Raw genomic sequence first — 144179 nt, 5'->3', positions numbered from 1 at the left:
GAAGTATGACGTAATTAAGATATAAAATGTATTTGAGTAACAAGTATGTATAGAACCCTGGTAATATAGTAAGTACAAAGTGTTGTTTTATTGGAAATGGTCCACCAACAGTAATTTAAAAAGATATATGAATTCATGTACAAGCAGGATCTGAAGTGGTAGTGAAACCTAGTGTATGCATTAGAGCTAACTAAGAAATAGTAAAAGAGATTGCTTAGTGTTAGGAAAAATATGCAGATAAGTTATAAGATTAAACTCACCTGGTGTAGCAAGGAAAGGCAGTGTAATAGAATTGAGCAGTGTTTGTGGTTGAGACGTGAAGGACACGTCCCTGAAGTATTAATAAGGTTGGAGCTGGCCATTATTTTAGTGTAGTGTGTGACAGGATACACCTACACGTATTGAGGTTATGAGTTGGAGGCGTGAATGCGACCATAGGTACCCTTATGTTAGATGAGACAGAGCAGGTCATGGTGTCCTATAGGTTTAAGGAATTTAGCATTACGCTCGTCCATAATTACTTGATGCACTTTAGTGGTAGGTCTGAGAGAGACTACCTGAGGTTTCAGCGTCCGATCGAGTGGAAATGGATTGCCACGTGAGCAAACTAATCAGCTGCAGTACACTATGAATATGAAATAAATGTGCTATCCTATGCTTTAAATATTAATAGAGTGAGTGTTAAATAAGTACATACACTAGCAAAATAAATAAATAACATACTGACAGACGTGAAACATTATTTTAGCTCAGCATAAATACACTTCAAAGTAAGTAAGTACCTAATTGCAGATGTGGAGCTGACAACAGCAGACGACTAATAAGTGGATTTAGTAGTCAACTAAACGTAGTGTGTTTTGAACACTCACAACTGTACTATTACCAAAAGTTACTCACATGTACAAAGAAGCTGAGAAAACAACCACTAATCATACTCATACTATCTCTAAGAATAAGGTAATCAAAGATGAGTCAGTTAAGTGCTTAAAATACAAATGTATCAGGAATGTGCCGAGCATTGGTTCAGTGTTCCGGCCCAGAAATAATAAATTCAGATTAAATATGATTTATGATTGTTTGCCTTAGGAGCATAAATTTTCTCTAGTACATGACTAAAGGCGTTTTGAGCCATTTGTTTAACGATTTTATGACAGTTAAGTAACCGCGAGAGTAATACTGAAAAAGCTCTGTTAACCTTGTTCCAGCAAAATATTGAAGGATAAAATGTATATATCCCCATTTCATTGTGACCCACCCATAGATATTAAGTGACCAGAGTCTGAGGCACTCTTTTTGTTTGTTCTACAGGACAAACCAGATAATGGCAGCCTGGTAGCTGCGTGAAAGCGTGGAGTGACTTGGACACAACTCACAGTGACCCCTCCCCTTTCCCCCATGTAATTTAGAGAGAACGTGAAGGACGCACACCATAGCAACTTCCCCTCCTCTACCCTTGTGAATGGAAGTGTAGGACGCCAGCCAAAGCGGCTACAACCACGTGTGTAAAAATTATTTGTGAAATTTTCTTTCAGGTTTAGAAAAGACTGCTAAGAGATATTCATCTGTTTATGTATCATGTTATTTTCTTTGAATTTGTGTATGTAATAATGTATTTAATGGATCTAAGATTTTCATAATTTTTCAATTTGTATGTGTTGGTTTGTCTAAGGCAATATGTATGCCAAAATATTTCATTGACTTTGCTTAAAATTTTGAGTAATGACATTGTTTAAAAGGCAGTGAACATGCCCACAATTTAAATAATTAATGTAGGTAATCAGTTTTCTTTAATGTTTCTACATGTTTATATTTCAATTTTGATTTTTCATAGGGAGTTAAACTGTACTCTTGCTTCCCTTTTTGTAATTAAATTTTTTTTTCATTCATCAACATTCATAAACAAAAAAAAATTTAAGTAGAGGGTGATGTAGGGAAGCAGCCTACTCACGCTGTAGTAAATTCACATCAGTTTCCATTGTGGGCCAGCCAGTCTGCTGTAACTAGCTCTGACGTCATAAATGTTGCGCAATACCTTAAAAATCAAGCAAATGACCTAAGACTTTTCTAGCATGTCAGGAATAATACTAAATTAATGTGTGTTAAATATCAGTTCGATAACTTCAGCCATTTTCGAAATTTGGACGTTTTTCTGAAAAAATCATTGGCGCAACAGAAAAGAGCTAGAGACTTCAAAATTTATATTTAGATTCATCTTTCATAATGATTTAATAAAAACAGTACTTTGGATTTCACAAATTAAGATTTTAGTGGAAATTCATGATTTTCTGGTTTTCGTCTCAAAACTGAAGGAAGCAAGATAGATTAAGTAGGCTAATAAATAAGGCTAGGATGTTTAGATTTAAATAGGTTGGAGGTCCGCTATGACTATGAAGATGTGAAAAGTTTCTTTTGAATACCTATAAAATTATAGCGATAGCGGATCTCAAAAGGACCAGTTCAGAGCTCATCTACTGCATGCAGTGTAATTTAATTAATTCTCTCGCCCAAAATATTTAACTTAGCCACGTCAAAATTATATTATCAATACTTACCTGCGTGCTGAATGCACGTTTAAATTAAGAGCTTCATCGGCCATCAGCAAAAGAAGCTATAAATTATTATGTAACTTGAAGTGGTGCGTTACTAGCCCAGCGGCTAGTCGGGAGAGCCGATTTGATCAGGCGTTCCCTTAGCCGTCCGCACCGCGGCTTTATATATAAGAATGCTGCGCGAAGAAGCAAGGCCCCAGTTCTCTCCAGACACTGAATGACATGCCATCTGTGTCGGGAGTCGTGTCGCATCAGTGTCACTGCTACAAACAGCCTCGGGTGCCGTATTAAGTTACTAGAGATACGCGGAACCATGAAAACATTTCAAGTGAAGTGTTAATTCTGGGATGATTGTCATTAACTAGCTTCAGTTTGCGTATTGTCGTATTTTCACGTGCCGTCGCGGGACAGACATTCTACTAATTATTTAGCGTGGCGTTTGATGAAATATTCTCATCAAATTATGGCGAGCATTCTTTTTAACATTTAATTCTGACATTTATAGTTGCATCAGCGCATTAGACTCTGAACTGCTCTGTTAGTTAGGTTGTAGGGATAGTTGTGTTTTTTATCAGTGAATTTCAGAATATACTCAACTATTTTGGAAAACCGTTTTTGGTTAGAAATCCCGGACAATCTCCTATTTCCTCAGAGCTATAAGCTGCAGCTATAATGGTATTCTCAGATGAAGTGGGCACTAGGATCTCTAATTACTGGCTCCACGTTTTGTTAAATCACTTTCTGGGTGCTAAAAAGTAAATAGAGAGCCAGTGTTGAGAACGGCGAAAGACAGCATTAACAACATTCTAAAAGCCAGAAACGGATTCAACATGCAAGCATCTATACAGCAATTAGATTTTTTACCAAATTATTCGCCGCCCCATAACCACAGAGCAGACAGGCTTGAAAAAAGAAAGACGTGCCACTTTTGCCCATATAAAAAATGCAGGAAAACTAATTACAAGTGCATCAATTGTAGGGCACCAAATTGCTTTGAGTGTTCTCAGAAGTTGTGTAAAGAATATGTAATGAAATTGTAACTTTTTTCTTGGTGAGAATGCATGTATATATATATATATATATATATATATATATATATATATATATATATATATATTTATTGTGTTTTTCTTGCTCGTAAATTTGCATTCTCACCAAGAAAAAAGTCACAATTATATATATATATATATTTATATCTGTGTGTGTGTGTGTGTGTGTGTGTGTGTGTGTGTGTGTGTGTGTGTGTGTTTGTGCAAGATGTACACTCAGTACTGTAGCGAAAATGTGAAATTAAAATCAGATAAAAATTATAGGGTCTGGCCACTGATGCAGCCAATAATGTGACAAAATTTATGTTACCATTTGAGGGTAACAGTCACTCTTCCTGTACACCATGTGTGAATGGAATAGGAAGAAGCGCTAAAGACTTGCATAATGGGATGCACCCTCTGCAATGCACTTTGCAGTGGTTCACAGATCATGGGTGTAGATGAAGATGTATGTAAGATGGAATTCAAATGCGTGGGATCTAAAGAAATATAAGATACAAGTGAATTAATTAGTAATCCTCGATCAAATGAGAATGTAGTTAAATTTCCTACTGATCAGACTGAGACTAGCAATCAAGAATGCTCTGCTGAATTACGAAATGGCTGTCGACTTCTTAAAATACATCCACAAGAGTGATTTAATGATTACAAATTTGGTTACTGGACGATCAATCACATGGAACAAATGCATTGGTTCACATGATGAAAACAGTCAAAGAAGAGCTTACACCAACAAACTTCAGCGCTGTTATAGAAAGCTGTGGTTCTAATAAATGGTTTAATTCAATGAAATAATAAAAGCAGGCCTTTGAAGAAAATGATACCTGATACTTGGTAGAGACACAGTCTAACAAGTCAGACTGTGGTTTGAAGCACAGTCTAACATAACAGTCGCGACACTCACTGTTATAAAAGTTGTTACCATTTGACAGCTGGAGCGACACTAGCCCTCCAAGCGGCGAGAAAGGAGAACTTCAAATGCATCGAAGAGCAGTGTTTGTCTTGCATCTTTTTCCTACGTGATTTACGAAATATACGAATCAGTTTTTTGCCTCCAAGAGTTTGTGTAATACCAGGAGGCATAGATGTTTCTAAAAATGATTCTAAAGTAAGCACAAGTAGTGATAAAACTCCTGAATACAGTAGCAAGTTACGATAAATTCCTGAAGAAACACTTGTGACGTTGGATAGAACTGCAGCTTACCACGCTGATATCAACGGAATGTAACCACATAGATTCACACATAAGAAGCAGAGACATGTGCCTCTACATGTAAAAGGAATCAATGACCCATTTGTCGTTCCATAGGCCTATTGTGTTTTTGTCATGGCACCTGTCGACACAAGTACGACCTTCATCTTTATATTATTCTAAGTGGGACAAGCAACCGCCAAATAGTGGTAGAAATATACTGTGAGTGTAAACTCCAAGTCCTCGAAGCCAATAAAATTTTCAGAAGTGCTGTCATATGTTAAATTTGCCATTAGAGACTTGTCATCTAATGACATATGCACTAGATTAGATTACATTAGTACTTGTTCCATAAATCATGAATATGACACTTTGCAATGATGTGGAACGTGTCAGGTTAATGAAAGGTGTCTATACAAGATATTACATTACACAAAATATTACATGACACTTAATAATTTTTTTTTGGAGTTGGCGAAATTACCCACTTACTACATCCAAAAATTCATCTAATGAGTAGAAGGAGTTGTCATTAAGAAATTCTTTTAATTTCCTTTTAAATGCTATATGGCTAACTGTCAGACTTTTGCTGCTATTAGGTGAGTGACCAAAGACTTTTGTGGCAGCTAATTTACCCCCTTCTGAGCCAAAGTTAGATTTAACATTTAGTAGTGAAGATCATCCTTTCTGCTAGTGTTGTAGCCAAGTACACTGCTATTGCTTTTGAATTCGTTCAGACTGTTAATAACAAATTTCATAAGTGAATATATATATTGTGAGGCTACAGTGAAGATCTCTAGCTCTTTAAATAAGTGTCTGCAGGATGATCTTGGATGAGTTCCAGCAATTATTCTGATTAAGTGCTTTTGTGCAATAAACACTCTTTTACTCAATGGTGATTTACCCCAGAATATGATGCCATACGAAAGCAGAGAATGAAAATAGGCGTGGTAAGCTAATTTACTGAGATGCAAATCGCCAAAATTTGCAATGACCCTAACAGCATAAGTAGCTGAACTCAAAAGTTTCAGCAGATCCTCAGTGTGTTTTTTTTTCCATTTCAACCCCTCATCAATGCATACACCTAGAAATTTTAAATATTCTATCTTAGCTACCGATTTCTGATCGAAATCTATATTTATTAATGGTGTCATTCCATTTAGCTGGAGCTGTATATACTGTGTTTTGTCAAAGTTTAGTGAGAGCCCATTTGCAGAGAACCACTTAATGATTTTCTAAAAAACATCATTGACAATTTCACCAGTTAATTCTTGTGTGTTGGGTGTGATAGCTATACTTGTATCATCAGCAAAAAGTACCAGCTTTGCATTTTCGTAGATATAGAATGGCAAGTCATTAATAAGAACAGCAGAGGACCCAAGACCGATCCTTGCGGCACCACATTGTTGATTGTTCCCCAGTTTGAGAAATCACCAGCGTTCTGCATGTTATATGAACTTTTTATTTCAGTTTTCTGCACTCATCCAGTTAGGTATGATTTAAACCATTTGAGCACTGTCCCATTCATACCACAGTACTTGAGCTTATCTAGCAGTATTCCATGATTTACACAATCAGAAGCCTTTGAGCGATCACAAAAAATCCCAAAGGGTGACTTCCGGTTACTCAGAGCACTTAATATTTCATTAGTGAAACTATATATAGCATTTTCCGTTGAAAAACCCTTCTGGAAACCAAACTGACATTTTGTGAAAACTTCATTTTAATAAAGGTGTGACGCTACTCTACAATACATTACTTTTTCAAGAATTTTGGATAAGGCAGTCAGAAGAGAGATTGGGTGGTAGTTGTTGATATCAGACGTATCCCCTTTTTTATGCAGTGGTTTAACAATGGCATACTTCACTCTATCTGGGAAAATACCCTGCTTCAGAGAGGTATTACATATGTGGCTAAGAATCCCACTTATTTCTTGGGAACAAGCTTTTATAATCCTGCTGGAAATGCCATCTATTCCAAGTGAGCTATTATTCTTGAGAGAGTTTATCATCTTCCTAATTTCAGAAGGATAGTGGACGGAATTTCAATTGTATCAAATGGTGTGGGTAAGGGCTCTTCCATTAACTGCCTTGCTTCTTCTAATGAACATTTAGATCTTATTTTCTCTACAACATTTAAAAAACGATTATTCAAAAAGTTTTCGGCTTCCGGCTTCTTGTTTGTCAAGTTTCCATTCGCTTTGATGGTAATGCCATCATTCTGTACTCTTGGTTGCCCTGTCTCCCTTGTAATAATATTTTAAATTGTTTTGATTTTGTTATTAGAGGTATTAATCTCAGACATGATGCACATGCTTCTCGACTTTTTAATAACCTTTCTTAATGTAGCACAGTAGTTTTTATAATATTTGGCTGTTTCTGGGTCATTACTCTTTCTTGTTGAGTTCCCTTTTGTGGTTACAAGATATTTTTATTCCTTTAGTAAGCCAAGGTTTTTTTGAATGGTTTCTTATAATTAGATTTAACTACTTTCTTGGGGAAACAGTTTTCAAATTCTCTTACAAGTGTATCATGAAATAAGTTATATTTTAAATTAGAATCGGGTTCCTTGTACACCTCATCCCAGTGTAACTGATGAAGATTTTCTCTGAAATTTCTAATTGTTCAGTCATTAATTGAATGCACAACTTTGGAGGGTAGTTCTGAATTACTGAATGCAGCTATGTCATATACTGTAACTAGCTGAGCACCATGATCAGAAAGGCCATTCTCAACAGGACAAGAATTTATGTTTTTAAACTTATCTTGGTCTATAAAAGTGTTATCTATCAATGTGCTGCTGTCCTTTACTACCCGAGTAGGAAAATAAATGGCAGATGTCAAATTGAAAGAACCGAGCAAGTCTTCCAGGTCATTCTTCCTATTACACTCTTTCAGTGTTCCAACATTGAGCCGTGCGGGATTAGCCGAGCAGTATTGGGCGCTACAGTCGTAGACTGTGGGGCTGGTCCCGCCGGAGGTTCGAGTCCTTCCTCGGGCATGGGTGTGTGGGTTTGTCCTTAGGGTAATTTAGATTAAGTAATGTGTAAGCTTAAGGACTGATGACCTTAGTAGTTAAGTCCCATAAAATTTCACACACATTTGCCGGCCGGTGTGGCCGAGCGGTTCTAGGCGCTACAGTCTGGAACCTCGCGACCGCTACGGTCGCAGGTTCGAATCCTGACTCTGGCATGGATGTGTGTGATGTCCTTAGGTTAGGTAGGTTTAAGTAGTTCTAAGTTCTAGGGGACTGATGACCAAAGAAGTTAAGTCCCATAGTGGTCAGAGCCATTTGAACCATTTTTTTTTCCAACATTGAAGCCCTCACAAATAATAATTTGCTTTCCCCTATCTGCAAGATAGCATAACAAGGCATCCAAGTTTTCCAGGAATAAATGAAAGTTTCCTGAAGGGGACCTATATACTGTTGCAATTATAAGAGAGCCCTCCTTCAGTTTAAGTTGACAGGCACATGCTTCTATATGTTGCTCCACGCAAGACTTTTTTGTATCTATGCTTTTTACACAGTGATAACTGTTGACATATATGGCAACTCCTCTTCTCACCTTATTCTCTCTACTCATATGTGCAGCTAGTTTATAACCACTGATATTTACGTTTTCTATATCAGACACAATGTGATGCTCAGACAGGCATAGTATATCTATTACATTATCAAATTCAGTGTCATCTAAACAAACCAGGAGCTCATCTACTTTATTCTTCAATCCCGGAATATTTTGGTTAAAAGTGATTTTTTACTTTACTTTTGTGAAAATCTACTTTTTTCTTTAATCCACCAATATTTTGGTTAAATATGAGAACATTATTATTTACTTTCCTTTTGTGAGAATTTTGTGAGTTTTGGACCTCTTTAGCACCTGCCTGCCTGAACTTCTCATTGGACTTCGATATTAGTCTGAAAAAGAGGTACATCCATGAGTTCTACATCTACATACATACTCCGCAATCCACCATACTGTGCGTGGCGGAGGGTACCTCGTACCACAACTAGCATCTTCTCTTCCTGTTCCACTCCCAAACAAAACGAGGGAAAAATGACTGCCTATATGCCTTTTTACGAGCCCTAATCTCTCTTATCTTATCTTTGTGGTCTTTCCACGAAATGTAAGTTGGCGGCAGTAAAATTGTACTGCAGTCAGCCTCAAATGCTGGTTCTCTAAATTTCCTCAGTAGCGATTCACGAAAAGAACGCCTAGAACGCCTCCTGTCCTCTAGAGACTCCCACCCGAGTTCCTGAAGCATTTCCGTAACACTCGCGTGATGATCAAACCTAAAAGTAACAAATCTAGCAGCCCGCCTCTGAATTGCTTCTATGTCCTCCCTCAATCCGACCTGATAGGGATCCCAAATGCTCGAGCAGTACTCAAGAATAGGTCGTATTAGTGTTTTATAAGCGGTCTCCTTTACAGATGAACCATATCTTCCCAAAATTCTACCAATGTACCGAAGACGACTATCCACCTTCCCCATGACTGCCGTTACATGCTTGTCCCACCTCATATCGTTCTGCAATGTTACGCCCAAATATTTAATCGACGTGACTGTGTCAAGTGCTACACTACTAATGGAGTATTCAGGCATTACGGGATTCTTTTTCCCCAGTCATCTGCATTAATTTACATTTGTCTATATTTAGAGTTAGCTGCCATTCTTTACACCAACCACAAATCCTGTCCAAGTCATCTTGTATCATCCTACAGCCACTAGTATCCCCCCCTTATGGATTTCGCTAACAAGCCTGCCAGTTTACCCTTCCCTTTCCTATTGAGGTGTAGGCCATGCCTTGTGGAATCCCCCCTGTCAATAGCGTCGACAGGAACCAATCAAATGTCTGACAGAGTGGCCACCCTACGCAACTGAGCCAAATCCATATTTACCCTCCTGCAGAGCGGTTCAGCTGAGGCTGATCATGCCGCACGATAGCAGGCACCAACCCAACTTTGGTATGGGTCATTGCCTAGGCTATTTTCTCCAGGTCACAGTCAGTACTGTAGCCCTGATCCCTATCAATAGTGTTTCCCACTCCACCCACTATCATCACATGATCCTGCTTTGTGAAACCCTTGCACAAGGAACATATATCCTCTACCACCTGGCTAAGACATGCACTTGGCTTGAAAAAGTTTGACCTGGTACCTTTCACCTAATTTCCTTCCTCCCACCTTAACCTCTTCAGTTCCTCCCTCGCTCTGTCCAAATCAACCTGAAGGGCTATAATTTTCTCCTCCTGTTCAGCTATAATCCCATCTCTTGAGCAAACCCTGCAAAAGAATGGAAGGGTCTCGTTTGTTTCCCCATAAACACCAGTTTATGAGTATCGGAGAAATGCTGTACCTTCTGCTTTACAAGGTGAAACATATTGTCACTTTTCCCACATTTTATGTGTACGCCTTCCACATACGTCTGTAATATATTATTTGAGCGAAACATAAAGCATTCTGACAAAACTTGTATGCCTGAGTGCTGTAATATAACGAATTTGGAGCAAACAGCTTATTTTTGTCTTTCAATCTTGCAGATGGCATGCTAATATGGTTTAACAAGAAGCCAAAGGCATCTTTTTTTTAAAAAAAAATATTGTGATTCCTATAGTCTTCAAAATTTTTTGGTCCTTCTTCACTTGATCCTTCTAATACAGTTTCTGGTGTTGTCTATACTTGTGCTTGTCTTTTCTTGTGCCATGACAGTTTTGAACGAAGTCTAGCGATCTGCACTGTCTGATACTCAACAAGCTTTTTCTAAACACGAATAACTGCACCTATTTTTATCACTTCATCGTCAAAGCAGGTCTGTGTTGACGATTCAGATGAATCTGGCACTGAATGAGAGTTGAACTGACTGCTTCTGTGTCATAGGAGTGTTTTACAGCTACAGACGGATTGTCGAACCTTTGTGGAACCTCCTCTTCATTGTCAGTTGAGGTGGCATATTTGGAATGTCAAACAATGTGATCAACTGCATTCCACATCAGTTTATTGTTGTCTGCATTCATGAACTGTTTTGTTGGTCATGTAGCCGACAAAACGTAACATTATTATAAAGGTAAACATGGTCTTTTTCCATAAGATCTTCTCGTCTGCTATTCACTAGCCATTTTCTAATCCTAAAACGAAACATTAATCATCAATATACAGTTTAGTAACATGGTGGTGTATACCTCTCAAGGTCCTTAGGAAACGTAAAAAAAAGACAGATTTGGTATCTGCTTGTTGTTGTTGCTGCAATTTATTTCTCTTCGCTACGCTCCCACTTGTAAAAACCATTGTACAAGCCAAAGTAAACTACTATTATTTGCTTTCGCTTTCAGGATCGCGCCGAACTCAACAGTTTAACTTAGTGGCCGCTTGACACGCTGCTGCCGCAGTAGGCAACAAAATCGGGGCACTGTGTCGTGTCTGTCATGTTAGATTGTGGTAGAACTGCCTGGTGAACAGAAATCGAAAACACGATATTTCGTCTAAAATACAAAAACCTAATACGTCGATTGATCGATATCTAGCTCGCTAGTCGTTTGGTTGTTCGCGCCTCGCGGTATGTTTCAAGTCGTGGGGGACTTGGTGATGATGAAAATTTAGCGCAGTTACTCGTTATGAAACTATTCGCACCTTAACAGTTCTCGCAACTGAAAAAATCTTGACGTTGGGCAATTCGACATTAGAAATGTATTTTTGTGTGGCGACTTTGACACAGAAATATGTTTGACTCAATCAGAAGATTTCGATGACGGGTCACTCTTGTTTATCGCCTCAATAATTCATCAAATGGACTTAAGCAGTCATCGCATTGCTGAAATAATAAGGTTGACTCAGTCTCGAAGCATACTGGACTTATTCGTTCGGTAGAAGACCGTTGCACTTGGAAATTGTTGAGTGCCATTTCCGTCGATGGTAATCACATCGCAGGGTCGATTCAAAAACTGTACTGAATTTGTTTTTTACTTGTTGTGTCAGAATTGAACATTACAGTGGGTTGTTTAGACACAGCACTGCACCCTGGTGTTCAGTTCTAAGACCATGACTTGTCGCACATGTTATAATTGTCTTGATCTCGCTTATGCTGTTTCAGAAGTTGCCCGATTGATAGCCAAAGCCACTTCTAACTGGAACGCCGTTAAACACATTTTCTAAGCGCATCGAAGTACATTATTATTTAGTGCATGAACTCTAGCAAAATGTTTATATCACTGTGGAATGTATGTGTTCCAAACATCAACTTGGGGACTTGTTTATAAAGCCTTTAAAGTGAAACAAATTTAAAGCAGTGTGTACTGAGATAGGACTTTATGAGTAGTGTGTTTTGTCCATATATTATATTGTGCATCACAATTCGATTGGGGTGAAGTTTAAATGAAATAAATCGAACGTTATTGTGTTTGTAGGTGCCTCCTACTGTGGTACATAGTTTTGTGTTCCTTGGAACGTCTGTGTTGTGAGAGTGTCTATTATCTGTTTTCCTGTTTATGCTTCAACGTGTTATGGCCTATTGTTTGTTGTGTGTCCAGTACAGAAAATGCACCATTCTCTTAAGTATCCTGTTACATTCTTGCTACAAAATATATCACCATGAGATGATGTCACACTCGGATAAGTTGCAGATACTAGCTAACAGATATTTCTGACTGGGTGAGCTATGTCAGTGCAACCTAGAGACATGTTCTCTACTGTAAAGATGATTACTTGTCAGGACCTAAGTTTAATGCTTTCGTTAATCAAACTGACAAGGAGTTAGTGAAGTGGTATTGTTAACATTTTCAACTAGCCTTCCTCGATTATTTCATGATACATGACAGTAATGCTTGTAGACACAGAAAATTTTGACCAAACCCAACAGTCTGTGGTAAATATGGTTTACATTTGTGCTTCCTTTGGCTTTAAATTTTGTGAAAGTATTAATAATGTGATGTTGAGATTGACAATATAAAGTGCACACAGTATAAAGAGTTCCTGTTTAGAATAGGGATTCTATACACTTTCTTATGTTTACAGGTACCATACCTGAACTACGCTTTGTTACTTAATGTTGAGATAATTCAAAATATCATTGATAGTAGAACTGTAGAAGTTGTCACAGCTCCAATAGAGCATTGTCCTCAGAAGAAAGGTTAGTTTGAAGTTTCTGAACGAAATTAAGTTACGTTTTTTATTGGAAGTGTGAAACTTCTTCCACTCAGCAGCTTTCATTACCAGAAATAAGTTTTATGCTGTGAATTAAATTGCTAGTAATTGGTAGAAAAGGTTAATAATCTGCATGATTCTCTAGATTCTATTCCCATTCTTTTATCGATTTATTTGTTTTTCAATAGACCATTCAGGGCAATAGTACTGGATGTGTCACAGTCATTACAGAAATAATACATACCCATGTAAAACATTAACAAAGTGAGATAAATTAAGGGGGGTGGGGAAGGGCAGAGCAGGAAATCTGCTGTAGCCTACTGAAAAGAAATATCTAAGCATTCACCTTAGTAATTTTGGGAAAACCCAAGTCAGGATGGCCAGACAGGGATTAAACCCCGCACCTCCTGAATATGAGCCCACTGTATTAAGACTGGCACAGGCACCTTGCTCAGAACATTATTAGAAAGATAATCACATATACCTAGTCCACACTGTGATTGCAGCATTCACAAGAAGTGAATCAATATAACAAGGATACGAAATTTTGAAAATAAAAACACTACTGTAAAAGTGAAAACACATGAACGTATTACATAACACTGCTAAAAAGTACAGCATGCACAATAAGTAAATTAATGACATTACTAAAACATGAAACTTTGATATAAAATACTCTTGAAAAAATAAAAACACACAAACAGTATATAACACTGCTGAAAAGTATGGCACAAAAAGAAACGGAAAACCTGCTAATACCTATGTCCATCATAACTAGGCTAACTTCAGATTCCTTATCATGGTAGTTGTATAGCACTGCATAAGAAACAGAGGCAACAGGAAACCAATAGCAGGAACATTATTTTGCAAAGACAACCAGCATAGATGGTACATCAGTTAACAGAGTCAAAATACATCAACAATAAAGGAGTCCTAATAATCCTGTAAGCTAACATATTCATTACATTGTAAAAATTCTTCTCAACAAGAAATGATTTAAAGTCTGCTCTTAAAGCTGTTTCCCTCTCCAATATATTCATCTATGCAGACAATGCCTTATAAATAATACCACCAAAATGGCTCACCTGCATTTGAGCACAAATTGTTGTAACTTGTTCTGTATAGGACGACTCACAGTTGTGAATATTATAGCTGTGGTAATGAGAGTTTGTTTCCAGGTCACAAAGTCCAGCACTTGTCAACAACACACATTTGTATATGTACAAGGAGGGTGCAGTAAGTGAACTCAACTTTTTAAATAGGGGCAGGCAGTGAGTCCTTGCAGAACTACGTGAAAAAATTTGAATATCCATTTTCTGTAATGTAAAAATTTCATTTAGTTGACTATTAAGTTTACCCCAGAAAACCATCCTATAAGCTGGAAGAGACCGGAAGTAACCAAAATGAGCCCTTCTAGCACTGTCTGAGGAGAAATGGTCTTTCCAGTTTGTCTTGAACAGCATACATTCCTAATAGTTTTGTGCATCATACCTTTTCTACCTCATTTCCGCCCAGTACCGGATGGAGATCTTGATTTATATTCATCTTTTCAAATTGTATGTAATTTTTTTTCTTCACATTAAGAGTCAACCTGTTGGTACTTAATCATAAATGCAAGGACGTGAGGAGTTATCAGTTGTGGACAGAGATTCCTTCACGTCTCTCGCTATGACACTAGTGTCATCTGCAAACAGCATGATGTTGTCTGCAGTTTATGAGGTGTTCGTCATTTATATGGATAAGGAACAGAACGATGCCTAACACACTATCCTGGTGTACACCGATCTGAACGTCCCTTGCATCACGTACTAATCTGACTTATGATTGGTTTGAGCTGATATGAGCTCCACAGTCTGTGATCTTTCTTGGAAATATGATTGAAACCACTTACTTTCTATTCCTTCTAACTCCATTGCTTACAGCTTATGTAAAAGATTTTTATTGTTGTTATCCAAGTTTCGGCATTAGGGAAGTGTTCGATTCCACCTGTCTGGTGTGACCCATGCTGTCATCAAAAAACAACAACAAAGAGAGAGAGAGAGAGAAACTAACAGGATAGCCATGGGAAATAGGGGGCTTAGGGCGGGACAGGCACAAGCTGAATTTACAGCAATTTGAAAAACACTGCCATCACAAAACAAATAGTATCCACAAAAACAAACACATAAAGTTTTCGACATATGATATAATTCTAAAAACATGAAAACCATAGGAATCTTAAATTTCACGTCACTTCTATAGATCAAACAAAGCGCTTGATACCAAAAATCTAACACATGCAACTCCAAAATGTGGTATGGCAAAATTCCATTCACTTGTACAGCTCAAACAAAGCAAACAATACCAAAATGCCACACACAAATCAAATCCCCAAAACTCCCAGATTCAGTTTGTCAATTAAAATAAACACAAAAAACTACATACCAAAACAAAGAAACCATGAATAATGCATTAAAAACAAAAACAAACAAAAAAAAAGTACTTATCAACCAGCTGCTGGAAAATACAACCAGGTTGACCATCACTCCCCGCCCCCTGCCCAAATTAGACACACATACAGACATACACACAAGAAAATCCCTTGGAAAACAAAACAAAATAACTCCTCAAAATATAAAGATGAAACATAAAAAAAAAAATTGTGTAAGTAAAACAATCTCATTTTAATTGAATCAACTGTGTGTTCTTGGAGACACATTGTAAATTAACTACACAAACACTGTTTTTAGCCTTGTTTCACAATTTATTATTAATGTTGTTGCACAACTTAGGTTTCAGGTTATAAGCCCATTTTCAAGTACATCCCTGATTCCCAAAGATGACCGAGCGAGGTAGCGCAGTGGTTAGCACACTGGACTTGCATTCGAGAGGACGACGGTTCAATCCCGCGTCTGGCCATCCTGATTTAGGTTTTCTGTGATTTCCCTAAATCACTCCGGGTAAATGCCGGGGTGGTTCCTTTGAAAGGGTACGGTGGACTTCCTTCCGCATCCTTCTCTAATCCGATGAGACCGATGACCTCGCTGTTAGGTCTCTTCCCCCAACCCAAAGATAATGCACAGATAAATGTAATCACAAGGCAAAGATAATCATCTCAACTTCTTAAGGCATTGATCCATAACTTAATGTACAATTACATCAGTGACCGTTTTTAACAAATTACATACATTGTTGCCATTCCCCAATTATACTACAATGACCAGACTAAAGTTATGCTTCAGCCAAGACATTTTTCACTCCGATGGACTGGGCCGCAAAGTTTTGCTTCTATCCAGTGATTGTGATCTCATCTAAAAGAGGTGGATAACTGAATTGGGTTTGCTCGTTTAATAATAGGTGTGGGGATATACAAATCTGTTTTTTTAATTTCTAATATTTCCAGTTTGTAGAGTTTGGCCCCCTACTCCTGTGTGTGTAAGACTTTTACATCTAATGTGCATTTGTGGTTATTGTTCAGGTAATGTTCTGCAAAGGCTGTATCAGGCTCCACCTATCTCCAGCTTCTGTGGTGTTCTTATAATGTTCTGCAAAGGCTGAATCAGGCTCTCCCTATCTCCAGCTTCTGTGGTGTTCTTAAAGCCTGGTACAGATTGACCTCCCCATCTATCCGTTGTAGCAAGAATGGCGTTCACGGCAAGTGATTTCAAAAACCCCACTTTTTGTGATAGCTGGTTGTTTGTCTTTTGCATTGAACAAGAAACTACCTATTGCCCGAGGTAGAAAAACACAGAGAAACCCTTTGCCTTCAAAATGTTACTTTTGTTATTTGATGTTTTCTCTGTAAAAGGTAATCTGCACCATTTCTTTTCCTGTTTGTCTGTATTTTTCATTGCGGCCAGTAAGGACCTGGCTTGCTTCTTCATCTTTTTACCTAAAATTTTATCAGTGGTGTTGGGGGTCAAATACACTATTTATAGCTATGGCTATTGTTTTTATTGTGTTAAGTTCCTAGTCAAAGTATTCTTGGGACATAGGGATAGAAAGGAGGTGGTGGATCATGTGATGGAATCCTGAATGTTTGTAGGTTGTAGGATATTGGAAGGAAGCAGGGATGAAAGTGTCAGTGAAGGAATCTTTTCAATAAATTTTAAGTGTATGGTTACTGCCTTCTATCTTTAAGCTTATGTCCAGGAAATATATGTTGCCCGTTAGTGTGCCACTGGTTCATATTTTCCTTAAATTATGTTCTCCGTTGGAACCTTTCCACATACAAAGGATATCATCTACACATCTGTACAAATACACATCATGTTTTGCCAGTGGTTCACTCTTCAGAAAATCAGTCTCCCACTTGTCCATGAACATTTCTGCCAGACCATCTGCTTGCTGATAATAGCCCCCTTGAAGGGTCATTCCATATCAATTCACCCAATAAAAAATAAATTTTACACCCACCTCCATAGATTTTCATGAAATTTGGCTCAAATGGTTGTAATACCATCCTGACAACACCTGCAAATTTTTTTGCTGTATCTCTTATAGTTTTTTTAAATAAATTTTTAAAGTTTTTATGTTTTGCATTTTCCGAACCTTCGGAAATGGTAAATTTAATTTGTATTCAAAACTTTAAAATTGCTTATCTTAAAAACTCTTTTAAATAACATCATGAATTTTTGCAGCAAGTTTGTTTATTATACATATTTGAAGATAAAAATGATACTATTAAAATATATTAATATTTTCTATGAAAAAAAATGTGTGGTTTTTTTTAAACGGATGTTTTGTTTTATAAGAATTGCAATATCTAGAGTCTCAGACCTGATAGAATGCTCAAATTTGTTTTAATTTACTCTTAAACATATAGGCTACTTGATAAAACAAAAATAATGATGGATTTTTAACATATTTATTAATTATAGTAGATTACATTAGAATTATGTACAAAGATAGTGTACTGACGACACTTATGTATAACCCAACTGATTGCTTGAAACATTGAATTTTTTGAGTAATTTTGTCTTTTTAATAAACATTAATGCTGATTCAAACTGTTTTTCCACTTCATCCAAGAGCTTTCAGTTCTTTTGATACAGTTATTTTTGAAGTAATACATTCTTCCAGTGCCGCTTGATTGAGGTGCGTCTACTACACAGACTATGTGCTCCAAAGGCACTATGCAAGAATCTTCTCTTTCAGGCCAATAAAATGATGCAGCTGGTCCTGAAGGATGTAGAAATAGAATTTCTGCATCTTCTTCATCATTGAATATTGTTTTTACCAGTCCAAAGTACCAGTTACCATCATAATTAGAAGAAGAATGGAAAGAAAAGACTAAGGAGGGTTTTACACTATCTGTAGTCCTTCTAATTTCAAGGTTGTTTGTTGGAAGTGGTTTGAAGTTATGAAAACTTCTTGTTCAAGGAATGGTTCGGGTTGCTGAAAAACGGTTTTCTAGTTTTGACCATAGCAAATCAGCTTCTTTTTTGTCAACAAAATGAAAATGAATGTTTTCAATATTTTTTTCACAAAACTTGTACACATAGAATGCTATCATTATTTGTTCTTCGTCTGAAAGCTGTAGACTGGCTTTCCTTAAAATTCTTTTAATAGTTCCTCCTAGGCCATCACAAATTGACTTCCCATGATTTGTTGCAAAAAAAAAAGAGTGTTGGGCCTTCAAATGAAAGTCTCTCAAGTGTTCAGTCAAATTTTTAAAACTGTTTCTATTTTTGTACTGCCCGGCACAACCATCTGTAAAGTAGTGAACTGAGTCATTGTCAGTATGATGTAATGACAGCCACTTTGTAATTTCTTTTTGTACAATGTTAACAAAACCAGTGTCATGTTCTTGGTCATCACTAATAAAACAGTGGTTGGAAGCAAAAACATTGTTTTCCTCATTTTTTAGAAAAACTCCAACTGGGTGTAGAGTACAACCACCTCTATTCCAGTGGTAACTTTGGATCTCATTTTGTATAACAAAGGAATAATTTTCACTGAAATCCATCACAATAATTGCTGTTTTGGGTGGTGGGTCGTCTTTCAATCTTTTAAAGGCTGCTGATTGGGATTTTGCTATAAACGAGTGCGGGGTGAGCTTTTCCAATGACCTAACCGATAAAGTAATGTAGTCTTCAACACTGATACACTGTTTGATCATTTCTGCCCTGTCTGTGTTAGCCCACTGACTGATTACAATTTCTTCTTCTACATCATATCTTCACTTATTTTTTCAGTTAAGTACTCAGTTAGTGCAGTATTTGCAGGACAGCTGTCGCAATGATGTAGCATGCAGTTTTGGTTTTCCGTGTAGCACACGAGCATCTTAATTAGGTCTTTATAAGATTCTTCAATTTTCACAGCATCCAGTAATAATTTAACATTCTGGTGGATACTGCATACACATACAGTGTGTGCGCCTGCAGCACCAGCAAGGATACACCATTTAGGTCTCAAGAAACAAAATTTTGAAAATCCTACTTCTACCTCGGGATTCTCCCATTTGAAAGAATAATAGAGTTCTCTCAAGTTACACAAAATGAGTCTTTTTTGCATGTACACATTTTTTTGAACACTTACTTTGTATTTTGTTCCAGGTAGCACTCTGGAACTTTCATCCTTTTCATAAAAATCTGTTACAAGTCTTAATGTATTTTCAGAAAGAGTTTTACCTTTTTTTGGACCAGGAGTTTCCAAAATACCCTTTTCAGATTTTAGCTTTCTAGCTTGTCGCACCATGTACTTGTTATAACCTTTAATCACCAATAATTGTGTGGATATTCAAACACACTCACTTAGAAACAGTAGCTGGTTACATGATAACAACTCAGTGTCTCTTATTCGACTGCCGTGCCGTGACATGCGGCCGGCGCCGTTCGTAGCTAGGTGGCGCTCCCGCACTCAGCCGAGTTGCGGAGCGCCTCTATCGCCGTTTGCGCGTACTGTCGTGGCGGCACTGTTAAATGTCATGGCACTGTCACAACACTTTTCCCCCCTTGAAAAAAAACACTCACTTCCTTGGAGACATGGACAGTGCGGAGACACCCATGGCCTCTTGTGAGGCCCCAAGAAAATCCCGCGGAGAGACACGAGAGTATGGTCGAAAATGTCCAGGACGGAAGCTCGTGCGTGGAATGTGCCTCCTGGACGAGATGATGGGTGAAAACTCCAGAGCAGCATCCATAGGTGTCGTGGACCTGGGGGTGTGCTCCAGCGAGATGGGTCCCGGAGAAGGCGGCGTCGCGACTGGGACCGGTTCCGGCGTACTCGGAAGCGGTAGCGACGTCGGCTGCATCAACACATACGGTAGTTCGGCAGCAGTGACAGGACTGGCTTCTCGGGCTGGTGGAGGCGAAGGAAGGGGCGGTGGCACCGGCGTGGCCACCACTCGTGGGCACATCTGGTCGTAATTGCGAACAACCTTCCATCGTCCGTACGTATTTCACAAAGCCGGCGGCCGCGAAGAGCCTTGACCACCCCTGGAATCCATTTAGGGCGAGAGCCATACCCTCGTGCCCACACGTCGGCACCCACCGAGTATTTTCCCACACTAGGGGACACAGCACAAGGCCTGACAGGGTGAAGCAGGTGCAGTAGAGTGCGCGGTTGGCGGCCATGCAAGAGTTCAGCAGGGCTGCGATCACCCAGAGGCATGAAGCGATAAGAACTCAGAAATTGCAGCAGAGCGTCATCCGTGGAAAAATCACTAAGGAATTTTTTCATCTGGCTTTTGAAAGTGCAGACAAGGCGCTCGACCTCCCCATTCGATTGCGGATGGAAGGGTGGTGCTGTAACATGATGAATCCCTTGTCCAGTACAAAAATCACGGAAGGCCTGCGAAGAGAACTGAGGGCCATTGTCCGTGACGATCGTGGATGGAAGACCTTCTAGAGCAAAGATTTTGGACAAAGCCAGCGTCGTTGCCGCAGTGGTGGGCGACGGACATCGAACAACAAACGGAAACTTCGAGAAGGCGTCTATCAACAGTAGCCAATAAGTACCGAGGAAGGGGCTGGCAAAGTCAGCGTGCAACCGTTCCCGTGGCTGTGCCGGATCAGGCCACGGAGAGGGCATTGTACGAGGTGCAGCCAGTTGCTGAGCACACTGACCACATGCAGCAACCATATGGGCGATGTCCGAATCAATACCGGGCCAATAAATGTGCCTGCGGGCCAGGGACTTAGTCCGAGAAATACCCCAATGGCCTTCATGCAACAGTTTGAGAACATCTTTGCGAAGACAGGCTGGCACCACGACCCATGGAGATGCGCCATCCGTGGCCAGAAGAACACCACCATCACGAACAGACAGACGAAGGCGCAAAGCATGGTAGTTGCGAAGGGGATCCGATGCCCGGCCCTTGGTCCTGTCTGGCCAACCCCGTTGAACAAAACCGATCACCTGACGCAGGACCGGGTCCCGCGCAGTAGCCGATGCGACCAGCGAACCTGTAAGTGGAAAACCCTCGACCACACGACGTTCTTCCTCATCAACGTGGAAACAGTGTAGTTCATCACGATCGAAAACCGGGTCGGGGCCCATCGGCAATCGCGACAATGCGTCAGCGTTAGCGTGCTGGGCCGTGGGGCGATATTGACTCTCATAGTGGAAACAAGAAAAAGTATAAGGCCCAACGTTGCAGGCGGTGAGCTGCCTTATCCGGAAGCGGCGCCAATGGGCTGAACAGAGAGACCAGCGGCTTGTGGTCGGTGATGAGGTGAAACTTAGAACCATACAAAAAAAAAACGCTGAACTTTTTTAGAGCATAAATGATAGCGAGCGCCTCCTTTTCGATTTGGGAGTAACACCGTTGCGCATCGTTGAGGGTCTTGGAAGCATAGGCGATGGGTCGAGATGGGCGAGAACAGCCCCTAGGCCATACTGTGATGCGTCAGTCGCCAGAACCAAGTGCTGACCCGGACGGAATGTGACAAGACAAGGCGCCGACTGCAAATGAGCCTTCAGGCGGACAAAAGCCTGCTCACACTCGTCGGACCAACAGAAAGGGATGTTTTTGCGTAACAGCTGATGCAGAGGATGAGCTACCGCCGCCGCGGATGGAATGAATTTGTGATAACAAGCCATCTTGCCTAGAAACACCTGAAGTTCTTTGACCGTAGATGGCAGGGGTAGAGCGTTAATGGCCGCAACGTGCTGACATAGAGGACGTATACCCTCACGGGACAAGTGGAAACCAAGATACACAATGGAGGGTTGGAAGAACTGGGACTTGTCCAGATTGCACCTCAACCCAGCCGAATGCAAAACCCGAAACAGTGAACGCAAATTGTGAAGGTGCTCCTCAGTGGAGGCCCCCGTGACAACAATGTCATCCAGATAGTTTATGCAGCTGGGAACGGAAGCTGTGAGCTGTTCCAAAAACCACTGAAAAATGGCCGGCGTGCTAGCAACGCCAAATGGTAACCGCTGGTACTGATACAACCCACAAGGAGTGTTGATGACGAGAAATTCCTTGGAAGAAGCATCCAACAGCAACTGATGGTACGCCTCCGATAAGTCAAGTTTGGAAAAGAACTGGCCCCCAGCGAGCTTGGTAAATAACTCCTCAGAACGGGGAAGAGGATTAGTGTCAATGAGGCTCTGAGCGTTGACAGTGGTTTTAAAATCACCACACAATCGCAGACTCCCATTTGGTTTAGAAACCACCACGATTGGCGATGCCCATTCGCTGGAGGTAACAGGAAGGAGAACCCCTGAAGCTGTTAACCTGTCTATCTCAGCCTTGACAGGTGCACGCAACGCCACCGGAATAGGGCGTGCCCGGAAAAACTTAGGGTGAGCTGTAGGTTTAAGAGTAATGTGGGCTTCAAAATCCTTGGCACGACCCAGACCAGCAGAGAACATGGATGAAAATTCAGAACACAATCCATCCAGCTGTTGATACGGAATATCCTCAGGTATGAGGTGCACATCATCATCAATGGAGAACCCGAACAATTGGAAAGCATCATAGCCGAACAGGTTTTCAGTGCCCGCATGATCCACAACATAAAACGTGAGGGGCCTAACAACAGAGTTGTAGGCAGTGGAAGCATCAAACTGGCCAATGATAGGAATTTTCTGTTTATTCCAAGTTCTCAGATTTCGCGTAACTGGAGACAAGGGAGGGGAGCCCAACTCCAAATACGTGTGAGAATTAATGAGAGTTACTGCAGAGCCAGTGTCCACTTGCATGCGAATATCTTTATCCAGAACACGAACAGTAACAAACAACTTATTTGGTTGAGAAAGCACACAGTTAACATCCATGTCCGATGCCTCGTCCTTGTCGACAGGAACTTTAGGGGACTGACACACAGAAGCAATGTGGCCTTTTTTCCTACATGAATTACACGTGGCCCAACGTTTTGGACATGCGGCCCTGTCATGCTGTACGAAACAATGTGGACACGAAGGAAGTGCGGAACGAACCTGCTTCTGTGGTTGCTGTGTTCGCTGCGAGCGTTGCGGCCCAACGCGACGTTGTTTACGCGAGTGAACCGCCGCCACATCTTCGTTCTCCTGTGAAACAGGCAAATTGTCCGTGTCGAAAGTTGACTGTACAGCGCCTATATCACACCACGCGTCTATTTGCGCGCCAGCAGCGTGAGACACTTCAAAGGATAGAGCGATGCTTAGAACTTCCGACAACAACGGGTTTGGCAGTTGTAGGGCACATTGCCAAACTTCTTTATCAGGAGCAAGCCGTAGAATAGCACCCCTAACCATTGAATCAGCATAAGACTCATGATGAGTGTCCGTGACAAACTGACATTTCCTACTCAGACCGTCTAGTTCCGCCGCCCAAGCCCGGTAAGATTGATGGGGCTGTTTACGACACCGGTAGAATGCCACGCGGGCGGCAACGACGTGGGTGTTTTTTCGTTAATAGTTGGACAGTAAGTCACACATTTCTTGGAAGGACAGAGAGGCAGGTTCCTGCAGAGGGGCTAACTGAGATAGCAGCTGATAGATCCGTGGGGAAATCCAAAATAGAAATAACGACTTACACATAGGAGCATCGACAACGCCGAAAGCCAAGAAGAGTTGCCACAAACGCTTCTCATAATCCTCCCAGTCTTCAGCGGCCTCGTCGTAAGGAGGGAATGGAGGCGGAGAAGAGGAAGACAGACCATGAGTAAGCGACGTTGACAACGCCTGAATAGCAGCTGTCAGCTGTGTTTGCTGTTCAATGAGCACTTGCATAAGCTGTTCCATGTCTGCCCCATCACGAACCCACAATGCAGTGAAATATCCGGCCTCATCGCCAAAAAGTGTTATAACCTTTAATCACCAATAATTGCATGGATATTCAAACACACTCACTTAGAAACAATAGCTGGTTACATGATAACAACTCAGTATCTCTTATTCGACTGCCGTGCCGTGACATGCGGCCATCGCCGTTCGCAGCTAGGTGGCGCTCCCGTGCTCAGCCGAGTTGCGGAGTGCGTCTATCGCCGTTTGCGCGTACTGTCGTGGCGGCACTATTAAATGTCGTGACACTGTCACAACAGTACTCACTACACTAAATTTTTTCATCACTTTATTTTGACTCGAAGAATCTGGAGCCAAGGTCAGAATCTGGATTTTTCTAGACCTCCCAACAGATGAAATCTTCTCTTTCATAAGAGAAATCATTACATCAAAATCCTTTGCTTTCTCAACCACACTTGTATCTTCTTCGTCATCATCAGAACTTGGTGCATCATATTTTAATGCTTTTGAAACCGCCTTTTTTGCAGTCTTTTCAATACTGCTAACCTTCCTTTTAAAATAAGACCCTTTACTTTGTTCTGACAAGCCATGAAGCTTTATTGGTGTTAAACCTAAATTACCAAGAGCAGTGTTTGTTTGTATGAGGGATTCATTTCTGGATTCCAATGATTCTAATTCAACCATGACTTCATCATCTGTTTCACTTTCATTGACTTCAACTCTTAATTTTTCCTCACAAAAGTTACGGCATGTTGAGCAAAGCTTTTTCCCAGGTTTTATGCTAATATTTTTTTGTCAGTAATTGTTTAGAAAGTTCCAAGCCTACACTTCTCAACGATTTTTTGATGGGCTTTTTGTGTTTTTTTAGTGGGTCTACACATGTTGTTTAATACTTTTCAAAAACATTTAAAAAGTAGTAGCTGTGGTGTGAACATATATTCTTAAATTCACACAGATTAATTCCAGATCGTAAGTGGATCAAATCTTTTTCTTCCTCACTCAATTCAGATACCAGTTGTAACTTTTTTGAAGGTGTATAGGTTGTTTGGAAACAGTCAGATTTTTTAAATAACCCTACGCTACAGGTTTGAATATCTGACATACTGATTTCACTTTTGGTCTGATTACTGTTCTGGTTACTTTTATAGGATATTGGAAAAGAATCTCTGTAAACTAAGTAACAGTACTTACTGAAAGTTCGAATAAACTTAATAAAATACTATCCAAGCACTATTTAACACTGTAATAATTTTTTACTTCAAAACACAGGAGTAACAAAACAAAATCTAAGCGTACATTGTTACTCCACGAAGGCAAAAACTTATTTTCGGTGTCTAAGTCACTTGGTACTTTTTATTTTTAAAATATAATTAATATTATTTTAAAAATTAGATAACTATTAAACAGGTTAAAAAGCCAACATAATTTTTCTTTTATCTAATAGCCTATACAATTAAGAGTGTTTTAAAACAAATTTGAGCTTTCTATCAGGTCTGAGACTCTAGATATTGCAGTTTTTGTAAAACTAAACATCCGTTAGCTTTTTTTTAAAAAAAGAAAAAAAACCACTCTTGTAATTTTTTTTCATTTGGAAGATTTTAATATATCTTTATGGTAATTTTTTTTAACATTTAGATATAATACACAAACTTATTCCAAAATTTCATACTGATATCTTGAGTATTCTTTAATATACAAATTTTTTTAGTTGTGAGGACATGTTTAAGTTACGATTTCTGACTGCTGAAACAACGCCAAATCTAAAAACTTTAAAAATTTATAAAAAAAACAAACTATAAAAGATAGAGCAAAAAATTTTTACAAGTGCTTTCAGGATGACAAAAGAAGTAATTGTACCAAGTTTCATCAAAATCTGACATGGTTGGTGTCAAGGCCTGGGTGACTTGACATGGAATGACCCTGAAAGCAGAAATAATTTTAATGTAAACAACATTCCACTATAACAATGCTCAGCTGCTCTTCTGGATTTATATTGTGGGGATAGAGTCTTTTACTGGACTAAATGTGAACTAGCTATACACATCAAAAGAGACTAATTTTGCATTTGTTGGAACCTTAACATCTGTTACCATTTTTGGGAATCAGTAATGTGCTTGAAAATGGGCTTATAACTCGAAACATAGGTTGTGCAATGACATTAATAATAAATTGTGAAACAAGGCAAAAAACAGTGTTTGTTTAGTTAAAACAATCTCCTTGATGGCCAACTGAGATCTCGAACCAAATTCCCGTTTCATATAGTTTGACAAATATTTTCTCAGTGCCACATACAGGTTCCTGTTGTCAGAAGCCAGGATATTGTCAACTTCACAATCTCATTACACATATGAAACCTCGTGTAGTTGACAATCAAGTTGAACTGCTGCAAATACCTTACCGTCGTATTCATATTGCCCAACACAAACATGGTGCGAATAAAAAACACTCAACACTAATTGTATCTAACATGAATGTGTAACCCCTCAAGGCAATAAGTCAGTGTAATTCATTGGTGGCACAGCACACGCATCTGACAACTATTTCTCAGAATGATTACACGAAGTCAGATTACCGAATATGACACATAACACAAACATGAACATCCACCACAAGTGTGTGCCTCCAAATGCAACAACACACCATCCACAAACACGACCCTACTTAAAAACACGGTGTCACAATGACGTCAAAGAACACACGTGTCATGGGTCAAAGTAGATGGGTGGAATCAAATGCTTTCCTCGACCCCAAATTTCTAATCAGTTTATTGGTGTAATCTAGTACCGCAGTTTCTATACATCTACCTGTTCAAATGTCATGCTGGTTGTTAAGTCAGTAGACTGTGGTTGTATTTGGTAATTCATTGTTTCATTAATCTTTCAAGTACTTCAGAGAATACTGAGAGGAGTGGAATGGGTTAATAATTTTCAACTTTATCCCTGTTAACACTCTTTTGAGTAAAGGTATCACTTTCAATATTTTTAATCTTTGTGGGAACCCTCCCTCAATGAATGATAAATTAACAATGTGAGCCAAGAGCTCTGCAATTTGTGCAACAGTAAGGGTTATAAGTGATTGTGGTACACAATTTACACCAGCTGACATTTTGCATTTAAGGCTCTTAATCACCTACACTACTTCATGTTCACTGGTTGAAACTAACCTCATGCTATCTGGTGGTGTGTAAAACCTAAGTGAATCCTGCTCTGTGAAGTTTAAGTGTTTGGGAAGCTTTTATAAAGTAATCTTTTTATATTATGGCAGTTCTTTTTTACCAATATTTATATTCTCAGCAGTATCCCATACAACTTTTGATTTGTTGTCCAACAGTCTTGCCTTTGCAATTATCTGTTGATGCAATTTCTTATAAGTCTTTGTGTTTTCTATAAACTGAGGATTTATGGATCTTTTCATTTGAGAACTGACGATTTTTAAAGTCTTGCAGGAAATTTAATGCCTGAGGTAATCCAGTAACTCGATTTGGTGATCCGACATGAATAGAATCCGGTCAACTTCTTTGGAGAACAAATTCAGAAATTGGACATGAGTACTGAAGAGAAAGCATCATAAACATTGTTAGTACTTCATTGTGTAACTACTTCTAACCAGGATTCATTACTTAGACTATCGTCAATACTAGCACAGTTTTCCACATGAAAAATTACAGCCCTTACTTACACAGGTTTAGCTGGAATTGTAAGGATGAGGCCATTATGATCAGATAATCCCAAGTCAGTGTTAATAATCTCTATCTCTGTGGTGTCCACATCTGAAAATATGTTTGAGTCTTTCAATTCTATTTGTTATTCTTGTGGGGCTATTGATGAGACTAAATTGTAGAAAACACGTTTTGAAACTCCTAAAACAACTTAGTTCAGCCACATTTGTGATTAGAATCATTGCAAATCTTGGGGAGATGCAAATCAATAAGTTGACATGTTTTGCTTATATTTATCCAGTCATGTCATATTTAATAATGTTCTTGGGTAACTCATCTTTAAGAAAGAAAGTCTTCATTGTGCAAAAATGTGGTGTGAGAATAATATGTGGTGCTCACCCACGATCTTCTTGTAGACATCTGTTTAAAGAGTTGGGCATTCTGACTACCGCTTCACAGTATATGAGGTCTGTACAAAAATTCTGGAACTTTCGTAATTTCACACCAATAACGTGTTGGAGCAAAATGCGATTTGCATCCCCGCACACACATCTGTTTAATGTGTAATTGCTGGGAGTTTCATTGTTGTATGTCTTTTAGTTATTGTTCAGTGCTATATTGAGTAGTGTGTTGCGTTGCTCAGTTTGTGAGTTTTGAGCTGGCAGAGTTAGATGAGCAAATGTGTCTTTATTAAATGTTGTATGAAATTCAAGAAAATCTTTACGGAGACCAAATGATGCAGAAAGCCTACGGTGATGAGTGTTTCAGCCGCACTTGTGTTATGGATGGTTCACATGGCTTAAAACTTGCTGGACAGAAGTTAAAGATGACCCTCATTCATGACGCCCTTCAATATTTACTGACGATGCTCATGTCAGCAATGTCAATGAAACTGTGCGTGCCAATCTAAGATTGAGTGTTAGAGATTTCAGAAGAATGTAACGTATTAGTTGGATCATATCGTGAAGTCTTGACACAGCATCTTGAATGCATCATGTTGCTGCCAAGTTTGTCCCATGGATCAAGAGTCAAGACCAGTAAGATCTTCGCCTCGCAATCTGTGAAGAGCTTTTTGATCACACAAATTATAATGAGATGTTGCTCAAGAGAGCCATAACTTGGGTCTATGGTTATGATATTGAGACCAAGGTTCAGTCTTCACAATGGGTCCGAAAAGGTTCTCCAACACAAAAAAAAGGTCGGGCAGGTCAAATGTCAAAGCCATGCTGATAATTTTTTTTAACTTTGAAGGATTAGTTCATCATGAATTCATGCCACAGGGACAAACTGTTAATTGATGGTACTATATGGATGTGTTGCGAAGCCTGCGAGAAAATGTGAGAAGGAAACGGCCTTAAATGTGGTGAGATAATTCATTTCTCTTGCATCCCAATAACACATCTGCATATTCATCCCTGTTGATGCTTGAGTATTGAATAAAAAGCAAAATCACTGTGCTGCGTCATTCTCTGTATTCTCCAGACCTGGCTCCTGTGGACATTTTCGTATTCCCAAAGTTGAAAATCCTGTTGAAAGGTTTAAGATTTGTAACAATAGAAGAGGTAAAAGAAAATTCACAGACAGCAATTCACACGATATAGCAAAAGGCGCACCAAGACTGCATCTCAAAGTGGAAGCAGCATTGGGAGCAGTGTATCAATTGTGAAAATTGTGGAGGAGAGTCTTTCAAAGGAGATCATACACAATAATTGAAAGGTAGGCATAGAAAAATTTTGTGGACAAAGTTCTGGAATGTTTTGAACAGACTCCGAATTTATTCCATCATGAAGTTTGTTGTATATAGTTACAATACCAGAAAGAAAAATTACATTCATTACTCCACATCAAGGTTATCTTTGGCGTAAAAGGGGTGCACAGTGCTGCAACAAAATTTTTTATCATTTACCCAGTGATATAAAATATCTGACAGACAGCAAATTAGAATTTGATAACAAACTGAAAAAGTTTCTCCTTGACAACTCCTTCTATTCTCTAGAAGGGTTTCTATTATTGTAATATGTAAAAGGGGGTGCATAGGAATTACTGATTCATATCTGTATATCTTTTTTTATTCTTTTCGTACAGAAAAAAAAAAACAATTTTAGAAATGTTTAGAATGTAACCGTATGTACAAATCAATTTGTGATGTGAATGTGTAATGGCTTGTTTCACATTGTTACGATATGATCCATGGAACATGTCACTAACTAAATTTACAAGAGAAAACATGCTGAAGCTGTGCTCTACCTTAAGAATTGGTTTCCGAAGTGCAGACTCATTCACAAGGTCTATATTAATGCCCACACAGACAATTACTGTGAGGAGATTCCAGTTTATTAATGAAGGTGTCTATGTACCCACTAGGGGCTCTACAAACCACTACAAGTATAACTATACATTACCTGTCTCCCCATGCTGTTGAACAACACCAGCTTCAAAATGTTTTTCACCCTCAGATCCTCTGCCACTCACTTCCTTTTATATTCAACATTAGGTTTAAGAAAAATACAAACTCCACCACTTTTGGTATCCTTCCTACAAAACTGACTAGCCAAATTGAAATAATTTATGGTAACAATACCGTTCAGAATCCCCACACCAGTGCTCCGTGATACACATACAGTCGGTATTGGCGTCATTATCTACTATTTCAGGTTCAGATGATTTATTTCTTGGACTCTGGATATTATAGGTTAAAATATGAAAGCCTCTAGAATAGAGACTGGTGACAGAGTACTCACTTGGGCACTAAGGGTTTTCTGCACCTTTTTTTTTTTTGAGCTGCATTGCAAAGCACTCCACAGCAGCTACTGGTGAGACTGGATCAACAGGTGCCAGGGAAGGGTCTCCTTGTATTGCTGCTGGTGTCTGATTTCCAACTTCTGATGTAAGGTCCTCTGCTGTTGATGCAGGGTGCTCTGCTGCCGATGTAAAGTCAGCTGTTGAGGGTGTCTCATCCTCATTTGTAGGTGACCTGGCCCCTGGTGTGGGTGATCTGATGTCTGCTGTAGTTGGCCGACATCACCAGTGGGTGAACTGACTTCAGCTGCAACAGTACATGATTTCAGGACCCTTCAAAAGCTGCATTCACAGACTCCCTGCAGATATTTTCAATACGTTTGTTCTTTCACTTTATTGTACAGTTTTACATAAGGCCATGCCTAATGAGGTACACTAACAATGATGAAATTCAGTTCTGGTGTTTTTTTGTAGAGGTCCATAAGAACAAACTCAAAACGTGCACTTCTTCTTACAGACATAATTTGCAACTCCAGTTAACACACAGTTGCTACCAGGTTTAACTAATTTCTTACAGCCTTTCAATACTTCTTTGAGGAGGGGCACTGGGTTGGGTGATGTGGTATTCATAACATTGAATCCAGGTTCACTACTAGCTTTAACAACTGCTACACACCTTGGACAGTATGACAATACCATTTACTTTCTTCTTCTTCTTCTTCCTCTTCTTGTTTTTTACTGTTTCCCTACTGCACTTGTTTCTGTTTTGGCAGCCTAGAGACAGTCATCTTCATTCAGGATTTAGCATTTATTGTTAGTCTTCAACATGAGTTGTGTGTCATTGCATCATAACAGAGACTACCTTCTTCACCTCCAGAAAGTATCATTCTGCACAAATTTATGATCATATTTCCACCACAAAATGAATTTAACACATCTTCAGTTTCCTGAACAGACCTTTTTGCTGCTAGAAGTTCTCACTGAAGAGCACTTTCCACAGATACCTCACGGTTTTCAAAACATTTCGCGATTGCTGTTAGCCATGGTTTGCAATAAGAGAAACCACAACAAGAAGTTTGATTTAATGTACAGTCTGCATTCACCAAACACACTAAGTACATTCACACATACAAAACAAGACAAAGCTTTACAACTTCCATTGCAAAATTTTATGGCAGGAAATGCACTTTATACTAATAATAATGAAACTGCGAATTACTAACAAGTCAGTTCACAATGCCGTCATGCACAAGATGGTTACTGGCTGCCCTTTGTATTCATCCACCTCTTGGAGAGATAATAGTGAAGATTCCAAACAACTCTTGGACTTGCAACTTAAAAAAGAGGCATAACTGGTAGGGTAAGTGTGCAAAACATGTGTTTGAACATTTTGTCATTAAAGTCATTATGTGATTTGAAAGGGATAGTAAATAAATGTTAAATATACTGTGAATGAGTAATGAAAATCCCATTCGCCCCTTGTTAAAGCTCTCCCATACCCAAAATTTTCTGCCATGTGTAGTTGATAAACACTGGCTGGTGTGTGTTATTGGTCCCCTTAAATCTTGGTTATTGTGACAAACTGATCTGTAGCATAAGGTAGCCTGATGCGTGTGTTAGGCTGGAAGGTTGTGTGTTTTAAGGTTGAATATGTGCAAGTGAAAAAAATTTGAAGTAAGGATTTTCCATTTAAAAGTTGACATCGGAAATAGCTTAAGTGCAGTACTTCAAGGTGCACACAAAAAATTCTCTTATGCATATGGCTGTAGAGCTAGAGAAATATCTGTCTTGTGGGTACGCTTGTGTTTAACATTACAGTCCAGCTTCCATGTAAAGCATCAGGTGTAAAATGCTTCTCAGAGCAAAGTTAGCTTCTTGAATTGCATCAGAACAAGTGTGAGGCATACATATGACTCCATAGTATTGTTTTCATTTCATTACACTCGTATATATAACCAAGGAGTGCTTCTGTGTTAACATTGTGAAGCCCTGTAACTAAGTGCAGCATTTTCCATAACTGTCAGATTGGGAACAGAATCAAACACATTTTCTACGTTATTTTACTCTAAATGATGAAATGCTCTGTGGAGATAAGGTAATGTTGCTTCTTATGCACTTTCAGGTCTGTATCAAATGTTCTGCATCAATAGAGTATGAACCAAAACACCAATTTAGTTCATTCTGTGTGCTGTAATCCAGTAGAAGGTGCATAAATGGTAATTGAAAAAAACACCAGAACTACAGAGTATAGGGAAACCGTATCTGTGAGTTGTGAACTTGAAGGTCTCTGGTAGGTGAGTTGGCAGAGCGTCAGGTTGTTGTACTAAAGGTCCCAAATTCAAAACAACTATGCGTGAAATTGTTATATTGGAGAACATTTTTCTGACATGTAAAAGACAGTTTGAGAGTTTGTAGCACTGTTCTTTTGGCAGTCTGCTTTCGCTTCGTTAGTTGAAAGTAGTGTACATTTGTATAGATAACACCACATGTATTTATACAAATGTTCTTTATAGGTTTGCTTCTTTCAGCTAGCAAAGCGAAAGCAGACTGCCAAAAGAACAGTGCTATAAACTCCGAAATGTCCTTTTGTACGTCAGAAAAATATTCTCCCATGTAACAATTTCATGTGTAAGCTGTTAAAAAATATTGCAATGATTGAGAATCGAACTCGGGACCATTAGTACGATGATCTGTCACTCTACCAACTATCCTACCAGAGAACTCAACATTTTCAGCTTACAGATACACGTTTCTTATACTTCGTAGTTCTGGTGTTACTTTTAATTATCATTTACACCTGTTGTACTGGACAGTAGCACAGAGCACGAACTAAATCAGTGTTTTGGTTGATACTCTATTGACACACAGCGTATGGTACTGATCTGGGTGTCTGGCATCTGGAGGTTTGGGTGTTAGTGATATAATGCATTATGAACACCAGATCTTGCCAGTATTAGTTTCCAGTTGTACTTTTTTGACAGTTTGTATTATACATTGTTCAGAATGTATGTGTAACAGGTGGCTATGTTGGTGCAGCCAAGTTCAACAGTTCCCTGCATTTTGTTTTGAGAACGGGTAGTACAGCAGATAAGTCTGTGGAAACACATGTGCTTAAAACAGGGGATTGTTAAAGTTCAATGACATATTCAAACTGGAATTTGTGTCTTCAACTTCAAGAGGAGGACAAAGTATTTAACTTGCTCCAGAAATTGTATACTTGTTTACAGTTATTGCTCATAATTGATTTGGTTCCAAGAAACATACTGAGCACTATAAAGGCACAGTCTCATCTATTGAACTTATTTGCAAGTACAGGAGCCAGTTTCACAAAATTCTTCACATATTTTTTTGCTTTATGTGAGACTTATAGTGTCTAAGCTAGTGGTGTTAAGAAATTCCAGTGAGTGCACTTAGCAAAGTCACATTGTGAGCTTGAGCAGACGTCTAACACAGTTATTGCTGTCTGACCGACTATTGCCTTCATGGGAAGAGTTAATAGCTACTTTCTGCCAAATGAAGTGGATACTTATACTTTAGAAGACAGATTTTAGAAAATGTCATCCAATATGTGGTGGTAATTATTGTGTTTCTGTTCACTGAAATTGTGTTATTTGTGTGCAAACAGCTGTGGCATTACGTACGACATTGTCAGTATGCACTAAATCATATGACTGCCTTACATTTACCGTGCCACATACATAAGTCATATCTTACACATAATTAATTCCATTCTGTAAGTTACATACACTAAAAATGTTTGTGTAATTTACATAATTAATTCTGTTGTACTAGTTATGCGGACTGCAAACATTTACAAAAATTACACCTTACTTTGTTCAATTGCATTTATAGTAAATGATCAATATTTGCCTATAATGTCATCTGTATTACAAAAAATTTGTTCTTTTGGTTTTTATGTGCTGCATTTTACTAACAGAGTTGTTACATGTTATGTTATGTTACATGTTATGTATCTTGTTTGTAATATTGAGGGATCTTTTAACAGTGCTACCATCATCATCATCATCATCATCATCATCATCATCATCGTCTTGGGTTTACCTCATCAGCTTACAGGAAACATTTGTACAAAAACTATGAGCGGAAGAAACACACACATACATCGTGCATCTACATCTACATGATTACTCTACTATTCACAATAAAGTGCCTGGCAGAGGGTTCAATGAATCACCTTCGAGCTGTCCCTCCATCATTCCCCTCTTGAACGGTGCACGGGAAAAACGAGCACTTACATTTTTCTGTGTGAACTCTGATTTCTCTTATTTTATTGCGATGTTCATTTCTCCCTAAGTAAATGGGTGCCAACAGAATGTTCTCGCAATCGGCGGAGAAAACTGGTGATTGAAATTTCATGAGAAGATCCCATCACTATGAAAAATGCCTTTGTTTTAACAATTGCCACTCCAGTTCACATATCACGTCTGTGACACTATCTCCCCTATTTTGCAATAATACAAAATGAACTGCTCTTCTTCGAATTTTTTCGATGTCACCTATCAGTCCCACCTGATGCAGATCCCACACCGCACAGCAATAATCCAGAATAGGGTGGACAAGTGTGGTGTAAGCAGTCTCTGTAGTAGACCTGTTGCACCTTCTAAGTGTTCTGCCAATGAATCACAGTCTTTGGTTTGCTCTACCCACAATATTATCTATGTGATGGTTCCAATTGAGGTTATTTGTAATTGTAATCCCTAAGTATTTATGAGTTATTACATAATTGAAATTTAGTAGATTTCTTTTAGTACTCATGTGAATAACTTCAAACTTTTCTTTATTCAGGGTCACTTTTTGCACCATACATATATCTTATCTAAATCATTTCGCAATTCGTTTTGGTCATCTGATGCTTTACAAAATGGTAAATGACAGCATCATCTGCAAACAATCTAAGAGCGCTACTCATATTGACTCCTATGTCGTTAGTCTAGATCAGGAACTATACACTTCCTTGGGGAATGCCAGATATTACTTCCGTTTTACTCAGTGACTTTCCATCTATTACTACAAACTGTGACGTTTCAGACAGGAAATCACAAATTAGTCACACAATTGATATGATATTCCATAGGCATGCAGTTTGGTTAGAAGCCGCTTGTGAGGAAAAGTGTCGAAAGCCTTCTGGAAATCTAAAACTGTGGAATCAATTTGACATCCCCTGTCTATAGCACTCATTATTTCATGAGTATAAAGAGCTAGTTGTGTTTCACAAGAATGGTATTTTCTGAATCCGTGCTGACTATGTGTCAATAAACCGTATTTGTCAAGGTAATTTATAATGTTTGAACACTATATGTTCCCAAACCCTACTGCAAATCGATGTTAGTGATATGGGCCTGTAATTCAGAGGATTACTCCTATTTCCCATTTTGGGTATTGGTGTGACTTGAGCTATTTTCCAGTCTTATGGTACGGATCTTTCTATGAGCGAGCAATTGTATATAATTGATAAATATGTATCAGCATACTCTGGAAGGAAAGTGACTGGTCTACAGTCTGGACCAGAGGCCTTGGCTTTATTGAGTGATTTAAGCTGCTTTGCTACACTGAGGATATCCATTTCTATGTTTCTCATCTTGGCAATTGTTCATGATTGGAATCCAGGAATATTTGCTTCGTCTTCTTTGGTGAAGGAGTTTTGAAAAACTGTGTTTAATAACTCTGCTTTAGTGACACTGTCATCAGCAACTTCACCATTGTTATCATGCAGTGAAGCTATTGACTGTATTAAGCCCTACATATCAATCTTGTTATTAGTCCAATGACGCACAGTTTTATTCATTCTCTCCCTAACCTTCTGTCAGGATGGTGCATGATTTCCAACAACAGACAGGAACATACATTTACATCTGTAGTAAAGGAAACAAAACCACTTTTAGAGTTCATTCTTTTACAAATTTGGGACATATTATTTAAATTTGCGTGTGTTCCACCTATAGTTGTGTCCCTTTCTGGTTTCTAGGTCTTAAATTTAGCACTTGTCATTCTTTGTTCCTTCCAGTTTTGCTCCACATGTTTTCATGAAGTTGGTTATGTAAAAGGTAACACAAGACATGGATCACACAACAGTCATTTGGTATTACATAATATATAGAAATATATCTAAAAACAAAGATGATGTGACTTACCAAACGAGAGCGCTCTCAGGTTGATAGACACACAAACAAACACAAACATACACACAAAATTCTAGCTTTCGTAACCAATGGTTGCTTCGTCAGGAAAGAGGGAAGGAGAGGGAAAGACGAAAGGATGTGGGTTTTAAGGGAGAGGTATAGCGTCCCCAGTGCCAAATTTTTTATCATGTAGCAGTAAAATAATAATTTCTCTGTGTAGGTTTAGATTGCAAAGAAATAATTTATGACAGAATGATCTAAAGAGACGACAAGATACGCTCTTTTGTTAATTTTTTTAGTCGACTTCACTTCTTCTTTTGTCTTGAATGTGTCTAGAGGGACATCTTGCGTGTGCTGACAAATGTAAGCATATTTGTATGAGTTAAACATATAATATAACGATTTAATATTATTGTGCACTTTTAATTTGTAAGAGGTGATCCCGATTTCATGTCCGCCTTCCTTGAATTAACCTGCATTCAAGTAATTTACAGCTCAACAATCGCAGCGGCCGATGCAGCCAACGACGCCATTACGTGGCGATATTAACTTACGAAAAATTAGCGGAAGCGGAAAACTCGCCAGCTATTAACATAATATTAATTTTTCTCCACAGCCGCACGAAGTTGCAGAAATACTTAGCTTTAAGATTCTTATTTTCAGTACCATAGCTGAGAGCCAGAGCCAGGACTCCGACTACAATACAATGATCAACGGAGGTAAGGAAAATACTCTCGCGCGTGTGTGGGCCGCAATTTTAATTAATAACTAAAGATTTCTTGCTTTAAAGTGAACTGACTAGCCGAGGAAAGTAATATGAAAAGTTTATTACATTGTTCAACTTAAATATCATTTTTATTAAGGCCCACCACGTAAGTCGGCAACAATCAAAAAATAATAATAATAATAACATATATATATTAAATTACGACGGCCGACGGACGCGAGATTGGGTAAGGAGTCATTCCAATCCCGGGAGCGGAAAGACTTACCTTAGGGGGTAAAAAGGACGGGTATACACTCGCACACACACACATATCCATCCACACATATACAGACACAAGCAGACATATAATGTATAAAAATATTTCTTTCCTTCAGCATATGGTCATGGATTATGGTTAACTGCCTGTCCTTTCTTGCAATATTCCAGATGGTATTCCCATTGTTATTTTCAAGTTATGGTAATGAAAACACTGGCTCTGAAACGTAATTTAATGTAGGAGATTTACTATAAAGAAATTATAACACTTCAAAGATTCTAGTGTTTGGGTGAATTCACCATTTTATTCATTACAGTGCTGTGTGCCATAATGGCAGCAAATCAATATGTCTGTCCTGTACAGCTTGTAGACCCAGGGTGCTTCCACTATGACCTGTTCATTTGTCTCCTTTCTGTGAACATTAGAATGAACAAATTGGTAACTACCCTCAATATTTAAGTGTAATAGTGGACAATGATGATGATGGTGGTAGTGCAATTCTGGATGAATATATGTGACTTCTGCCTCATTAATCTCTTGGTTTCATTGCATATAGTATATTAGAAATATTGAATGTGAATTTCTCAGAAGACAATCTAATTTTACAGAGAAAAGCAGTCTTGCAACTGGTTTAGTTTAGGGTGACAGTGTAACATTTATGTTACAAATAAAATACTTGCAAAAAAATAAAAATTATATTTGCAGCAAAATAATCAAAGAAACATTTATGTGTGTGTGTCAAATGATCCGCCTGTGAAAGGGTTGGTTGGTTGGTTTTGGGGAAAGAGACCAAACAGCGAGGTCATTGGTCTCATCGGATTAGGGAAGGACAGGGAAGGAAGTCGGCCGTGCCCTGTCAGAGGAACCATCCCGGCATTTGCCTGGAGCGATTTAGGGAAATCACGGAAAACCTAAATCAGGATGGCCGGACGCGGGATTGAACCGTCGTCCTCCCGAATGCGAGTCCAGTGTGCTAACCACTGCGCCACCTCGCTCGGTGTGAAAGGGTTGTCCTGGCATATACGTTACTTCAACACATTATTGAACAGTTGTATTCAAGAAAGTTAAAAATGCTTTGAAAAAGGAAAAAAAAAGTAACTAAGTGGAATACATTAAATACTTAAGTTTTTGTAGGTTAAAAGCTGAAATAAAAACAAAACATTTCATTTTATACCTGCTGTCAGTTACATCCCACACACTTTAAATAATGTTTTCTTGCAAAATTGTTCATAGAATAACTTAGAAAATATCCAAATTTCTTTCCCAGTTCGTATCCGTTTTGTCCAATAATGTAAAAATAATTTCATGAAGTAAATGCTTCTTGAAAACTGTAATAAAATGTTATTTCACATACTTTAGAATTGGTTTATGGAACTGTTACAGTACAGAGTAGTAGAGGGTAGAAATTATGAAATAAAATATTAAAATTGATTCACATTGCCAGAAGCAAAATCAAGCCATGCCAGAGACAGGAAGTGAGTCAATGTGTCACAGATGGGTCAGGTTGTTGATACATTACGACACTGTCTGCTGAGTGAGGATGTGGATTCAGCAGAAAGGAGGCTGTGACAGAAGACCAAAGGAAACAGGTGTTCGTGAGCTCATATGATGTGTTGCAATAAACTCTGTCTCTTTCATAAGAGTACATAGTGAGAAACTGACACAGCAGTTAACAGTCTGTTAAGTGAATATAGCAGAATGAGGGGGGACCCATGCATTCACTGCAAACTGAGCCTCACATCACAGCCTCACAACAGCTAACTTTAAATACCCCAGCTCTCATCATGAGTTGGTCAATGGCATTCACAGTAACAGCACTAGATTCCGTGACCGTGATACTGTAGAGAACCTATTTTAGGGCCTCTTGGGTGCTGTCTTCCTCTTCAACACTCAGCACATCTGAGTGTTGAAACTTACCGGTGGTGGTGGTGGTGGTGGTGGTGGCGGCGGGGGGGGGGGGGGGGGGAGGGGGGGAGACCAATTGACCACACAGCTACCAACACAGGTACATCGCGGTCATAAAGAGTCATTGTGGAACTTGGAGTAGGACCAAGGACACCCCAGCAGCCAGTACAAGGTTCACTTTGTGCTGGGCAATGGCTATGCCTGCTCACCATCATTCCACCAGAGCGCCAGGGTTGCTGACATCATCTCCTGGCTGTGCAGCTGCTGGACATGCAGCTGAATGCGCAACAGTCAAGGCTGGTACAAAAGGAAAATGTCTTGTAAACATTGTGAATAAATGGCTGAACTCTAATAATTTTTTATTACCATCGAAGACACTTCACAGATTCCCGACAGCTATCCTAGCTTCATGCAGAGATGTCTCCGCTCGACCATCTGTAGATGACTTCTTTGTGTCTCTTGATAAACCAACCTGTTAGAAATGTGCTGTGCTATTTTGTCTTTAATTATGTGGAAAATTTTTCTTGAAGGCTATGAAATGTATCTAGATTTTGGACTAAGGTATTCTAACCATTAGTTAGAGCATTAAGTAACTTAATATTTTAGAAGGCCCTTTGCACAGAACTGAATTAATCAAATTTCATATGAGTTAAAGACTTTCTTTCTACAAGACAACACATTCAAGTAAAAAACTTTAAGAAGTTAAAATTTTTCCATGTTAATAAGCAGCTGTTATAATTATGAACAGACGTTGGATTTTAGGAAAAAATCTATTTTGTTTCTCATTAAATAAAGGCAATAAAAGTTGTACATACATACACATTGTTTTTATACCCTTAGTGTAGGTTAATTTTGCTAAGTAGATCTCGCATGTCAATTCTTCCATAAAGTATTTCTCTTTTCTTTTTGTTTTTAGGTATGTTCTGAACAGAGGTCGCATTTAAGCTTGGCACATTGCAGGGACTGAACAACAGGCAAATTTAAAAAATAAATCAAACTTGAAACAAACGTTTGTACCTAAACCAAATACAACAAACAAAAACGAATTTCATCTTGACCTGTGTTGAGCCATTGTTGCAGCAAACATACCATTCACTGCAGTTGGAAATAGCCAGTTCAGAAGTTTTCTAGAGAAATACTGTCACTGCAGCATTCCATCAGAATCTACACTGAGAAAGAACTATTAAGATGCGTTACATGAAAATACATTGAACAGGAGAAGGGGAGATACAGGCGATTCATACATGTGGATGTCGATGAGAAAACCGGCAGACAAGGTTGATATGCGACTAATTTGATTGTTGAAAAATTAGATCCTGACACTTGCTCTGTACCTCATCTGATTTGCAGAATGCAGAAAGTAGCTAAAACAAGACTAACCAGGAAAAAATTGCTCACTTTGCTAATAAAGCCTTCAAATTACTTTTCCCCAACAGTGTAGATGAAAATAAAGTACATGATTGCTCGTGTTAAATTGTTGAAAGTATATTATCCAGCCTTGTTCCATATCACATATCTTGCCCATGCTATGAATCATGTAGCCGAGACGATGCGTCCCAAATTTCCACAAGTAGATAAGCTAGTTTCAGCTGTCAAAAAGGTTTTTTTATTAAAAGCACCTACAAGAATCCAGTTATTTGGTGAGGAATTTCCCAATGTACCACTTCCACCAGAACCCATACTTATTCGCTTGGGAATGTGGCTAGAGGCCATGGAATACTACAGCGAGCATTTGGAAGACATTGAGAACATTGTTCTTAAATTGCGGGAGGAGGCAGTGAGCATTACTTCAGCTAAAGATCTTCTAAAGGACCCAACTATTTCGAATGACAATGCATGCATAAAATCTCATTAGGTATTTTTGGTCCTTATTATTAAAGCTGCAGAGTACTCAGGGAAACCAGTCTACACATAACTGTGATTGATAGAAGAGGTGACAGAAGAGATCAGCTTGGTCCCAGGTTCTATTGGTATGAAAGTTTGTAAGAAACAAAAGACAATGCTACAAACTTAACAGTAGATGAGACTAATTACTAGTGGCATTGCATCAGAAATGTTAGTTTCTGAATGTCTGTAGGTTTGAGATGGGTTCTTCTGTCATTAATTAAAATTACAATTTTTGAGAATACTCTTTCACAGAGTACAGAAGTTGCAACGACAAATACCAGTGTTTCGAACCTTGGCTCCAGTAGAGTAGCAAGAGCAATAGACTTGATCTGCTGGAGATTCTGGAACCAGCCAGAGTCTCTATTTCAAGGCTTCAGCAGTGGTTCTTGAAACTGCATTTAATGGCCTTGTGGTGTTTTCAATGCACACCGATATAAGCCTAGAGCACTGCAACCTGTAAATTGAAGTAAATATAATGCAAATTATACAACATATAAGGAAAACAATCAATCTTTGGCAATATAATGGAATTGGATAGATGAAAAATCTCCTTATCAAGCAGTGGCAGAGCACACACGTGAAAAGAGGTTATAATTACACAAGTTTTTGGAGCCAGCAGCTCCTTCTGGCAGAAGCATTGAAGGGAAGAAAGAGTCCAATAAGTCTCCCCTGATCCACAATTCTGGGTGACTTTTCTGAATTTTGCCCCTTTTCCTAGACCTCTTCTGTCTTTTTCCTTCACCCCGCTTCCTTCCCTTCAACCCTTCTGCTGGAAGAGGGAGCCACTGGCTCTGAAAGCTTGCGTAATTATAACTTTCTTTTATGTGTGTGTCATGCCAGCGCTTGGTGAGCAGGTTTTTTATCTATTCAATTACAACATAGAAGGAAAGTATACAATAATGACAATATTATGAAAATGGTAGAATGCTACTCACCTTATAATGGAGATGTTGTGTTGCTGTCAGGTACAACAAAAGCCGGCTAAACAAGTAAACTTTCGGCCAAAAGGCCTCCTTCTGAATTAGACAACATGTACACACACATTTATGCAAACACAAGTCACACACACTTTCTGTGGTTGCTGTGGCCAGACTGCGAGCAACAGCGCACAATGAGGGAAATAATCTGTGTGGTGGGGGTAAGGAGGAGGCTGGGGCAGGGAGGAGAAGGGATAGCAGGGTAGGGGTGGGGGATGGTAAAATGCTACTGGTGGGAGCATACAGGGACGAGGTTGGGAGAGGGTAAGGTTGCTATGTGCAGTTTGGAGGTTAGACGTAGGGCAGGAGGGGGGAGCAAGAAAGGAAAAAGACTGTGGATGTGTTTGTGGGATAGAAGGCTGTGTATTGCTGGAGTGAGAACAGGGAAGGTGATAGGTGAGTGAAAAAGGGTGGGGGGGGGGGGGGGGGGAGGGGGGCAGAAAAGGAGAGAAGTAAAAAGACTGTAGTTGCCTTAGTGGAAAAGAAGGCTGGAGTGGGAATAGGGAAGGGGATAAGTGGGTGAAGAACAGTGACTAATGAAGGTTGAGGCCAGGAGGGTAATAGGAACATAGGGTATATTGCAAGAAGGGTATCCTCCAGTGCAGTGTGCGAGTGTATACCTGTCCTTTTTTCCCCCTAAGGTAAGTCTTTCCGCTCCCGGGATTGGAATGACTCCTTACCCTCTCCCTTAAAACCCACGTCCTTTCGTCATTCCCTCTCCTTCCCTCTTTCCTGATGAGGCAACAGTTTGTTGCGAAAGCTTGAATTTTGTGTGTATGTTTGTGTTTGTTTGTGTGTCTATCGATGTGCCAGCGCTTTCGTTTGGTAAGTCACATCATCTTTGTTTTTATATATATACACTCCTGGAAATTGAAATAAGAACACCGTGAATTCATTGTCCCAGGAAGGGGAAACTTTATTGACACATTCCTGGGGTCAGATACATCACATGATCACACTGACAGAACCACAGGCACATAGACACAGGCAACAGAGCATGCACAATGTCGGCACTAGTACAGTGTATATCCACCTTTCGCAGCAATGCAGGCTGCTATTCTCCCATGGAGACGATCGTAGAGATGCTGGATGTAGTCCTGTGGAACGGCTTGCCATGCCATTTCCACCTGGCGCCTCAGTTGGAACAGCGTTCGTGCTGGACATGCAGACCGCGTGAGACGACGCTTCATCCAGTCCCAAACATGCTCAATGGGGGACAGATCCGGAGATCTTGCTGGCCAGGGTAGTTGACTTACACCTTCTAGAGCACGTTGGGTGGCACGGGATACATGCGGATGTGCATTGTCCTGTTGGAACAGCAAGTTCCCTTGCCGGTCTAGGAATGGTAGAACGATGGGTTCGATGACGGTTTGGATGTACCGTGCACTATTCAGTGTCCCCTCGACGATCACCAGTGGTGTACGGCCAGTGTAGGAGATCGCTCCCCACACCATGACGCCGGGTGTTGGCCCTGTGTGCCTCGGTCGTATGCAGTCCTGATTGTGGCGCTCACCTGCACGGTGCCAAACACGCGTACGACCATCATTGGCACAAAGGCAGAAGCGACTCTCATCGCTGAAGACGACACGTCTCCATTCGTCCCTCCATTCACGCCTGTCGCGACACCACTGGAGGCGGGCTGCACGATGTTGGGGCGTGAGCGGAAGACGGCCTAACGGTGTGCGGGACCGTAGCCCAGCTTCATGGAGACGGTTGCGAATGGTCCTCGCCGATACCCCAGCAGCAACAGTGTCCCTAATTTGCTGGGAAGTGGCGGTGCGGTCCCCTACGGCACTGCGTAGGATCCTACGGTCTTGGCGTGCATCCGTGCGTCGCTGCGGTCCGGTCCCAGGTCGACGGGCACGTGCACCTTCCGCCGACCACTGGCGACAACATCGATGTACTGTGGAGACCTCACGCCCCACGTGTTGAGCAATTCGGCGGTACGTCCACCCGGCCTCCCGCATGCCCACTATACGCCCTCGCTCAAAGTCCATCAACTGCACATACGGTACACGTCCACGCTGTCACGGCATGCTACCAGTGTTAAAGACTGCGATGGAGCTCCGTATGCCACGGCAAACTGGCTGACACTGACGGCGGCGGTGCACAAATGCTGCGCAGCTAGCGCCATTCGACGGCCAACACCGCGGTTCCTGGTGTGTCCGCTGTGCCGTGCGTGTGATCATTGCTTGTACAGCCCTCTCGCAGTGTCCGGAGCAAGTATGGTGGGTCTGACACACCGGTGTCAATGTGTTCTTTTTTCCATTTCCAGGAATGTGTGTGGTTATGTGTGTATATATATATATAATGTGACCTAAATAGATTTTTAATTGAGGTATTCATGAAGTTATTGGACAAACGGCTTATGATATATACCCCAATGATGATAATTTCCAGTGGACTTTTGACTGGAAATTGAAAGAAATAAGAAGATGTGATCATTTTATGAAATGTTTGGCTATAATATCTGATATGTGTTGTATAAAATGGTCAAGGCAAATGAATACAAGTTTCCAATTACAAAATTTGTTTTGGTCAATTGTATATATCGTGTATGCAATATTGGAAAATTACATTTGCTTTGTAATTTACATAAGGGTAGTATTTATAAAGCACGATTAGTATCAGCACTGTGTCCTGAAATTTACATAAATGAAATTGTCAGTTAGAAATATAATGATGCATCGAAAGAACTAACTTTTGTACATGCATATGTCAGTACCAGACCTTATATCTATTCAACTTATTCTCCATGACAAGATCATTATGCTCTTCAAACAATGGAAATTAGATGTAAATATATTAATAATACATCTCAAACAATATTACAAATGAGTTTAATTCTTTTTTGCAATGTATGTTTAAAACCAGAATTTGGAAAAAAAATACATACAAAATTTGTTGATAAATACATTTATCATGATGACATACAAATAAAAACTAAAGTGTAGTTTTGAAATGTTTTAGGTTACTGAAGGAAGGAATAGAAGGTATATATATAATTTTTGCCAAACCAGAAAGAAATTAACGAATTATTTGGATTGAAAGCCATGTCCAATAATAAAATTAGTGCTACTATTTCATCTTCAGACTGTTCTGATACTGAGGAAGTTCCTGATCAAGAACCTCCTAAAACCCCAGGTGAAGATCTAGAAGTTGTCGTAGAAGAGCAAAAAGAAGACACCAGTTTGAATTTATTACCTAAGAAAAGGAGTAGGAAAAGAAAACTTGAAAGTAGTGGCAGTGCTGATTCAGTACCAATACTTAGAAATCATAACACTACTAATTAAAATTGTTAAGTTATATCGGTCAGATCAAGAATGTATAGATTCCTTGTATGGCTACATAGCCACTTTATCAAAAAATATATGAGCATCACTACTCAAAATAGTGAATTATATACAAGACAAATGGAACCGTTCCACAAACCAAACATTTCTTAATTTCTGCATTATATTCAAGTTCCAAAGCAATTGAAAACATAACGTCTTCTGGCAAAACCGATATGAAAACCATTATAAAATCATTACAGATTTTTATAGAAAATTAACACAAAACAAGGAAGATTTGTCTTCCTCTTCCCACCGAGCGAGGTGGCGCAGTGGTTAGCACACTGGACTCGCATTCGGGAGGACGACGGTTCAATCCCGTCTCCGGCCATCCTGATTTAGGTTTTCCGTGATTTCCCTAAATCGTTTCAGGCAAATGCCGGGATGGTTCCTTTGAAAGGGCACGGCCGATTTCCTTCCCAATCCTTCCCTAACCCGAGCTTGCGCTCCGTCTCTAATGACCTCGTTGTCGACGGGACGTTAAACACTAACCACCACCACCATCTTCCTCTTCCCCAAAAAAGCACAAAGTTATTGAGAACACATCCACTTCATTCACAAATGCAAATGATGTAACGGATCATGCAGATTTATCTTGCACAACAGCATCACTTCTGTCTTTGTGCGGACCGTATTTACTAGGGTCATCAGATATTGTGACACCAATGGAAAAATCAATCTCCTCAAGTATTTCATTGCAAAACCAGGATGGATATGTTTCATTGTCGTGGTGAGACAAACCGGAAAATGTATTTATGATTTGTCAGTTTTACAATGGACAGAAAATCATAACTCTACCACGCAATGTTTGGTACAAAGCCAAATTAAAGGAAATATAAATGTATGTGAATTTGGAGAATCACAATTCGAAAGTGACTCAAGCAGTCTGAAATTTGCTAACCAGTACACAAATTCAGCTGCACATTTTAAATCCAGACCAAATTATTTAAAAAAGTACGTTTTCAGAACCGTGAAAAATCATGTCACTGTTCTTATCAACAAGATACAAAATACATTGTTTAGGAGGAATAATATTTCTTTTTATACTTTAAATGAAAACATTGTTTCAAATGTTATTAAACATATTCAAATTATGTTAAGTGATTTTTCTGTATGATAATTGTATAATTATCTTTTGAATGCAAAGGAAGTGTATTTTCAAGTATAAGCACAACAGTTTAATTCCTATTATTTCAACAAAAAAGAGTCTTTAGATATAACTGGTGACTGGGATATCATTTATGATTTTATATTTACATTGTAGAATATATTAAACAAAACAAATGGAAAACAAAATTGTATTCAGTTAATAGGTCCACCTAATTGTTTCAAATCTACATTTTCTCATTTAATAGCAAGTGCTATGATTAATACTGGATGGTATAATAAAAATAATAAACATTTTACACTTGGATTGATTGAAAGTGCTAATAAATGTTTAATATGTATGGATGATCCTAATTTTGATCCAGGACCATTTGAACAATTAAAACATATCTTGAGTGGTGATCCTCCTAATATTCAAATAAAGTTTGAAGGAGATTTTACTCTTCAAAAAACCCCTGTATTTGTATGTTCTAATATTGAATAGGAGGGTGGTTTTGAAAAGCTCTTGGAATGACCACGAGAGGTCAGCGCTAGCATAACGAGTTGTTCAAGTGATATCCATTGGACTGTTGCCTGTGAACATGTACCACATCAGTGCTCTTGGAAGAGAGCTGTGGCAGACACATGGCTCTGTTGTTGTTTCCCCATAGCGATTTGCGAAGATGGAAAAAATCAAGATTCAAGCAGTGATTAAGTACTTCATAAAGAAAGGTATGAAAGCAGAGGACATTCATGCTGATTTACAGAATACACAAGGGAACTCTGCTCCCTCATGTTCAGTTGTTGCCAAGTGGACAAATAAATTTAAATTTTGTCAGGAGAGCTTAAATGATGATCCACGCAGTGGTCGGCCAAGATGTGTCACTACACCAGAAATCATTGCAAAAGTGCACAAAATGGTCATAGAGGATTGCCAATTGAAAGTGCTTGAAATTGCTCACGCTTGCCAGATCTCATTTGAAAGGGTATATCACATTTTAACTGAAGAATTAGAAATGAAAAAGTTATCTGCAAAATGGGTGTCGTGACTCTTGATGCTGGATCAAAAATGCTTGAGAATGGACATATTGGGACAATGTTTGGCCCATTTTAGGAGAAACAAACAAGATTTTTTGCACCGGTTTGTGATCACAGATGAAATGTGTGTGGGTGCACTACTATACCCCAGAGACAAAATGACAGTCAAAGTAGTGGAAACATGCTGATTCTCTGCCACCAAAGAAAGCAAAGACAATTCCTTCAGCGGGAAGGGTCATGGCGTCATTGTTCTGGGATGCAAGGGGAATTCTGTTTGTAGATTACCTTCCCACTGGGCAAGCAATTACTGGAGAATACTATGCTAACGTTCTGGACGAATTGCAACAAAAGATACATGAAAAAAGGACAGGTTTAGCAAGGAAGAAAGTCATCTTCCATCAAAATAATGTGCGCTAGCACACACATGCCATTACCATGGCAAAATTACATGAGCTAAGGTATGAATTGTTGCCACACCTGCCTTATTCACCTGGTATTGCTCTGTCAGACTTCCATCTCTTCCCAAAACGGAAAATTTTTCTTGGTAGACGAAGATTCACTTCAAACAAAGAATTGATAGCCAGAGTTGACAACTACTTTGCAGTCCTGGAAGGAACTTATTTTCGAGATGGGATCAAGGCACTGGAACATCGTTGGACCAAGTGCATTAATCTACAAGGAGGGTACATTGAAAAATTAAAAAGTTTCAGTGATATAAGTACTTTTTTTCTATTCCGTTCCGAGAACTGTTGAAACCATCCTCATATTTCAAAGGAGATGTATGGGAACAAAGGATTTGTAAATATTATTGGATTACATGGGATATAAAATTAGAAAACAATTAAATCCATTTTTCTTTGTACAATTTGTTTGTTGAATATAAACTTTTACAAAAATAATACAAATAGTTTTATCTTAAATCCTTAACATCCTTAGTAACTGTAATAGGTGATCTACTGCGATCACAGTTTTTATGTTTTTTTGGATTAGGTACATTTAAATTATCAGAAATACTTGCAGAAGATCCAGGTATTATTTCAGTACAGTGTGTTGCATTAGAATCAAAACAAACACACCTGAAGTTATCTACAAAAGATTTAGTTGAAGAAGTCATCCATATTTCATCAGTATGATTTAATTTATGTGTTTGATAATTATGTGTTTCTTAATTAGTGCCTATAGTAATTCTAGTTGTCATCTGAATTACCATTTTAGCATTCAAAAACGAATTTATCTCAGTAGGAGTATTACTTGACACAGGATTAATACCTAAACTAAAACTAGCTATTTGAGGTGCTTGATGTATTTCATTCAATTTACCTACTTCCTGACCTTTTTCAATACACTGATCATAAAGAAATAATGTTATATTATTAGATATTGGTTTTAATTTTTCATTCTCTTCTTGCACTCCAAAACCACTTGGACTTTCATTTTTCATTACAGTTGAAAAAGCAGGCCTATTTATTGAACCTAACATGCATGTATCATCTGCTAAACCTACACCATGAGTACAACATGCTGTTTTAATTATACCTATTTGTGGCTTATAATTTCATGAAAAAATTTCTGAATTATCAACTGCATTACTTGCTATACCTTGTGAATATGTTTTATTCAATAATACTGGCCCTCTTACTTCATTTTGAGTACTCCACATATTTTTTTCCCTGAACCATTATTATAAAATGGAATAATCCAAGAATCATAATTAGGCCAATTACATACCACTGTTGTACAGAATGGATAATCATTATATCCATCTCCCCACATGATATTAGCTAAATCTTTTTCCCCTTGATATCACTAATTAACATTGGATTAGTAGATATACTATTTATTTCAACTATTTCATGAGCTAAATTTTCACCTTTATTATAAATAAATAAATGGTACATTTGTTACAGATCCTGATCCACTTAGCACACTACTTGCAGAAAATGAAGCTTCTAATCCATCAGGTTTTAAATCAATAGAAATCGATTTGACATAACAGTAATCGGGTAGACTATGAAATTGAGCTTTAGAGAAACATTGACTTAATTGACAATACCTCTGGGCTCCAGATGTAACATAACATTTACCATCAACATTACCTTGGGTATCTATAACATCTTGCCAGCTATGTCCATAACCCCACACTTGAAATAGATGCATATTAATAAAATGTGTATCACCATTTTTAATAGCATTTACATTTTTCCAAATAAAAAACTTTGATGATTAATCCACACTATTAGAACCACCATTGGTACCAATATTATTATTTCCAGTATAATGAATAGTACTGTACAGGATGACAGCCAGTCAAGGAATATTTTAGGGAATTGGTTGAAGTAATTTATTTCAAAGGCCCAGTGGAATCTTTACAAGTTTTCTCCCAGAGTAATTCACGCCGTGTCCATGTGACACAAGTTGCTTGTCTTTCAAAACCGAGGCAGTTCTGTCCAGTTAAAGCTGCTGACAGGAGATGCCCTGAGCCCTCTGCTGAAACTGCTAGTGAGTTCATGCCATTTATTTTAGCCAATAGCGTGCGCGGGACACCGATCACGTGTGTGGACGCCGGAATGTCCTGCGGTGCAGAACACACTTGCTTCTCTCTCTTGTAATCCAGACCTTGAGCAGAACAGACTTTTTTTGTCTTTTCGGAAGGCAGAGCCTCTGGCTCTGCTGTTTGCTACCAGCCACCACCGTAAGTCAACATGAACCGCTTCACCTTCCGTTGCCCATTCCATTTAATTGATCAACATCCTAGACTGGCATAAACCAACTAACTTCCGACCCTAGGCCCACCTTTTGTACTCCGTATATTGAAATATATCCTCTTTATTGTACTTAATTCCTTGTTTTGTCAATTAACGGCAGCCCTGGATGCCCATTCTCTAATCCTGACCGCCCGACCTCCTGCACCCTGTCGTCACGAGGCATATGTAACAACCACCTCCCCCCTTTCCCAAAGCCTGTATACATTTACAATTGGTGTCAGAAGAGCTCGTATACTCTACATTTAATGACCAGAACTGGGATAAACTTTACAGTATGTTCTTCAGCCATTTCTACTTCATTACTTGAAGTATCTTCTCGTGTTTGCTTATATTCTACCAGACCAAGCCGGGGATCATCTTCAGCTTTCCATTTTATTCTGAAATGCTTATCTGCTTCCTCAATAGGTGGAGTGTTTAATTCACACTGTCATATGCTTCTTGAATAATATGTCGTGGTTCTTGTGGTTCATCATGTAAATTAGTAAACAGATCAACCACAGGGGCAAGTACTTCATCTGCAACAGAATTATCACTAACAACATTAGCAGTAGAACAAGTAGCAGATGTAGTAGATCTTGCAGCATCAATTCTTATTGCAGCCGATGGTAAAGAATGAGTTGCACCTGTCCTTTTATCTTTCCGTGTTTTTAATTTAGGCATTATTTTCCCAGTCTTACTGCAATACAACTGAACATCTGTCTCATAGTACCTTCATTTTATACTCATATTTTTTTGGTTAGCCTTGACTGATCACTTGCCAATATCAACCCACAACCCCCCCCCCCTCTGCCCCCCCCCCCTTCTGTAGTCTATGATGTCAGCAGTGTTCAAAGAACACGCAAAGCACACTGCATGTTAATTGGAACAGTAACATGATTTTCCACAGTATTAACTAGTTCTGAAAACGCGTACTATTTTTTGTAATTTGGTCTGGATTAAATTGTGCAAATAAATTTGTGTAATGGTTATCAAATTCCAGGCTGTTTTAGTCACTTTTGAACTGGTATTCTGCAAATTCACATACACTTATTTTCCCTTAATTTGGCTTTGTACCATACATTGCATGGTAGTGTTCTGATTTTCTGCCCATTGTAAAACTGGCAAATCATAAATACGTTTTCCGGTTTGTCCGACCATGACAAATAAACATATCCATCATGGTTTTGCAATGAAATAATTGAGGAGACCAATTTTCTGTCAATATCATAAGATCTGATGACCCTAATAAATTCGGCCCGCCCAAAGATAGAAGTGATGCAACAGTTCGTCAGTGGCCATTCATGGGGGCGGAGAGGTTTGTTGATTGTCGTGTGCACATAGAACACAGCACAGTCATTGCAGCCTAGCTTGTAGGCCACATAACTGATTTCACAGGTAGCCCTGCCTTTGATGGGATAGGTGATGCTTGTGACTGAACTGGAGTAAGTGATGGTGGTGGGATGATATATGGGACAAACATCAGAAAGTTTCAGAATTGAACAAAGGTTGGAGCAGATTACACACTCATCTTGAGGAATGTTTGGAAGGTCTGTATTACAAAGGGCAACTGTAGTTTTCACCGACTGACACTTCAGCTATAATCTCCAACATAAACAGAGTAGAGTGACACCTTATTGGCATGTACTGTATCAGCCTCTTGACATTAATGTTGCTACCGTTCATCTTGTACATTAATAGCCATTCTATTACACTAATGTTCCTTAAAAAAAAAAGAAAATGTACAATAATCTTAATTTATGGTGGACCGGTAGTGTTTACCCTTATATGCCCAGAAACTTTTATGTCATGGAGTTGTGTTATTTTCACACGTATGATTTATTAGTGACCACAGATAATGACCATAACAATAATTTGTAGTTGTCAGTTCTGAAAGGACATTTTTACAGTGGACCAACAGTGACCTATGGAATCGTAAGGTCATACACTACTATGAACAGAAATAATCAAAATAAATCTTAGACCAATTAATGTTTATTAATTGAAATTTGATAATCAGATTTTATTATTACAAATTATAAACTATTAAGTAATCATAAAACATAATATAATTGTGCATGAAACTTTCCAAAGCATTTGTTTTGCAAATATGTATTACATTTTTTCAAAGTGCACGTTTTCTTCTGACCTGACCGGTAAGAACAATATGTTGAGCTAAATGTTTTCTTACAGAAACAGGTACAGTCAACCTCATTTGTTGCTGTGGTCCAGACATAGTTTTAGCATTGCCATATTCCTGGAGACCTGCAGGTGCTTGGTGCTACCCAAACTGGCACGTGCTTTACACATCAGTCCATGTCCAGGCAACCTTGTCAGGTCACAGCCGTGTCGTTTTCAACTCCCTGGGCATTTGTGGGTTAAGGACATCTTGGACATCTAAATTAAGAGCTTAATAACATAACAGCCAAAATGTTTCCACTGCAGAAGGCTGGAAACGGCAGTTTTCCCACTGGCTGCGTTGTCTTTACTACCATTACAGTTTTGCCAATGAGATGAAATTGTCTGTGGCTGCAATTAAAGCTGTTGACAAATTTGGGCTGATATGTGCACCACTGAAATGAGCCCATTCCATCAACGCAGACTAATCTAAAATTTTGTGAAATGAAGTGTCCTGTCGCAGCCATGTGGCTTTCATTGGTAGCTGATATGCAACAATGTGTGGTCAAACTAACTGTCCTTACACCTTGCATGATTCAGTGCATGTACAGAACTACTAAATTCCAAGTCATTTGCAATGGAAAAAGGTTGTAATCTTTTGTAAATAGATGCATTACTTTTCTATCAATACTTTTATTTTCATTCAGTCCATCTTCCTGTGGACATATTCCATAATGGCACTCTGATGAACTTGCCATTAGGTGGAGTGAACTGCTTCTTCCAAGGTGTGGTTGGTTGTGGTGCTTTCTCTTGGCAAGTCCTCTGCAAGAGACGCCTCACATATAAAACAAACAGTTTGACATTAATGTAAGGACTGTTTCAGCAACAGAGTTAGGATATGGGTTTACAGCACTGTTTAGTTTCCCAGTACTACAAATTACAGATACATTGTACTACTTTCTCCGTGGCACTTGGAGATTGAAGTCTTATGTCAGAGTAATTGACAACTGAGTCAAATAAAATACAATGCAATGCTTATAAAACACTAATACGACCTATTCTTGAGCACTGCTCGAGCATTTGGGATCCCCATCAGGTCGGATTGAGGGAGAACATAGAAGCAATTCAGAGGCGGGCTGCTAGATTTGTTACTGGTAGGTTTGATCATCACGCGAGTGTTATGGAAATGCTTCAGGAACTCGGGTGGGAGTCTCTGGAGGAAAGGAGGCGTTCTTTTCATGAATCGCTACTGAGGAAATTTAGAGAACCAGCATTTGAGGCTGACTGCAGTACAATTTTATTGCCACAACTTATATTTCGCAGAAAGACCACAAAGGTAAGATAAGAGAGATTAGGGCTTGTACAGAGGCATATAGGCAGTCATTTTTCCCTCATTCTGTTTGGGAGTGGAACAGGGAGAGAAGATGCTAGTTGTGGTACGAGGTACCCTCCTCCACGCACCGTATGGTGGATTGCGGAGTATCTATGTAGATGTAGAATACTATTCAGCATTCAAATCTTAAATTACGGCACACTTCACTCAGTGTTAATTTGGTACATTCAAAACAAAATCACACCTTGGGTTACATTACACAGCTACAGTGGTGGAAACTGATGGCTGATTAGACCGAACGTACATTGTAAATTTTACTTAACATCTGCACTATAGTTTAAATAGACAACATAACCAGATAGTGCTGGCTGCTTGGCATCCAGCACCAATACTGATAAGTCAAATTTGGTACATACAGATGAAATGTAATTTATTATTCTCATCGCGTAAAATGTAAGATCATTGGATTTGTTGTACAGGACAAATGTCAAGTTTAAAGAGGATATAATGATTTACAAAAGAACTTTTTACTTTATTTTTAGAAAGTTGTGTGTTATAAATTAACAGTTATGCAAGAGCATGTAAAAATATCAATAACACTACAATATTTCTTATAGATTAACAGTTTACACATAGTAGTCTACATATTTCTGTTGTTCAGAGTTTCGGATTCTGTTCTATGAATTCATTGATGGGTATAATAACATTTCTCTATTAAAATAATGTGGAGTAATATTTTCAGAAAGCCAAGGCCCATGTTTAATATGTTCCTGTCTTGTAGTTATTATTGTCTTGTAGCTATATACTTCCAGCCCTGTGTATAGTGATATATGAGCATAAAACTTTTAAGTGATGTGAGGGAAGTTGGACATTCTCCTTGTGGCAAGTACCATAGCTGTGGTTGAAGTGATACTTTTCAAGTTTATATTGGTTATAGTATACAAAATGAAATACCTGAAATGATCATGTGATTGTTGGCCGGAAGGCCCCATCCAGGGAAGTTCAGCCCCTGGGTTGCAAGTCTTATTTCATGTTGGGCGACTTGCACGTCGGTGATGATGATCAGAGGATGATGAGGGCAACACTACACCTAGTGCAGAAGAGGAGAAAATCTCCAGTCCAGCTGGGAATTGAACCCGGGCCTACTGCATGGTAGGCACACACGTTACTACTCAGCTAAGGAGGTGGATGGTTATAGTATACAAAAATCAAAATTTCAAGTATGTGCAGTAAAGGAATGGTTAGTGTTTTTAATTGCTTAAATAACAGGCGAAGTGACTCATTTTTATGGCCAGCTTTTTCTGATGATTTTCTTGTGAAGAATTAATAGCCTTGTGCTGTTCATAGAATTTCCTGAGAAAATTATCCCATACCTAGTAACCAATTCAAAATAAATGTGACAGGCTGTCTTTTTTGTGTTCATGTGACTGGCACCAGATAAAAATAAACATTACAAAAAATAGGGCATTAATTTATTTGTCAAGGAGACTACATGTGTCTTCCAGTTTCAACTTCAGTCAAGGTTTGGGCCCAAGGATTTCATATGGCTTACTTCTGTCATCAGTCAATTATTATGAGCTGCTTTCACAGGGCACATTGCTAATGATTTAGAGACAAGCTTCATTATCTGGGTCTTTGTGACATTGAGTATTAGTTCAATACCAGTGAAGGGAAGTTGCTACTCACCATATAGCGGAGATGCTGAGTCACGATAGGCACAATAAAAGCTTTCGGCCATTAAGCCTTTGTCAGAAGTACATGCACACACACACGCATGCAAACGCAACTTGCACACACATCTGCAGTCTCAGAGAGCTGAAACTACACTGCGAGCAGCAGCACCAGTGCATGATGGGAGTGGCAACTGGGTGGGGGTAAGGAGGAGGCTGGGGTGGGAAGGGGGAGGGATAGTATGGTGGGAGTGAAGTGTTTCAGTTTAGACGGAGGGCAGGAGAGAAGGGGTGGAGGGGGTAAGTAGCGGAAAGGAGAGAAATAAAAGAAATTAAAAGACTGGGTGCGGCGGTGAAATGACGGCTGTGTAGTACTGGAATGAGAACAGAGAGAGGTCTGGATGGGTAAGGACAGTGACTAACGAAGGTTGAGGCCAGGAGGGTTAGTTGTTTGTTTGATTCAGTTTTAGTTCATTTTTATGAAACCAGGATTCAAGTTTCCCTAGAACCTTTTGCACACTATCTGCTGTTTTTTTTCTGTAGTGTCATATTCTATCCGCAAACAAGACTGAACAAGCATCAATATTTAATGATGTATCATTCACAGACAAGAAGAACAGGTGTGGATGTAGTATTGAACCCTGCAGAACTCCTTAGGAGAGTATTTTCCATTTGTAGTAGTAGTTAACTGAATTTGATTTTAAAATAACTCTGTTTCCTTTTTATCAGACAAGAACTTATTATGGAACTGCCTCCCCCAAAATTATTATGAACTGTCCAATACCACCTCTTTTATATGCATCCATGTACTTATCGTATGATTCAGTGCTTCCTAGGGTCTTTTATGTGTGTTTCTATAGGCATCGTTCAGTCCAGTTTGCCCAAAAACCTATTCCTCTTTGCAAATACATACAGAATATTCTGGAATGACGTACATTCTCTTGATTGTAAATAGATTGTTGTCATTAAGAAAAATATGTACATATGCCAAATTAAATATCAGATCGTGAAATTGAAGTAATAAATGTTTAGCAACAAATATTAAGAGGTTGTGGAAATGTTAGCATAAGTAACTAACACCTGTAATTACCTTAATTGCAATTTGTAAATTCACTAACACAAAACCTCATTATGATTCAAATGAAAATAACAATCATTATCCAGTGATGTAATTTCATTCATTATTCATTTTTATGTAATTTATTGTAATTAATTATGCTTATAAATTGCACAGATATTTACCTCTTTCTAGTTACACCACTCAAATTTTCGAAATTCTGGTATTTGAGAAAACGTGTGTATTTTATTTATGTAATCTGGCAAAGCACGATGTGTATACTTCAAACAAATGTTAGAAATAAAATCCATACAGTCACTAATTATGGAATTAAAGTAACCTCAAAATAATTGTTGAAATCAGATTTTGAATTAATTTTCACACACAAAACCAAGATGATGATAAAAATATTATATTATTTGACATTATATTTTGTAACCTGTACAAATGTAAAAGCAGTGAGTTTAGATGAAATTGGTTTTAATTGTAAGTTACATTTTGTAATAAATTAACAATGGTAGCAATTGTTAAAATTATATTTAAAGCGATGCTGTGCGGGAGTCAGTCAAGTTTTGTTTACTTCAGGAGTCAGTGCATTTCAGTTCGGTTTAGCTCAGTTTTGTCAGTTGTTTTGCGCTTCTGTCAGTTCTGTTGATCAGCTGATATCAATAAATAATTTGTCAAGCTTGAAGTTTTCGTGATGTTCTCATTATTCGCAGCATCCACAACATCGATGAATCACAGGCCAACGCAAGTTAAGTAGTCTACATTTAAAGATCATTACAAACTGGATCACTTTAATGCGGTATCCATGATCCAATAGCTCTTAAGCTTGTTAAAGTACTAACAAGTGGTTCACTGAAAGCTTTTGTTAGATTACAGAATATTTCTGAAACCGTTTTACCCTGGACCAATGATGAGTTAATGCTTTCTCTAAATTCACTGATGACATTTATGATGATTTTTCCTCTTTGAAAACCAAACTGATTTTTGGAAACAATGTCACTTTCTGTAAGCAAATTTACAAGTTATTTTTCCACATGTTTTTCAATTATTTTAGGAAAGATAGGAATGAGAGATATAGCATCATAATTTGCCATATCTTCTGGTGACCCCTTTTTGAAGAGGCTTTATCTCAGCACATTTTAGCACATCTGGGAAACAACCTTGTTCAAAGGATGGTTTATAAGAAGTCATGTGGCATACTGCTTTGATTACTGTGGAAGGTATTAAATCCCAGTCAGCTGAATTTTTACTGTCCGGTGATAACATAGTGTCTTCTACATATTTTTGAGTCATTGTATTGAATTTTTCAAAATAAAAATTTTTTTGTCATCTTTTTGCCGGAAATTCAAATTGTTCTGATGGGATGTCGTATTTACATCAGATTTTGTTAAATTTACGATGAATCCATTGAGGCAATTTGACACCTGAAGGGTTTACAATAATATTATCCTTATTTTATTTCTGAATTAATATTTACTCGCAGCTCTGATTTGCCAACAGATCAGACTGCTTTTGTTTTATTTTGTTTGTTTATGAAAACAATGTTGCCAGTTTTCTTGCTGCCAATACAACTTGTTAACAAATAATCTTATAGAGTTTTACACAAATTACAAAATTTGCATTTCTATTTATTTTAAGCTCATCATGCAGCTGTCCTTTTCTGACACTGTAATTCTTATTCCTGATGTAATCCAATTCAGTTTACTCTTTATTCTGTTTTGATATGATTTAAGGGAAATGTTTCATTGAACACACCTAAAAAAAAAAAAAAAAAAGCTTATCAAAGTTTATGTAGCTTGGAGTACAGCCATCTAAAGCCTAGTTTAATAACTCTTAACTTTTCACAAAACAAATCTAAATTGATTCATATATAAGACTCAGATTATAGTTGGTCTGTTTTTGGGAGCTCTGTAAGTAAAGCTGAGTGATCAGATATCCCTAGATCTAGGCAAAGCTTCCTTGTATCAGCAAATCGATAATTAGTTAGAATGTTATCTAAGCAGATTGCTGACCAAAAGTTTTCTCTAGCACAAACATTAAAGTTTAATTTAAACTCAGATTTCTGGATTAAATCAGGAAATTTTACAGTGTTACTTGTTTCAACTAATGTACTAATTCGAAGTCTGCTCTGATTAGTATCTTTTTCCTTGTTTTCTTTCTTAAATTTTTCCAAAGCAGGCTGAAATTTGTCTAAGAAAAGTTCCAGGAATTCTGTACAATGATATCTCAGTTTTCAAATCACCTTGTTTTAAACAAACCACTTTCAAAAACAACATTCTTCATTTAAACAGTTGAAATCTTTAACTGTATAGTTTATTACACCATCAAGTAGAATACAGGAGGCTCCACAAGATGTGTTGTTTCTACAAAAGCTGCAGCTGAGTTTAAAATTATTTTGTGAGCCAGTTTTGATTTAAACAGAGTTCTTTTATGTCTACAAATTCTGAAAGTACAACTTGTAGTTCATTAATTTTAGAGTAACTGAGATTTGGACATTCTGCTGTTAAACCATTTGGGAGAATTTTTGTATTCGTTTATGATTTGAAGAGCATCATTGTTTCCATTACATTTACAGATTTTTTATTTAAAAAAAATTTTTTTTAATTTGCCACTTGTAATTTGTCACCCGTATGGAAATTATCTGTTTCCCTTGCTTTTAATTAGAAGTTGAGATTTTTACTACATTTGAGACACTTAGTGATAAAAGTGTTCTGGATGCAAGTGCTCAATTGCCATGGGGAATGAGTGAACATGAGAGTCCCCGAATTGGTTATGTGATGGGAGTACATGCACGTTTTTAATGGCTGTAGCATACATTTGGATCAGACTTACATTGGCTCGCTCACGACTTCACCAATATTGCAGGGCACAAACACGCCACCTCAAGTGTCACAGAAGGTGGAAATCTCTCATTCAATCAAGACCAATGGAAAGTGCTCTCAGGGTTGCCACATTTCTGGAAATAAGGGAGTATCAGGGAATTTCAAACGAGTCTGGGCAATCAGGGGAATATCAAGGAAATTTGAAAAAAAAAGAAAAAAAAAAAAACACTGGAAAAATCTAATTTTTGTGCCAGTAGATGAAACAGTTTGTTTACTGAGGTGTCAGGCATTGTCACTGGCTGGGTGCAGCTCAGTATGTGTGCTGCTTCCCTTCTCCCCTTCCTACCACTTCCCTCAGCTTGCAATCAGTGCTGCCACCACTTCTAGCCACTAGCCCAGTGGCTGCCAACGAGAGGCAGGGAGACATTGAGGAGTGTTATGTTTGGATCTGATTCTCAGAGAATGTAAACAAAGTGGCGGAAGGTTGTGGTCATGGTTGCACGAGTTGTGTCTGGGTGATTGTTTGAATATGTGTGTGCTCTTGTTTTCTAACAAAAGCTTTGGCTGAAAATTTAGTTGTGAGAGTGTGATTGTCTTCTCTACATGCCTGTCTGCAGCTCAGTTATCATATTTATGGAGAGTTGCTAACTATCCTCATTATTATTGTTTCTCAGACTGTTTGAACAAGTTGTTGCATGGATTGATCTCTGTGGTCTCATTCCATCAACATGCTTGTGGCCCATGAATAGCTGGCCACACAAGTGGATTTCCATGACGGACCACAACTGGGAGCCGTTTCTCCAGGTATCTGTAACGAATCGGGCCTGCCGATCTGAAGCCCATCGTTTCCCACTAATGTGTGGCTCCTGCCTGTCGGATCTAGTCTCACTAATCTTCCCGCAGGCTGGTTCTGTTATTGTGCGACGCAATGCGAGAGATTTTCATGGTTTATCAATGGACTCAGGATTGCGGTGTTCATCAGCAGGTCAGAGGCCTTGGATAATGGATTTCAGGAAATGTGACAGTCTCACCGCAAGTACGCTATACAGTGTGATGTTTTATAGTCATTTTATTTGTTGTATTACATTTTGGAACTTCAAAAGTAGTTATATGTTAGAAATTATGGATGAAAAGGAGAAGGAAATTGTGTCAGTTTCTGGTTGTTTGTACTTCATGTATTCATATATTTCTCAAAAGAAAAATCACACAATACCTGTAAAATAATAGATATAACACAGTGGGTAATAACTGACAATAACAAACATAGTAGGATCAACATTTTATTGGCAGTCACTTGTAATGTTGGTTTACCCAAATCTTCCCGCCTTATACACTTCTTTCAAGAGGACTACTTTTTTCTGAGGTTATTTTTGAAATCACTCAAGATATTTTAAATCCATCTTGCGATACCAAGGAAACGCTTATTTTTGTCACCAGACATGTTTCATTTTATTGAAATAAAATAACATCAGTGGTCTTAATGAAACACATATACCATCTGGCTTGCTTTCTCCATCTAAAAACAGGTCATTACAAATGATGGTGATGTTAGTACTTAAGATTTTTGCTCACATCAACATCAGGAAACGCCATCTGCTTGCAAGTGTTTTTAGATACATCCTTGTTTACACTATTGTTTCATGTACTGCAGCTGCAAAGACAGATTGTCAACTTACATCTTAATTTACCCTTGCGATCTCACAATTTGTCCAGAAACAATGCTAAAACTTGTCTGGAAATCAGGGCAATATCAGGGAATTTCACTTGAGGAAACTTGTGGCAACCCTTGTTGTACTTCTGAATGCTGATACAGTAGGGGGAAAATAAAATAAAAGTACAATCCTAGAGCCAGTAGAAAGTTTTCCATATTAATTATGTAAAATATCATACTGCCCAGTATGCTCTTCTTTTGTTATTATTACCAATGATTTTGTGGCGGCTATTGACTGCAAGAGTCGACCACCTCATCTTTGAGAACGAACTTCGTTGAAAACTGTTGATCTCAGTGTGTTCCAAGCTCTGTATTCGAGCAGATGTGTTTGTACCGACATGATCAAAATAAAGTTAATTCATTATAAACGAGTGAATGCTTAATGTTGGGTTCGATATTGCCACACGTAACATCTCGATCCCCACACTGGTGACCCCAATGCTCACGAACGCCGCTGGCGACGCCAGAAATGTGTACTGGAACATCGCCATGGACAAACAATGCAGCAACCCTTTGTCAGATTTCTATGTCCATCGACTTTGCATCGCACCGCATCTGGACGCAGTGTACAGGAAGTGTAATTAGTGTGTAAATTCCTGACTCTTGTGTGAATCGTGCTTTTTGGTAACTTTCACCACCTTCTCACACATCAACAATGCGACCGAGGCGCACACTTCGTCCGTCGAAACCCGCTCAACACGTCGGTAATTTCACTTCCGGACAGTGCAGTGCTCCTTTGCCGATTAATATGGACAATTTTGACTTGCTTTTGTGTAATGAATTAAGTTTGTGCAGTGCTTCGACACTGGACAATCATGCCAAACAATTGACTGCAACAAACGGGGACTATGTTGCAAATCCCAGTTCGCATGAACTCCAAACTACGGCTAAATCGCATGCCTGGTCGAATTCACAAACGCCTGTCACGGCTACTGCATCTTCCGCGCCATGTGCAAATTCGTTTGACCTGGTTTCCGCACAGCCCATCTTCCAGAGTTCGAATGTTCGCGCCAAGTTTTCCACCGCTTCTCAGCGCTTGTCCATCATTTGCAGCAGTCAACTACCAACATTTCTCTCAGACCAACTTCCAATGTGGTTCATGGCCGCGTAGTATATATTCTCCTCTTATGGCATCATTGACGAAAGTGAAAAAGACCTCGTACTCTTCAGGCACCTAAAGGACTATCATTATATAATTACGGACATTATCTATGACAATTTGAATAACAAGTACACCAGAGCGAAAGCTGCTTTAATTCAGCACCTGTCACCAACATCACAGCAACAATTTCATCAAGGGCATCCTACGGATCAACGACAATGCACCAATTACACCGATGACAATGCTGGCTGTTTCTCAGTGCACGCCTCCCTCTACGAAGCACCCGAGCCGCAGCGACTCTGCTTGACAGCGACGTCACGGCCGCCGCCTGCTGGCTCACTGACCTCGACCCAGTCAAAACAAACAGCTGCACAACATACGATCCCACCACGGCTACCGCACCCGCATCTTGTCAACAACTCGCTGACACTACACACTCTTACTGCCCGTCTGTTCACTACTCGATTGGGCCCGCAACTTCTTCACCCACCCCAGGAGATGATTTCAGCCGTATCAATGCTTCATACAGCAGTGAACGTGTTCTCACTCTGCCGCCACCGAGTACTGAGTTTCACATTCGTGATTGTGCACACGATCTCTTCTACTTGAACTGTTATGCCTATACTGTGCCGCCAACCTAGTCTTGTATGCCAGGTTACCCTTTGATAGAGACAGATTCTGATTTTGACGCCATCTTACTCAGTGATACACAGCAGACTGCTTGACGACATGCATTTTTGCCTGAACAACTCCAACAGCTACGTGAGCAAATTACGACATACAACTTGTTGGTACAAGATGAGTTACACGTGCTGCAGCCGACACCAACCGAGCACGATATGCAAAGAGATGCTCCTGTCGTTGTTCCGCCTCCGACTGCTGACGATCCTTTGCTGTTACTACCAGCTACAACTAATACCCTGACAATCAAACTACATGGATCTATGTCCCAGATGTCACAATTGTCATCATCACGCCGCCTCAACTGGAAATTCTACGTTACTGATGTGATACAAGCAACTTATTTACGCCACTGCCACCTTTCATTGGTAGTTCCAGACACTTCGTTTCTGTACCACGGCATAACCAGCCACATTCCATTGCCACTTGCTTTCCTGCCCTCTTCACTACCTCCGCAATGTACGAGCAACACATCTGCCGTTTCTGCTTTGACGAGTGAGCATCTTTCTGCTCCGACACACGACTGTGCAGCAGTTTCACGTGAGCAGCTTGCAGCCTTATGACTCGACCACAGTGCCGACAGCGACAGCACACATGCAGCTCCAGTTCCATCGAACTGTGTCGCCTCTCCACCACAGACCAGTAGTTCATCTGCCGATTCGACTTCTTCACGTTCACATTACGTCTCATCGCCTTCCTGCTCCGACCATGGTTTCACCGACCACGTCCACCTCCCACCACCTCTCTCCATTGCCATGCATCATGCACAGGGCTCACGGCCATGCCCCCCAACCTTCGATCACAGCTGTTTTGCACATCAAAACACTGACACTGTCAACTCCACTTGGAACATCCTGCCATCTACCGCTGTAACACACTCACCCTCCACGGACTCTGAGGTGATGCTTCCGTCTACACCAAAGTCATCCACCGCCGCCAAAGTCAGTCATGTGCAGCTTGCTGTTTTCTCCCCTGCAGCGACATCAAACGCCTCTAAAACTCTGTCATTACTGCGAGTGTTGCTCATCCGGCATCTCTTATGCAACCTGTTAAGCTACAGCATCCATTCTCCTTTACGTCATACGGCCAATAACAAACTGCTACCGACACGTTGCACTTACCGCGGCGCTCACTGGCAAATACTTCGGCAATACATCACATCGCACCTTCGACGCACTTCTCACCTTTGATCGGATCAAAACCCCACTGTGCCGCACGGCCTCAGCACGATGATGTTCTCCCCACCGACGCGCCACTGCCTTCTACTTCCACCATGCCATCAGCAGTATGGCATGCTCAACCTGTGGACGCTTTCCGTGCCTCCTTGCCTCCGCTGGTCGTGCCTACCAAGACATCGAGAAACGGTTTGATCGCGCCTCCCACTAACGCCTGCCACGACACAATCGGTCACGCGCACCTGCGCCATCAGCCAACCGGGTGCACACACGCCTCCCTCTCATCATCCTTACCGTGCTCCGCACTACCGGCGGGGGCTCTGTAGTGGCTATCGACTGCAAGAGTTATCCGCCTCATCTTTGAGAACGAACTTCTTGGAAAACTGTTGATCTCAGTGTGTTCCAAACTCTGTATTTGAGCGGATGTGTGAAATAAGTTCTGCAGAAATTTTTACGAAGTCTCAGACGGTGTTCAGGAAAGATTGATTAGGCAGAATTGGTGGTGGAGTGTTTGTGTCTGTCAGTAGTGGTTTATCTTGTAGTGAAGTCGAAGTAGATACTCCGTGCGAATTGGTATCGGTGGAGGTTATACTTAACAGCCGTACTAAGTTAATAATTGGCTCCTTCTACCGACCCCCAGGCTCCGATGATATAGTTGCGGAACAGTTCAGAGAAAATTTGAGTCTCATAATAAATAAATACCCCAGTCATACGGTTATAGTTGGTGGGGACTTCAACCTTCCCTCGATATGTTGGCAAAAATACTTGTTCAAAAGCGGTGGTAGGCAGAAAACATCTTCCGAGGTTGTCCTAAATGCTTTCTCCGAAAATTATTTCGAGCAGTTAGTCCACGAACCCACGCGAATTGTCAATGGCTGCGAAAACACACTTGACCTCTTAGCAACAAACAATCCAGAGCTGATAGAGAGCATCATGACAGATACAGGGATTAGTGATCACAAGGTTGTTATAGCTAGGCTCAATACCGTTTCTTCCAAATCCACCAGAAACAAACGCAAAATAATTTTGTTTAAAAAAGCAGATAAAGTGTCACTAGAAGCCTTCCTAAGAGACAATCTCCATTCCTTCCGAACTGACTATGCAAATGTAGACGAGATGTGGCTCAAATTCAAAGATATAGTAGCAACAGCAATTGAGAGGTTCATACCTCATAAATTGGTAAGAGATGGAACTGATCCCCATGGTACACAAAACAGGTCCGAACGCTGTTGCAGAGGCAACGGAAAAAGCATGCGAAGTTCAGAAGAACGCGAAATCCCGAAGATTGGCTAAAATTTACAGACGCGCGAAATTTGGCACGGCCTTCAATGCCTTTCATAGATTCCACAACGAAACATTGTCTCGAGATTTAGTAGAAAATCCGAAGAAATTCTGGTAGTATGTAAAGTACATAAGCTGCAAGACGCAGTCAATACCTTCGCTGCGCAGTGCCGATGGTACTGTTACCGACGACTGTGCCGCTAAAGCGGAGTTACTGAATGCAGTTTTCCGAAATTCCTTCAACAGGGAAGACGAATGGAATATTCCAGAATTTGAAACACGAACCGCTGCTAGCATGAGTTTCTTAGAAGTAGATACCTTAGGGGTTGCGAAGCAACTCAAATCGCTTGATACGGGCAAGTCTTCAGGTCCAGATTGTATACCGATTAGGTTCCTTTCAGATTATGCTGATACAGTAGCTCCCTACTTAGCACTCATATACAACCGCTCGCTCACCAACAGATCTGTACCTACAGATTGGAAAATTGCGCAGGTTGCACCAGTGTTTAAGAAGGGTAGTAGGAGTAATCCATCTAACTACAGACCTATATCATTGACGTCAGTTTGCAGTAGGGTTTTGGAGCATATACCATATTCAAACATTATGAATCACCTCAAAGGGAATGATCTATTGATACGTAATCAGCATGGTTTCAGAAAACATCGTTCTTGTGCAACGCAGTTAGCTCTTTATTCACACAAAGTAATGGCCGCTATCGACAGGGGATCTTAAGTTGATTCCGTATTTCTAGATTTCCGCAAAGCTTTTGACACCGTTCCTCACAAGCGACTTCTAGTCAAGCTGCGGGCCTATGGCGTATCGTCTCAGTTGTGCGACTGGATTCGTGATTTCCTGTCAGGAAGGTCGCAGTTCGTAGTAATAGATGGAAAAACATCGAGTAAAACTGAAGTGATATCAGGTGCTCCCCAGGGAAGCGTCCTGGAACCTCTGCTGTTCCTGATCTGTATAAATGACCTGGGTGACAATCTGAGCAGTTCTCTTAGGTTGTTCGCAGATGATGCTGTAATTTACCGTCTAGTAAGGTCATCCGAAGACCAGTATCAGTTGCAAAGCGATTTAGAAAACATTGCTGTATGGTGTGGCAGGTGGCAGCTGACGCTAAATAACGAAAAGTGTGAGGTGATCCACATGAGTTCCAAAAGAAATCCGTTGGAATTCGATTACTCGATAAATAGTACAATTCTCAAGGCTGTCAATTCAACTAAGTACCTGGGTGCTAAAATTACGAACAACTTCAGTTGGAAAGACCACATAGATAATATTGTGAAGGCGAGCCAAAGGTTGCGTTTCATTGGCAGGACACTACACTCGATCGTCCTCTGTTAGAATATTGCTGCGCGGTGTGGGATCCTTACCAGGTGGGATTGACGGAGGGTGCAAAAAAGGGCAGCTCGTTTTGTGTTATCACGTAGTAGGGGAGAGAATGTGGCAGATATGATACGCGAATTGGGATGGAAGTCATTGCAGCAAAGACGTTTTTCGTCGCGGCGTGATCTATTTACGAAATTTCAGTCACCAACTTTCTCTTCCGAATACAAAAATATTTTGTTGAACCCAACCTACATAGGCAGGAATGATCATCAAAATAAAATAATAGAAATCAGAGCTCGAACAGAAAGGTTTAGGTGTTCGTTTTTCCCGCGTGCTGTTCGGGAGTGGAATGGTAGAGAGATAGTATGATTGTGGTTCGACGAACCCTCTGCCAAGCACTTAAATGTGAATTGCAGAGTAGTCATGTAGATGTAGATGTAGATGTACTGACATGATCAAAATAAAGTTAATTCAGTATAAACGAGCGAATGCTTAATGTTGGGTTCGATATTACCGTACGTAACATCTTGATCCCCACAATTTAAAGGAGAGTGCAAACAAAAAAATAATTATGCATCCCATAAAACAGTCAGTTATTGTTATACATCTAGCTCTGGCTCAACAGATCCACAGGTCTTGATGAATTTGTTGTAGAGTTCACCATCATATGTGATATTTGAATATGATTCTTCAATTTCATTTTAATAGTTCTATATGGCAACTGTTTGCCACACAAACTACATTTTACCAGGGACGGTGAAATGATTCCACACTTTACTCCTCCATGATCACTTCATCTTGATAGAAACAAGAAGTAAACGCTCAAGACAACCAGGGAAGAAATTAGTGAAATGTCTCAAAACCTCTCTCACTCTGTAAATTTTCAAAAAGTCACAGAAATTCCTGTGGCATATAGGCAGTGCATTCATTCATGCTGGTTGTCATTCATTTCTTCAGCCATAGATATTTTACACATCATAAAAGGTGAAAAACAACCAACCAGTTGTAATAAATAGTGGTTTTCCATTAACCTTTGGCATGGTTTCTATGAAATTAAACCCATCTTCCTCAGAAGGACAAGAAACAAACTTCACAGTCAGTAAAGCTATCTGCGCATGAAATGTGTTGGCAATGTTCTGTACATCCACATATAAAAGTTGAGGCCACTAGAATCAATGACTTTTCACATCAGTAAAATCAATTACATAAAATACCAGACCATGTAAAGAGCTACAAGAAACAGAAATAAGGTGGAAATGCATTCAGTGTCTACTGAAAATAGTTTAGTGGATCTGAAGCTTTTGCCAGAAAATCACTTGGAGGCTTACACCCCTCATTTCATGACTACAAAGCAATAAGTTGTTAAATATGCATACATCTCACTAATAGATGATGAAATCAAGCAAGAAATTACCAGTGAAAAAGAAATCTTAAATGTTAAGCAGTATACTAAGGAAGTTAACATTAATGTATTAGAACAGGCTGCCTGACAATCAGATTGTACTTTAACCTTTAAATCTCAGAGACTCCAAGAAGATGTCTATTTGTATGAAGCCTTATGCCATGTGGGACTATACATTCCCCCTCGGATTCAGTGCTTTAATTGCCTAAAATTTTATCATAGAAGTTCACAGTGTCACAGACAGCCCAAATGCTGCAGGTTTCTGGCCAACACTTATTCAGTCAGTGCACATCATGGAATGAACTGTATTGCCTATTCTGTCAATGAAAGTACTTGCCAGTGGACAGAAAATGCCCAAAACATCAATGTTAAGCTGCACTCAGGCAAGAGTATGTTCACAAGGTTCTTGTGCCCCTGCAGCCCTGTACAGCAGACCACTCCTGTGATCAGACGGTGTTGGTGCCGTCAACAACCAGAAGCACTGCACCATAGAATCCTCCTTTGAGACAACCACCAATCAACAGAGCTTCAGGTAAGTCATTCTACAGCTAACACCAAATAGTGTGCCATAGCCAAAGATGTACTATAATCTGACATACACATGACAAAGCAATTTTTGTAACTTGCAGCAATATCTGTATAGTTACTAAGGCCAAAGTCAACCGATTAGTTCCGATGAACTCTACTCCAACTCCTGTGTGTATGACCAAGCAACCAAATTATGTAGTACTACAAAAGGCAATCCATATTCGTTGATGACATCGTCATGTCCATAAGCCACATCAAGGATACCAGAAAGAATTGACGTCTTGTGTAACAGCAATCCATCAAATCATGATTCCAGTTCAGTTATCAAGAAACTTCTTAATATCATTATGAAAATTGTTGAAAAAACAAAAGTAGGAGTCCCAATTGATGTGTCAGATATTCAGTGTATGCTAGGAAATATGATTAAGTTTGACTTTGGTTTTAGCTGCCACAGTCTGTGGTCATTTGTGTGTGAGTTACGTTTGCATGAGTGAGGAGTGAGTGTGTGTGGGTTACATTTGCAAGAGAGATAAAGACACACACACACACACACACACACACACACACACACACACACAGAGAGAGAGAGAGAGAGAGAGAGAGAGAGAGAGAGAGAGAGAGGTGTGTGTGTGTGTGTGTGTGTGTTTGACAAAGGCCTTGTTGACCAAAAACTTATTTTATGACAGTCTGTTTGTTGTGCCTATCTATGATTCACCATGTTTGCTATATGGTGAGTGGCAATTATCCTTTTCATTACGTTGTTACAGTCCATCCTGGACTTTCCCTTGTTTGACTTAGGTTATTGGAATCATGAACAGATCACTAGAGTAGTCATTTAAAACAGGGAAAGCTTGGAAATTAAGAAACATAGCGGGTACTTCTATAAACAACTGCGACAGCTAGTACTGCTCTCCAATGGAAAGCTTGTTATGTTCTACGTAACTGACAGGCTTTCCTGAGAGAACTTTTTCAGAACAATTGTTATGGAGTTGCTTTGAGCGAAATGTGGCTCAAACCTAAAGTTAATGTCTGCTTCTGAAGTTACAAGCTAGTATCACAGGACTGAAAAGACAGTAAAGGTAGTGCCACTCTTTTAATAACCTTTTGTTTGCTTTCGAGTGAGTACCTATAAATGTGACTTAGACATCCAGGCAATAGCTGTTAAGATCAAGACTCCTACTACTGAACTCTGCATCACCACAGAATACCAAACTACCTGTTAGTAGAGTCCAAAGCAGTTCTTGAGGCAACTTATTTAAATGAATTCCATCTCCATGTATACATGTGGAGCTTTTGATGCTCCCCATCAAGCTATGGAATGTAGCATTGTGAACGTGAATGGCATAGATCTGCTGCAGGCCACAGGTGACAACAGCCTAATTATTCTGAATTCAGGATCTCTTACAGTGGCCTCAGCACCACTTAGAAACAGAACAGATGTTGACATCACACTTTGTTCAGTTTTTCAGGTGTGTCAAGACAGGGTCCGACCACTTTCCATTTGAGATAACAATCGCAACTGACCTAAACTGCACTCACATACTTTTTTCCCTCTATCCCATGGAACATCGAACAGGCATCCTGACCACATTATGCATTGATTCGACAAGAATCAGTCCTGCACATCAGCTGTTTATTACCCCCACAGGCATCCTACAAGATGTTGCTTGATGCTATTAATGACGCAACAGACACTTCCATTCCTTGGAAGAAAGACTTTTGTCAGGAATCCTCCTCCTGTTTGGAGGAACCCTATCTGCTGTCAGGCAGAGCCACAAAGCCATCCTGTATTAAGTGCTTATCGCAAGCAACAAAGTCGAGAAAAATTCCTGAAGTGCAAGAGAATAAATGCACAGGTTAAGAAAATTATTACATGCAAAATGAAGCTAAGTGGGATAAACAATTCCATAACATAAAAGGTAATGCATAGTCCATCACATCACTTCAGACAACTTGCGATGCCTTGGCGAACAACGGCTTAGTGTGACAAGCTGCTATTGTCAGAGCTTTCAATGTTGACTCATGCTGCTGAGTATTAGACAACTGAGTTAACTGCACTGTGAAATTATAATTATTGCCAGCCAGTATAATTAATACAGCATAGATATGGCAAAGCAACAGCTGCATTTCAGTTACTTGAAACGTAGAAGAGAAATATGATGCATATATTGAAGAGAGAGGACTTATTATTGCTTTTTTGACTGATGGAACACATCTTGAAACTTATGGGAACTTGTTGAGTAGGCATTTAACATGAGATAAATAATTCTGGGAAAGTGCATGTGCACACACTTTTCTCTTCCCATCACTTGCTGATTCAGCAGTAAAGTTAGGAACTGCTCAGAAGTATTCAGAACTATTCAGCTGATTCAGCAGAAATGTGGAGTTTCCGCTTGAGGCAAGGTATTGAAGTTATGTGATGATAAGTGCCAATGTTTTTAATGTTTTTTCATTCAAGGGCATGTGTGCAGCTGAAAACTGCACATGCACACTGAAGTGCCAAAGAAAGTAGTATAAGCATTGGGTATTCAAATACAGAGATATGTAAACAGGCAGAGTATGGCGCTGTGGTCGGCAGTGCCTATATAAGGCAACAAGTGTCTGGTGCAGTTGTTAGACTGCTGCTACAATGGCAAGTTATCAAGATTTAAGTGAGTTTGAACGTGGTGTTATAGTCAGCGGATGAGCGGTGGGACACACCATCTCCAAGTTAGTAACGAATGGGGATTTTCCAATACAACCATTTCACAAGTGTACCGTGAATATCAGGAATCCATAAAACATCAACTCTCCGACATCACTGCGGCCGGATAGAGATCCTCCAAGAATGGGACCAACAAAGACTGAAGAGAATCAGGCAACATGACAGAAGTGCAATCCTTCCGCAAACTGCTGCAGATTTCAGTGCTGGACCGTCAACAAGTGTCAGTGTGCGAACATTCAATGGAACATCATCGATATGGACTTTCGGAGCCGAAGGCCCACTCGTGTATCCTTGATGACTGCACAACATAAAACTTTACACCTTGCCTGGGCCTGTCAACACTGGCTTTGGACTGTTCATGAGTGGAAACAAGTTGCCTGTTCGGACAAGCCTCATTTCAAAATACATTGAATGGATGTATGTGTACGGTTATGGAGACAACCTCATGAATCCATGGACCCTGCATGTCAGCAAGGGACTCTTTCAGCTGGTGAAGGCTCTGTAATGGTGTGGAACGTGTGCAGTGGGAGTGATATGGGACCCCAGATATGTCTTAGATATGACTCTCACAGGTGACATGTACGTAAGCATCCTGTCTGATTATCTGCATCAATTCATGTTCATTGTGCATTCCGAGTTTAAACACCTCTGCTGGCCTCCAAACTCTTCAGACATGAACATTATTGAGCATATCTGGGATGCCTGTATGAGTCATGGCGTCAATTCCCTCTAGAACTACTTCAGACATTAATCGAGTCCATGCCACATCATGTTGTGGCACTTCTGCATGCTCGCGGGGGCCCTACACGATATTAGGCAGGTGTAAGAGTTTCTTTGGCTCTTCAGTGTATATTACTATTAACAAGCCTACATCTTTGACCTACTGATTACTCGTTTTATCTCATGCAGTCCTGCTTTTCTCATTTGGTGTTACAGATTCTGCAAGCAGTTGGAGAGAGCAGTGACTATCAGACCATTAAGTATATCATTGAAGCATTTGTTACAAATGTCTCTTGGTTGCATCTCTTTTCATATATATATGAATGCAACCAGTTTCACCTACTTTCCGTAGCTAGGACATGCTTTTTATTCAGTATTGCAGATTCTGTAAGCATCTGCTTTTCTCTAGTACCTCTTGGGACAATGGAAAATCTGTAAGTAGCTGCTGTGTAGCCCCCCCCCCCCTCCTCACCTTCCCCGTCCTCCCTTCAATCAAAAGGTGGCAGGCAGGACACTAAAAAAGAAGCCTAATGAATGTTAATGAAAATAAAGGGTTTCACTCAGGACTATAAACAAAACTGCCCAAAGTGGTAGTGAATAAATACAGTATTAAATTGTCAGTCATATGACAATGCCTGTTTCAAGCGGTCAGTTTTAACCAAAGTGTATCCAGTAAATAAGAAAGCAGACTGTGTGTCTAACTATTTTCCATTTGCAAACAAATTAAAATTTGTCAACATACCATTTCCTATTGAGCTGAAACATTTTTGAAAAACAAAGGAAACGTATCTCTGTAAACATGTATGACATTCAGTATTCTGATTATGAATAGATGGTCGTAGATGGAAATGAAATGGAAATGAGCGTTTGGCGTCATTGGCCGGGAGGCCCCTCGCGGGGCAGGTCCGGCCGCCATATCGCAGGTCTTATTACATTCGGCGCCACATTGGGCGACCTGCACGCCGGATGGGGATGAAATGATGATGAACACAACACAACACCCAGTCCCTGAGCGGAGAAAATCTCCGACCCAGCCGGGAATCGAACCCGGGCCCAGAGGACGGCAATCCGTCACGCTGACCACTCAGCTACTGGGGCGGACATGGTCGTAGATGACTGGGGGAGAGACAGTTTAGAGTTCTACTGCTACAGATCACAAAACTTCATTGTGAGAAACATCTGTTGATGTTGCAGGTTACTAATACAGGTGTCATACATACTATTTCTATTGCTTATTGTAGCATGTGAACACCATTTGTGCTATCTTCATTACAAAAAAAAACCTAACTGCACAGTTAGTTGGCTGAGCACAGTTTAATTCAGCCAACAAGTGTCGTGCCTAGTAGCAAGAATAAATTCATAACATTTACCAAGTGCAGCAACAAGCTAAAGCTTCATTTACACTGATATGCAGTGTGTGTTAAAACCAGTTGCTCCTTGCAGTCATATTAGTGAGTCTGGCTCATATTGCAATCAGGTACATTTGCTTACATCATTCAGCCTAGCCTGTTACATATATTGCGGCAATGACAAGTGATATTCAGAGTTTAAATTGTATGGAGGCAGTGACTGCATGATCTTTTGATTGAAGAAAAAAAAAATGGAAATAAGTCCCAAAAAAGAATTAGCATTACAGTCAGCAGAGGTGTGTCACATTTTCCAGAAATTGATATCTGATATTAAATGCAGAACACACTGCCATTTCTGTGGCGCATATTGAGATGCAGCACATGCTAGTTGCAGTGTGAACTACAGGCCTCACTACATACCCCCCTCATATTACACAGTCTGAGCAATTACAGTGGTCCTTTCTTGATCATGAACACATGCGAACAAAATACTGCAATGAAGAAGTTAAATTAAATCCATTTTTTTCCTACCATTTAATATGGAGAAGTATAAATTATTTATATAGAGTGTTACAGTATTGCACCAAGAGCTGCACTGAAATCTAAATTTCTGACCACCTCCACCACAAGCCCCTTTGGTGCCCATGTGTGGATCAGATTAAGCCCCCCCCCCCCCCCCCCCCCCTTTTTCCCTCCTCACCTCTCTCATTTCTATTTTGCAGTGCTTGTATAATTTATTGTTTTGCCAAATCCAAGAGTATTTTAATCCGGTTGATTTTCTGACAGTTTCTGAATGAAAGTTCTTTAAGACTGAAATATACATACTCAAATTGAAATTTTGTTGCTTTTATATTTTTTATAAATTATTGAGCACAGCAATCAGTCATTTATTGCAGGGTTTATTTGGCAAATATTTACAAAATCTTCTATTTTTGCCTAGTACAAAAACACACTAAGATTTCATACTATATAGAAATAATAGCAAAATTAAAAAAGTCTCTGCTGACATGTTGGTGATATTGAATATTATTTCACAATTTTAAATGTTGAAAAGGAACTTTCACCTGATGCAACTGTAACTGGCAGAGGAAGAATTATTCTTAAGGATATTGCTGTGCTGGGAAATGTTAGTATTAATGATTTGTAAAAGGATATTGCAGAGTAGTATGGGTATCTTGACAATGAAATTATAGAAAATGCTATTTCAAAGCAATAATTTCATTGCAGAAATCAATACCGTCAATATCAGTGACAGTCCTCAAATTGTCTATAAGTTTCAAATGTAAATCTTTGGAATGTTTCGAACAATAGAAAGTCCAGATTATACAAAGATGATATGACTTACCAAACGAAAGCGCTGGCATGTCGATAGACACACAAACAAACAAACACAAACGTACACACAAAATTCAAGCTTTCGCAACCAACGGTTGCTTCATCAGGAAAGAGGGAGAAGGAGAGGGAAAGACGAGAGGATGTGGGTTTTAAGGGAAAGGGTAAGGAGTCTTTCCAATACCGGAAGCAGAAAGACTTACCTTAGGGGGAAAAAGGGACAGGTATACATTCGCACACACACACTTATCCATCCGCACGTATACAGACACAAGCAGACGTACATAAAGGCAAAGAGTTTGGGCAGAGATGTCAGTCGAGGCGGAAGTACAGAGGCATAGGTGAGGTATGAGCGGCGGCAACTTGAAATTAGCGGAGGTTGAGGCCTGGTGGGTAACAGGAGAAGAGGATATATTGAAGGGCAAGTTCCCATCTCCAGAGTTCTGATAGGTTGGTGTCAGTGGGAAGTATCCAGATAACCCAGACGACATAGCACTGTGCCAAGATGCGCTGTCCGTGCACCAAGGCATTGTTTAGCCACAGTTTGATCTGCCTTACCAACAAACACTGTCTGCCTGTGTCCGTTCATGCGAATGGACAGTTTGTTGCTGGTCATTCCCACATAGAAAGTGTCATAGTGTAGGCAGGTCAGTTGGTAAATCACGTGGGTGCTTTCGCATGTAGCTCTGCCTTGGATCGTGTACACCTTCCGGGTTACAGGACTGGAGACAGGTTTTACACTGGGGGCGGTTACAAGGGTAGGAGCCAGAGGGTAGGGAAGGTGGTTTGGGGATTTCATAGGGATGAACCAAGAGGCTACAAAGGTTAGGTGGACGGCGGAAAGACACTTTTGGTGGAGTGGGGAGGATTTAATGAAGGATGGATCTCATTTCAGGGCAGGATTTGAGGAAGTCATATTCCTGCTGGAGAGCCACATTCAGAGTTTGATCCAGTCCCGGAAAGTATCCTGTCACAAGTGGGGCACTTTTGGGGTTCTTCTGTGGGAGGTTCCGGGTTTGTGGGGATGAGGAAGTGGCTCTGGTTATTTGCTTCTGTACCAGGTCGGGAGGGTAGTTAAGGGATGCGAAAGCTGTTTTCAGGTTGTTTGTGTAATGGTTCAGGGATTCAGGACTGGAGCAGATTTGTTTGCCACGAAAACCTAGGCTGTAGGGGAGGGACCGTTTGATATGGAATGGGTGGCAGCTGTCATAATGGAGGTACTGTTGCTTGTTGGTGGGTTTGATGTGTTTGATGTGTGAAGCTGGCCATTGGACAGATGGAGGTCAATGTCAAGGAAAGTGGCATGGGATTTGGAGTAGGATCACGTGAATCTGATGGAACCAAAGGAGTTGAGGTTGGAGAGGAAATTCTGGAGTTCTTCTTCACTGTGAGTCCAGATCATGAAGATGTCATCAATAAATCTGTGCCAAACTTTGGGTTGGCAGGCCTGGGTAACTAAAAAGGCTTCCTCTAAGCAACCCATAAATAGGTTGGCGTATGAGGGGGCCAACCTGGTACCCATGACTGTTCCCTTTAATTGTTTATATGTCTGGCCTTGGAAAGTGAAGAAGTTGTGAGTTAGGTAATGAGGAAAGATGTTTTAGGTAGGGTGGCAGGTGATCGGTATGAAAGGAAGAACTCCATCGCAGCGAGGCCCTGGACGTGCGGGATATTTGTGTATAAGGAAGTGGCATAGTGGCATCAATGGTTACAAGGATGGTTTCCGGGGGTAACAGATTGGGTAAGAATTCCAGGCATTCAAGAAAGTGGTTGGTGTCTTTGATGAAGGATGGGAGACTGCATGTAATGGGTTGAACGGGCGCTGATAACCTCGCTGTTGTGCGCCCTAAAACACTAATAATCATCATCATCATGTAATGGGTTGAAGGTGTTGATCTACGTAGGCAGAGATACGTTCTGTGGGGGCTTGGTAACCAGCTACAATGGGGGTGCCGGGATGATTGGGTTTGTGAATTTTGGGAAGAAGGTAGAAGGTAGGTGTGCGGGGTGTCGGTGGGGTCAGGAGGTTGATGGAGTCAGGTGAAAGGTTTTGTAGGGGTCCTAAGGTTCTGAGGATTCGTTGAAGCTCCGCCTGGACATCAGGAATGGGATTACCTTGGCAAACTTTGTATGTAGTGTTGTCTGAAAGCTGACGCAGTCACTCAGCCACATATTCCCGACGATCAAGTACCACGGTCGTGGAACCATTGTCCGCCGGAAGAATGACGATGGATCGGTCAGCCTTCAGATCACGGATAGCCTGGGCTTCAGCAGTGGTGATGTTGGGAGTAGGACTAAGGTTTTTTAAGAAGGACTGAGAGGCAAGGCTGGAAGTGAGAAATTCCTGGAAGGTTTGGAGAGGGTGATTTTGAGGAAGAGGAGGTGGGTCCCGCTGTGACGGAGGATGGAACTGTTCCAGGCAGGGTTCAATTTGGATAGTGTCTTGGGGAGATGGATCATTAAGGGGTAGGATTAGGATCATTTTTCTTCATGCAAAGTGATATTTCCAGCAGAGAGTACGAGTGTAGGACAGTAAATCTTTGACGAGGGCTGTTTGGTTGAATCTGGGAGTAGGGCTGAAGGTGAGGCCTTTGGATAGGACAGATTTTTCGGATTGGGAGAGAAGTTTGGAGGAAAGGTTAACTACTGAATTAGAGTGTTGTGGTTCCAGATTGTATTGATTAGAATTTTGAGGTTTGGGGGGGAATGGAGCTGGAAGTGGGAGATTGAGTAGATGGGAGAGACTGGATCTGTGTGCAATGAGAGGAGGTTGAGGTTTGCTGGAAAGGTTGTGAAGGGTGAGTGAGTTGCCTTTCCAGAGGTGGAAACCAGGAGATTGGATAGTTTTTTGAGGTGGAGGGTGGCATGCTGTTCTAATTTGCAGTTGGCCTGTAGGAGGATGCTCTGAACAGCCGGTGTGGATGTGGGAGAGGAAAGATTGAGGACTTTTATTAAGGATAGGAGTTGACGGGTGTGTTCATTGGCTGAGTTGATGTGTAGGTGAAGGATTAGGTGGGTGAGGGCAATGGATTGTTCAGTTTGGAACTGGTATAGGGACTGATGGAAAGAAGGGTTACAGCCAGAGATGGAAACTTTAAGTGTGAGGCCTTTAGGGGTAATGCCAAATGTCAGACAAGCCTGAGTTAATAAAATATGGAAATGTAATCTGGCTGGGGCGAAGACATGTTTGCGGAGGGAATGTAAATAAAACTTAATGGGGTCGTTGTGGGGATGTTGTGAGGGTGGCATGGTATTAGAAGGTGGAAAGAGTAACATGAGGCTGAAATGAATATGAAAATAAAAATATATGGGGAGAGATAAAGGTGAACAATTGCAACTGGAGATCTGGTGTGAAAAAAGTCGAAAAAGTGTTGGTTAAAGATGAGCTATGTTGATCCTGTGGTGAACTTGGGTTGGTAAACAACGATGTGCACAAAGGTTAGGTGGTTGTGTTGCCGCCTAAACACGATAAAGGGTGGAGAAATTTGGGAAATTTTCGAAAAAACTGCTTGTAAATGTATTAAAGGAGTGGTTTTATGGTGGCAGATTATGAAAATGAGGCTTATAATTGTCTGACGAAGAAATAATGACGTCAAAACCTGTGGGAAGTGGCTAAAAATGGTCAGTAATGTGGGAAAAACGGAAATGGAAATAAAGCAAAAATTATTAGAACTAGCCAACCTGAAAACAGCTTTCGCATCCCGCAACACCCTCCCGACCTGATACAGAAGCAAATTACCAAGCCACTTCTTCATCCCCTCAAACCCAGAACCTCCCACAGAAGAACCCCAAAAGTGCCCCACTTGTGACAGGATACTTTCCGGTACTGGATCAGACTCTGAATGTGGCTCTCCAGCAGGGATACGACTTCCTCAAATCCTACCCTGAAATGAGATCCATCCTTCATGAAATCCTCCCCACTCCGCCAAGAGTGTCTTTCCGCCGTCCACCAACCTTTGTAACCTCTTGGTTCATCCCTATGAAATCCCCAAACCACCTTCCCTACCCTCTGGCTCCTACCCTTGTAACCGCCCCCAGTGTAAAACCTGTCCCATGCACCCTCCCACCACCACCTACTCCAGTCCTGTAACCCGGAAGGTGTACACGATCAAAGGCAGAACCATGTGTGAAAGCACCCATGTGATTTACCAACTGACCTGCCTACACTGTGAAGCTTTCTATGTGGGAATGACCAGCAACAAACTGTCCATTCGCATGAATGGACACAGGCAGACAGTGTTTGTTGGTAATGAGGATCACCTTGTGGCTAAACATGCCTTGGTGCACGCCCAGCACATCTTGGCACAGTGTTACACTGTCCGGGTTATCTGGATACTTCCCACTAACACCAACCTGTCAGAACTCTGGAGATGGGAACTTTCCCTTAAGCATATCCTCTCTTCTTGTCACCCACCAGGCCTCAACCTTCGCTAATTTCAAGTTGCTGCCGCTCATACCTCACCTGTCATTCAACATCATCTTTGCCTCCGTACTTCCGCCTCGACTGACATCTCTGCCCAAACTCTTTGCCTTTACAAATGTCTGCTGGTGTCTGTGTATGTGCGGACAGATACGCGTGCGTGTGCAAGTGTATACCTGTCCTTTTTTCCCCCTAAGGTAAGTCTTTCCACTCCCGGGATATGAATGATTCCTTAACTTCTCCCTTAAAACCCACATCCTTTCGTCTTTCCCTCTCCTTCCCTCTTTCCTGATCGGCAACCGTTGGTTGCGAAAGCTTGATTTTTGTGTGTATGTTTGTGTTTGTTTGTGTGTCTATCGACAGCGATTTTGTTTGGTAAGTCACATCATCTATATATATTAAAAACAAAGATTCCATGACTTAAAAAACGGGTTAGTGCTGGTAGATAAGACAATAAAAAAACACACAAACACACACACAAAATTTCAAGCTTTCGCAACCAATGGTTGCTTCATCAGGAAAGAGGGAAGGAGAGCGAAACACGAAAGGATGTGGGTTTTGAGAGGGTAAGGAGTCGTTCCACTCCTGGGAACGGAAAGACTTACCTTGGAGGAAAAAAGGACAGGTATACACTCGCACACACACATATCCATCCGCACATACACAGACACAAGTCTTTCCACTCCCGGGATTGGAATGACTCCTTACCCTCTCCCTTAAAACCCACATCCTTTCATCTTTCCTCCTCCTTCCCTCTTTCCTGACGAAGCAACCATTGGCTGCGAAAGCTTGAATTTTGTGTGTATGTTTGTGTTTGTTTGTGTGTCTGTCGACCTGCCAGCACTTTCATTTGGTAAGTCACATCATCTTTGTTTTTAGATATATTTTTCCTACGTGGAATGTTTCCCTCTATTTTATATATATATATATATATATATATATATATATATATATATATATATATATATATCAATTAATAGAAGGAAACATTCCACGTGGGAAACCCCCTAAGGTAAGTCTTTCCGCTCCCGGGATTGGAATGACTCCTTACCCTCTCCCTTAAAACCCACTTCCTTTCGTCTTCCCCTCTCCTTCCCTCTTTCCTGACGAGGCAACAGTTTGTTGCGAAAGCTTGAATTTTGTGTGTATGTTTGTGTTTGTTTGTGTGTCTATCGACCTGCCAGCGCTTTTGTTTGGTAAGTCACCTCATCTTTGTTTTTATAATATATATATATATATATATATATATATATATATATATATATATATATATATATATATAAAGATGAGGTGACTTACCGAACAAAAGCGCTGGCAGGTCGATAGACACACAAACAAACACAAACATACACACAAAATTCAAGCTTTCGCAACAAACAGTTGCCTCATCAGGAAAGAGGGAAGGAGAGGGGAAGACGAAAGGAAGTGGGTTTTAAGGGAGAGGGTAAGGAGTCATTCCAATCCCGGGAGTGGAAAGACTTACCTTAGGGGGAAAAAAGGGACAGGTATACACTCGCACACACGCACATATCCATCCACACATACAGACACAAGCAGACATATTTAAAGACAAAGAGTTTGGGCAGAGATGTCAGTCGAGGCAGAAGTGTAGAGGCAAGGAAGTTGTTGAAAGACAGGTGAGATATGAGTGGCGGCAACTTGAAATTAGCGGAGATTGAGGCCTGGCGGATGACGAGAAGAGAGGATATACTGAAGGGCAAGTTCCCATCTCCGGAGTTCGGATAGGTTGGTGTTGGTGGGAAGTATCCAGATAACCCGGACGGTGTAACACTGTGCCAAGATGTGCTGGCTGTGCACCAAGGCATGTTTAGCCACAGGGTGATCCTCATTACCAACAAACACTGTCTGCCTGTGTCCATTCATGCGAATGGACAGTTTGTTGCTGGTCATTCCCACATAGAATGCATCACAGTGTAGGCAGGTCAGTTGGTAAATCACGTGGGTGCTTTCACACGTGGCTCTGCCTTTGATTGTGTACACCTTCCGGGTTACAGGACTGGAGTAGGTGGTGGTGGGAGGGTGCATGGGACAGGTTTTGCATCGGGGGTGGTTACAAGGATAGGAGCCAGAGGGTAGGGAAGGTGGTTTGGGGATTTCATAGGGATGAACTAACAGGTTACGAAGGTTAGGTGGACGGCGGAAAGACACTCTTGGCGGAGTGGGGAGGATTTCATGAAGGATGGATCTCATTTCAGGGCAGGATTTGAGGAAGTCGTATCCCTGCTGGAGAGCCACATTCAGAGTCTGGTCCAGTCCCGGAAAGTATCCTGTCACAAGTGGGGCTCTTTTGTGGTTCTTCTGTGGGGGATTCTGGGTTTGAGGGGACGAGGAAGTGGCTCTGGTTATTTGCTTCTGTACCAGGTTGGGAGGGTAGTTGCGGGATGCGAAAGCTGTTTTCAGGTTGTTGGTGTAATGATTCAGGGATTCCGGACTGGAGCAGATTCGTTTGCCACGAAGACCTAGGCTGTAGGGAAGGGACCGTTTGATGTGGAATGGGTGGCAGCTGTCATAATGGAGGTACTGTTGCTTGTTGGTGGGTTTGATGTGGACGGACGTGTGAAGTTGGCCATTGGACAGGTGGAGGTCAACGTCAAGGAAAGTGGCATGGGATTTGGAGTAGGACCAGGTGAATCTGATGGAACCAAAGGAGTTGAGGTTGGAGAGGAAATTCTGGAGTTCTTCTTCACTGTGAGTCCAGATCATGAAAATGTCATCAATAAATCTGTACCAAACTTTGGGTTGGCAGGCCTGGGTAACCAAGAAGGCTTCCTCTAAGTGACCCATGAATAGGTTGGCGTACGAGGGGGCCATCCTGGAACCCATGGCTGTTCCCTTTAATTGTTGGTATGTCTGGCCTTCAAAAGTGAAGAAGTTGTGGGTCAGGATGAAGCTGGCTAAGGTAATGAGGAAAGAGGTTTTAGGTAGGGTGGCAGGTGATCGGCGTGAAAGGAAATGCTCTATCGCAGCGAGGCCCTGGACATGCGGAATATTTGTGTATAAGGACGTGGCATCAATGGTTACAAGGATGGTTTCCGGGGGTAACAGATTGGGTAAGGATTCCAGGCGTTCAAGGAAGTGGTTGGTGTCCTTGATGAAGGATGGGAGACTGCATGTAATGGGTTGAAGGTGTTGATCTACGTAGGCAGAGATACGTTCTGTGGGGGCTTGGTAACCAGCTACAATGGGGCGGCCGGGATGATTGGGTTTGTGGATTTTAGGAAGAAGGTAGAAGGTAGGGGTGCGGGGTGTCGGTGGGGTCAGGAGGTTGATGGAGTCAGGTGAAAGGTTTTGCAGGGGGCCTAAGGTTCTGAGGATTCCTTGAAGCTCCGCCTGGACATCGGAATGGGATTACCTTGGCAAACTTTGTATGTGGTGTTGTCTGAAAGCTGCCGCAGTCCCTCAGCCACATACTCCCGACGATCAAGTACCACGGTCGTGGAACCCTTGTCCGCCGGAAGAATGACGATGGATCGGTCAGCCTTCAGATCACGGATAGCCTGGGCTTCAGGAGTGGTGATGTTGGGTGTAGGATTAAGGTTTTTTAAGAAGGATTGAGATGCAAGGCTGGAAGTCAGAAATTCCTGGAAGGTTTGGAGAGGGTGATTTTGAGGAAGAGGAGGTGGGTCCCGCTGTGACGGAGGACGGAACTGTTCCAGGCAGGGTTCAATTTGGATGGTGTCTTGAGGAGTCGGATCATTAGGAGTAGGATTAGGATCATTTTTCTTTGTGGCAAAGTGATACTTCCAGCAGAGAGTACGAGTGTAGGACAGTAAATCTTTGACGAGGGCTGTTTGGTTGAATCTGGGAGTGGGGCTGAAGGTGAGGCCTTTGGATAGGACAGAGGTTTCGGATTGGGAGAGAGGTTTGGAGGAAAGGTTAACTACTGAATTAGGGTGTTGTGGTTCCAGGTTGTGTTGATCGGAATTTTGAGGTTTTGGAGAGAGTGGAGCTGGAAGTGGGAGATTGAGTAGATGGGAGAGACTGGGTTTGTGTGCAATGAGAGGAGGTTGAGGTTTGCTGGAAGGGTTGTGAAGGGTGAGTGAGTTGCCATTCCGGAGGTGGGAAACCAGGAGATTGGATAGTTTTTTGAGGTGGAGGGTGGCATGCTGTTCTAATTTACGGTTGGCCTGTAGGATAATGCTCTGAACAGCCGGTGTGGATGTGGGAGAGGAAAGATTAAGGACTTTTATTAAGGATAGGAGTTGACGGGTGTGTTCATTGGCTGAGTTGATGTGTAGGTGAAGGATTAGGTGGGTGAGGGCAATGGATTGTTCAGTTTGGAACTGGTATAGGGACTGATGGAAGGAAGGGTTGCAGCCAGAGATAGGAACTTTAAGTGTGAGGCCTTTGGGGGTGATGCCAAATGTCAGACAAGCCTGAGAAAATAGACCTCCACCTGTCCAATGGCCAACTTCACACGTCCGTCCACATCAAACCCACCAACAAGCAACAGTACCTCCATTATGACAGCTGCCACCCATTCCACATCAAACGGTCCCTTCCCTACAGCCTAGGTCTTCGTGGCAAACGAATCTGCTCCAGTCCGGAATCCCTGAACTATTACACCAACAACCTGAAAACAGCTTTTGCATCCCTTAATTACCCTCCCGACCTGGTACAGAAGCAAATAACCAGAGCCACTTCCTCATCCCCTCAAACCCAGAGCCTCCCACAGAAGAACCCCAAAAGTGCCCCACTTGTGACAGGATACTTTCCGGGACTGGATCAGACTCTGAATGTGGCTCTCCAGCAGGAATATGACTTCCTCAAATCCTGCCCTGAAATGAGATCCATCCTTCATTAAATCCTCCCCACTCCACCAAGAGTGTCTTTCTGCCATCCACCTAACTTTCGTAACCTCTTAGTTCATCCCTATGAAATCCCCAAACCACCTTCCCTACCCTCTGGCTCCTTCCCTTGTAACTGCCCCCCGGTGTAAAACCTGTCCCATGCACCCTCCCACCACCACCTACTCCAGTCCTGTAACCCGGAAGGTGTACACGATCAAAGGCAGAGCCACGTGTGAAAGCACCCATGTGATTTACCAACTGACCTGCCTACTCTGTGAAGCTTTCTATGTGGGAATGACCAGCAACAAATTGTCCATTCACGTGAATGGACACAGGCAGACAGTGTTTGTTGGTAATGAGGATCACCCTGTGGCTAAACATGCCTTGGTGCATGGCCAGCACATCTTGGCACAGTGTTACACCATCCGGGTTATCTGGATACTTCCCACTAACACCAACCTGTCAGAACTCCGGAGATGGGAACTTGCCCTTCAGCATATCCTCTCTTCTCGTTATCCGCCAGGCCTCAATCTCCGCTAATTTCTAATTTCAATTTGTCGCCGCTCACACCTCACCTGTCTTTCAACAACATCTTTGCCTTCGTACTTCCTCCTCGACTGACATCTCTACCCAAACTCTTTGCCTTTACAAATGTCTGCTTGTGTCTGTGTATGTGCGGATGGATATGTGTGTGTGTGCTAGTGTATACCTGTCCTTTTTTCCCCCTAAGGTAAGTCTTTCCGCTCCCGGGATTGGAATGACTCCTTGCCCTCTCCCTTAAAACCCTCATCCTTTCGTCTTTCCTTCTCCTTCCCTCTTTCCTGACGAAGCAACTGTTGGTTGCGAAAGCTTGAATTTTGTGTGTAAGTTTGTGTGTCTATCGACCTGCCAGCGCTTTTGTTTGGTCCGTCTCATTATTTTGTTTTTAGATATATTTTTCCTACGTGGAATGTTTCCCTCTATTTTTTTTTAATATATATATATATATATATATATATATATATATTTGTTTGTGTGTCTGTCGACCTGCCAGCACTTTCATTTGGTAAGTCACATCATCTTTGTTTTTTTATATATATATATATATATATAGAGAGAGAGAGAGAGAGAGAGAGAGAGAGAGAGAGAGAGAGAGAGAGAGAGAATGAGAATGGATATATGTGAATGGGCGGGGGGGGGGGGGGGGGGGGGGAGAAGACCACTATCTGGTCGAGCATGCATGGTTTAGAAGGCAGCAGATGCAGTGTCAAGAGTCTCTGCAGGATAGGCTGGGGTGGGGTGGGGTGGGGGTGGGGGGGTGGGGGGGAGGTTGTCGAAAGGAGATGGAGAGGAACAGAGATGGGAAAAGCCTGGTGAGTGAATTAGCAGAGAATGGCAAGAGGACATGAAATGAGAGAAGGTGATATGACAGAAGTGGCAGAAACTGTTGAGTGGAGAGTGTGGAGACAGTATGTTACCATAAGTTGAGGCCAGGATAATTTTGGGATTGGAGAATACATTGTAAGGGTAGCTCCCATCTGCACAGTTCAGAAAAGCTCTTGGTGGAGTGGAGGATCCAGGTGGCCTGGGTTGTGAAGCAGCCATTGAATCAAGCACATCATTGCTCTTGGCCACAGTTTGGCGGTAGCCTTACAATGTTTCATCAACTCTTCATTGTGTAGCTATAACGGGCAGTCAAATGGGTACAGACAGATAGGAAAAAAATTATGCGAACTGTTTATTATTTCAAGAGTAATCACAATAACTGTTAATAAATGTATCACACTGTGAGACAAGGTAGTCAATGCCTTTATGAAAAAATGTTTGTGGTTGCCTTTGGAACCATGGTTGTACCCAGGCATGCACATCATTGTCCAAAGCAAATTAACCTGTTGCCTAGGATGTTTTCAGTTATCACAGAGTTACCACTCTGGCATTCCATGAGTGAGTGAGCCTATGATTGAAACTTAAAAGTCTGGAATGTCAAATGTGCAAAATGTGATTTATCAGTCTCATTATATACATTGTACAGATCATATGATCTATTGTACAGGAGACACATGAAGTTTAGCAAAAATATAATGTATAATGATTTACAGAAATTCTTTTTATACTAATTTAGGAATAATGCCAATAAATGCAACACTGCAGTATTTGCTATAAATTAACAGTTTACCAATCTCCTTCATTGTACATAGACAACACTACAATATTATCTGTATATTTTTATTCTTCAAAGTGTCAGACTGTCTTCCATGAATTCTTCTCTATTAAAATATTTTGGAGTAAACTTTTCAGAGAACCGAGGTCCATTGTTGATGTCATTCTTCCTTTTAATTTGTTATGAAATTTTCCTTGTGATGACTACCATAGCTGTGCTTAAAACAGAACTTTTCATGATTATGTTGTAGTATTTTTAATTTCTTGAGCAGTGGGTGACATGACTAATTTTTGTGAGCAGCACATGTTTCTAATGACTTTCTTCTAAAGAATTAGTATCCATGTACTGCTTCTAGAGTTTCCCCAGAAAATTATCCCATACCGAATAACAGATTCAAAATAACTGTGTTAGACTGTCTTTCTTGTGTCCATATGAGTGGCGCCAGATAAAATAAACATTGCAAAAGCTAGGGAATTTAATTTATTTGTCAGGATGTCTATAAGTGTCTTCCAGTTTAAACTTTCATCAAGATTTAAGCCCAAGAATTTTACATGGCTCATTCCTGTCATCAGTTGATTATTATGAGCAATTTGTACAGGACATATTGCTGATAATTTAGAGACAAATTGCATTACCTACATCTTAGTGACATTGAGCTTTAGTCCATTTTTATGGAACCAGGATTCAGGTTCCCCGGAACATTTTCTCTACTGTATGGAATCTTTTCTATTGTATCGTTTTCTATCAGGACTGAGTTGTCATCTGCAGACAAGACTGAATGAGCATCAATATTTAATGGTAAATCATTTATATACAACAAGAACAGGTAAGACCCAATATTGAACCCTGTGGAACTCCTTGGGAAATTGTTTTCCGTTTGGAGTGGTAGTTAACTGAATTTTATGTTAAAAGAACTCTTTGTTTCCTTTCTGTCAGATAGGAGTTGAGCCACTGTAATGCAGTATCTTCAATCCCATAGCTCTTCAGTTTGTGAAGTAATAATAAGTGGTTTTCTGAGTCAAAGGCTTTCTTTAGGTCACAGAATATTCCTGAGACTTTTGTGCCCTTCTAGTGGTATGCTTATTTTTTCTGTAAATTCTCTGATGGCATTAATGGTGCTTTTTCCTCTTTGAAAACCTAACTGATTTTTACAAATAATGTCATTTACTGTGAGGAAATTTTCTAGTTGTTTTGCCACAAGTTTTTCAAATATTTTAGAAAAGACAGGAAGGAGAGCGGTAGGTTGGTAGTGTCCCATATCTCTGGGTGATCCCTTTCTAAATAATGGCTTAATCTCTTCATATTTTAGGACATCTGGAAGAGACCCATGTTCAAAGGACTGGTTTACAACAACAGTCAGTGGGTATGAAATAATATGACGTACTGCCTTGATTACCATGGAAGGCATTCCATCCCATCCAACTGATTTTTTGTTTTTTAATGATAATATAGTGTCTTACACATCTTTCTGAGTGATTTTTGTGAATTTTTTAAAACAGTTGTTTTGTATGTCATCTCTGGGCCTGAAATTCATATTGTCCTCATGGGCTGTCATGTGAAAGTCAGATATTGCTATACTGACAAAGAAATCATTGAAGCAGTTGACATTTGAACATGATTTACAATAATATCAACCCAAAACCTAATTCGAGAAATTTCTTGACTGTTAACATTGACTCTCAACTCTGATTTCACAACAGACCAGACTGCCTTTGTTTTATTTCTTTGTTTGTTTATGAATATACTATTTGCCAATTTTTATGCTGCCAGTATCACTTTTTTTAGTATAGTCTTATAGTGCTTGACATAAGTTACAAAATTAGGGTTTCTATTTACTTTGAGCTCATTGTGCAGCTGTCTTTTTCTGGCACTTGAAATTTTTATGCTTGTAGTAATCCAGTTTCATTTATTTCTGACTCTCTTTTGATAAGATTTTGGGGGAAATGTTTCATTGAATATGCCCAAAAAACAATTAAGAAATTTATCAGAATTTTTGTTGCTTCAGTCACAGTGGTCTAAAGGCCATCTTATAACACTCATCACAAAACAACTCTAAATTTTCTTTGCTAAAATTCCTTCTTATATAAGATTCAGATTTTAGTGTCTCTGTTTTGGGGGGGGCTCTATAAACAAAGCTGAGTGATCAGATATCCCTAGATCTAGGCAAAACTTCCTTGTATCATCAAACTGATAACTTATATCTAAAAACAAAGATGATGTGACTTACCAAATGAAAGTGCTGGCAGGTTGACAGACACACAAACAAATTAATGATATGATTACAATAGAGGGAAACATTCCACGTAGCACTTTCATTTGGTAATTTGTGTGTCTGTCGACCTGCCAGCACTTTCATTTGGTAATTTGTGTGTCTGTCGACCTGCCAGCACTTTCATTTGGTAATTTGTGTGTCTGTCGACCTGCCAGCACTTTGTTTTTAGATATATTTTTCCTACGTGGAATGTTTCCCTCTATTGTAATCAAACTGATAATTTGTAATAATATTATCTATGCAGGTTGCTTGAGTGGAAGTTTTCTCTAGTGCACATAGTAAAGTTTAACTTGAGACCAGATTTTTGGATTAAATCATGAAATTTTTCAATGTCACTGCTTTCAGTTAATGTATTTAAATTGAAGTCACCTGCAATCACAATCTTTTTCTTGCTTTGTCTTTTAAGTTTATCTAAGAGATATTGAAATTCTTCTAAGAACAGTTTAGTAGCAGAATTCCCAGGAATTATATAAATTGATATTATCACAGTATTTAAATCTCACAGCTCTACAGAACAACTTTCAAAAATACGTTCTTCATTTAGATAACTAAAATCTTCTTTCACTTTAAAGTTTAAGGAGGCATGCAGTAAGATATAGGAGCCCCTACGAGATTTGTTTTTTCTACAAAAGCTGCTGGCAAGTTTGAAATTACTAATTTTATTTAGAATGTCTATACATTCTTTTGTGTGCCAGTGTTTGATTAAACAGACTACCTGTATGTTTGCCAGTTCAGAAAGTATAACTTGCATTTCATCAATTTTAGAGTAACCTAGATTTGGACATTTTTATGCTAAACTGTTTACATTTAGATGCACCAAGATAGAATTTTTGAGTTTGTTTATACTTGGAAGTCATGGCTGTGATTCATTTAAATGAAATCCTAAGGAACTGAAATTACATGTAGAGGATAGAAAATTCTGCAACTTTTTTTTTTCTTTTCTGTTGTCAACATTGTCAACTTGGTATTGGTATAGGTTGTCAAGTTGGCAATGATTACCCACCATCATTGACAGAAAGTTCACTGTTAGGCTTGTTTCTAGTAGAGCAGTCTTTCTACTAAACCTCTAGAAAATCTGAGAACTGTTAAGGATTTCTAAGTCCTTTTGGATTAGATTTCTCATTTACAATGCAAGCTGTCCCATCCATCACTAAAATCATGCATTAATTTTGTTTGTATGTTTTCATTTAGTCATACTCAAGAATTATTGAACTCTTCAAATGATATTGTAATTCAAATTGTTTATATATGAAAAAACACTGTGATGGAAGGGACATTCTGCTTATGACAGATGGAACAGTTTATACAAGATAATTTAGTTAAAACCTAACCCCTAAAGCATCAAAGCATGACATAGCCTTTCTGCAATGCTACCTTTGAGGAATGTTTTCTGAAGTGTCCAAAGTGTGTTAAGTTAAATTCTATATTTAATTTTTAGTTTTTTTTACTCTATTTTATTTTTACAGTGTTAATCCAGAATTGTGAGTAAAACACTGGTCAACATTATTAACAGTTTTGCTGACTTGTTAATGGTTGCTGTACATTGTTTTCAACAGTAAGTTAGTTAGCTGTAAGTTAATTAGCTGTATTTAAGTGAAGAAACTGGAGGACAAGGTGAGACCAAAGCAGTATTATTATTGTCCGAAATCAGATGTGTTAGGTGAAGTGAATATTTGAAAAAAGACAGAGAAAGAAAGAAATAGGCAAGAATTAATGAAAAACGGGCCATGTTAAAGAACAAGAAAGTTATGAAAATGAAAAGAGAGAAAGAACAGCTAAGAAAGCAGAAATACCAGTTGAAAAAGAAAGCAGAAAAGTCCACTGGAAATAGTACATCGCCCAATTCAATTTTATGGTGCTATAAATGTCCTCAAAGCCCAGGGAAGGCTGTAAAAAGGACAGAATTGGGGTTGCCAATGAATTGTACAAAAAAAGAGAGTAATTCTCAAAAAAGTACTCCACAATCACTTCACAGAATTAGCAAATAAACTGATTTCAGATCCAACTGTCAAATAAATTAAACGTAGCAGCCTTGGGATTATTGAAGAAATAAAGCAGACAATTTGTGATTTTTATCTTAAAAATAATAGTAGTGTGCAATCAGCAGGAAAACAAGAGGTGAAGATGTATGATGCTTACCACAACACGAGAGGCGACAGAGAGAGAGACAGAGAGAGAGAGAGAGAGAGAGAGAGAGAGAGAGAGAGAGTGCGCACACTTGATCGCTCGCTTGTGTGCACCAGTATCAAGCTAACAAAGTATCTGCAGGAGTCTGTGTATAGTGTGTGTGTAAACTTTCTTAGTCTTCCCTCTTGTTTCTTGTGGCAGGGAGATGTTAGGAGATTGTGATAAAGTCTGTAATCTTCATCAGTTTCTTCCAGAAACTTTTGACAAGAATCAGACTGTGAAATGGAAGCAGTGGAAGAGGGAAAACAAAAAAGCCAGTCCTTTCAAAAGAAAGTGTTACTCTCGATGAAATGATTTCTGAAATTAATGATTAGGTTCCAATATTAACAAAAAACACTTTTATAAAAAACATTCAAGCTGTAGAACTGGAGAAGAAAAAAGTTGAATACCAATTCAACAGAACCTTCTTGCATAATATAATAATGAGCTAAAAGAAAAACTATCTGAACTGAAAAAATATCTTTGTCTTCTCTGATGGGGCAGCATTGCAATTTAAAAATAAATTTATCTTGAGCACATTGTGCCATTCAAAAGATGACAAAGGTGTAGAACTAACCCTGTGAACTAACCCTGGGTTTTTACACAGTGCTTAATTGACAGGAGTTCTCGGATTGTGCAAAATAAGCAATAAAAGGTATCTCAGTTCTTTTGGTAACTGCAGAATCAGTACTTGAAAATGAACAGAGTCTTTCTAAGTGGTGGCTGACAGCATCAGACTTTCCCAGAATTCAGTCTATCCACTTTTTCAGACCATATGACATGGTTCATTTGCTGAATGTAAAAACAGGTGCATCTCAAATGGGTTGATGCAGTATACAGAAAGACATGAAATTGAAAAAAAGACATTAAGAATACACTGATGAGCCAGAACATTATGACCACCTGTTTAATAGCATGTTGTTCCACTTTACAAATGCAGTATGACAGAGATTCTGTTTAGTATGGATTCTCCAAGTCCTTGATAGATTTCTAGGATTTGTGGCACAAGATGTCTGCACAAAGGAAAAGCAATTTCAGAAAATTACGGGATGATGGTTTACAGGCATGCAGCTGGTGCCCTATGTGTGTTCCAGTGGGTACAGCTCAGGTGCATTTTCTTCCCAAGACATCAATGTGAGTTCCCTATAATGCACCTCACACCACTGCAGCATGATTCTGACGTTGCAACATGGACGGTTATCCTGCTGGAAGATGTCATCGCCGTAGGGGGAGACTTCAAGCATGGAGCAATTGGGTGGTTTGCTGTAATGTTCAAATAGTTCACTGTGGTCATGGTGCCTTTGATTGCGATCATGGATCCCATGGAAGCCCAGCTCAATGTTATCACTTGGCATTCTGCCCTCCCCAACCATCATCTGTGGCTTGGTGCATGTTACATGCAGCCATTCACCTGGATGATGACATGTAAGGACTCAACCATTGACCTGGTGTAACAAGAAATGTGATTAATTTGACAGGTAACGAGTTTCTATTGATCCACAGTGAAAACTCAGTGATGCTGTGCCCATTGCAATCGTGACTGATACCGTGATTGGGTCAACACAGGAACACACGTAGGGGTTGTGTGATGTGGCCTTTGAATGGTGTGCTCTAAAACACTTACGCGTGCACCAACATTGTACTCTGTCATCACATCTGCCACAGATCACTGCCTAGCCTGGATTACATATTGGGCGACCCTGTGAAGTCTATGTTTTGTTATGAGACTGATCATCCAATACCATACAGCCCCCTCATTATTTTGCCATCCTTCAACCACTTTCCATAGGTGCTCACAACAGTAGTACACCAGCAGGCGACCAGCCCCACTGTTTCAGAGATTCTCATTCCCAGCCAGTGCCACAACAATGTGCCCTTTGTCAAAACTACTTTTATCAGTGGATTTCTGGATTTGCGGCCTGCATCTTCGTTATAGTGACTGCCCATTCAGCTCTCTTCCAGTTACATTCTTTCCTTACTGCACCACAGGCCCTTAACAACACTAGGAGGCATTCATCTTTGTGGTGGGTAGTGGTCATAATGTTTTGGCGCATCAGTATACATCTTCAGATGTATACTGATTTTTATGTTAAAAGAACTCTTTGTTTCCTTTCTGTCAGATAGGAGTTGAGCCACTGTAATGCAGTATCTTCAATCCCATAGCTCTTCAGTTTGTGAAGTAATAATAAGTGGTTTTCTGAGTCAAAGGCTTTCTTTAGGTCACAGAATATTCCTGAGACTTTTGTGCCCTTCTAGTGGTATGCTTATTTTTTCTGTAAATTCTCTGATGGCATTAATGGTGCTTTTTCCTCTTTGAAAACCTAACTGATTTTTACAAATAATGTCATTTACTGTAAGGAAATTTTCTAGTTGTTTTGCCACAAGTTTTTCAAATATTTTAGAAAAGACAGGAAGGAGAGCGGTAGGCTGGTAGTGTCCCATATCTCTGGGTGATCCCTTTCTAAATAATGGCTTAATCTCTTCATATTTTAGGACATCTGGAAGAGACCCATGTTCAAAGGACTGGTTTACAACAACAGTCAGTGGGTATGAAATAATATGACGTACTGCCTTGATTACCATGGAAGGCATTCCATCCCATCCAACTGATTTTTTGTTTTTTAATGATAATATAGTGTCTTACACATCTTTCTGAGTGATTTTTGTGAATTTTTTAAAACAGTTGTTTTGTATGTCATCTCTGGGCCTGAAATTCATATTGTCCTCATGGGCTGTCATGTGAAAGTCAGATATTGCTATACTGACAAAGAAATCATTGAAGCAGTTGACATTTGAACATGATTTACAATAATATCAACCCAAAACCTAATTCGAGAAATTTCTTGACTGTTAACATTGACTCTCAACTCTGATTTCACAACAGACCAGACTGCCTTTGTTTTATTTCTTTGTTTGTTTATGAATATACTATTTGCCAATTTTTATGCTGCCAGTATCACTTTTTTTAGTATAGTCTTATAGTGCTTGACATAAGTTACAAAATTAGGGTTTCTATTTACTTTGAGCTCATTGTGCAGCTGTCTTTTTCTGGCACTTGAAATTTTTATGCTTGTAGTAATCCAGTTTCATTTATTTCTGACTCTCTTTTGATAAGATTTTGGGGGAAATGTTTCATTGAATATGCCCAAAAAACAATTAAGAAATTTATCAGAATTTTTGTTGCTTCAGTCACAGTGGTCTAAAGGCCATCTTATAACACTCATCACAAAACAACTCTAAATTTTCTTTGCTAAAATTCCTTCTTATATAAGTTTCAGATTTTAGTGTCTCTGTTTTGGGGGGGGGGCTCTATAAACAAAGCTGAGTGATCAGATATCCCTAGATCTAGGCAAAACTTCCTTGTATCATCAAACTGATAACTTATATCTAAAAACAAAGATGATGTGACTTACCAAATGAAAGTGCTGGCAGGTCGACAGACACACAAACAAATTAATGATATGATTACAATAGAGGGAAACATTCCACGTAGCACTTTCATTTGGTAATTTGTGTGTCTGTCGACCTGCCAGCACTTTCATTTGGTAATTTGTGTTTCTGTCGACCTGCCAGCACTTTCATTTGGTAATTTGTGTGTCTGTCGACCTGCCAGCACTTTCATTTGGTAATTTGTGTGTCTGTCGACCTGCCAGCACTTTCATTTGGTAAGTCACATCATCTTTGTTTTTAGATATATTTTTCCTACGTGGAATGTTTCCCTCTATTGTAATCAAACTGATAATTTGTAATAATATTATCTATGCAGGTTGCTTGAGTGGAAGTTTTCTCTAGTGCACATAGTAAAGTTTAACTTGAGACCAGATTTTTGGATTAAATCATGAAATTTTTCAATGTCACTGCTTTCAGTTAATGTATTTAAATTGAAGTCACCTGCAATCACAATCTTTTTCTTGCTTTGTCTTTTAAGTTTATCTAAGAGATATTGAAATTCTTCTAAGAACAGTTTAGTAGCAGAACTCCCAGGAATTATATAAATTGATATTATCACAGTATTTAAATCTCACAGCTCTACAGAACAACTTTCAAAAATACGTTCTTCATTTAGATAACTAAAATCTTCTTTCACTTTAAAGTTTAAGGAGGCATGCAGTAAGATATAGGAGCCCCTACGAGATTTGTTTTTTCTACAAAAGCTGCTGGCAAGTTTGAAATTACTAATTTTATTTAGAATGTCTATACATTCTTTTGTGTGCCAGTGTTTGATTAAACAGACTACCTGTATGTTTGCCAGTTCAGAAAGTATAACTTGCATTTCATCAATTTTAGAGTAACCTAGATTTGGACATTTTTATGCTAAACTGTTTACATTTAGATGCACCAAGATAGAATTTTTGAGTTTGTTTATACTTGGAAGTCATGGCTGTGATTCATTTAAATGAAATCCTAAGGAACTGAAATTACATGTAGAGGATAGAAAATTCTGCAACTTTTTTTTTTCTTTTCTGTTGTCAACATTGTCAACTTGGTATTGGTATAGGTTGTCAAGTTGGCAATGATTACCCACCATCATTGACAGAAAGTTCACTGTTAGGCTTGTTTCTAGTAGAGCAGTCTTTCTACTAAACCTCTAGAAAATCTGAGAACTGTTAAGGATTTCTAAGTCCTTTTGGATTAGATTTCTCATTTACAATGCAAGCTGTCCCATCCATCACTAAAATCATGCATTAATTTTGTTTGTATGTTTTCATTTAGTCATACTCAAGAATTATTGAACTCTTCAAATGATATTGTAATTCAAATTGTTTATATATGAAAAAACACTGTGATGGAAGGGACATTCTGCTTATGACAGATGGAACAGTTTATACAAGATAATTTAGTTAAAACCTAACCCCTAAAGCATCAAAGCATGACATAGCCTTTCTGCAATGCTACCTTTGAGGAATGTTTTCTGAAGTGTCCAAAGTGTGTTAAGTTAAATTCTATATTTAATTTTTAGTTTTTTTTACTCTATTTTATTTTTACAGTGTTAATCCAGAATTGTGAGTAAAACACTGGTCAACATTATTAACAGTTTTGCTGACTTGTTAATGGTTGCTGTACATTGTTTTCAACAGTAAGTTAGTTAGCTGTAAGTTAATTAGCTGTATTTAAGTGAAGAAACTGGAGGACAAGGTGAGACCAAAGCAGTATTATTATTGTCCGAAATCAGATGTGTTAGGTGAAGTGAATATTTGAAAAAAGACAGAGAAAGAAAGAAATAGGCAAGAATTAATGAAAAACGGGCCATGTTAAAGAACAAGAAAGTTATGAAAATGAAAAGAGAGAAAGAACAGCTAAGAAAGCAGAAATACCAGTTGAAAAAGAAAGCAGAAAAGTCCACTGGAAATAGTACATCGCCCAATTCAATTTTATGGTGCTATAAATGTCCTCAAAGCCCAGGGAAGGCTGTAAAAAGGACAGAATTGGGGTTGCCAATGAATTGTACAAAAAAAGAGAGTAATTCTCAAAAAAGTACTCCACAATCACTTCACAGAATTAGCAAATAAACTGATTTCAGATCCAACTGTCAAATAAATTAAACGTAGCAGCCTTGGGATTATTGAAGAAATAAAGCAGACAATTTGTGATTTTTATCTTAAAAATAATAGTAGTGTGCAATCAGCAGGAAAACAAGAGGTGAAGATGTATGATGCTTACCACAACACGAGAGGCGAGAGAGAGAGAGACAGAGAGAGAGAGAGAGAGAGAGAGAGAGAGTGCGCACACTTGCTCGCTCGCTTGTGTGCACCAGTATCAAGCTAACAAAGTATCTGCAGGAGTCTGTGTATAGTGTGTGTGTAAACTTTCTTAGTCTTCCCTCTTGTTTCTTGTGGCAGGGAGATGTTAGGAGATTGTGATAAAGTCTGTAATCTTCATCAGTTTCTTCCAGAAACTTTTGACAAGAATCAGACTGTGAAATGGAAGCAGTGGAAGAGGGAAAACAAAAAAGCCAGTCCTTTCAAAAGAAAGTGTTACTCTCGATGAAATGATTTCTGAAATTAATGATTAGGTTCCAATATTAACAAAAAACACTTTTATAAAAAACATTCAAGCTGTAGAACTGGAGAAGAAAAAAGTTGAATACCAATTCAACAGAACCTTCTTGCATAATATAATAATGAGCTAAAAGAAAAACTATCTGAACTGAAAAAATATCTTTGTCTTCTCTGATGGGGCAGCATTGCAATTTAAAAATAAATTTATCTTGAGCACATTGTGCCATTCAAAAGATGACAAAGGTGTAGAACTAACCCTGTGAACTAACCTTGGGTTTTTACACAGTGCTTAATTGACAGGAGTTCTCGGATTGTGCAAAATAAGCAATAAAAGGTATCTCAGTTCTTTTGGTAACTGCAGAATCAGTACTTGAAAATGAACAGAGTCTTTCTAAGTGGTGGCTGACAGCATCAGACTTTCCCAGAATTCAGTCTATCCACTTTTTCAGACCATATGACATGGTTCATTTGCTGAATGTAAAAACAGGTGCATCTCAAATGGGTTGATGCAGTATACAGAAAGACATGAAATTGAAAAAAAGACATTAAGAATACACTGATGAGCCAGAACATTATGACCACCTGTTTAATAGCATGTTGTTCCACTTTACAAATGCAGTATGACAGAGATTCTGTTTAGTATGGATTCTCCAAGTCCTTGATAGATTTCTAGGATTTGTGGCACAAGATGTCTGCACAAAGGAAAAGCAATTTCAGAAAATTACGGGATGATGGTTTACAGGCATGCAGCTGGTGCCCTATGTGTGTTCCAGTGGGTACAGCTCAGGTGCATTTTCTTCCCAAGACATCAATGTGAGTTCCCTATAATGCACCTCACACCACTGCAGCATGATTCTGACGTTGCAACATGGACGGTTATCCTGCTGGAAGATGTCATCGCCGTAGGGGGAGACTTCAAGCATGGAGCAATTGGGTGGTTTGCTGTAATGTTCAAATAGTTCACTGTGGTCATGGTGCCTTTGATTGCGATCATGGATCCCATGGAAGCCCAGCTCAATGTTATCACTTGGCATTCTGCCCTCCCCAACCATCATCTGTGGCTTGGTGCATGTTTCATGCAGCCATTCACCTGGATGATGACATGTAAGGACTCAACCATTGACCTGGTGTAACAAGAAATGTGATTAATTTGACAGGTGACGAGTTTCTATTGATCCACAGTGAAAACTCAGTGATGCTGTGCCCATTGCAATCGTGACTGATACCGTGATTGGGTCAACACAAGAACACACGTAGGGGTTGTGTGATGTGGCCTTTGAATGGTGTGCTCTAAAACACTTACGCGTGCACCAACATTGTACTCTGTCATCACATCTGCCACAGATCACTGCCTATCCTGGATTACATATTGGGGGACCCTGTGAAATCTATGTTTTGTTATGAGACTGATCGTCCAGTACCATACAGCCCCCTCATTATTTTGCCATCCTTCAACCACTTTCCATAGGTGCTCACAACAGTAGTACACCAGCAGGCGACCAGCCCCACTGTTTCAGAGATTCTCATTCCCAGCCAGTGCCACAACAATGTGCCCTTTGTCAAAACTACTTTTATCAGTGGATTTCTGGATTTGCGGCCTGCATCTTCGTTATAGTGACTGCCCATTCAGCTCTCTTCCAGTTACATTCTTTCCTTACTGCACCACAGGCCCTTAACAACACTAGGAGGCATTCATCTTTGTGGTGGGTAGTGGTCATAATGTTTTGGCGCATCAGTATACATCTTCAGATGAGTCAGATGATTTAGGCTGTGCTATTCCTGAGATTCAGAACAGCAATGACTGTGCTGCAAGCTGTTTCTATGAATGGTCCCAGTCTATAGATGGTATTTGCTATAGCAAAGATGAAGTGTTGAAAAGAATTTTTCTTCCTGTTGCAGTAAATAGCAGGAGGTTTTTAAGTTGGATTGTGTGTAGAGCAAATGTGTTTCTGTTGCCTAATTTAGTCTGCTGACTATTTTTAAGATGCTGTTCTTTCACTGAAGTTTTATTTGAGCTACTACTACCTTTTTATTTAGTGTCGTATATCTTAAAGGCAATGAACATATTTTGGAGGACCAGTCATTGCACTTGTACTATCTGTCCCATCCATCACATAATATTTAGTGTTTCAGAAATTTAAATTTATTAATGGTCATACATTAGCATATGCTATATATAATTCTTGGAGTGCCCAGTTTGTGCACTGTTTACATTTAGTATTAGATGTATACATAACTCACAGAAATAATGCAGTGTTTTGCACTCTGCAACATCTGAGGCTCAATATCTGTCCCGCCCATCATGCCATTATTTTTCTGAATTACAGACAAAAATACTGGTGAATTACTAAAATTTACCATTAATGTTGCTTACCAAATAACTGTAGTTTGGATTCCAGAAAGGAACCAAGGATTTAAATAAACAATAAACATTTTATTTTGATTTCTCTAACTCCAAATACCCTGTCTGTCACTCAGGGTGAGAATGCACTACAAAGTATGTCCTCTGTCATTATCCATTGAGAGTTAACCATTGTTGATGAGGATCACTGTATGAACATTCAAACAGTTTGACTTTGGCGCGTACAGTTTGTGGAAGGGCGCAAAGATATGCATAGCAAACAGTGCACAAGGAGTCCCACTACAGAGACATGTGATGATGCCATTATTGCTATTCACAGTATTGTGTATGCTGCTTGTAGGGTTACCATTGACAACATCCTGGGGCTGCAATTGCACATTCATCCAACGCAAAGACCCTGCCAGATCATCTTCACTAATTCAAAGTCTGTGCAGTATGGCTATGAAGTCTTTCACGCCATATTTCTTGAATAAAAGTCTCTTGGTGTACATGCCGCATCAGTTCAGGATAAAACTCCAAGCTTTCGACCACTACCTCCATGGTCATCATCAGGGCTAAAACTGACTACAGTTTTAGCCCTGACAATGACCATGGAAGTAGTGGTCGAAAGCTTGGAGTTTTATCCTGAACTGACGCGGCATGTACACCAAGAGACTTTTATTCTGTGTGCAGTAGGTGTACATTTGCTAAGTAATGTCCACAAGCTACTGACTCATGCCCACAAGCAGCAACAGATTGATCTAGCCAGAATGTGTCTGGAAGAGAGATCTGGTCATCAAATTGCTTGCACTTAGTGTGGTGTCACCGCCAGACACCACACTTGCTAGGTGGTAGTTTTAAATCGGCCGCGGTCCATTAGTACATGTCAGACCCGCGTGTCGCCACTGTGTGATCGCAGACTGAGCGCCACCACAAGGCAGGTCTCGAGAGACAGACTAGCACTCGCCCCAGTTGTACGGACGACTTTGCTAGCGACTACACTGACGAAGCCTTGCTCCTTTGCCGAGCAGATAGCTAGAATAGCCTTCAGCTAAGTCCATGGCTACGACCTAGCAAGGCGCCATTAGCCTTACATAGCAATTGATACTTATCGTGTAAAGCATGTCTCATCAAGAACGATGTATACAACAAGGATGGATTAAAGTTCAGTATTCCTAAAGCTACGTACTTTTCTTTATAGCATTCATTACGTATCCTGTTTCAGACCTCACGCCATCCTTCGTGTGTTTATAGCGTGCATTGCGGTCCCTTCAAATCACACTGTGTCGGCACTTCTGTCGATACATCATATGGCGACGAGTAAAAACAGGGTCTTGTTCTTTCTACTTGCTTACATTTACTTGTGTCATGGCTTCTCCAGATGTACTGTCCGAATTTTATCGCTTGCAGAATCAGCAGACGCAGGCGTTATTGGATGCCCTTGGACAGCTCGTCCAGGGTCAACGTGCAATGCAAAACGATGCGGCGGCCGCCACTTCACCGCTACTGCAGCCACAACATGCTGTTGCACCCCCATTTCGTCCCTATGAACCAGCTAAGGAAACATGGACGGACTGGTCACGCCAATTTGGATTTCATCTCGCCGCCTACAGAATTCAAGGTAACGAGCGGCAGCCTCACTTATTGTCGTGTGTAGGGGTGCAAACGTACTGTGTGATAGTGAAATTATTTCCCCGAAGCGACGTAGCAACTCTGTCCTACAAAGAAATTTTGTCTGCTTTAGATGCCTATTTCAAGGAAACAGTTAATGTAGTTGCAAAGAGGTATAATTTCTTTCGTACGAAACGTATGGTCGGTCAGACTAATAGGGAGTGGGTTGCAACATTGCAAGGCCTTACTCGGGATTGTGCTTTTGAGTGTGAATGTGGACTCCCTTATTCAGATACTATGGTACGTGACGCAATAGCACAGAACGTTTCTGATGTTCGTATACAGGAACAGATTTTGAAACTAATCAATCCCTCCCTTCAACAAGTGATAGACATATTGGATAGGCAAGACACACTTGACTTTGCTCAGGAATCATTTGCAACTTCGCCAGCTGTGTGTCACATTAACCGGCCCGCCGGGCGAGCTGCACGGAACTGTAAACAGCCCTCGCGCACGTCCGCGCAGCTACGTGTCCCGCGCAAGCACGCAAATGCAGTGAAATCATGCCCACGGTGTGCTACTAGACATTCGCGTGACAATTGCCCATCACGCCAAGCTATTTGTTTTTACTGTAATAAGAAAGGACATGTTCAAAGAGTTCGCCAGAAAAAGCTCAGATCAGACACTCTTAATCATTCCAGGCCCTTTGCTTCGCGCCGGAATCGAACCAAGGACACTCAGGCTCGTGGACCTTCGCCCGTGGACATTCATGTAGTTAATTCCACTCCGTCCAGTGCCACGTTCTCTAACAGTGACTGTGTTTGTCCCACAAAAAGTGTGCGTCGACGTTGCTGGAAATCACGTCAATTAGCAAGTGATGCTGTACCTGTATCAGTTCAAATTGCACGAGACAGTCGCTCTTGTCGTCGGCAGGACAATAAACTTTTTGTAGATTTGGACTTTAATGGCAAGGTCATACCATTCCAGCTTGATACCAGAGCTGCAGTTTCATTGATCAATCACGACACGTACAACCAACTGGGCAAACCTCCGTTGCGTGCCGCAAATGTTCAGCTCACTAGTTATTCAGGACAGCATATCCCTGTGTTAGGACAGTGCACTCTTCTTGCAACATACAAGGGACAAACAAAACTTGTGTCATTTTACGTTCTTCGTTCTTCTACTGCAGTGAACTTGTTTGGTTTAGATTTATTTCAGTTGTTTAACATGTCTATAGTCAATCAGGTCCTATCAGTGAACCAGACTGTGCCTTCAGACAGTGTTTCTCGTCTATGTGAGGATAGAGCAGTCGATTCTTCCGAACTTGCTTGCCTGTTCATTGATGCGGAAACCAATGACGTGGTCGAATCGTTTCCGATTGATTTTCGTCGTGTAGCTACAGCCACAGTTGCTGACCCTGTCCTTGCTACCATTTTGCGTTTTGTTGCTACTCAATGGCCCTTGTCGAAGTCGCGGATTGAGGATCCGCTGGTTCGCCGATTTTTTGCTCACAAGGAGAGACTTTTTGTACGACGTGGTGTTTTGTTGTTGCGTTCTGATAATGATCAGTCCAGAGTCGTGGTTCCACGTTCGTTACAGTCCTCTGTTTTACGGCTTCTTCACCAAGGACATTGGGGTATCGTGCGAACGAAACAACTTGCTCGTCAGCACTGTACTTGGTTCGGAATCGATGCTGCGATTACGAATATGTGCTCTTCTTGCATGGTGTGTGCCGAACAACAATCCGCACCACCGCGGAAATTCTTTGCATGGCCAAAAGCCACTTCCCCTTGGCAACGCTTGCACATCGATTTTGCTGGTCCATTCTGGAATGCCAGATGGTTGGTTGTGGTAGATGCCTTCAGTAATTTTCCTTTTGTTGTCCGGATGTCTTCCACGACGTCATCTGCCACCATCCAAGCGTTGTCTGCTATCTTTTGCATTGAAGGTCTTCCACAGACTATTGTTTCCGACAATGGGCAACAATTCATGTTCGCAGAATTTCAGTCTTTCTGCAAGGACAATGGTATTCAACATCTGACATCCACGCCGTTTTCGCCTCAGTCAAACGGTGTCGCTGAATGATTGGTCCGGACTTTCAAGTCGCAGATGTTGAAGTTGAAAGAGTCGCATTCTCGGGAGGATGCATTGTTGCTCTTTTTGTCTTTGTATCGCTCTCAGCCCCGAGATGGTCGCTCGCCGGCTGAGTTGCTCCACGGTCATCCTCATCGAACCTTGATGTCTTTGCTGCATCCGCCGCATCAGGTTCCTGTGCAGCGGCAGACTCCTGCTTTTGCCCCAGGCGACGTTGTATTCTATCGCCACTATCGAGGTTCACAGCGTTGGCTCACAGGGCGCATTCTTCGCTGCCTCGGCCGCGCGATGTATTTGGTTTTGGGGGCCTCTGGTGAGGTGCGCCGGCATCTCAATCAGCTGCGCCTCTGTCGTCGCCTGGGTTCTGCCGCTCCCCATCTGCTTCAGCGACGGTGCCGTCTGGTCAGCGCCCTGGGGACCCATCTACTAGCTCGCCTCATCCCCAGGTGTTACCGACGCTGCCTTCCATTTTGCCCCATGGCGACGCGCCGCCGCCGCCGCTTGTCCTCCCGCCGGCGACGCCCGCAGTAGACGCTTCGCTGCAGCCGCCGGGCGCCTCCCTGGGTCACGCGCCGCCGATCGCTTCCCGTGACCAGCTGTCCTCCGCCATGGAACTCTTGCCCGCTCCGGACCACATGGGGTCTTCGCGCGTCGGGTACCCCGACGCAATGGAGGTCGACCCTTCGGCCCCTCCTGTCTCTTTACGGGTGCATACACCGCATGTTGACGTGCACCCTGGACTAGGTTTTCAGGCGTTTCCTAGCTCCCCTCGGACCGAATGGCCGCGTGCGGGTGGCACAGCCTCGCCTGTTGTTAGGCTCCCCACGTCATCGCATACGTCAACATGGGGTCCTCCCCACGGCGGGCGGAAGCCTTATAACACGACCGTTCGCCGATTTGCGGGGGAGGAATGTGGTGTCACCGCCAGACACCACACTTGCTAGGTGGTAGTTTTAAATCGGCCGCGGTCCATTAGTACATGTCGGACCCGCGTGTCGCCACTGTGTGATCACAGACCGAGCGCCACCACAGGGCAGGTCTCGAGAGACGGACTAGCACTCGCCCCAGTTGTACGGACGACTTTGCTAGCGACTACACTGACGAAGCCTCGCTCCTTTGCCAAGCAGATAGCCAGAATAGCCTTCAGCTAAGTCCATGGCTATGACCTAGCAAGGCGCCATTAGCCTTACATAGCAATTGATACTTATCGTATAAAGCATGTCTCATCAAGAACGATGTATACAACAAGGATGGATTAAAGTTAAGTATTCCAAAAGCTACGTACTTTTCTTTATAGCATTCATTACGTATCCTGTTTCAGACCTCACACCATCCTTCGTGTGTTTATAGTGTGCATTGCGGTCCCCTCAAATCACACTGTGTTGGCACTTCTGTCGACACATCACTTAGGATGAGGCTTGGGTCCATCATTTGCCCCAAAAAAGGCTAAGATCACACATGGCAACCATATTTTGGGACTGTCAAGGGGGCTTTGCTCATTCACTACCTACCTTGAAATACCAAGTACCAAGAGGTGCTTTAATGTCTTGAAGAATTTTCAAGCTGCCACCAAAAGAAACCCCCCCCCCCCCCCCCCCCATGAACCATGGACCTTGCCGTTGGTGGGGAGGCTTGCGTGCCTCAGCGATACAGATAGCCGTACCGTAGGTACAACCACAACAGAGGGGTATCTGTTGAGAGGCCAGACAAACGTGTGGTTCCTGAAGAGGGGCAGCAGCCTTTTCAGTAGTTGCAAGGGCAACAGTCTGGATGATTGACTGATCTGGCCTTGTAACAAAAACCAAAACGGCCTTGCTGTGCTGGTACTGCGAACGGCTGAAAGCAAGGGGAAACTACGGCCGTAATTTTCCCGAGCGCATGCAGCTTTACTGTATGATTAAATGATGATGGCGTCCTCTTGGGTAAAATATTCCGGAGGTAAAATAGTCCCCCATTCGGATCTCCGGGCGGGGACTACTCAAGAGGATGTCGTTATCAGGAGAAAGAAAACTGGCGTTCTACGGATCGGAGCATGGAATGTCAGATCCCTTAATCGGGCAGGTAGGTTAGAAAATTTAAAAAGGGAAATGGATAGGTTAAAGTTAGATATAGTGGGAATTAGTGAAGTTCGGTGGCAGGAGGAACAAGACTTCTGGTCAGGTGACTACAGGGTTATAAACACAAAGTCAAATAGGGGTAATGCAGGAGTAGGTTTAATAATGAATAGGAAAATAGGAATGCGGGTAAGCTACTACAAACAGCATAGTGAACGCATTATTGTGGCCAAGATAGATACAAAGCCCACACCTACTACAGTAGTACAAGTTTATATGCCAACTAGCTCTGCAGATGACGAAGAAATTGAAGAAATGTATTATGAAATAAAAGAAATTATTCAGATAGTGAAGGGAGACGAAAATTTAATAGTCATGGGTGACTGGAATTCGAGTGTAGGGAAAGGGAGAGAAGGAAACGTAGTAGGTGAATATGGATTGGGGCTAAGAAATGAAAGAGGAAGCCGCCTGATAGAATTTTGCACAGAGCACAACTTAATCATAGCTAACACTTGGTTTAAGAATCATGATAGAAGGTTGTATACATGGAAGAACCCTGGAGATACTAAAAGGTATCAGATAGATTATATAATGGTAAGACAGAGATTTAGGAACCAGGTTTTAAATTGTAAGACATTTCCAGGGGCAGATGTGGACTCTGACCACAATCTATTGGTTATGACCTGTAGATTAAAACTGAAGAAACTGCAAAAAGGTGGGAATTTAAGGAGATGGGACCTGGATAAACTGAAAGAACCAGAGGTTGTACAGAGTTTCACGGAGAGCATAAGGGAACAATTGAAAGGAATGGGGGAAAGAAATACAGTAGAAGAAGAATGGGTAGCTCTGAGGGATGAAGTAGTGAAGGCAGCAGACGATCATGTAGGTAAAAAGAAGAGGGTTAGTAGAAATCCTTGGGTAACAGAAGAAATATTGAATTTAATTGATGAAAGGAGAAAATATAAAAATGCAGTAAATGAAGCAGGCAAAAAGGAATACAAACGTCTCAAAAATGAGATCGACAGGAAGTGCAAAATGGCTAAGCAGGGATGGCTAGAGGACAAATGTAAGGATGTAGAGGCTTATCTCACTAGAGGTAAGATAGATACTGCCTACAGGAAAATTAAAGAGACCTTTGGAGATAAGAGAACCACATGTATGAACATCAAGAGCTCAGATGGAAACCCAGTTCTAAGCAAAGAAGGGAAAGCAGAAAGGTGGAAGGAGTATATAGAGGGTCTATACAAGGGCGATGCACTTGAGGACAATATTATGGAAATGGAAGAGGATGTAGATGAAGATGAAATGGGAGATACGATACTGCGTGAAGAGTTTGACAGAGCACTGAAGGACCTGAGTCGAAACAAGGCCCCCGGAGTAGACAACATTCCATTGGAACTACTGACAGCCTTGGGAGAGCCAGTCCTGACAAAACTCTACCATCTGGTGAGCAAGATGTATGAAACAGGCGAAATACCCTCAGACTTCAAGAAGAATATAATAATTCCAATCCCAAAGAAAGCAGGTGTTGACAGATGTGAAAATTACCGAACAATCAGTTTAATAAGCCACAGCTGCAAAGTACTAACACGAATTCTTTACAGACGAATGGAGAAACTAGTAGAAGCCGACCTCGGGGAAGATCAGTTTGGATTCCGTAGAAATGCTGGAACACGTGAGGCAATACTGACCTTACGACTTATCTTAGAAGAAAGATTAAGGAAAGGCAAACCTATGTTTCTAGCATTTGTAGACTTAGAGAAAGCTTTTGACAATGTTGACTGGAATACTCTCTTTCAAATTCTAAAGGTGGCAGGAGTAAAATACAGGGAGCGAAAGGCTATTTACAACTTGTACAGAAACCAGATGGCAGTTATAAGAGTTGAGGGACATGAAAGGGAAGCAGTGGTTGGGAAGGGAGTAAGACAGGGTTGTAGCCTCTCCCCGATGTTATTCAATCTCTATATTGAGCAAGCAGTAAAGGAAACAAAAGAAAAATTTGGAGTAGGTATTAAAATCCATGGAGAAGAAATAAAAACTTTGAGGTTCGCCGATGACATTGTAATTCTGTCAGAGACAGCAAAGGACTTGGAAGACCAGTTGAACGGAATGGATGGTGTCTTGAAGGGAGGATATAAGATGAACATCAACAAAAGCAAAACGAGGATAATGGAATGTAGTCGAGTTAAGTCGGGTGATGCTGAGGGTATTAGATTAGGAAATGAGACACTTAAAGTAGTAAAGGAGTTTTGCTATTTGGGGAGCAAAATAACTGATGATGGACGAAGTAGAGAGGATATAAAATGTAGACTGGCAATGGCAAGGAAAGCCTTTCTGAAGAAGAGAAATTTGTTAACATCGAGTATAGATTTAAGTGTCAGGAAGTCGTTTCTGAAAGTATTTGTATGGAGTGTAGCCATGTATGGAAGTGAAACATGGACGATAAATAGTTTAGACTAGAAGAGAATAGAAGCTTTCGAAATGTGGTGCTACAGAAGAATGCTGAAGATTAGATGGGTAGATCACATAACTAATGAGGAAGTATTGAATAGGATTGGGGAGAAGAGAAGTTTGTGGCACAACTTGACCAGAAGAAGGGATCGGTTGGTAGGACATGTTCTGAGGCATCAAGGGATCACCAATTTAGTATTGGAGGGCAGCGTGGAGGGTAAAAATCGTAGAGGGAGACCAAGAGATGAATATACGAAGCAGATTCAGAAGGATGTAGGTTGCAGTAGGTACTGGGAGATGAAAAAGCTTGCACAGGATAGAGTAGCATGGAGAGCTGCATCAAACCAGTCTCAGGACTGAAGACCACAACAACAACAACAACAACACCAAAAGAAAACATCCTGGACTTTCATCTCACAGAGTTCTCTTCCTTCATGTTTATACTTTGCCTCATACAGCTCATATGACTCAGGTGGAGCTTAGAAGATCCAACTGGGAAGTGTTGCCACATCCACCATATTCACCATATCTTGCCCCAAGTGATTTTCACATGTTCTTCCAAATCAAAGGTCATCTTGAAGGTAAGCACAGCACAAAAAAGAGCAATAAGAATCATTTGTGGTGTACCCCCACGAACGTCATGTCGAAATCTTTTTAAACGACTTGAAATACTGACAGCAACATCTCAGTACATATATTCACTGATGTGCTTCATAATAAATAACCCCACTCTGTATGAAACAAATTGTCTACATCATGAACATAACACCAGAAGAAAAGAGTATTTCCACTGTGAGTTAAAGAACTTGACACTTATTCAGAAAGGGGTAAAGTACGCTGGAATGAAAATTTTCAATTCCCTACCCAACAGCATCAAAAGTATAAGGAGTAGTACATCAGTATTTAAATGTAGCTTGAAAAATTATTTACTTGAGACCTCACTTTATTCACTAGAGGAATTCTTTCAGAGAAATAAGTAAAACCCAGATTGGAAAGATATTTTTAAATTTTTTGACACTGTTTACTGTTAAACTAATGTAATAATGCCCTAATGTAAAAATTCCTGTTTTTCTCATTTCCATTTTTGGGTCACTTTTAAACCCAAAGTGGGAAGTTTTGATTACTGTTCAAGGTTAAAATAGATGCAATAATGCCCTAAATATGAAACTGCTATCTTCACATTTATGTTGACTAGTTTTTAAGCTAATATGTATGACTTTTGTGCACTGTTATTAATACTATAACAATGTCTTTATTCTATGTATTTTATTATGTACATTGACACGTTCCACATCTGAGTGACTTGCTCACATGTACAGATCTATGGAACAAGTATATAAATAAATAAATAAGCATTTCCACACAGATGGTGTAGTCATGTCAACAGTGAACAGCTGGTTATGAGCACGGGACCCAACCTGTTACAAAAATGCCAATGTTACCAAAATGCTTGGAAAGACTTGGTGACTATGTAGAAATATAACAGAAGCATTGTACAGTATTAATAAAATTATTTCAACATGATAAATAGTGTTTAATATTTTTTTATGAAAATAGAGAAACATATTTATTGGTCACCCATTGTATTAACAGCTATGGTGATTACTTTTGAGATAATAAACAGTTTACTCAGTTTTTACAACTGTCTCATTTTATTCGACTGCCTCTTATAAATAATGTACTACTGAAACAGCCAAGGAAATTAATGCTAGATCTAGAATTCGAAAAAGAAGCTTTGAAGTTCATTTTGCGGTCTAAGAAAACTTCGTCACAATGTTTCACTGTACTGAAGTTGTGTCAGTTTTCTTCTTGGATGAAGTATATTATTACTTGAGAGAAACTGGTTCAGCATTTAGTCTGTGTGCCACTTTGGGAGCTTCCTATTAAATCGTTTCAAATCGTTCATCTACGTGATATTCTGTGAACTTATTAATCAAACTCTTTAGCAAATTTATGTACTTGTGATTATTAACTGTCAGACTATTTCATTTGAAACATTAAATCAGATGAAAATAGAGAAAATAAATTTATATATCTGAATTTTTAAAGCAAGTGAATGTGTTTTTTGAGTTGTGATATAGGGTGGGTCAAAATGAATGCATGGATTTGATTTGCATAATAGAAGTGGAGGGGAGCAGTAAGTAACCCAGAGCACAGTCATTCTGTCTGTTAGACTGTCCAATTTCAATAACAATGGTGCTATGGACAGTTCTGCATCATGTTTTCACTGTTCAACATTATTTCAAAGGAAATGAATTTTTTACCACTGGCCAATGACTGTTCCAGTTCATTGTTGTGCATAATGATTTGATACTTGATCGCGGCTCAGTACTTTGTTGAGTTAACTCTTTTTTTCACAGCTGGATCCGTTATGAAGAATAAGTCAACTTGTTGCCCTTGTGCTTTGCGAACTCCAGAAAATGTCAACAGAGGAAGAGTGTCTGTTCTTCCTCATTGCTCTGCTCCATTAGGCAGCATGCTACGATTTTGGGCATGTCTCTTCACTCGCTTCTGAACATCCTGAACTGAGAGTTACAATTCCATCCTTGATGACTTTGAAATGAAGAGCGTTTTGTGAAAGAATGTTCAATGTTGTTGCTACTGATGATATTTTGTTAATGATGAGTACTGCCTGCATGGGGGGGGATTGGCAATGAGGCCAGTTACATCTAGTGAGAATTCAAGTATCATAAATACGGAAAGCACCTGTAACCATAGGCCACATGTTCTTATGACCTACAGGAAATTATCACTAAAATGATCTGAAGATATAAATATTATGGCATAAAATAATGTAAAAGAGATGTAAACTGAGTTAGAAAATAAATTACAGTATAGTAATGGAAAAACTGTATAGGACTTTGGAACAGAAATTACAAAAAGCTTAATTTAAAATCCCAATCTTTTTCTTTAAGAAAGCTCATTCTCCCTAGCCACTTGACTAAACTGCCTCCCCCCAGCAAGGATAGCCCTCTAACATGGTTCACCCTAGAAGACTCTATTCTGGACATTAGCCGCATCACCAGGGATGATGCACACTTTATACGCCTCATTGGACACTCACATGCTGATCTGGAACTTGTCAGTGATATCATCCTGACCCCATCTCCCCCCACCCCCTCAGATACCACTACATGAGGCAGATCATCATCGAGTGTCTTTCTAATTCACTGGCAAAAGTATTTCATGTAATTCACGTGGAACAAGATGGCGACAGGACATCCTCTCAGTTCTGGGATCACCTAACTGCCCTTTTTGATTCTAACATCCTCCCAAACTCTGCCTTATGTGCCATTTGGATCATCAAGCTTCAGTATGACATACAGCTGCAACTCTTATCTTGCCTACAGAACCACTGGAATGTAGACTTTGTCATGTCAAGTGGCACTGCCAGCTCATCACTTCTACAAGAACAGATTCTGCTACTTATGTTTGCAGCTCTGCTGTGGGTACAGCTGCCCTTCCTCCTCACCTACGCAGAGTAGGTCATGTGAGACCTTGTGCATCAGAAGACAGAACAGTGCATTGACCAAGTGGAAGTTGAGGCTCACTGCCTTCACTCCATGCCCCCCACTCCTCACCTACTACTCTTGATGGGTCCCCAGCGCAGTGCAGTGGTGGACATCAGAACTTCACGTCTTCCTTCTCACCCTACCTACTCACTGCATTGGATCCATGCGAACTTGGGGGTTATCACCAGTAATTGTCACACTACATGAGTGATGGAAAAGTCACCACCTGAGCCACAGTAGGTGCCACATCCTGTGCTGCTTCTCCAGTGCCCCACCTCCAAAATCAGTCATCATAAAATGATCACCTTGCATCTGGACACCTCAGTGTGCTAGACAGGTTAACAAGCATGTGCATCCTGATTGACACTGGGGTGAATGCAAACATTATCCCACCTGCTCTCACTCCATCGAGCAACCTGCCCTTGCCTGGTACACTCCAAGCAGCTAGTAATTCAGATATCAACATCCATGGTGCAGCCATGCTACAGTTTCAGCTCACTCCTGATCTGCAGTTCCCATGTACCTTCCAGGTGGTAGACATCAATAGTTCTGTCCTCGGGAAAGACTTCCTTAACCCTCAATTGGTCGTGCCTGTGTATAAAGCGCACCAATCAAAAATAACATTGTTTTGTACCATTCCATTGTTGTTTTACAGTTGCAAGCCTGTACATAACCCTTCGTTATTGCTTCAGCTAACACAGTGATAAGTTGTGTTGTCATACATCCAGGTGAGCAGCAGTAATAAAAATAAACAGCAAGCTAGGAAGAGACACAATTTATGATCCATGCAAGAAAATAATTTAGATTTGGAGACAGCAGCAAGATCCCACAACAAGACAGCAATTTTCAAGATAATTAGTTCAAAATGGTTCAAATGTCTTTGTGCACTATTGGACTTAACATCTGAGGTCATCAGCCCCCTGGAACTTAGACTACTGAAACCTAACTAACCTAAAGACATCACACACATCCATGCCCGAGGCAGGATTCAAACCTGCGACCGAAGCAGTTGCTTGGTTCCAGACTGAAGCGCCTAGAACGGCTCGGTCACCTTGGCCGGCAAGATAATTAGTAATCAACTAAGTGGTTGACAAGGAGCTAATGACACTGCTCTTTTTAATACTTTGAGTGGATCGTTACTGTGCAGTAACACTTGCGTGTGGCAACTGAGTGATGGAATGAAAGGCTTATTTTATTATTGGTTAGTTTAAAATGTTTTAGCTGGTATAACCTTGCTGTTTAATCAAACTTAGATTAAGCTTTAATTTTGTTCATGCGTGTTTACCTTGGTAACATAAAGGCAGCTATTCTTTACACATGTACAAAGTGCACCATACACCCACTCATGTTACAAAAAATGGCATGCCTGCTTAGGGGTTAAGCACTTCAGCCTCTTGCCGGACTTTCAGACAGCTGTGCTGTTGCGTCATACTTCAGGCACATGCACCTGCTCCACTGGCCACAGACCCTACACCTTGATCAACATGATCATCCGTCCATCATCTGAGTATGTAATTCTGACAGCTCAACTCACCAACTCCATTGTTGAGCTTTTACTCGAATATCAGGACATTGGTGCCTTTCATGCCAGCAACAACACACTCCACTGGCTGGTTGTGGATGTTTCCGACTACCTGACACATCCACGGAGTGTGATCAGTGCTCTTCCTGCCATGATACTGCCTGCTGCAACTCTGGCTGACAACACACATTCTGCTCTGCTGCAGACTCGACAGGTCAGTGACTCTTCATGTATCAGTGTTGTGTGTGATGCTCTCATCAGCTCTTCAAGTAGTACCTATTCTAGCTTAATGACCACAGAAGACTCTCGTGTCCATTACAAGGCAAGCTGTCTGACAGCTAACAAACTGTGCCATGCAAAGACTGCTGTGTAGGAACTGTTACACACAGGTATAGTCTGCTCTTCTCCTAGTATCTTGTCTTTGCCTATCCATTTGGTCCCTAGGAAAGACGCGACCTACAGGTTGTGCGGAGACTACCACAAACTGAATATGTGCACAGTAATTGACAACTATCCCATTCCTCACATCCATGACTTCACAAAACAACTGCATAGACCCCCCCCCCCCCCCACCCCTCCCCACCCCCCCAGTCACCACTCCCATCATGCGCTGGTGATGCTGCTCGCAGTGTGGTTTTAGTTGCATGAGACTGCAGTTGTGTGTGTGACTTGTGCTTGCGTGAGTGTGTGTGCGTGTATGTGTGTATATTGTTGACAAAGGCCATTGGCCGAAAGCTTTAAGCATGAAAATCTTTTTGTTGTGCATATCTGCGACTCAGCTTCTCTGCTATATGGTGAGTAGCAACTTTCCTTCTCATAATATTGTTACACATCACATACAAAATCGTATGAAGTTCATTCATTAAGTCAGCTGATATAATGTTCGTCTGTACAAGAATCGATAGTATACATGGTATCGGTTATTCCAATAAAAAGAAATGCAGCATTAGAGGAGGGTGACCCATTATAACCTGGACAAGCTGGCTCACTTTCAGAAACAAAACCCCAATGTACAGAATTTATTAGAAGACTTGTCTGCATCCCATTAGAAGACTTGTCTGCATCCCCTATAGTGGAATCCTGAGTCCTACCTAGTTCAGCTACTCCAGTGTTCTGTGACATTTCTACTGGCACACCGCATCCCATAGTTCCTTCTGCCCTGCAGCACACTGTCTTCAGTGCCACTTGCAGCCTGGTCCATCCAGGCATCAAAAAATCATGATGCACCTGCTTACTGAGAGCTTCATTTAGCTGAACGTAAAAAGTGACTCCAGTGCATGGGCATGTGCGTGCGTTCCCTTTCAGTCGATAAGCGCTACTTCCTGCAGGATGTTTTAACATCCCAAAAGGACTTTTAAATCTCAGCCTGGCTGGTTCCCTACCTCCCTTTGGAGGTTTCAAATACAGTATTTCTATGATTGACTGGACTACTAGGTAGGTGAGGCAGCTCCCTTGCCAACATACTGGCCAACTTGTTAACCTGTGCTCTTGTTCTAAACTGTCCAGCCTGCTTTGGCTGCCCATCATCAGTCACTTCAGAACAGGGTCGGTAATTCAAATTGCTCCTTTTTGCTAAGCTCTGCACTCTATGCGGCGTTGCCATATCCTGTACCACTGCCTACTGGAGATGGGCACATTTTTAAAAATATTCATATTAATTGTATCAATACTTACGAAGGATATTGAAATTATCAAGAGAAAACTATTGATATTTCAATAAATCGCCTGATATTTTCAATATTTACAGGAATTAAAAAAAAAAAAAATGATTGAGGTCACAGAAAAGAATAACAAACATTTAAAAACTGATAAATACTTTATTACATATAACATTAACCAATAAAAGACAAGCAATGTATTATAAAGTCACTTATTGGCAAAAAACTAATTAATGAAACCAATAATCATCACCGATGGACATTAACATAACTCTTCATTTAATACGTTCCCCTGTCAGTCTGCTTCTGCTATCTGTCACAACCAAGTATACTAAGGAAGCCACTCTTTCAGACAAAACAAAAGAATTTTGGAATATTAAGCAGTTTTGGTGAATATCTAACAAAACAGATGTGAAATAATGACTAAAAATTTCAGACAACAGAGTTCATTTTCTATTAAATACCAGTGCAGTAATGTGTGTGATTTTTGTGCTGACTATACATTATTTTTACAGTGTGTATATCGTCCTTGATCCAGGCAATCAGGAGGTATGAGAAGTGCACACTCTTCCTCATAGCTGGGAGCAGGGAGTAATAATTTCAACCATTCTCATATGGTCCGTCACTAAATGTGAGCATTTTGCACCTTGTACCTATCATTTGCAGTGGTGGAAATGACACATGGAAGTAACAACCAATGACAAATATGAAGTACAGATACATTCATGTTCAAATCTGGTGCTCATTTGTAGTACTGAATATGAAATTAAATTAAGCCCATTGAAAGAAATTTACTGTCATATTGCAAAGATTGGTAGTAGCTGAAGTGGGCAAGAAATATGCTGATGAAGACTATAGCACCTATGAATCAAGAAATGACAGACAAAAAAATATTGCTTTTGATATTCAGTATCAAATATCGATCAATCAATATGTTGACAATTTATCGATGACACACAATGATATCGATATTTTGATGTACCAATATTTTTTGCCCATCACTTCTGCCAACCATCCACAATATAATGAACTTATGGAATGCTGGCATCAAACACTGAAAATAGTGCTCATGTTTCATGCCAGGGGCTGGGCAGAAGTGTTCCATGGATCCTATTGGGCATATGTACCACCTTTAAAGAGCATCTTCAATCGTCTTCAGCTGAGATGCTGTGCAGCAAACCTTTGGTCCTTCCTGCAGAGTATGTTTAGGACTTGGATCCTGTTCCCCATTTCAACCCTCCCATATTACTCGAGCGTGTCCACTCACATCTCTCATGCATTCAGCATGAGCCCTTCCATGCCCACCCAGCTCTGTGCATCTTCATTCACAACTACCTTGCCAATTGCGACTATGTTTTGCTCTGTGATGACTCAGTTTGCACAGCTTTGCAGCTCCCTTATTTGGGCCTTCACAAGGTTATCATGCTCTAACATTTTTTTAAAATTTTACACATCTATTTCTGTAGGACCAAACTGAGGAGTAAATCTCCATGGTCATGGAACATGTCAGTATATGAAATTACAACAGAAAGTAAGAATAGATAAAATCAAATCTTTATGAATCCTAAAAAGACGCAGGCTGTAAGAACAAGTTTATAAAAATGCAGTCAGCAACATAACACAGGAATTAGCTTAGTTTTTCAAGGAACTCCTCAACAGAATAGGAGGAGTGACCATGAGGAAACTCTTCAGTTTAGATCTGAAAGCACCTGGCATACTGCAAAGATTTTCGAATTCTTGTGATGTTGTTGTTGTTGTTGTTGTTGTTGTTGTCTTCAGTCCTGAGACTGGTTTGATGCAGCTCTCCATGCTACTCTATCCTGTGCAAGCTTTTTCATCTCCCAGTACCTACTGCAACCTACATCCTTCTGAATCTGCTTAGTGTATTCATCTCTTGGTCTCCCTCTATGATTTTTACCCTCCACACTGCCCTCCAATACTAAATTGGTGATCCCTTGATGCCTCAGAACATGTCGTACCAACCTATCCCTTCTTCTGGTCAAGTTGTGCCACAAACTTCTCTCCTCCCTCCTCCCTCTCTCCTCCATTCTTGTGATAGCTTATTGAAAATGGGTGCTGCAGAGTATTGCATGCCTTTCTGTGCAAGAGTCAAGGAGGTGTGATCCAAATGCAGGTTGTATTTCTGTCTTAGTATTAGCTGGGTGGAAGTTTCTAATTCTTGGAATGAGTTGATATTTTTAACAACAAATGACATTGAGGAATCTATATATGGAGTAGCCAATGTCAGAATAACCAGACCAATGAACAGGGTCAACAAGAGGTTTACAAGCTTAGACCATTTTTGCCTGAGCCACCTTTTCTGAGCAAAAAATGCCCTTTGAGAATGGGAAGAGTTACCCTGAAATATAGTACTATGCATCAAAAGCTAATGAAAATAAGCAAAGTAGACTCCATTTAGTGTCGAACTATCACTTTCTTCAGATGCTGTTCTAATAGTAAAAAAAGCAGCATTAAGTCTTTGAGCAAGACCCTGAACATGGGCTTTATATGACAGTTTACTATCTATATGAAAACCTAAAAATCTGTAATGTTCAGTCTCGCTAACCATATGCTTATTCTGTCTAATCAGAATGTCGGGTTTTGAATTGTGTGTTAGAAACTGTAGAAACTGAGTCTTACTGTGGTTTAGTGTCAGTTTATTTTCTACAAACCATGAATTTATGTCTTGAACTGCTCTATTGCACTACCAAGCTAGTGTCATAAAATATTTTATAATCACCTGTAGTATTACAATTTACTTAAATAAGGAACAGGAGTGTCCCCTGCACTGATCCCTGGGGCACCCCCAATTTAACTGCACCCCACTCAAACCCCCATCATAGCCATTTTCAACACTGTGGAGAATGACCTATTGCTGTATGTTCTTCAAGTAAGAGGTGAGCCATTGTGAGCTACTCCGTGTATTCCATAATGGAACAGCTTCTGGTGCAAATTATTATAATCAACACAATCAAATACCTTAGTTAAAAACAAGCATAGTGTTCAAAACTTTTTGTTTAATTCATCCAGTACCCCACAGTGAAAAGAGAATGTAGCACTTTCAATTGTTAAACAAATTTTGAAACCAAACTGTACATTTCACAGCAAATTATGTGAAATGAAATGCTCAACTATCCTCAAATCCACAACCTTTCAGTCTCTTTAGCAAACACTGATGGCACAGAAATAGGTCTAAAATTATCTACATTATACCTTTCTCCCTTTTTATAAAGCGGCTTTACTACTGCCTACTTTAATTGTTCAGGAAAGAATTCCTAAAGGAAAAATTACAAATATGGCTAAGTAGAGGGCTAACATGTGCAGCACGATACTTTGGTATTCTGATAGATACTCCATCATATCCATGAGAGTCCTCTGTTATTTTCCTCAACAGTAAGCCACAAAAGATGTCCTTGCAAAAATTAAAACTGGCCCTTGACAATTGAAGACACTGCTACACAAGACCAGTCACCCAATGAACTTGCTCCAGTTGAGTGTTGTGACTCATTGTTATATCAAACTGCACTGATTATTACATCCTCTTCAGACCCTCTCCCTCCAACTGCTATGGTGGTTCCATCAGTATTGTGCTCAGAAGAATTGAGTCTCGTGTGCTCATTACAATTTCTCAACCTCCCATCAGCACTACTGAATGTTGCAACCATCCCCATCAATGTCTTGCCATTCACCTCCAAAGATTTTTTGATCCAGACCCTTGACAATACCCTCTTCCTTCTCCATACCCCTCCCCACTGCTTCAATGACCCCAGCACTGCCTACAGAAACCTTCTCAAACATTACCCTTTACCTCCTCCTGCAGACTGTGCCAACACACTGCCTCCACTGACTCCTCCAGGTGGCTTACCACCATTACCATTCCTCTTCTTTTCACATTCTGAACTCATTTCCCCTCTTCTCATATTCCTTTGCCCCCTGCAGGTCGTGCCCTCCACCCCACTTTTTGGCACTGAAATTACATGCTTTCCTCACCTCCTTCTTCCTTGTGGAGCAGCTATCCAGCCTCACCTTCCCCCATGGCAGCTACAACACGGCTGGCCAGACTGCCTCTCATCATATCAGAAACTCCTCTGTCCTACAACATCCCCATGCTCTGCACTACCAGAGGAGTTGAGGCTCTGTGGCAGCAGTCGACTCAGTATGAGCTGACCACAACATTTGTGAGGACTAGCTTCTTTGACTTACTTTCAGTGTGCTCACATTCAACCATGTTGCATGTCATTTTTGGGATCTGATGTGGCTTTTTGTAAAGAGATTCTGTTAATAAAGTGTTTATCATTTAACAGTGTGCCTCTAGTGGTTCCAACCATGGCACGGTGTTGGACTACCTATAAGTGAATAACATTCAGCATATCGTGTGGGGGGAGTGGGTCTCGAAAGTGAGGGAACATCAGATTCTATTGTCATACAACACATGCCTGTAGTTATAAAACAATTTTCAACATTTTCTGAAGCAACACTTGTGTGCACTTTGATATTATCCTTTAGTATCAAAAAGCAGTAAAAAAATTGATAACGAATATTGATGTTTCACAAATGGACATAATTGTTAAATCTTCAAATTTAACACGTATTTCGGACAACACAACAACACATATAAGTCACTGAGTAAGTTGACCTGTGTACAAGTCGGCATTCGATTAAACACTGAGTCTCAGTCTAGCGGCCGCTGCTCAGCTGGCCGCTTAGGTGGCACAGCTGCTGCATGGCTGGCAGACAGTGCCGCACGTAGACGACATGTGTAATTGCGCGGCGGCACTTTGAATAATCGGCAAGTCACAACACTTTTCCCCCCTTTGATATTGTTGCACTGGTCTTGATGGAGGTGTCCAGGAGATGGCTAACGTCCATAGGCGTTGTTTGACTCGCCGTAAAGTCTCGAGGAGGAGGCTTCCCGTACGGACAGAAGTGTCCCCGATGATAACGGGTTGAGATGACAGGAGACGTAGGGGTCGAATCTGCTGGGGGCCCCTGCACCAATCTGCCCGTTGCGGCAAGTCCAGTTGATATGACAGGAGACATGGGCGATGTGTCGGCATCCATTGGAGGAGGAGGCGAGTAGATGTACGCTGACAGAGGATGGTCCTCCGGTTCCTGCATGGGCACGTCTCCTGGTGACGTCCGTTCTGGTGCTGGCATCGCGATGACGGTGAGAGGGCTGCGTTGTGAGTATTGAGAGATGCCAAGATCCCGAGCATCAGGTAGAGCCAAAGGTGGTGTGGCGGCATTCGGAACAGGCGTTGCTGGCACCCGAGGCCGAAGCTGGTCCGAATGACGCACTGCAACACCCGTGTCCGTTTGGATTTCATACAGGCGTCTGCCACGGTGTCGTAAGGTGCGGCCCGGGCTCCATTTTGGCCGCCTGCCATATCCCCGTACCCAGACGAGGTCGTCGGCGGTGAACCGGCCAAGTGAAGGCACCCGTGGCTGTGAGGTGGGAGGCCGCAGAAGATGAAGTAGCGTGCGGGGCTGTCGGCCATGTAAGAGCTCATCCGGGCTGTGATCGCCCATGGGGGTGAAACGGTAAGACACCAGGAACTGGAGAAGCGCGTCATCAGCAGCAGAAGTAGTCAGAAGTTTCCGCATCTGAGCCTTAAATGTGCGGACCAGTCGTTCAGCCTCACCATTGGATTGTGGATGGAACGGCGGGGCCGTGACATGCGTAACACCGTGACAAGTACAAAAATCCGCAAAGTCGGAAGAGGCAAATTGCGGACCATTATCAGTAACAAGAGTAGAGGGGAGGCCTTCCAAAGAAAAAATGCGGGCGAGAGCACTGGTGGTTGCCGCGGTGGTAGGTGACGTGCAACGGACAATGAAAGGAAAGTTAGAATAGGCGTCAATTACGAGGAGCCAATAAGTACCTAAAAAGGGTCCCTCAAAGTCAGCATGAATGTGCTCCCAGGGCTTCTCAGGCGAAGGCCACGGTGACAAAGATGACTTCGGGGCAGCGGCCTGTGATGCACAAGGGCTGCAGGCAGCGACCATGTGTGCGATTTCAGAGTCGATGCCAGGCCAGTACACATGACGGCGTGCCAGAGATTTTGTGCGAGACACACCCCAGTGCCCCTGGTGAAGGAGGTGCAAGACCGAAGCACGCAAAGACGCAGGTACCACAACACGCGGCGAAGCATTGTTAGTGGAGAGGAGGATAACACCATCCCTAGCCGTGAGGCGGTAGCGCAAAGTGTAGTAGTTCCGCAACGGATCAGAAGTCTTAGCGGACGGGCGATCTGGCCAACCCTTCTGAATACAGCGTAAAACCCAGGAGAGGGTAGGGTCAGAACCCGTAGCAGCTGCCAGCCTGACCCCAGTGATGGGGAACCCGTCCACAACCCGCTGCTCGGCAACATCCGGGTGGAAACACAAAAGTTCGTCCCTATCGAATGCCTGATCAGGACCCATGGGAAGGCGAGACAGAGTATCAGCATTTGCATGTTGAGCCGTTGGCCGCAAATGAATCTCATAATTAAAACGGGACAAGTAAAGAGCCCAACGCTGGAGGCGGTGTGCAGCCTTGTCGGGAAAAGACGTTGATGGATGAAACAAGTGGTTTGTGATCCGTAACAAGATGAAATTTTGAGCCATAGAGAAAAACACCAAACTTATGAAGAGCATAAATGATGGCCAAAGCTTCTTTCTCAATTTGAGAATACTTCTGTTGGGCATCCGTGAGCGTTTTGGAGGCATAAGCGATGGGTTGTTCCGAACCGTCAGAAAAACAGTGCGCAAGGACTGCACCGACCCCGTATTGAGAGGCATCTGTGGCAAGAACAAGATGTTGGCCAGGTCGATAAGTAGCCAGGCACGGGGCCTGTTTCAGCATAGTCTTTAACTTCCAGAAAGCCGCGTCACATGACGCGGACCAGTGAAAAGGCACGTTTTTATGCAACAGGCGATGCAACGGCTGAGCCACTGACGCCGCAGACGGTAAAAACTTGTGATAGTATGCTATTTTCCCCAAGAAGGCCTGCAGTTCCTTAACAGATGTAGGGCGAGGAAGGACATTGATCGCAGCAACAGTGTGTTGAAGCGGACGAATACCATCCCGAGAGAGTTGAAACCCCAAGTACGTGATAGATGCCTGAAAAAATTGTGATTTCTGAAGATTACACTTAAGACCGGCAGTCTGTAAGACATTAAAAAGTGTGCGGAGATTTTGAAGATGTTCTTCAGTGGTGGAGCCAGTGACAACAATGTCGTCCATGTAATTGATACACCCCGGGACAGGGAGCAATAATTGTTCCAAGAATCGCTGAAAGAGAGCAGGGGCACTAACAACCCCGAACGGCAAGCGTTGGTATTGATAGAGGCCGAAAGGCGTGTTAAGGACCAGAAACTGCTGGGAAGCAGCGTCGAGAGGAAGTTGATGATAAGCTTCCGACAGGTCAATTTTAGAAAAATACTGTCCTCCAGCGAATTTAGTGAACAGTTCTTCAGAATGGGGCATAGGGTAAGTGTCGATGAGGCATTGAGCATTGACAGTGGCTTTGAAATCGCCACAGAGACGAATATCACCATTGGGCTTAGCAACTACGACAGGAGAGGACCACTCACTGGAAGTGACAGGAAGCAAGACCCCTGAAGCAGTGAGACGATCCAACTCCCGTTTTACCCAATCACGAAGGGCCACAGGAATGGGCCGAGCCCGAAAAAACTTAAGCCGAGCAGTGGGTTTGAGCGTTATATGAGCTTCAAAGTCGTTTGCACGGCCTAACCCAGGAGAAAAAAAGGGACGAAAATGTCGTTGACAAGGAATCCAGTTGAGCATAAGGAATAGCGTCAGAGACAATATTGACAGAGTCATCTATGGAGAACCCAAAAACGCGAAAGGCATCGAAACCAGAAAGATTTTCTGCGTTGTTCTGGTCGACCACAAATATGGGAACAGTGCGAACGACGGATTTGTAAGATACCTCAGCATTAAACTGTCCCAAGAGAGAAATCTTCTGTTTATTGTACGTCCGTAATTGCCAAGTGACAGGGGACAGGAGTGGAGAACCCAGCTGAAGATACGTCTGAGAATTAATTATAGTGACAGCAGAACCGGTATCCACTTGCATGCGAACATCTCGACAAAGGATTTGAACAGTGAGGAATAACTTCCCTGAAAGGGAAGAAGTGCAATTGACAGACAACACAGAATCAGGATCAGCGTCTTGTTCATGAACATCATGTATGCGGTCGGATTTACAAACGGAAGACACATGACCTTTCTTTTTGCAATTGTGACACACAGCCCAGCGTTGGGAACAATCCTCGCGTGAATGTTTCGTAAAACACCGCGGACATGAAGGAAGTTTCCGGGGATTTTGCTGCAGTTTCTTAGTGGGTTGTTTACGGCTAGGCCGAGGCTGCGCGTGGGAGCGCACTGCGGCTACGTCGGCCGGCGGGGACGCGCCGCACGCGTCGTCAACAGCGCACAGAGGTTGTATTTCCCCTGACGTCACCCCACGCTTCTATTTGCGCTCCAGCGGCGCGAGAAGTTTCAAAAGACTGCGCAATGGAGAGAACTTCATCTAGAGTCGGATTCGCCAATTGAAGGGCACGTTGCCGAACTTCTTTGTCGGGCGCCGACCGGATAATAGCATCCCGTACCATGGAATCGGCATAGGATTCTTTGTGAACGTCAGTAACAAATTGACACTTTCGACTGAGGCCGTGAAGTTCAGCAGCCCAAGCGCGATAGGACTGATTTGGTTGGTTTTGACAACGATAAAAGGCAACACGAGAGGTTACCACATGCGTTTGCTTTTGAAAGTAGACAGACAGAAGGGAGCACATTTCAGCAAAGGACAAAGACGCAGGATCCTTCAAAGGAGCCAATTGCGACAACAACCGATACATTTGAGGCGAAATCCAGAAAAGGAACAGAGACATACATGGTTGTTCGTCCGTGACATGAAATGCCAAGAAGTGCTGCCGAAGATGTTTTTCATAATCAGACCAGTCTTCCGCCGTCTCGTAGTAAGGTGGAAAAGGAGGTACAGCCAACGGCGAGAAACGCCCGGCATTTGACGCCGCGACGAAATCGCGAATCGCCGCTGTTAGAAGCGTTTGCTGTTCAAGGAGATTTTGCAAGAGCTGCTCGATAGTAGCCATGGAACCCTGTGAGTCAACGGTGAAAACGAAAAATCCACTACCTCGTCGCCAATTGTTAAATCTTCAAATTTAACACGTATTTCGGACAACACAACAACACATATAAGTCACTGAGTAAGTTGACCTGTGTACAAGTCGGCATTCGATTAAACACTGAGTCTCAGTCTAGCGGCCGCTGCTCGGCTGGCCGCTTAGGTGGCGCAGCTGCTGCATGGCTGGCAGACAGCGCCGCACGTAGAGGACGTGCATAATTGCGCGGCGGCACTTTGAATAATCGGCGAGTCACCACAATAATGTTTAGTACAACATCAATATTTTTCTTTTCGTGCCCATATCTAGTACAAGTTAACAGCTACAAGTGACGTGATAGTGTCATTAAGAACAAGAACCAGCAATTTATTTTCAACATATAGAAATAGTTTCTTCACCAAAATTGTTGCTTCTTCTCTAAATGTACAGCACTGTTCTTCCTTGGTAACATTAAAAGAATAAATAGTTGTGTCAATTGGACATTAAACAGAAGCATGTAAAAAGGCAGTACAGTCTTAAAAATGACATGTAAAAACTGAAAACCAAACTGGGAAGACTAAATCCATCGTGTCATCATCTGACATCATGAAGATGTGGTATGGAGTGGTGGGGAGGGGCATATGGCTGGTACACTGCTCTCCTGGCCAGTGTTGATTTTTCAGATATTGGAACTTCTACTTTTCATTCATGTAGCTCCTCAACTGGCATCACAAGGTTGATTGCACCCTCTTCTAGTCCTCTCACTAAGGAAAAATCCCTGGCAGTACTGGGGGTTGAATCCAGGTCATCCTCATCAGTGTTAGATACGCTGACCAATATGCTACAAGGCAGACCAAGAGTGACATCATAAAAAAATAGAGTACAGTACCCATATAACCAAAAATGCAAAATTTAATTTGCATTTCTATAGCCAGACTGACACACCTCTACAACTATAGTCACTGATGCATGACTATGTGGTGGTGCTCGACTCAGAGGTAAGCCAGCTCAAACCTCGGTGGTGGAAAATTTTCATTGCCAGTATTTGTCCAACAAGATGAAGAGTTAGTGGCATAAAGTTTCTGATCACTAATCTTTGAGCCAGTGTCCCGAGTTAAATTCCAAACCTCTCTGCAGCCTCTCACAAAGTGAGAGCATTTGACGCTGTTGATGGCCATACATCCATCAGTAGAAGATGTTAAGCTCGCATATCCCCTTGGTGCTATTCCAGAGGTTGCGTGTCAGTACTGGATTTCACCCTCACCCTCCATTTTATTCATAACAACTCAAAGCCAACACTAAACTGTACAAACACTCAATAGTCATCCAGACCATATAGATACACTCTTGACCATAACTGATATGAAGAAGATGATGGTGAACCAGCTCCACTAGCACCTTGCCTAAAGTGATGATGCAGCATTCATGGATCTCCTCCCAAATGATCTTTCCATGAGCATGGACTACTTTGACTTTGGTGGTCAGAATATTAGGGATTGGAATGCTTGAAATAATGTGCAGGTGATTAAGAAACAAAGATTACATGTCAACAAATTCCGGACGTTACTAATAAGCTATGATTCAGGGTGTCTGTAATCAAAGTTCTTGTTGCAAAACGCTGTAGAAAGTGAACCACTGCTCAGAATAACATCAAATTTAAATAGCCTATTACTGACACAGGGGGAAAAGTTGTGGAATAAAAGGAAAAAAAAAAATGAAAATTTACCAATAACTGGTGCTGTAAGGGTCTTAACTAACTGGCTTACAAATGACAGCTAAATTACAATGTGATGGCTATGGTTTGAGATGCACCTTACACCATCTGTACTGTTCAGTGTACATGACTACACAAGTTCAGTAGTAAACAGTTATGGCACTGTTAGTTACGTAAAGTACTGGGACAAAGTGGCTTCTGGCACACTCTTGATATAAAATTGATATAATAATTAATTCAATTGATCAGTTAAACCACCTCTCCCCGTCCCCTTAAGCTATTGTTGTGCTAAGTGGTTTGTGAACTCCTTTGATTTATGACCCTCTGGGGATAATAAGTCCTTCTGAGAAACCCGCCACCCCCTCCCCCACCTCTCTGGGAAAGGCGATATTTTTTGTCACCCCATTCCAGTTCAGTTCTGAGCAACTTTTCCCCTCCTGAGAAATCCCATCATGCTGACTTCACCCCTTAGACCTATACATTACAGGGCCAGACATTGCATCAAACCACCTCTTAACTGTCCCAGAATCTCATACAAGATATGTACAATCCCTAGGAAAATATTGCCCAATCTACAGCACCTACCATTATCACCGCTCTCATTATCACATGATTGTGTCATAGTCCTATAGTGTTAACCGCTAGTCTGTAAATCCTACCAACACAGCAGCATCTTAATGGAGTGAGAAAAGGACATTGATATAATGGTGTGCTATTCTATTTTTTTAATGAAATGTCATGGCAAATATAATGTCAAATTTGGCCTGGAAACTGACCAATACCATTTATGTCTAAACAGAATAAAAGTATATCAGATATTTGCAGTTTTGATTCAGTGTCAAACAAGACAATAATATTGTTGATGCTAATGGTACAACTAGCAAAACATAATGTGGTATTCTTATAACTCACTGGAAAAATTACAAAAACTGCTTGTTTCACAGTGGGACAACCCAGATATCTTCATCACCTAATGAAAGAAAACCATGAATATTATTGCATGAAAGCTGTAGGATCAATAACTGCTATGATCCTAGGAGAACGTATCTGATTTCGTTCAATACCTGTTGAAAATTGATCCTACTAGTGACCTCTAGAACATTACAGAACAGTATACTTCTACAGTACATATCATTATCCAACAAATCTGTCATCCATCCACTTATTCTATACTCTACCTCTTTCCTGCATTCCTTCACATTAGACATTGTGGGAAATTTTATGAAGTCAAAGAACAACTCAACCATATAGCAATGAATTGTTAAATACTTTTCCGAGAACCATTTGAGAAAAATCTAAGCTCTCCATCAACTTTCAGGGCTGTTCGATGACGAGCGCACAAGATCCTAATTTTACCTCACAGTTTGAACGTGACAATGCTATCTCACATCCATCATGACTACAAGTTGGCCAATAACATGAATGCAGTAAGTAGGATACTAAAGTCTGATCATTACCCCAATAAACCGAACACAATGCTTCATAAGGCATCAAACATGTTGGAATATGTGCTCAGCATTATCATAAGGAAGATGAACGTAGCTACATCACGACAATACCCTGAATATTGTCGCATGGAAGCTAGCAGGGTAACACTACATTCCTACAATCTCTCTCTCTCTCTCTTCCTCTTCCTAACACAGCAACGGTTGAAAGTAATACCTCCTAAAGACCCAAAAATGCAAGAACTTGGAAACTGATAGTTCCACATGCATTTTGATGAACACCAGAACACACACAAAACTCCAGCCCCTTCATGCATATGGGTTGATGTAGGTTTCCACTGTAGAACATTCCATGCAGTCCAGAGAACACCTCTCATTAAACACAACTGCAAATATCTTACGAGGTGCGGCTAGAAAAAAACCGGACTGATGCTGGAAAAAACATTTATTTACAATTATTTACAATTTCATGTTATCTCCTTCAATGTACTCTCCTCCTCGGTCTCTACACCGCTCCATACGAATTTTCCACTGTTCATAGCAATGCTGCAGATCATTTTCGGTAAGTCCATACATTACTTCCGTCGCTTTTTCTTTTACTGCTTCAACAGTCTCAAATCTAGTTCCTTTCAAAGCTGACTTGACTTTAGGGAAAAGAAAAAAGTCACAGGTGGCCAAATCAGGTGAGTAGGGTGGATGATCTAAGATGGGAATGTTGTGTTTTGCCAAAAACGTCTTCACTGACAACGCACTGTGAGCTGGGGCATTGTCTTGGTGAAGGATCCATCACTTTTTTCTCCACAAATCGTTCCGTTTTCTCCATACTCGCTCACGTAGGGTAGCCAGGACGCTAATGCAGTAATGCTGATTCACCGTTTGTCCCTCAGGTACCCAATCAATGTGCACAATCCCTTTGATGTAAAAAAAAAACAATCATCATTGCCTTGAATTTCGATTTTGACATTCGTGCTATTTTTTGTCGTGGAGAACCAGGAGTTTTCCAATGCATCGATTGGCGTTTAGTTTTGGGATCGTAAGTAAAAAACCACGATTCATCGCAAATAATAACATTTTGTAAGAAGGTGGGATCACTCTCAATCTTTTCCAGGATGTCAGAACAAATCATTCTTCGGCGTTCCTTCTGTTCAATTGTGAGACACTTTGGAACCATTTTTGAACACACTTTGTTCATGTTGAAACTTTCATGAAGAATCTGCCTAACACTTTCCTTGTCAACTCCTGTTAACTCAGACACTGCTCTGATTGTTAAACGGCGATCTTGTCGAACAAGTTTACCGATTTTTTCAATGTTTGCATCAGTTTTTGCTGACAATGGTCTGCCAGTGCGAGAGTCATCACTGGTGTCTTCGCGGCCATCTTTAAATCGTTTAAACCACTCAAACACTTGTGTTCGCGATAAACAATCATCGCCGTACACTTGTTGTAACATTACAAACGTTTCACTTGCAGATTTTCCTAGTTTGAAACAAAATTTGATGTTAACACGCTGTTCTTTCTGTACACTCAACATTTTCCGACGCACAGACAAAACGTCAACTACTTAAAACAGACGCCACGGGCAGACTGAGTGCAGGAGGCAGATGAAACTCGAGCAGTAGGCGGAGCGAGAGTCACGTGACAGGTCACGCGAATTTCAGCCTTATTGCATTCGTTTTATTGTTTCACCAGTACTAGTCCGGTTTTTTCCCAGCCACACCTCGTATATATCAAAATACATAAATGATGAATATATACATCAAACATTTCCAGGAGATTTGTATAAATTATAAAATGTTTCACAATTAACATAGAACATCTAACTTTTCCAGAAGATATCAGTCCACCACAGGGTTTTTGTTTAGGTGTAGGATGTTCATAGGTGATGAAGTTGTTCACATAAATGCAGTAGCGAGCTGGAGAGAGTCCTGAAAGTAAATAAATCTTACCTAATACACATAAATAGAACTAGAAATCCTATACGCTATCACAGGAAACCTTAACTACAGTGAAAATACTTAGTAGCAACAAACCATCAGACAAAGACCATTATGACACTTCTAGTCGAGTGATCTTATGCTCTTACCTTCTAAAACGTGGTTGAACTTGCAATCCCACTTACACTGTTTTGTGTGTATGTATGTTGTAATTATCACTCAGTTTCAAATTGTACCACATTTTATCCTGTATTTCATCTAATTACACTTGTTTTGCATTTTTTCTCATTTACATCATTTTTACGTATTCTTCATATTTCTTCACCATATTCTGTTTTTACCTCAACTTTACACACATATTGGTTTTGACTGGATGTGGGGCTTATGTTTGATGGTGAGGATATACTTTAAATTGAAGAATTTTGACAGGATTTCCTAGTTCCTGTTCCTTCCACACCTCAGTCAAGAAGATCCTTTAATAAGTCCAAAAAAATGGTACACAATAATTTTAAAATGGTGTACAGAAATTTTGTGTAGGCTATTTAGTATCTATTTCAAAATACACAAGACTACTGGGTGTATGTAAAGTCTGGGAACACATTCAATTATTTATTACACAAGAACTAAACATTGTACAGATGTCACACATATTGCATTTTGAAGAGAAACAATGAAAGTTTTATTACAAACATTGGATATGCGAACCATGAGTGACTCAGTAGACGTCAATACGGTAATCGAATTCTTGCCATACCTGTCCCAGCATGGCATCGTCAACTGTGGCAGTCGCTTCACGTGTTCTCTCCCGGAAGTTTGCTACATCACCTGGTAGAGGAGGTACATACGCCAGATCTTTAATGTGTCCCCACAGAAAAAAGTCACACAGAGTGAAATCTGATGACTGGGGAGCCCAATTCATGAAACAGTTGTCCCCTTCTGTAGCACAGCCGCCATGTTTGCAACTAGCACTGACCATCAGCAAATTACCCAACTGTGCTGTGGTGGTATACATGAAAAAAAGACTTTCAGGGTTTCTCTTCAATGTGTCATATTCATGATATCTGAACAATGTTGGTTCTTGTGCAATAAATAATTGAAAGTGTTCCCACACTTTATGTACACCATGCATAACAATTCCTCATACATGCATGGAACTGATGGGAGTATAACACAAGTCACTGTCTCTAGATTACATCATCCACAAACCATTAAATCACACAGGTTGTCAGTCCATCTCATGCAGCTCCTCACAACTGAGTAATGATTTTGTTTTATTTCTAGGTATTTGTGCGATAACCAATCTATTCCTCTCTCTGTATGAATAACAAAATTCAAATATTTTGTTTCAAGAGGTCTGTATGACCTTTAGCACAAATCTCTGTCAATTTGGAATCAAAACAGAACACTTATCCCTGTAGCTTTCTATGAAAGAGAGATCTCCATGCATTTTGACTACACTCTAAGCACAGATATTGAATATGACCATGTTGTGTCACCATTTTGTACCAAGTTTTCTGACATTTTTGCATACTTTTTATTGTGTTGGCAGAAGAGCCAACACCGTGTTGCTAGAGGAGGCCGAAATGCACGCTTTTAAGCTCACGCAGACTGGCGTGAGGTCTGGAACAAGTAAAGGAATTTATGGTAGCAAATAAAGTATGTAGTTGATGTAATACTTAACTTTAATCCATAATTGGAGAACATCGGTCTGAAGGTACAGGCATCACTAGTTAAGTATCTATTGATAATGGCGCCTTGCTAGGTCGTAGCAAATGACGTAGCTGAAGGCTATGCTAACTATCGTCTCGGCAAATGAGAGCGTATTTGTCAGTGTAGCTTCGCTAGCAAAGTCGTCCGTACAACTGGGGCGAGTGCTAGGACGTCTCTCTAGACCTGCCGTGTGGCGGCGCTCGGTCTGCAATCATTGACAGTGGCGACACGCGGGTCCGACGTATACTAGCGGACCGCGGCCGATTTAAGGGGAGTTGGAATGCCCTATCTCGCCAATGTTAAATTTGCTAACTTTGTGTACCTTTTTCTTTGGAACTATTATCTTCAGAACTTTGAAATTCTGGCAGAGGTTTTCAGCATATATTGTGAGCCCACTGAACTAGAACCAATGTTTTCTTTTTGTTGGTATAGTATTTATGAATTTTTTACCATTAAGCCATTTTTTATTGGAAAAAGTATAACATAAACTTCCCTAGTTCAGAGAATAAGCCAGTTCTTGTCATGATTCTAGTTCAGTGGCCTCTTTGAACTGTTTTGCAGCATTTCTGAAAATTTGAATGTTGTTGGTTGAGTGGTTTATGAGATAAAGGTACATGTAACACTAAAAATGTCAAATGCCAGAAAATGCGATTAAAGTAATTTATTATGAAAATTCACAAATACCTTTTATTCTATTATCAAAAGTGTCCAGCAGAGTAATCAGGGTCATCTTCTAGTTCTTCTTCTTCACCTAGAAGCTTTCTTCTCCTTGCTGCCCTTGCTTTTTTTGTATTAAATTCAGCTGCATACTGAGCCTTCCTTACTCGCACGCTGTCCAGAAGCTGAAGACCTCTGATGGTGTTGATACCAGGAGCAATGCCGAGCCTTGCCATGACCTTTAGCCTACCCATATGACCATCATTGAATGAAATAACAGCATCACTGACTCCCCATTTCAATGTTTTTATCCCAACAAATACATTCTTAGGTACACGAGTCCAAATGAGGTTGTTGAACGACTCGTTTTGATTCTGGGTACAACCATGAAGACATTTTCGCAGAAGATCAGGATGCCCCAAGTCTCTATATATTGGTTTAATTACTTCCATAACAGCCAATGGAATATAATTTTTATGGTGATAAGGATCCCCAGTAGCTTGAGATTTTCTATAATTGCACCATGACTGAGGACCATCTGGACAAGCAAAATGTTGAGGATTATCATCAGTTGATGATCGATGTAAATATGTGGCCCATACAGCTTGTCTCATTTCCTGCAAATTATTTGCATTATTTCTTATTGCCATACCATAGTATTGTTGTAATTCATTTATAATTTTATCTGACAGGCGACCTCTAATGGTTTTACCATCTGACAAAATTTTGTCCTTCAGATTCTGTTTCAGTTTCCTTAGACGAGTGCCAATTCGTTTCTGAACATGACCGACACATTCTAGTTTAGTTATTGTCTTATTGACATATGGCATGGATTCTGTAACACTTTTGTATGCCTTGGAGTCCCCATCTCCAAGGAATTTTGTGTAAAATACTCCCCGTTCTTTTTCTGATCTGCTAAACATTTTCACAGCAGCGGCAGCCTCCATGCCTCCACTCGTACCTTCATAATTCTTGCTACATATGTGAGCTGCTTCTATCTTACCAGATGCACAATGGTAACAATGTTTAGTGAGCACTTCATAGTCCAAAACTTTACCGCTGTCCACACTAGTAACAGTAGCAACAGCATTTTTGGATGTGTGACCCCTTTTCTGCCAGGTTCCATCAAAAGCAACAGGGATATCTGGGTTTCCTTCATTTATATATTTTGCTTCACTGGCAGCAGCTTTCATTGATAAATCTGCTACAGACTGAACAGCATCTCCTATCACTTCAGTGTAATTGTCAATTTTAGCAGGTGGAGGTGGAAGATTCATTATGGCACAAAATGTTTGAGCAGCAGTATGTCCTTTACCAATTGCTCTCATTGCATACATTAGCCTGATATTACTCTCAAACAAATTGCTACTGCATGTTTTAGAGCTCCAAAAACAGGTCTCATTTTCACAACTGGCACAAACTATAGCAATTTTGCAGGAAAGTCCTATAGATTTTGTTATGTTCATATCAAAAGAACCTCCACAAAGATTACAACACAAACATTTCTTCATAAACTCAGTAAAAACAGGAAAGTCGACTAAAACATATTGTTCATTAGAAGCTTCATCTGTAATTTCACTTGCACAGTTTGATAACTTCTTTTTTGATGCACTGGTGGGCGTGTCTCCTTCACACATCTCAGCTGTACAAACGTCAGAACTTTCACCAGCATCAACAGGTGCTGAAGCAGAATCACTTGAACAAACGTTATTTGTAAATCTATTACCGCGAAACTTTCGCTTTTTAAATAATGATGCACTCCTAGGCATCGTAGAAACTACGCACTCACCACTGAAAGTCAAAACAAGACAGATAACAAACTCCAAATGAGCGACAAACTAAACTCGAGGCTCAAAACAAACACTCACAGATCAAAAACTGAACAATAAACACAGCTAGTCGTAAAAACAATGGTACCTATGGAAGGATCAAAGATTCTACAACTGAAGAGTGAAATCCACAGCCTTCTATATGTAATGTTTTCGGAAATGCGAAGATTTAAATGTGTACAAATCACAAGATGGGTAACTTTGCTGGGCGCACATGTAATTTTGAAAAATTAAATAAAAATACTTCCAATTGGAATTTCTTAACAAATTTTGCACCATTTTAAGCAGAAAATTTCAAATTAAGTTATAAGGTTAAAAACTGAAAATGTGAATTTTTTCCATTTTCCGGCATTCCAACTCCCCTTAAAGGCTACCACCTAGCAAGTGTGGTGTCTGGTGGTGACACCACACTTTTCAATATCTTACCATCATTTTTCCTTTTTATTTCTTACACAACCAGGCATGGCTGCTGTTGTTGATTATACCATCCAGCTTTGATAGAGAACCCCAATCCAGCTAGGATATCACTAAAACACTCATGCACTTACATGGAGTGATGTGAGGGTGAGTAGCACAGCGTTGTAAACATCTGCACTATACACAATCATGTTCAGAAAACATGTGAACGTATCGGAATTGACAGACCTCTTACCATAATCATACTCCAATTTTCTCATTGTTGAGTCAGGTAGAGCTTTTACAATGAGCTTAGTGTTATCATAAGGAAGATGAGCATGGGTACTTTATGGTCAAACCTTGTGAGAGTAGATCTGCTCTATTGTAGGAGTCATTTCTGTCACCCAGTATTTCTGAGAGCAATATTAGATTCTTCCAAAAGTATCAAACCATACCAGGTTACGGAACTCACTCTTTTATACTTGCCTGTGAACCTAATATACACAGAAATAAAAATGAGATTTCTAAATCATACACAGGATGTAACACAATAACCACCACGACACAGCTGTAGCGGCACCACCATTTAGGATAGGGAAAGTTAGTTTTGTGCGATATTCGGAGCACGAATTATAGCCAGGTGTGGGCCAGATTGCAGTAAGTTATGCATACCAGCAGTTGCGAAGCAAATAGAGGCCACAGGGGTGTAGAACTGCCAGAGAGGCCGCACACAGCAGTTCCCATAGCGCAAGTCACAGGGAGAAGAGTGCCACCGGCCAACCTAAGCGTTATGCATACATGATGCATAGCGGTACACTTGACAAAACAGAGGCGCAGAGCTGAGTATAAATAGGTGCCGTTTTCTAACGAGATTATTTCAAGTGTGGCAGCTCTCCTGGACGGTGGGGCATGTCACACCGCTGGGCTTCACGCAGCAAAAGATGGGGCGACAGCGTCCCAGTCCACGGCGGGTCATTGGTTCGACCCTCAGAGGCCGACATGGGGTCCACAGCCAGCTAGCGGTGGCCACTCTTCGGCTCACTACGGTGGGCAGTCGTCTCAGCTCCTGACACACGCTGGAGACTTTTGAGGCGAGGGCCAGAGATTCGGAGGCCGGATCGCGTGCGGTCGTTGCTGCCGCGTTCTCAGCTACATCAGCATGGAAGAAGCAGCAGCAGGGCCGGCCTACGGCTTCCAGCGGAGCAACGCGGGCACAACAAGGACAGTGGCCACTGAGTTGGCTACTGGCACAGCCAGCCTGACATAATCGGAACTCTGCAGCTGACGTACAAGGCCGGCTTGTACGCTGGGGCGGTGGCCTCCGCATTGTGGGGCCCTGTGACACAGACCGAGGTGAATGGAGCACTGTAGTGGAAGCAAAATCATTTGGAAAGTTCTCGCTGAGTTTTAATACGGCACCTCCTGGCACCTATCCACTACATTTGGTGGCTTCCCGCTACATTTGATCATGCTGATACATTCGGTGGTAGAAGTCGCCATAACATTTAGTGTCAGAATAGTGAACGTCATCTGCCCAGTATGACGTTCGAGCCCACCGCCTGCAGTACAGTCGCAAGATGGAGTGAGTGCTGACAAAATTGTTCTTTATTTATGATGATGCTGAGTATGACGATACGGAGCTGTAGGAAGTCAGATTATTCTTGTACTTAATCCCGAAACAAAACGACTAACTGGGAACAAAAGCAACACAATGGCAGAGTCGAGAACGCAAAGTGTGTCGGAACCAGAAGCGGTGCGGATTTTGTTGGAAAAAGTAGCACAATTGACAGCAGACAATACGCAGTTGAGAAATGAATTAACATCTAGAAGTAAGCGGGAAACGGCATCCGATCAGTCGTTGTTGCCTAGGGTGCAGGAGATTGATCCAGGCCGGCCGCGGTGGTCGTGTGGTTCTAGGCGCTCCAGTTCGGAGCCGCGCTGCTGCTACGGTCGCAGGTTCGAATCCTGCCTCGGGCATGGATGTGTGTGATGTCCTTAGGTTAGTTAGGTTTAATTAGTTCTAAGTTCTGGGGCACTGACGACCACAGCAGTTGAGTCCCATAGTGCTCAGAGCCATTTGAACCATTTTTTTGATTGATCCAGCTACCGTGAGTCTGATTATTCTGTTTTCTGGCAAGGCATCTGAGGACGTGCGTTCGTTTGTGGAGGACTTGCAGACTTCAGCGGTGATGAATGGTTGGTCCGATGAGCAGTTGTTACATATAGCCAAAATTAGATTAACGGGTGAAGCGAAAACATATGTAAGGTGTTCTTAGGCCTTAAGGAAGGCAGGACAATTTAAGCAGTTAAAGAAAGGGCTTTTACGAAGATACAAGAAACAGAATAGCGCTCAGTATTTTAGGGAGAGGTTAAGTACAATGAGAAGGAGACAGGGGGAGATAGTGGAGAAATTTGCGGACAGGATAAGGGAAATTAATAAGTATACTTACGAGTTGTGTCAGAGCGATGAAGCGAATAGTGTTCTGTTGCAGGAGGCCGAGCAAAGGGCACCTGATGTATTTTTGAGAGGGTTACCGGCGCATATGTCACGGAAAGTGCGTGAAGGGACTCCGAATGATTTATTTTCGGCAATTCAGCTGGCAGTTCAGTGTGAGGAAATAGACGTGGCAACAGGGGTACACGAGAGGCAAACAGTATTTGCAGCAGGTATAAAATTTTATAAGTGTGGTCGTACGGGACATGTGCAGAGGCAATGTACCCAATCACCGAGGAATAAAGGAAGGGGTCGAAGTCAGCAGCGTGGAGAAGTAGTGGAGATAGGAGAGGTGGACAAGCGTTAAACGGCAGAGCGGGCGCAAGACCCACCTAAGGGAGCTCCCGTTTAATTTCAATGCTATGAATATGTATGCAGAGGTGGAATGTTCAGTGGTAGGATCCATAGGAACTAAAAAGTTTAAGATTTTGTTGGACACAGGGTCGCAAGTGTCAGTGGCTACAATATAATGGGACGAAGGAAGTTAGACCCACCATGTTACAGATTGCGTGGAGTGGGGGATGAGGAGGTCACGCCTTTGGGGTCAGTGACAGTTGAATTTCTCTATTTGAAAGTCCGATTTAATGCATGCATGGAGGTACTACTATGGGTTAGCGAGGGCTACGACATGATCCTAGGAGTAGATTTCTTGCATCAACATCAGGCCAAAATTGACCTTGGACAACGAACTGTGGAACTTGGTGGAATGTTATTTCCGCTAGGGGAAACTGTTGACAATGCAGAACTGTCGTGAGGGGCGTTCAACGTATATGAACAAACCAATTGAACCGCGTACATTAGCATTAAGGCTTAATTCGCATGAGTGTGTGTCTAGTGGCACCAGGAAGTCACTTTGGGTAAGTGTGGAGTCAAATCTACCTGTGGGTACAGTATGTGTTATTGAACCATTAAAGGATAATGAAGATTTGGGTTCATTGGGTTTTTTTGTGTAACGCAGTGTTGTACGCGTACAGGAGGGGAACGACGGGCGAATAGTTCCCGTGAACGTGGATAATTTTAGCGTTGTAGACGCGAATTTGAGGAAAGGAGTTTTAGTAGCAAATTTGGATGTGCCAGGTGACGAAGACTGGTGTTCGAGAGGTAGGTGAAGCGATCAACCACTAACTGTCGATAGAACTGCATTGCGTGACAAGATTAAGCATTTGAAAGTAGGAGAAAGAGATCATATGGAAGAATTATTATGGGAATTTAAGGATTTGTTTTTTCCACAAGGGCTGTTACCAGCAACTCCGTTAGTTCAACATAGGATACCAACAGGGAAAGAAGCACCTGTTTACCGTAAACCATACAGAATACCGAGGTATTTGCAGCCGATTGTGGAGGATTTCATTGATCAGCAGCTTACGGACGGTATTATAGAGCATAGTAATAGTTGCTAGGGAGCAGGCATTGTCGTTGGGCCTAAAAAATCTACCGATAGATCTAAGAAATACAGGTTCTGTTGAGACTACCGATACCTCAATAATAAGACAGTAACGAACGCATACCCCATTCCAAACATATCGGAGAGTGCGGACCACTTAGGACAGTGCCAGTACTTTTGTACGATGGATTTGACAATTGGTTCGTTAAAAACTGCTTTACCTACACCTGCAGGCCACATTTTTAGCCGTTTTGAGCATATTTAGAATTTTTCATGAAGCAGAGCTGCGCCGCGATCGCGGGAGCAGCTACCGCGGCAAATTCAAATTATAATTGAATGAAAGCAGTTTTCCGGCATTTAAGCCGGCAGGTAATGGTACATTAAAATTATTTCTTTCAGCTTCTCGGAGACATCAGAGGAAGAAATTTTAAATTGTAAGACATTTCCTGGGGTAGATGTGGACTCTGACTACAATTTATTGGTTATGAACTGTAGATTACAACTGAAGAAATTTCAAAAGGGTAGGAAAATAAGGAGGTGGGACCTGATTAGGTTGAAAGAACCAATGTTCGTTGGAAGTTTCAAAGGCAGCATTAGGAAACATTTAGCAAGAACAGGGGAAAGAAATACAATAGAAGACGAAAGGGTAGCTCTGAGAGATTAAATGAGGCCTCCAGAAAAAAAACTGTAGATTCACTATTTCAATAAAATAAATTGTTGACACCATTTTGTTCTCTGTTCTGCCGCTATCGATTACACCCTTAAAACACGATCAAAACAGCTTGTGTCTGCCCTCAAGCACACCTGCAAGATAGCCTACAGTTGCAAAAATCGGTGTGTCCATTTCTGGTTGCGTGATTCCTGTCTAACGGCATACTCGGAAATCGCTACATATCCGGAAAAAATGGTGAATTATTTCTGATAAGAAAAAATATAAAGGTCACTGTCGGTTGTTTCACTCACAGCAATTTCATATTTCGATTTAACCCACAGGAATCACGAAATCATTACTGAGGAAGTGCGCTCTTACACGTAAGTAATAACAAATATGGCAGAAAAATCTTCACTTACACGAATAACATCGTCTTAGAACGTCTTGCATATGTGAAAAGAAAAAAGAAAAAATTGTACCCCATCCGTGCTCGAACCCGCGTTTTCGGCCACGCCAAACATCAGTACTGCAAAGCTCAATTCTTGTACTATTGCGGAGAGGAACATAGGTTGACTTCGTTGCCAAACGGTGCTGCGTAAGTCATAAATGCGTGATAGTTAGGAAGGTTTCCAATGTCAGGCTTCACATAACTGCTTTCCATTGTTACTTGAAAGTTTTAAACACATTTTGATAAATACTAACTAAACAATTTGTGGGAAAAAGTACACAAAGTCACTAGTAACGTCAGTTCACACTCATGCAATATATGTAAGCAGAGCCGATGTCTTCATATTTAATGATCTTTAAACTCTTATTTGCATAAAAAATAACACATACTTTGAGAGAATATTGACCGAAAAAGTTTTTTTGGTCACAGTAACAACCAAACCTAACTATATTTCTAACAAAGGAAAATAGTCTATTATGAACTCACTTTCTGAGCAGATGCGTCCTTTGGTGATTCTTTAGTAACACAATCACTAAATCCAACGCTAAAACCGCTATGTTTAAAATAACAAATTATACGTGTACATAAACCACAACTCACCGATCGACAGGGCCACACCGAAATCCAAAAGCTCTCGGTACAATTGTCGTAAAATCGGTGGGAGGGCCGTTCGGTAACAGGTCTCAGAAGCTTACTGAATAGGATATTTCGATAAAGAACAAAAAATGACGTCACTACCGAGACTAATCTACTACACCGATCGGTATGAACGATGCAGAATAGGGCCCCGGTGTGAGGACGTCGGTCGCGCCGGTCGGCCTTCTTCTCAACTGGGGCTCCGCCGTGGAGGGCTAGTGCGGCCTTACAGTTTACAGCCATGGCAGTTCACTCATGCCTAGGGCAAGTACAGTGGCGGGCCACAGGTCCCACACCTGGGCGGCGGAAGCACTGGAGTGGGACTTTCTTGTTCCGTAGACGTTCGACGGTGACCTGAGTTTTGGCCACTCTCTTCACCGAAAAGAGTATCTTGTTCTGCTGGTTGTTGTTGTTGTTGCCGATCACCAAGAGTGAAGATGTTCTATGGTGCCTTTTTTAGGAAGTCTGCACAATTCGGAGAACCCTTGAAGACCGCCTTGATGGGATTGTCTGGAACAACAGCGTAAATGTAAAAAAAAAAGCAAGAGCTCTGCTTCTTCGCTTGCGACTTTCGTGAAGTCTTCGACACTTGATAGTTAGACTTGCACGCCGTCACAGTGAAAATGGCTGTCGTCCACTGTTTGACGGACTGCATGAATCCTTTGTAGTCCTTTTTAACCTCCATGATGATGGGTGGAAGCCGATACTCAGACTGCATGGGAGGTAGTGCCGAGTGGAAGCGGGTTTTGTCTGCATTCTCCTGGTTCTCGGCCTACCGTGTTTGTGACCTCTGCTCCGACTGCATGGCAGGGCGTGCTAGACAGGAGCTGGCTACGTCTTCTGCGGGTTCGCTTCCAGCTGCTGCCAGTAACTGATATCAATTTGCGACTGGGATGATGGTGACCAGAATTTTTGGTTGAATAGAAAATATTCGCATGTCTAAAGTCACAATTATCACACCAACAGAGTACAATTAAATGTTCGAGGATGATGGAATAGTTTTACAATCAGTAATAGATGGCTACAGTAGGAAGGACGCAGTTGTTGATATCATTAAGCTACCTAGTCAATGGCACTTCAGATATGCCCTTGTAAAACGGGTTGTGATCGCCAGAAATAAATATGAAAATGCGCTGCTAAGAAGTGGAGTAGTCCACAGAATGGACGCTGGTGAAGGAGGTGGGATATTCAGACTAGACGAAATCCACTCGTCCGTGGAACCAAATGTTATCCAAAGTGAAAGTTGATTTTCTGATCAGAAAGCGTTTCGGGCAGACTTGGAACGGAAATGAAAATATTGCATTCCACAAGAATCTGTACTGTGAAGAATGCTGAGTAGGATTCAGACTTTGAATTCATTCAGAGGATAGTGAGTTGCCTGTGTAATTTAAACGGGATAGGACAGGACTTGGGAGCTTGTGACTACTTTCAAACTTTTGTTTAAAGTCACATACTTTCTAATCACAATCAATTGTAGTCATTAAATTGTCTCATTTGTACCTGTATTAAGTTGTCTTTTTTATTGTTATGTTATGATAATATACTCACACCCATCTCTACAGAAATAAAACTCTGTAGGTCTGTGAGAACAGATGAAAAACTCGATGAATAAAATTATTTTAGACTATAACTAGTAAAAGGAAAGCTTAATATCTCGGGGTTTGTCAGAAATATACTCCTTAGGCAAGCATAAATCTATGATGAAAAGGAATTAAGAATGTATGCGATACGAAAGATGTAAAGTTTCCTGCGTTTCCTGAAGAAAAAAAAAAAATTGTTATGACGCACTCACTGCTGGACGCCTCAAACAGCGAAGGCAACAAAGGATCAGATACGTAAGAAGACAAGGCGCAATAGAAATTCTTGGATGACACAGGAGAGATTGAATTCAACTGATGATAGGAAAAAAATATAAAAATGCAACTGTAGGCTATCTTGCAGGTGCAAACATATAAAAATGGTTAGGCAGGAATGGTAGAGGACAAAATAAGTAGTTAGAAGCATACATTTTCAGGGGAAAGGTAGATTCCGTCTATAGGAAAATTAAAGAGCTCTTTGGATGAAAGAGGCCAACGGCCTTGCCACAATGGTAACACCAATTCCCGCCAGGTCACCGAAGTTAAGCGCTGTCGGGTTGGGCTAGCACTTAGATGGGTCACCATTCGGTCTACCAAGCGCTGTTGCCAAGCGGGATGCACTCAGTCCTTGTGAATCAAACTGAGGAACTACTTGATTGAGAAGTAGCGGCTCCAGTCTCATAAACTGATATGCGGCCGGGAGAGCGGTGTGCTGACCACATGCCCCTCCAATCTGCATCCAGTGACGGCTGTGGGCTGAGGATGACACGGCGGTCGGTCGGTGCCGTTGGGCCTTCCAAGGCCTGTTGGGATGGAGTTTGGTTTAGTTTAGCTTTGGAGAAAAGCGAAGAGAAGCAGCTTCATGAATATGAAAGAGCTCCAACGGAAAACCAGTTCTAATCAAAGAAAGGAAAGTTGGAAGGTTGAAGGAGTATGTAGAGCGTCTATATGAGGGAGATGAACTTGAATACGGTATTATGGAAATGGAAAGGGAAGTAGATGAAGATGAGATGGGAGATATAATACTGCGAGAAGAATTTGACAGAGCACTGAAAGACCTAAGACGAAACAACGACCCCTGGAGTAGGTGGCATTCTGTCAGAACTACTGATAGCCTTGGGAGAGCCAGCCATGACAAAACTCTTTCATCTGGTGCAAGATGTATGAGACAGGCGAAATACCCTCGGACAATTGACCGTAAATAACGAGAAGTGTGAGGTCACCCACATGAGTGCTAAAGGGAATCCGTTTAAATTCGGTCACACGACAAAACATTCAAATCTAAATGCTGTAAATTCAACTAAAGCAGTTAAGTCCCATAGTGCTCAGAGCCATTTGAACCATTTTAAATTGTCTCCTCTGAATGCAAACAACTTAAATTGGAAGAAACACACAGAAAATGTTGTGGGGGAATGCTAACCAAAGATTGCGTTTTATTGGCTGGACACTTAGAAAATGTAACATATCTACTTAGCAGACTGCCTGCAGTACGGTTGTCTGTCCTCTTTTAGAATACTGCTGCGGGGTGTGGGATGCTTACCAGATAGTATTGGCGGAGTATGTCGAAAAAGTTCAAAGAAGGGCAGCACGTTTTGTATGATCACAAAATAGGGGAGAGAGTGTCACTGAAATGATGCAGGGTTTATGATGGACATCATTAAAACAAAGGCGTTTTACGTTGCGGAGGGATCTCCTCACAAAATTCCAGTCACGAATTGTCTCCTGCCGGCCGGGGTAGCCGAGCGGTTCTAAGCGCTACAGTCGGGAACCGCGCAACCGGAGGTTCGAATCCTGCCTCGGGCATGGATGTGTGTGATGTCCTTAGATTAGTTAGGTTTAAGTAGTTCTAAGTTCTAGGGGACTGATGACCCCAGCAGTTAAGTCCCATAGTGCTCAGAGCCATTTGAACCATTTTAAATTGTCTCCTCCGAATGCAAAAATATTTTGTTGACGCTGACCTACATAGAGAGAAACGGTCACCACGATAGAATAAGTGAAATCAGATCTCGTACGGAAAGATATAGGTGCTCGTTTTTTCCGCGCATTATACGACGTTAGAATAATAGATAATTGTGCCAGCACGTAAATGTGATTTGCAGAGTATCCATGTGATGTAGATTTTAAGAAGAATGTAATAATTCTAAATCCAAAGAAGGCAGGTGCTGACTGGTGTGAGTACTACCGGACATTGGGCTAGGCACTTAAATGAGATTTGCAGAGTATCCATGTAGATGTAGATGTAGGCTTTAAGAAGAATGTAATAAATCCGAAGGTGCTGACAGGTGTGACCACTGCCGAACTATGAGTTTAATAAGTCCGGGCTGCAAAATACTAACACGAATTCTTTACAGAAAAATGGAAAAACTGACAGAAGCCGCCCTGAGGGAAGATCAGTTTAGATTCTGGAGAAATGTAGGAACACGCAAGGGAATACTAACCCTGTGACTTAACTTAGAACATAAATTAAGAAAAGACAAACCTACGTTTGTAGCATTTGTAGACTTAGAGAAAGCTTTTAATGGTGTTGGCTGGAATACTCTCTTTCAAATTCTGAAAGTAGCAACGGCAAAATATGAAGAGCGAAAGGGTATTTACAATTGATATAGAAGCCAGGCGGCAGTTATAGGGGTCGAGGGGCATGAAAAATATGCTGGGGTTGAGAAGGGAGTGAGGCAGGGTTGTAGCCCATCGACGATATTATACAATCTGTACATTGAGCAAGCAATAAAGAAAACCAAAGACAAAATTGGAGTAGGAAGCGAAGTTCAGGGAGAAGAAATGAAAACTTTGAGGTTTGATAAAGACATTGTAATTCTGTCAGGAACATTACAAGACTTGGAAGAGTAGACAAACGAAATGGACAGTGTCGTGAAAGGTAGATGTAAGATGAACATAAAAAAAGGAGAAGAAGCATAATGGAATGTAGTCGAATTAAATGAGCTGAAGCTGAGGGAATTAGATTAGGAAAGGAGGCGCTTTAAGTAGTAGATGGGTTTTGCTATTTAGGCAGTAAAATAACGTATGATGGCCAAAGTAGAAAGAATATAACATGTAGACTGGTAAATGCAAGAAAAGTATTTCTGAAGAAGGAAAATTGGGTGACGTTGAACATAGATTTAAGTATCAGGAAGTCTTTTCGAAAAGTATTCGTATGGAGTATAGCCATGTATGGAAGTGAAACATGGGTGATAAACAGTTTAGACAAAGTTTTTGAAATATGGTGCTACAGAAGAATGCTGAAGATTAGATGGGTAGATCACATTGCTAATGAGAAGATACTGAATAGAACGGGGGATAGTCTGACTAGGAGAAGGAATGGGTTGATAGGACACTTTCTGAGACATCAATTGTTCACTAGAATTGGAGGGAAGAGAGAGAGAGAGAAAGAGAGGGAAAGAGGGAGAGAGAGAGAGAGAGAGAGAGAGAGAGAGAGAGAGAGAGAGAGAGAGTAGTGTGGGGACGGATAAAATCGTGGATGGGGACCCAGAGAGAAATACAGCAAGAAAGTACAGAAGGATGTAAGTTTTGCAATAATTATTCAGATGAAGAGGCTTCCACATGATAGAGTAGCGTGGGAGCTGCATCAAACTAGTCTTCAAGTCAGGGAGTTCGATTCTTTAAAGAATCAGGGATTTGATGGTTACTTATTGCCCAGTAAGCACTATGGGGCTCAGAACCTAATACTTCCCATAGAGGTTGTAATAAAAACGGGGTAACAGTGAATCATAACTCAGGAACATCTGTAGTAATTTCAACAAAATTTATTAGCTTCATGACTTAAATAACTCTGAGTGAGTAAGATTCTCCACTATTGTCAGGGGTGGGGATGTGGATAAGAAGGGTAACGAAAAATGTTTGAAAACGGTCTGTTGATGTAAATTTCCTTTATATAGTTGACTTGGAATACATTTAGAAGTATGAAGTTAAGTTTGTCTCTTATTTGTACTTTTGATGTTTTAACTATGCTATGAGAATGAGCACTGCAGCCGGCCGAATTGGCCGTGCGGTTAAAGGCGCTGCAGTCTGGAACCGCAAGACCGCTACGGTCGCAGGTTCGAATCCTGCCTCGGGCATGGATGTTTGTGATGCCCTTAGGTTAGTTAGGTTTAACTAGTTCTAAGTTCTAGGGGACTAATGACCTCAGCAGTTGAGTCCCATAGTGCTCAGAGCCATTTTTTTTTTGAGCACTGCAGCCTGTAATTTTGGTAACGTGTTTCAGGATCGAAGAT

At 40.8% G+C, this 144179-nt stretch overlaps 1 long non-coding RNA gene across 1 annotated transcript; it reads right to left on the bottom strand.

Moving 5' to 3' along the window:
• Positions 1 to 37919: 37919 nt before the first annotated feature.
• Positions 37920 to 130786, bottom strand: LOC126458560 (uncharacterized). The gene is made up of 3 exons (XR_007585659.1): positions 130562 to 130786; positions 41688 to 41850; positions 37920 to 38016 (listed from the first exon to the last, which is right to left on the bottom strand). It is a non-coding gene; the product is annotated as an uncharacterized LOC126458560 (long non-coding RNA).
• Positions 130787 to 144179: the final 13393 nt, after the last annotated feature.

The sequence above is a fragment of the Schistocerca serialis genome, chromosome 2 (genome assembly GCF_023864345.2).
Source record: "Schistocerca serialis cubense isolate TAMUIC-IGC-003099 chromosome 2, iqSchSeri2.2, whole genome shotgun sequence".
Classification (NCBI taxonomy): Eukaryota; Metazoa; Arthropoda; class Insecta; order Orthoptera; family Acrididae; genus Schistocerca; species Schistocerca serialis.
Note: the sequence above shows the minus strand (reverse complement) of the source record. Positions and strands in the feature narration are given on the sequence as shown.